We start from the raw sequence: 144,179 nt of genomic DNA, 5'->3' as shown, positions 1-144,179 counted from the left end.
AAGTATTGGAAGTTTGATGTATGCAATGTTGTGTACTAGGCCGTATATCGCATATGCTGTTAGTTTAACTAGCAGGTTTCAATCCAATCTAGCTTTGGAACACTGGAAAGCTCTCAAGAATATCCTTAAATACTTGAGAAGAACTAAGGATTTATTCTTGATATATGGAAATGGTGACTTGCAATTGGATGGTTATATTGATTCTGAATTCCAATCAGATATCGATGATAGAAAGTCTACCTTTGGGTTTATGTTCATTTGTAATGGAAGTGCAGTCAGTTGGAAGAGTTCCAAACAGAGTATAACTGTTGTTTCCACTACAGAGGCCGAGTACATTGCTGCATCAGATGCTGCAAAAGGAAGCTGCTTGGATAAAGAAGTTCGTGACAGAACTTACAGTAGTTCCTTCCATTGAGTTTGTAGTTCCATTTCACTATGACAATAATGGAGTAGTTATACAGGCTAAGGAACCCCGGTCTCACCAGAAATCCAAACACATAGAAAGGCACTACCACATTATCAGAGAAATAGATGGGCAAGGCGATATAGCCATGCAGAAAATAGCATCAGCTGAAAATCCAGCTGATTCATTCACTAAGCCTTTATCATAAGCACAATTAGACCGACATCTTGAGAAGATGGGTCTAAGATATTGTAATGAATGGCTCTAGTGCTACTGGGAGATTGTTAGTAGTATGCCCTAGAGCATATCATTTAGTATGTATCTTGTACATGTTTTTATTAATAAAAGGCATTTTCACTTTGTCGTTTACGTAATATATTTATGTGTAATAGAAAAGTTCCATTGATATTTTGTTAGAAATTATATTTTTAAGTTGTTAAGAATATGAGTGACAGTATTTCTAGCACAAAGTATCATAAATAGGTTCACAATTGAGGATACTTCACAATAAGGACATGACTTATCTAGAAAGATTGTAATCATATTTGTTCCCAAGTTATTTATATGAGATGTAAATAAGATGGAATGGTGAGTCTCATACCATATAACAAACATGATAGGCACTTATACATGATAATTAGGTCGAACCAATGACACTTATGACAAGCACATGGAGTTTACTCTTGTTAATGTATTGTCATAAATCATATCAGCGCATATAATCTTTAGACCTGAGATAGCACAGTTATCTTGTATATAGGTGGTTTGAGTTTGATACTGCTTTCATACTTGTACTGTGTATGAGTATATGGACATGTGTTGGCTCCTACTAGTTATATACGAAGGTAGGTGTTCATCAAGATGGAATCTGTTACCCTAAGTAAATAGCGATAAAATCCTATGTTCATTTAATTGTTCTTGATGTTTCAAGTTCCTGGCCAGGACAGATAGATTTAATCAGAAAAGAGTTTATGATGAGAAAATCCTTTTAATCAAGAACTAGAATTAAAAGAGAACATAATATTGATAGCAAATGGGGTTTGACATAAACCATGACTCCAGCTCGAATTTGGATTTTGTAACAGAGAGATTCTAGTACATGGTAACATATGATTATAGGTTCATTTAAGGTAAACCTTATTACTGATTGGATGTCTATGGCATGCTATGCTAGGTGTTAACCATAGTCTATGAGATACATAAAATGATTTAGAGAAATCATTTATGGTAAGAAAGAGTTTTGATGATATTAAGAGTTTATATCATGTTTCATTGCCAATTAGTGATGAGTCTAGTAAGTCACACATATACACAAGTAATCACCAAATTAAATATGATTTAATTAATTAATTAAGAAGTTTAATTGATTAATTAAATATGTTTGATTTGCAATTAGATTGCAAAGTCCCTAGCATGGCTTAAAACCAAATCTAGGTTATTGGATGTATAGTATAAGTTAAATTTATATTTAAAGTGTTTAAATATGAATTTAATTAATGAGAAAATTAATTAATAAAGTTTAATTAATTAATTTATATTTGATATAAATTGATTAGAAGAAGCGAAATAATTATTTTGCGTTGAGAACTCAAAATTAAGACACAGGGGTATTTTGGTCATTTCACAGGGTGACATGTGGCCTCATGAGATGGTGACACATGACACTACACATAAGCTTGCCATATGTCTTTTAATCATGTAAGATGATTAAAGTCAAGATTAAATATAGGTTTGACACTTGGCACAATGTGATTGGGTCAATTAAACCTAGAACTAATCAGAGAGTGACATGTGGCAAGGGTTTTAAGTGGTGACCTAGCTATATAAGTGTAAGGATGAAAGATCAAAAATACAAGCTGCCATTCATCTCTTTGTGCCACCACCCTTGGTTGCTCTCCCTTCTCTTCTTCTTCATCTCTCAACAATTCAAAGAGATTAGCAAACAATCTCTTGAATTAAAAATAATAGAAATTATTTCTAGTGTCCTATTTACATCTGTAATCTCTCAAAAGGAAAAACTTAATTTTCTAATTCATAGAAAAAGCTTTAGAAGCTATTCAAGGGCTGCCATAGGTGATCTTGGTGTGGACAAGCTAGAGGGACAACATCTGGTGTCCTAAGACGCATCCCAAAGGTGTTAAACACACTGCAGTGCATCAAAAAGTTAGTGCACTTGTTCTTGATCTAATATAGACTTCTAGTGAATTAATCTGATTAATTCTAAAATCTTAAATGGCAAACCTACATCCAAAACATATTAAAAGAGTTTTAATATGCTGTTTATCATTGAAATCAAATAGATAAAAATGAATCTTGCATGATGCATGTGACCTTAGGTGAAAAATTTTTGAATTCAATGATATAAATTTGTGTTTTTCATGCTTCCGCTCCTTCAGGCATTTTGATTGAATATTGAGATTTAATTTTGTTATTGAATTGATCTAAAGCTGTTTGGATTCACCAAGAGGTGGCGGCATGGTTGTGCACCTCATGGTGCGCATGGTTGTTGGGCTTCCCTGTTGGTGTTCATGGTTGTTGGGCTTCAATATATAGTTGTTCTATGTCATTAGGTCCATGCTTAATTAAATTGTTTAATTAAGAATTTTAATCACAAAATTAAATCTTGATTCAATTGTTTGAATAAGATTCAAATCTAAATTTTTAAATTTGTTTGAATGAGATTCAAATCTGAATTTTTAAATTTGTTTAAATGAGATTCAAATCTGAATTTTTTAAATTTGTTTGAATGAGATCCTAATCTGAATTTTTTAGCTGAATATAAGATATTCAATTTAATTTTAGAATGTAAGTTTTATTTAATTATTAAATGGTAATATGCATGATGGATGATCATGGATAATAAAAGACCAATGTGATTGAATTTATTTCTTTTATTTTTCTTTGGGTTGTAAAATAATTAATTTTATTTTTGGTGGCATGTATTATAAGTGTTGTAATAATTTGGGTTGTAATTTCATTTATTTAAGGACTTTAAAGTCCATATTCTTGTAAATTCAACTTGGTATGCCAAGGATTACAATGTAATTAGATTGCAAGAAGATCAAGGAGGTCAAGAGCATTGGTGGGACCAGTGGGAGGAAATCAAGATCAACTATTGATTATATACTCCTTCAGCAACTCTCGTAAAATGAATGGTTAAAATACACCTGGAATGCTCTGATTCAATTCTTGGTGGCTCAGAATTGAATCCCTTAGAAAGTCCATTATCATACCATATTATTTGTTTATCCATGTATGAATGAGATGTATGAGAATGTATGCAAGTATATGATATATGCATGTCAAATGGATAATGTGCAAAGTGAGACCATAATAGTAATTAAGCCGACCACTAAATCTTCCAAACAAATGATTAAGTTAAAAATGGTATAATTAAAGTAATTATATCATGGGCCCTCCATTGAGGCAATTATTTTAAGAAATTTTAAATATTTGCATGTGATGCATTTAATTTAAGAGATTTTCTTAAGAATAAATGTTAAGCATGAGATATTGTAAATATGTAAATAGTTGATGGCCAATAATGGATGTGCCTGAGGACATTAAAATTATTTACATGTTTACTGGCTTAATGGGATCAACTTAACTAATGCAAGATGAATCAATAATGGATATGCCTGAGATTTTGAGCATTAAGGGTTAGATAAATGATTGAACCTCACATGAGATGTGATGGGCAAAGAGTTGCTCATGTAACATCCTCAATTTCATAGTCCGTACGTCCTACTATTCTGACGGCTAATGTCTACCCCGAAAAGTCGGAATGTCTGGAACTACACTGTAATGACAGTGAGGAAGTATAAAATAATGAAATATGTGATAAGAAAAATTAAGAAAAAATAAAAGAGATAAAATGTGACTAAGTTAAACGAGCCGAACCCGTAGTGATGGGTGATCGCACCGGGAAGTTACGGCAATGACCGTTGACTGGCCCTAGACTGCAGGGAACTTAGGAAAATATTTTTGGGACATAAGTAAAGGTCTACTGAGTTGCAATTGACATTGGAAATGTCAAAGAAAATTTAGTAAGTTAATATAAACAAAAATGAAAATTTAAGGAATGGGCGGTACAAGGAGTAAATCGGTAGCACCGAAAAAGTCCGAATTTGACCCGAAGAGGGGCATTTTGGTCAATTGATACCTGAAGTTGACTTTTGACCTAAATTTCCATTAAAAATAAGTAATATTAAACATTGAAAATGTCATGAAAAATAAGAAATGACTACATAATATAAATACTGGAAGAATTATGGCATAAGTGCAAATTAGGAACTTTAATTAATTAATTTATTAAACTATCTTAGTGCTCCACTAACTAAGTATTAAGGGACCTATATAAAGCCACTAGGACAGAAAATAAACTCATCTTCAACCTCCTCTCAAACTAGCTGTACCACTCCACCATTGAAACTCCATAGCCAAAGCTTGAACAAACCTCCATGCACCTTAGTTCAAGCCATGTTTCTTCAAACTCTCTTCACTAAAGTTGATCTACACACCATGGGAAACATATAGACAGCAAAAAAGAGAGGAAATTCCATGGATTTGTGAAGCTCAAGTTGAGGTTAGTGCTTAATCTTTCCAATTTGCTTCACTAATCCTTGTGTTGAGCTTTGGGTAAGTTGAATTGCTAAGAAATATTGAGTAAATGATTGAGTATTAGTGAACCTTAGATTTGGCAGCCATGAAAATGCATGGTTAGTGACTTATTCTTATATTTAATGGATGGAAATTAAGGTTGATTAACTCAAATGGAAGTTGTAGTAGGTTAATGTTTAAGTATGTGCATGTTAGTGCTTGAATTAAGGGTTTGAAATGGGACCTTGATGCTTTGGCAAACTGCCATGTTTAGCAGCCTATAATATCATGAATTTGTGTGTGTGAATATGAAGTTTATTAATGAAATATGATAGTGTTAAATTATGGGCAGCATGTGTAGTTGATATTGAGGTATGAGTATATGGAAGTGTATGTGTAATATTGATATTGAGGTATGTTGAATTTTGGTGAAAGTGAATGGTGAACTTAAATGGTGTATTGTGTGCATTGAGCACTTAAGTGTTCTACCCAAAATGCTTGCTAGAATTGTGTACAATATATATAGAAGTGCCATGATTAAATGTTGAAGTATTGGGAGGAGGAGGATTGTCAAAATTGGAAGTGTAATGTTCAAATGCAGGTTGGGTATGTTGGTAGCACCTAAATTAGGTCATAAGTGCAAAACTGTAAACCCAATTGGTTTGAGGCCAATGGGGGGTGAAACTAGACACCAAATAGGCCAACTTTCATGTAGAAATGTTGCCAAAATTCTACCTAGAAACTGACCTTAAAAATGACCAAATCCAGAATGACAACCTTGCAAACCCAGATTTTCGACCATATGAATAGTAGTCATTGGGATGACCATAACTCACTCAAAACAGGTCCAATTGACCTGTAATTTTTACCATGGATAGCTTAGACATAGAGCTATAATTCTTATGAGACACCAAAGCCCAGAAATGGCCAGAACTAAGTCAAATAGCTGGCACAATTTCGGGTACCAAAACTGCCAGAACTAAAAGTGACCTAAAATTGACCAAATTTTGCACTAAAGGTGCAATCTGTCCAGCTTTAGTAAATTGACAATATCTTGGTCTATACAAATCAGAATGACCTGAAATTTTGCCCAGAGTGCAATAAGACATAGAGCTACAATTTTTCTTCTTTGACTAGAAGCTAAAAACCAAGAGAAGTAGGACTTTTAGCTAGACAAATCTAGCATACAAAAATTGAGAACTTGACATTTACATAAAATGATGCTTGAAGTAATTTGCCAATGAATGCCAACTTATAAAAATGGTAAATTGCACTATATTGGTAGCATATTGAAATGCAAAATGTGACAGATTAGTAACATTAAAATTTATTCCCTTAGAGTGCATTAAGGGTCAGCATTATAGGTTGACTAAGGAAAGCAATAGTATTAAATAAATTAATTATTGTACCTTATTATAGAGACGGTTTAAACGAGTACTGAAACACTTTAAATTGTGTGTTTCAGTTAGCAAAGACTCAGGGAAGAGAAAGGAAACACTGAGTCAGGGTCAAGAGGTTACTCTTCAGAGGTTTATGCACAACTAGTTTTTAATTGATTTTGTTCTGAATATTTCATATGACTAAATGAAGTTATTTTCCTTATGCATTATGTTTATCAAGTATTGGATTTAATTCAATGATTATTGAAATTATTATAGTATGTATGAATTTAGCTTTGTGAAATGATATTTCAACAAGTATTAAGCATTGTTGTGGATTGAATAAATTATGTTTTGAAAAATTGTGATAGAAAATGTTTTGAATTATGATGGGCAAATTGCATGGAAAACACAAATTTATGTTTTGAATTGTGATGAGCATAAAAATTATTGGATATTAGAATTGACTTTGAATCGAATTGTGTTGTGATTTATGCTCACAAAAAGGACAAAGAGATTATGATATTGTTTTGTATCTCACAATAGATGCTTGACTAGGTTATTACCCGTCTCTCTTATTTGTTGAGGAGACAATGGGGTTAGCTTTGTTTTGATTACCATGGTACGAGCACAGGCTTAGATTCTCCTCTTATTAAAGGTTAGATCTAAGTTTTTATTTGTTATGGCCCTTTCGAAAGTTTCATTATTATGGTGTGTACTGTGCATGATGATTCGACCTCCCCTACCATAGGGAGTTAGAATCCGATTCGACCTCCCCGACCATAGGGAGTTAGAATCACCCCGAAGATGGCCCTTTCAGATTAGTCTGGCATAGTTAGTGAGATAAAGAATGGTTTTTGAATAGTAAAGAATTGGGATTTCAATTATGATTTATGTATAATTGATTTTGTTGGAATTACCTTAAATGTTTGGTTGTGATTTGATAAATTGAATTTCGTGATCAAAGTCATTTCATACAAATGATTTATGTTATTGGCAATGAATACTTTGATTTTTGGAATTTGATGAGTATCCTGATTTCCAAATTATTTGCAGTAATTTTGCTAAGGTATATTGAACTATGTGTTAAGTTATAGTTGTGCACTACTGAGTTCATTATTCAGCGATAGCTTTGTATGCTGTCGCAGGTGAAAAGAACATAGAGCAGTTGAGTAAGCTTCTTTGAAGACACATTCAGATCAGCTCCAGGTATATCATAGGTATACCCATGTACATAAGTTTGATGTATACATGTAATAATATGTATATAAATTATTTGAGCAGCTGTGTAAAAACTCTTGTAAAATATTTTGGTATGTAATTAAATGTAAATTATTGTAATATAAATTTGAGATTTTACTTGCCTGTATAGTTTTGTAATATTAATTTTTGAGTCTTGTAATCAATGAAAGGTTTCTTTTGTGATGAGGTTGGTTTGAAAATAAATTGATTTGATTATTGAGATTGAATTGTGAGATGAAATGAAGTTTATTTGAGTTGTATTTGAGAAATCATATTGGAAGTGTGTTTCTTTGCAGGTTTTAAAGAACTGTTTTCTCAAAATACAGCCGACACTCTGCCAAAATTTTGAAAAATCTTTATAACACCAGATTTTAATCGATGATTTAAATTTCACGAAAATTAATTTAAAATCCCTTGTAGTATATTTAATGGATTATCGGTAGGTGAAGTACAGTAGTTCATTAGGTGTACTACGGGATCATGTTACATCTTACGGAGGAGTGGGGTGTGACAGCTTGCTTATAGTTTATTGTAATTCCAATAATGGATGTGACACCCCTTACCCGTCTACAGTGTAGCTGAGTAAGATATGCCAGACAGTGTACCGGAACACCATATTTTATTTCAACTATTTTTATCCTTTCTTAATTTATTTCTTCATGGTTTGTTAAATTTACCTCATTTGAGCCATTTATTAAAATTATAAATTTATTTGAGGTTCTAAAAATTTTATAGAAAATCCGGCAAAGTACCGGCTAAAAATGGAGAAAAAAGTTCTTCAGAACCTGTGAAAAACACTATCCATAATCATTTCCAATCATCCTCAAACTACAATAACCATCAATATGGTCTCAAAAATTCTCAACATTAGCAATCATCTCAAGTTCTCAACATTAATCCACAATTTCATTCAAATTCAAAATCAACTAAAATTTTATGAAGATGTTCTCAAATTATATTAATTAACAAAATTTTACAAAATATGTACATCAACATATGATTACTGTAACACCCCTATGTTTGGTAGTGCGTTCTACTGTTCCGGTGACCAGTTTCTGTCCGGACAGCTAGGATGCCTAGAACTACATTTAAATGTTAGTGAGGAGACATAAAATAATGTAATGCAAGAAAGGAAAATACAAGAAAAACAAAGGAAAAATAATAGCAATGAAATGTAACCAAGTTAAACGAGCCGAAAATCTTAGCGATGGATGACCGCACCGGGAAGCTGCGGCGAGCACCGTTGACTAGCCCTGAACTGTGGGAAACCCAGGAAAATATTTTTAAGACTTAAATAAACATCTATTGAAGTATAAATGACATTAGAAATATCAAAGAAAAATTAATTAATTAGTACAAAGAAAAATGAGAAATCGAGAAAACGACAAAACTCGGTGTTACCGAAAAATCGAGAACACAACCCGAATAGGGGCATTGTGGTCAATTGACACCCCAAGTTGACTTTTGACCTCAATTTCCATTAAAAATAAATTATATTAAACCTTGAAAATATCATGAAAATTAAAGTGGTGATGCATAATTTAAATAGTAAAAGAAATGAGGTAAACTTGTAAAATTTGGAAACTTTGAATAAATAAATCATTTCCTAAAGTTAGTGCTACACTAACTTACATTGTGGGACACCTTATTAAGCATTTGGACAGGTTAAACTTCATCTTCAACCTTCAGAAACCACACCAGCCGAAACTCTCCCAACGTTCATCCATGGCCGTCCACCATACAAGGGCCAATCCACCATGATCAAGCCACCCAATCGTCAAGTTGTCTTCACTAAAGTTAGAGTACACCTCTTGGGCAGCAGTTTGGGAGTAAGAAGGGAGAGATTTTAAGGAGTTTTGACAAGCTCCACTTGAGGTACATGTTCATTTCTTCATCCTTTCTCCATTAAAGCTTGTGTGGGTGTTGTGGTGAATGGATTTATGGAAGAAAAGTTGAAGTTTGGCGAGTTATGATGATATTACATATTGGCAGCCATGGTAGTTCAATATGTGTAACTTGTATCTACATGTAAGTGGTAGTTTGAGGTTTGAATTAAGTGCTTATATATATTGAAGTTGAATTCAATTTATAAAGTTTGAAAGGTAAGCTTGAAAAGTGAAAATGGAAGTTTGATATGTATGTGTTTTCTTTTGGCAGCTTCATGATAAAGATTGAAGTGTTTAAATTCATGAAAAGATTGTTGAATTATGGTACTAGAAGTGGCAGCTTATGCGTATGATTGAGTAGAGAATAAATGTGTAATTTGATGATGGAAGTAATGTGTAATATTTAGGAAAGTTTATGTGTATATATTGTAGGGTTTGGACCTTGTGAATTATGGCTGCATTTGGTGCATTGTGAAATTGTCATATTCTGTCCAAGTTGACCTATAATGTAAGGTAATGAATGGTTATGGTTAGTGCCAAATGCAGAATGGTGTGGGGAAGTGAAGATGTAGTTGGTAAAAAATGTGTTTGAATTGGTGTTTAAGAGGCATGTAGAGGGCAGTGTGCATATGAGCCTATAACCCTAAGTATGTGACTCCAATTGGTATGAGGCCAATTGGAGGTGAAACTAGGCACAAAATGTGCCAACTTTCATGAAGTAAGACTACCTAAATTCTGTCCAGAAAGTAATGTGAGGATTGACCAAATCCGGATTATGACTTTGCAAACCTGAAAATTGACCATTTGGACAGTAGTTAGTGTTTTGCCCATAACTCACTCAAAACAGGTCCAAATGACCTGAAATATTTACCATGGATAGATTAGACATAGAGCTACAACTCTTATGAAGACACCAAAACCCATAAATGAGCATAAGCAAGTCAAAATGCTTGCATAAGTTCGGGTATAAAAACTGCCAGAACCGGAAATGACCTAAAAATGACATAAGTTTGCCATTTTAGTGTAATCTGACCAGCAATAGTAAAATGATCATAACTTGGTCTAGTAAACTCCAAATGACCTAAAATTTGTGGCAAAAGTTCACTAAGACATAGACTTACAAGTTTGTAAGTCAGACCAGAAACTGAAAACCGAGGTAACTAGGTCATCCAACTAGGTCAAAACAGCATACCGAAATCCAATAAATTGCAATAAAATGCAATACACTTAAAAATGGAATTGGCAACTTATACCAATACTAAAGGACTATAAAATGTGACATATTGGTAACATTAAAATTAATTCACCTAGAGTGCATCAAAGGTCAACATTATAGGTTGACTGAGGAAAATAATAGTATTAAATAAATTAATTATTGAACCTTATTATTAGAGATAGTTTAAATGAGTACTGAAACACTTTAAATTGTGTGTTTCAGTTAGCAAAGACTCAGGGAAGGGGAAGGAAACACTGACTCAGGGCCAAGAGGTTACACTTCAGAGCTTTGTGCACAACAGTTATTTCTTTTGAATTTTCAATTGAAATAAATTATGACAATTTGTATGTTATTGTTTTAAATTGTGGAAAATTGTTTGAATGAAAATTTGATGGATACTTATTGCTTGAAAAATATTGCAAATGGTTTGAAACCATAGCTATCGTGTAGATTTGATTGAATTCCTCACTATCTTGTCTAGTGGGACGAATTGACTTTGAATTCCCTCTCTGGTTAAAGTGTTGAGGTGTGTGCCTGTTGATGACGAATAGGATGAGTACTCATTTATTTCCTAGCTACCTATGTTATTCCTCATTAGCCATCGGCTTTTGAGACGAATTGAACTATGGAATCATGATTAAGTTGTGTGTGATTTATTGATATTTATTGTGATCTTGTGAAATGGAGTTTAATTCTTTATGACATTCACTGTCTTTTGAATTTAACTATGATTTTAAGTATCTAAAGTATATATTATTTTTGGTTTATGATTTTAAATTGTATTTTCTTAATGTTATGCACCACTGAGACATTGGCTCAGCGATAGCTTTTTCATTGCTGTCGCAGGTAGACAGATGGACAGAGCAGCAGAGTAGGCTGCTTGTGCTACATTTTGAGATTTATCGGGCATATTGAGTATACCATATTTTTGTAGTTTTTGTTGTAATGTATGTGCTTTGTATGTATATATTGCACTGGTATTGAGCAGTTGTAAACTAAAATTGTAAATTATTTTATCCTGTAAAAAATATTATGATATGTTTCTCTTATCTCAGTTTTTTGGAAACACTGGAAAATTGATGTTGAATTAAGTTGAGAAATTTATTGTGTTGAACTATTATTGTAGTTTGGGAATGAAGAAATATATATAGGAAGTGCTTTTTATAGGTTTTTGAAGAACTATTTTATTCAAAATACAGATGGCACTCTGCCAAAATTTTTATAGAAATTATTGATACTCAAATTTGTTATTTGGTTTCACTTCAGTAAAATAAAATTTTTAACACCTGTCAAAACTGCTCACCACTGTAAAAAGAAATAAGAAAAGATTTAAAATTCCTTGTACTGTATTTAATGAGCTATCAGTAAGCGAAGTTTGGTAATTCATTAGGTATACTACGGGATCATGTTATGCCTTACGGAGGGGTAAGGTGTGACAATTACATAAATTTACTATTTGCATGAGTTCATAATTTACAAATCATAAACTACTACCTATTATAAAATGCAAAAACATAATTTCAAAAGGGACCTAAAGGTCCTACCACTAATGCACTGTAGATGAGAGGTGACTCTGACTCTAGGCAGATCTGTGACCTCATCCAGTCTATGGTCTGCTGAGCTCTCTGTCTGTCTCTCTAGGACCTACACGTGGCAAAAAGCGATGCGCTAAGCAATAATGCTTAGTGGTGCCAATAATAAAATAAAAAGAACTAAAAGGAAATAAATATGCAGTGAGCGTATTGATGTCTCATGCAGACAAATTTTTAGTAATTATTTGTAGTCTTATTTATTTGGTACTTGTTATATTCATTATTTTATTAAATTTATCAACTTTCATTTTTGGTTGCCCAAGTAACCTATACTGGATGACTGGACTAGATAAACGGGTAAACTGGCACTGGGTATCAAGTACCTAGGGCTGTCACTGTTAGTAGTATGCCCTAAAGCATATCATTTAGTATGTATCTTGTACATATTTTTATTAATAAAAGGCATTTCCACTTTTTCGTTTACATATTATATTTATGTGTAATAGAAAAGGTCCATTGATATTTTGTTATAAATATTATTCTTAAGTTGTTAAGAATATGAGTGACATTATTTCTAGAACAAAGTATCATAAATAGGTTCACAATCGAGGATACTTCATAATAAGGACATGACTTATCCAGAAAAATTGTATTCATATTTGTTCCCAAGTTATTTATATGAGATATAAATAAAATGGAATGGTGAGTCTCATGCCATATAACAAACATGATAGGTACTTATAAATGATAAGTAGGCCGAACCAGTGACACTTATGATAAGCACATGGAGTTTACTCTTGTCAATGTTTTGTCATAAATCTTTTTTTCAGTGCATATAGTCTTTAGACCAAAGATAGCACAATTATCTTGTATATAGGTAGTTTGAGTTTGATACTGCTTTCATACTTGTACTGTGTATGGGTATATGGGCATGTGTTGGCTCCTACTAGTTATATGTGAAGCTAGGTGTTGATCAAGATGGAATCTATTCCTCTAAGTAAATAGAGATAAAATCTTATGTTCATTTAATTGTTCTTGATGTCTCAAGTTCCTGGCCAGGACAGATAGATTTAATAAGAAAAGAGTTTCTGATGAGAAAAATCTTTCAATCAAGAACTGGAATTAAAAGAGAATATAATATTCATAGCAAATGGAATTTGACATAAACCATGACTCAAGCTTGAGTTGGGATTTTGTAACAGAGAGATTCTAGTGCATGGTAACATATAATTATAGGTTCATTTAAGGTAAACCTTATTACTAATTGGGTTGCCATGGCATGCTATGCTAGGTGTTAACCATGGTCTATGAGGTGCATAAAATGATTTAGAGAAATCATTTATGGTAAGAAAGAGTTCTAATGATATTAAGAGTTGATATCATGTCTCATTGCCAATTAGTGATGAGCCTAGTAAGTCACACACATACACAAGTTATCACCTAATTAAATATGATTTAATTAATTAATTAAAGAGTTTAATTAATTAATTAAATAGGTTTGGTTTGCAATTAGATTGCAAAGTCCCTAGCATGACTTGAAACCAAATCTAGATTATTGGATGTACAGTATAAGTTAAATTTATATTTAAAGTGTTTAAATATGAATTTAATTAATGAGAAATTAATTAATAAAGATTAATTAATTAATTTATATTTGATATAAATTGATTAGAAGAAGAGAAATAATTATTTTGGGTTGAGAACTCAAAATTAAGACACAGGGGCATTTTGGTCATTTCGCAAGGTGACATGTGGCACCATGAGATGGTGACACATGACATTACACATTAGCTTGCCAAATGTCTTTTAATCATGTAAGATGATTAAAATCAAGATTAAATATAGGTTTGACACTTGGCACAATGTGATTGGGTCAATTAAACCTAGAACCAATCAAAGGGAGACATGTGGCAAGGGTTTAATGTGTTAACCTAGCTATTTAAGTGTTGTTATGAAAAAAAATAAAACATTAGCAGCAGCCACTCCTTTGGTGCCGCCACCTAGAAGCTCTCATTCTTCTCTTCTACTTCTTCTTTAATCAATCCAAGAGATTAGCAAACAATCTCTTGAATTAAGAGCACCAAAAATTATTTCTAGTGTCCTGTTTACATCCTTAATCTTTTAAAAGGCAGAACATGATTTTCTAAATAATAGAAAAAGCTTTAGAAGCTGTTCAAGGGCTGCCATAGGTTTTCTTGGTGTGGACAAGCTATAGGGACAACATTTGGTATCCTGAAGATGAATCTCAAAGGCGCAAATACACTGCAGTGTATCAAGAGGTTAGTGTGTTTGTTCTTGAATTAATCTAGGGTTCTAAAATTAATATGATTAATTTTAAATTCTTAAATGGAAAATACAGATCCAAAAACATATTAAAAGAGTTTTAATATGTTGTTTATCATTGAAATCAAATAGATAAAAATAAATCTTGCATGATGCATGTGACCCTAGGTGAAATTTTTGAATTCAATGGTATAAACTTGTGTTTTTCACGCTTTCGTTCCTTTAGTCACACCATCGGTCATATATGTATCTCCCGGTGTGCAACAGAACATCTAAAAAGCTATAATAAATATTAGGCACAAGGCCAAGTATCATCATAATATTAGAATGGCTAAAAGCCATAAAATCACACAATGGCACAATGCTATGTGCAGTACTGCTAACTGAACCCTATTGACATGCCAACCTATCCAAACTAATCATACTAGGTGTAATTGGGTATGTTATACTTTTAGATTTTTATAATTCTTTGAAATTGAAGTTTAATTATTACTATTCATTTCATTAGTCAACTAAAATGTTGACTTTTTCATAGACAATAGGTACATTGGTTCTAATATCCCCAACATACCACATTTTGCATTCTAAAGTTGTTGGTATTGGTTGCCAATAACATTTCAAAGCTTAGTGCTGGTTATTGACAATTTTCAGATTTCAAGCACTAAGTTTACTGTTTCATTGGTCATTTGTACAGTAGGAATTTGATAAAATTGTCTTCATGAAAGTTGTTCCGTATTGTGTCTAGTTACATTTCATTTTTGAATCACTCCATTTGGAGTTTTGTAGCTCAAGTTATGGCCTAAACGCCATAACTGGCAAAATTGCAAATTTTCCAAAATTTCTGGGCAGAACCAATTCTATAATTTTTTGTACACTGACTGCAGATCAGTTTTTGAATAGGTTATGATCAAAATTTGGGTTTATCTTCTTCATGAAAGTTGTAGGGCTATGTCTCAGCTTTCTGCAAGCAAATTTTAGGTCAATTGGACCTTTCTACACTGAGTTATGACCAAATGAATAAACACTGTTTATTTGGTCATTATGCCAAGGCAAAATGTAAGTCACCCAGATTAAGGTAATTTTTAGGCCAACTTGGTTTAGTTTTCTAGGCTGGGTTTCTTCACCAAAGTTGTGCCATTATGTGTCTAGTTTCATGTCCAATTGACCTTGCACCAATTAAACCTATACAACTCCATTTATGGCTACCCAAACCTACTGGACTCATACCCAATCCTATAGGTCACCAAGGGTAGCATGCCTAAGCTCAACTCCATTATCCTTACTCACTTCAATTCCTTCTCACACACATCCAAATGGTCACTAATTAACCATTATAATGTTAATATACCATTACATGAGCAAACCCTAATGTTGCTCAAATTTCCAAGTTCTCAAGGTTCATTCATGCATTACACTTGCACTTACATGTTCAATCACTCATCTCATGCCAAAGGTAGCTCATAACCACTTTGCTTTAAGTAAATTCATCAACCCTAACCAACCCTAAGCTACCAAAATTATAGGGATGCACACATACAATTTTTTTTTTTTTTTTGTTTTCTTACACTTTCCACTTATTTCAAGGCATTAAACATGGTATAAGTAAAAAAAGTAGAAGATTGGACACTAACCTCAATTGCTGACTCTTCCAAGTCTCCACAACTTCCTTTTACCTTCTTCAAATTACTGTCCAAGGCTTGCTCTAGTGGTAGGGATAGTTTTTCATGAAGGGAGAATGAGGTTTTATGGTATGGAACTAGGGTTAAGAAGAGAGAGAGCAGAGAAGATTTTAATGGTGGTTGAGAGGTGTGAGAGAGAGCTGCCGAAAAAATGAAGAAGAAGAACAAAATTTTCTTTCATTTTTCTAGTCTCAATTAGTGATAGTTATCCCTTTTAAGTGACTTGGCAAATTCCCATTAGTTAGGGTTTTAAATTTATTCATTTATGACATCATGATTATGTTATAAATGTGAGTTTTATTTTATTTCCATTTCTTTTCTTTTCTACCCCTTTTTAATTTTATTTTCATTAATGTTTATTCATATTTTGTGTCATAATAATTATTTACTTAACTGGACAAGTAGGCTAAAAATTATCTCTAAAGACAAAATGACCAATATGCCCTCTGTTTGGCTTAACAGACTAAAATTGTCTGTACCGATTGACAAATTTTTCTAAGCATTTTATTGGCATTCTAATGCCATAGAACCCTCAATGACTCTTCTCTGGAGTCTCAAAAATTACTTTATGAATTTTCTCCCTGGTCTAGGGCTCCTAGTTGCGAGAATCGCAACTTGCCACTGGGTTACCCATCGCTAGGGCACCGACTCATTTAACTTGGTTGTATTTTATTTCTAAAATTTTTCCTACATTTTTCTTATTAATATTTGAGTTAATTATGATTCCTCACTTTAGTTTAAATATTTTTTCAGATGTTCTAGCTGTCCAGATCGACACCAGTCACCGGAACAGTTGAATGTACGGAATTGCTATAGTTAGGGTGTTACAACTCTTCCCCTCTAATTTAAATTTCGTCCTCGAAATTCACCTGATGCAAACAGTTGAGGGAATTGTTGCCTCATCGTCTCTTCACTTTCCCAAGTTGCCTCCTTGGTGTTGTGGTCCCTCCAAAGCACTTTCACTTGCGGAATCTGCTTATTCCTCAGCTCTTTCACTTCCCGAGCCAGGATCCATATGGGTTCTTCTTCATATGTCAAATCTGGTTGTACTTCAATTTCTTCCATGGAGATGATATGTGAAGGATCTAAGCGGTATCTTCTTAGCATAGATACATGGAACACATTGTGGATCTTGTCCAGCTCTGGTGGTAAAGCTAGCCTGTAGGCCACTGGACCCACACGTTCAATGACTTCATATAGGCCAATGAACCTAGGGCTTAACTTACCTTTTTCTTCCAAACTTTAGTACCTTCTTCCACGGTGACACCTTGAGGAACACTTTGTCTCCAAATTCATATTCTATTTCTTTTCTCTTCAGGCCGGCATAGGATTTTTGTCTGTCTGAGGCAACCTTCAGATTGGCTTTGATTAGCTTTACCTTCTACTCAGTCTGTTTCACCAGATCTGGCCCTACCAGTTTATCTTCACCTAATTCAGTCCAACACACTGGGGTTCTACATTTCCTCCCATATAGTGCTTCATACGGGGCCATTTGGATGCTAGCTTGGTAGTTATTGTTGTATGCAAATTATGCCAGTGGGAGGTATCTATCCCAACTTCCCTCAAACTCAATGACATAAATTCTTAACATATCCTCAAGGACTTACCATATATTTCATGTTATTATTATTATTTCAGTTCAATATTTGTATTAATTCAATTGGTTTCAATTGTTTACCTAGATTACTCTTTCTAATTGTCCATTCGTCTGAGGATGGAAAGCTGTGCTGAAGTGGAGTTGTGTACCCAAGGATTCATGCAACTTCTTCCAAAATCTCGATGTAAACCTTGGGTCTCGATCAGATATGATGGAAAGTGGAATTTCATGTAGTCTAACTATCTCATTGATATATAATTCTGCTAACTTCTTCAGTGAGTAGTCAGTCCTAACTGGCAGAAAGTGTGCTAACTTTGTCAATCTATCTACTATCACCCATACTGCATCATGCTTCTTCTGGGTGAGAGGTATACCACTTACAAAATCCATGGTGACCTGATCCCATTTCCATTCAGGTATGCGTATGGGTTGTAGCAAACCCGATGGAACTTGATGTTCTGTATTCACTTGCTGACATGTCAAGCATTTAGTCACATAGTCAACTATGTCCTTCTTCATACCAGGCCACCAATAAAGAAGCTTCAGGTCATGATACATTTTTGTAGTTCCTGGGTGCATAGCATAAACACTGGTGTGTGCTTCTTTCAGAATACTGGCTTTCAATTCCCCATCATCTGGTACACATACTCTTCCTTTGTAGTATAGACACCCATCTGCTTTCACCTCATAGTCAGTTGCCTTCCCTTCTGAGATTTTACTCATAGTAGTCATTAACTTCTCATCTACCTTCTGCACATCTAAAATCTACTGTAGCAGGTTTGGCCTCACTTGCAACTCAGCCAAAATAACTCCATCTCGAGCCAAGGATAGACGGGCATTCAATGATCTCAAAGCTGTGATGGATTTTTTGCTTAAAGCATCAGCAACTACATTTGCCTTCCCAGGATGATAGTCAATTATACAATCATAGTCCTTCAGGAACTCAATCCATCAGCTCTATCTAAGGTTGAGCTCCTTCTGGGTTGGCAAGTATTTCAGACTTTTGTGGTCTGTGTAAATATAGCACTTTTCACCATACAATTAGTGCCTCCATATCTTCAGTGCAAAGATAATTGCTGCAAGTTCTAGATCATGGGTAGGGTAATTCTGTTCATGTGGCCTTAGCTGCCTGGAAGCATAAGTGACCACCTTCCCTTCTTACATCAATACACACCCTAACCCATTATGAGAGGCATCACTGTAGACCACAAAGTCATTTCCCGACACTGGCTATGTTAACACCGGTGCCTCTGTCAACATAGCCTTCAACTTCTCAAAACTGGCCTGACACTTGTTATTCCAATCAAATCAGACATTCTTGTGTAACAACTTGGTCATTAGAGCAACTATTAAAGAAAATCACTTCACAAATCTTCTGTAATACCCAGCTAGCCCCAAGATTCTTCTGACCTCAGTTGTATTTTTGGGAGGCTTCCATTCCATCACTGCTTTTATTTTCTTGGGATCCACCCTAATCCCATCAGCTGACACTATGTATCCAAAGAATGCAATTTCATTCAACCAGAAGTCACACTTGGACAACTTAGCATACAGCTTTTTTTCTCTCAGGGTTTACAGGACAATTCTCAAATGTTCATCATGTTCTTCTCTGGTCTTGGAATACACCAAAATATCATCAATAAAGACCACTATGAACTGATCTAGGTATGGATGGAAGATTTGGTTCATAAGGTCCATGAATGTTGCTGGTGCATTTGTTAGGCCAAAGGGCATCACCAAGAACTCATAGTGCCCATACTGGGTCCTTAATGCAGTCTTTGGCACATCTTCATCCTTCACCCTCAACTGATGATACCCTGATCTGATATCAATTTTAGAAAATACTCTTGCTCCCTTCAACTAATCAAACAGATCATCAATTCTAGACAATAGATATTTGTTCTTCACTATCACTTTATTCAACTGCCAATAATCGATACATAACCTCAAAGTCCCATCCTTCTTTTTCACAAACAGCACTGGAGCTCCCCACGGTGACACACTAGGGTGTATGAACCCCTTATCCAGTAACTCCTACAACTAGATTTTGAACTCCTTTAACTCAGTAGGTGCCATCCTATAAGGAGCAATAGAGATTGGTGCTATACCCGGTAGTATCTCAATAGCAAATTCGACTTCCCTTTCTAGTGGTAAGCCAGGCAATTCTTCAGGGAATACATCTGGGAAGTCTCTTACTATGGGTATGTCACACAGATCTGACTTAGCCTGCCTAGCGTCCACCACATGTGCTAGGTAGGCTTCACAACCTTTTCTCATCAGTTTTCTTACAGCTGTGGCTAAGATGACATTGGACAAGAAATTTGTCCTTTCCCCCACAACTGTAATCTCATTACCCTCAGGAGTTTTCAAGGAAATTCTCTTCAATTTACAATCAATCATTGCCTGATGACGTGATAACCAGTTCATTCTCAAAATCACGTCAAACTCATGGAAAGACAATTCAATCATGTCTGCCACGAATTCATACCCCTGAATCCTTAACGGGCAGCTTTTGTACACTTTGTTCACCACTACACTGTGGCCTAATGGATTAGTGACTAGAACGTCTTGGTCGCTCTCCCCTACTAATATCCTCCTTTCTGTGGGTAGGTTGATGCAGATGTATGAATGAGTGGATCCTGGATCCACCAATGCATGCGCAAATGTATTGTAGAGGGAGAACGCACCCCTGATGACGTCCGGGGCATCTTGTTCCTCCTGAGCTTTTATGGCATAGGCTATAGTAGGTGCTCTAACCACTAGCCTCTCTGCTGGCTCAGATGTTGATCTCTGTGATGGTCCTACTACCTCAGATTTACTAGATTTCCTACCACTTTGAGGTGCAGGAGCAAGTCTGTCTGCTTATGTTGGAGTAGCTGTAGCATTTCTGCATGGACAATTCCTTAACTGATGCTCTGTTGACCCAAACCTTAGGCAGGCACCCGTCACTCTCCAACACTCCCCCTTATGCCACTTCAAGCAATGCGGACATGCAGAAGATGTTGGGGCTAGTCCCTTGAACATCATCCCTGGAGAGTTGCCCACTGATGGTGTGGACTGACCTTTCCTAGGTGTAAACTATGGCCTGGGCCCCTGGGATTGACCCTGACCATGAGGTTGACCTGAAATTTGTATAAGTGGACCTTTGAACTTCTTCCCTGGTGTAGGAGATGAGCTAGTCTAACCCAGGCCCCTCTTCTGCTGTCTCTCTCTTCTAGTCTGCTCACTTATTCTAACTTTCTCAACTTTTAATGCAGCTTCCACTAACTTGGTGAAGTCTGTGATTCCCAAGGCAGTGATCATTATCTTTATGTTATCATTTAGCCCTTCTTCAAATCTTTTACACCTTTTAACCTTATTAGGGACTATCTCCCTTCCATAGCAGCTTAGTCTAACAACTTCTTTTTCATACTCTGCCACTGTCAACTGTCTCTGCCTCAGGTTAATAAATTCTCTTCTTCTCTCTTCCAGGTATACACTACCTATATACTTCTTTTTGAATTCTGAGAGGAAGAAGTCCCAGGTTATTAGTTCTGGCTACACTTCACTAGACATTGTATCCCACTATTGGTAGGCATCATCTTGCAGCAGAGATACAACAGCTTCTAGATTTTACTCTAGAGTGTAGTGGAGTTGTTTTAAAACCCTTCCTGTTCTGTTCAACCAATTTTTTGATGTAACAGAATCATCTTCTCTCTTGCCAAAGAAATCTACTGCTCCAAATTTTCTTAATCTTTCTAGATGTGATTTCTGCTCTGGAGGTGGTGGTGGTAGTGGCATTACCCCAGCCATTTATCTAAAAAACTTGGCCATTTGCTAGAACGTGGCCTGCGGAGGCTGAGCAGGCTTTGCTGGAGCTAGTGGAGCAGGTTCTCCCCTACCTCCAGTCTCAGCTACTGCAGGTGGAGCATGACTCTCCACTTCCTCCTCAACTGCCGTCTGTGACATGGGGTCCATATCCTAATCAAAATAACAAAGACAAACAGATCTGCATTAGTGTCACCTCGACTCTTACAAATGCAATACATGGTGTGGACTCGATCTAGACCCAAAAACGCCTAAACCGTCCTCTGATACCACTAAATGAGACACCCCTTACCCGTCTACAGTGTAGCCGAGTAAGATATGCCACACAGTGTGTCGGAACACCATATTTTATTTCAACTACTTTTATCCTTCCTTAATTTATTTCTTCATGGTTATGAGTGTAATTTGTTACTTGTTTTAGTTAAATAGTTTATTTTTCTTTCTTTTTTATTTCATGTTTATTATTTATTAAATTTTTATTCTATATTATTTCATTCAAATACTTACTTTTGCCACTTTTGAGTTTTTTTTTTTATGAGAATTAATTAAATGGGCTCAAAGCCCATAAATGAAACCCGAGTAGAAATTACAAATGAGATAGAGTAAAAGCAAATTTTCTTTCATTGGTGGGCCAAAGGGAAATTTAAACTTTAAGACTCTCTTGCATAGAATGTAATGGGCTTAGGCCCTTGTAATAGTTATAGGATATAGTCTTTTTTTTTTAATTTTGTAAAGGGCCATATTAGTTATATTATTATTTCTTTGAGATTGATCTCTTTTCTCCTCCCTCCTTTCTTTTAGTTAGCTTTTATTTTTATATTTTAATCACAACTATGCATGAAATTTGACTTAGTTAATTAATTTTTAACTTAAGAATAAGTTGGTAACTTAAAATTAACTTATGCATGTATGATAGAAACCTTAGATTATAATAACTTAAAGATTATGCATGTAAATAAATTTGTATCTGACTTAGTTAAGTATGCATATAGGGAAATATGGTAATTAATGGGCCTAAGTACATAATCTAGAAAACATTGACATGTGTAGGACCTTCCTTGTCACCTAATGCATGTATTTTAGATTGAAAAGCCTAGGACTCTTTCTTCTGTATGCTATGTAAAATTTGTAAAGTGATGTAGCATGTAATTAGCTTAATTAAATATACATGTAAGGCAAGATGGTAAATAAAGTCATTTTTCTAACTTAGAAACATCACATGATAGGACTTTCTATGTCACACCTTATCCCTTGTAAGGCATGACATGTTCTCGTAGCATACCTATTGAATTACCAAGCTACACCTACTGATAACCTATTAAATATGCTACAAGGGATTTTAAACAAAACATAGCTTTTTATCTTATCAATTCTTTTGCGGAAACTGCATAGGGATAGTTAAAACTTTAGCAAAAACCCAATTATATAACCCGTTGAAATCATAGTAAATCAAGTAAAAGATTTTGCTCCTACCCATTTCACAAGCATAATAAATTCTATTATATTTCAAGTAGACATTCATTTGAGGAAATAAACTTAATATTATAAAAGTTACATTTTACATAAGTCTCAAAATGAAGTATAAATATGTACAACTCAAAATGTTACAGCAATGTAATGCTTTTTAATACAAACTGCTCAATGTCCGTATATCCATACATATAGTTATAAAATACATCAAAAGGAAATTACAGGGGTATACCTACTATATATACTCACAAGCAATACAAACTGCTGCTTCCAAGTCTCTCACTCAGTAGCCTTCTCCTTTCCCTTACCTGCGACAGCATAAATAAAGCTATCGCTGAGTATATCACTCAGTGGTGCACAACTAATAACTTTATAACTTAAGGTAAAACACAACTTGTCAATGACAAGAAATCATATATTTGCATAATCATGATAGCATCACAAAACTTTTGGAGTCCATAAGAATCATTTATTCAAATCACATTTCGAATGAGAAATCATACTTTACAAATCACCACTCACAAAGCTTTAGTGTTGCCAACATCAACACATAGTTTAGAACATGACACAATTTGACGATCAATGCAGTGTTGAGGTTGAGATTGCTTTGTTGTGGTGTCTTAACTTTATTGTGGTGTACACCACAACAAAGCAATCTCAACCTCACTAACCGTTATTAATGAGGAAAGAGCTAGCTAGCTAATGAGTACTCATATAGTCTCACCCCACTAACCATTATTAATGGGGGGACATAATCATATCAAATATCAAACCCCAAGTAACCGTTACTACTGGGGAGTTCCGAAGGGACTGTCAAGTTAATTGTGGTTTCAAAACAATTTTCAAGAGTTTCTAAATCAATAATCACATTTTCAAAATAATAAACATATTCAAATCATCATAAAACCCATAAAGGGGTGGCAACACACAAATTTCTCAAATGCAAGAAAAAAACCATATCTCATTCAAAATAAACGCATTAAAATCAAACTTATTCAAATAAACTCATTCAAATCAATTTACAAGGTTAAAACAAAGAAAAAGATTAGCTGTGCACAAACCTTCAATGAACTCCTTTATCTTTACTTACTTCTCCTTGTCCGTTCCAACCACTTTTTCTACTGAAAATACACAAGTAGAATGTTTCAATATTCATCTTAACTATTGCCAAAAACTCATTTCATAAATGTGTAACACCCCTATATGCATAGCTTGATACATTTCACTGTTTCGGTGATTGGTGTTGGTCCGGACAATTAAGAGGATTAGAACCATGTTAAGACACCTAGAAAAGCCCTGAATGAAAATAAATAGTGCTGACTAGAAGATTAAGTATAAATAAGAAAAGTAGTGCATAAAAAGTTAAATGAGCCGATGGTCACAGCGATGGGTGACCTTATCGGGAAGTGACTACGAGGTTAGTCCTAACTCTAATTTTGAATGAAAAATTATGACACCACGGTCCTAAGGACTATAATGAACCTAGTGGAAAAAAGAAAATCACAGAAAAGAGCTGATAAGTAGGTCAAATAATTAGGTTAGGGCTTCAGAAGAAACGCCGAATTATTTACAAACCGGATCAAACCGGCGAGGGGAAAATTGGTCAACTCACCCCTAGAGGTGACTCTTGACCTAAGTATCTAATAAAATCTGAGAAATGAAAATTTTGAAGTATAGATTTAAATTGAAAAAGTATGAAGAAAACAAAGGAAAAGAAAAGGAAATTAAAATAAAAATTATGACATCACTAGTGTGACCTAAGCATGACTTAATAATTTTATATTTTCTAATTATGACAATTATGGGATAATGACATAAAATGACAAGAAAAAAAAAATTTACATCTCCATTTCTTCTTCTTAGTGCCGTCTCCCACACCTCTCTCTTCTCTCCTATCTTTCTCTCACAAACCACCATTAAAGCTCATTTGGAGCTTGATTAAACACCAAATTTAGCCCTAATTTCCCAAATCACTTAATTAAACCTTGCCCTTGCAACTTGAAAAAAAAGATTGAAGAAGGAAAAGGAAGAAGAAATTGAAGAAATTAGAGCTTGAGAAATTGAAGAAAGAGGTTAGTAGTGAATTTCAATTTCTCTCTTTAAATTTATGTACATAGAATTGAATTAACTTAGGAATTGTGTAAAAATCAAACAAAAATGTTGGATTAAGGGACAAATGAAATTTTGGCCAACATTAGAAGGGGTAGGGTTTGATGGATTTTGAGGGAATTAAAAGTGAAATTAAGCTTAATTTAGTGTTTAGATAGTGTTTATACACTTTAATTGCAAGAATTTAATTAAGTAGAAAAATTAGGGTTCTTGACCCTTAGAGTTTGGAAGGAAAAATTAAGAATTTAGAAAATTGATTTACTTTGACCTAAGTGAGGTTTAAAATGGTTAAATGGTGTAATTTAGAATGTGTTGAATGGTGAGAAGTTAAGTCAAATTCGGATTGGTGAGGGGTCACTACTGGACTGCCTGATTTAGGTCCCTTTTAAGGGACCAAAACTAAAATTTTACTAACCCAATTGGTGTGAGGCCATTTGGGAATGAAATTAGACACATAAAGACACAATTTTCATATAGAAATCATGCCCAGAAAATGACATTTAGATAGTGAACAATTAGGTCAAATCCGGGTAATATGCACTTCCACTGTACAAAAATGACCAAATAAATAGTATTTGTTCATTTGGCCATAACTTGGTCTAGGCTAGACCAAATGACCTGATTTTTGTGGCATTGGAAAGGTATCACATAGCAGTACAACTTTCATGAAGAACACCAACCCAAATTGTACCCATAACTAAATGAAATTGTCACCTAAATTTAGTTGTCCAAAACTGCCAGAACCTAAACAAGCCCAGAAATTCTGGGTAACACTAATCTGGCCAGCCTTAGTAAAATGACCATAACTTGGGCTAAAAAACTCCAAATGGAGTGATTCAAAAAGGGAATTAAAGATAAGACATTATGGAACAACTTTGATGAAGGAATGTTAGCCAAATTGCCACAGTAACCAGACCAATGGAACAGTAGAATACAATGAACTAAAACTGAAATTTTGAATTTGCACTTAGAGAAATTAGAAATTGAATTGGCAATCAATGCCAACAAAATTGACACCCAAAATGTGGTATATGGGTGCAATTAGAATTAATAAACCTATTTAGTAGGAAAAAGTCAACATTTTGACTAAAATAATATAATAAATAGTAACCCCAAAATGCAAAATTCAAAGGATACCAATTTAAGCAAATTTAAGGCTACAACTAAGTAGGCATGAAATAAATTAATGGATTTATTATAAGATATGGTACTGAAACACTGTAAACTGTGTGTTTCAGTTAACAAAGAGACTGGAAAGGGATCTTCAAGGAAAAACCGAAAGTTGAAGTAAACTAGTCAACAAAGAGGTTTGTGCACAACTAGTGTTTTTATTGGTTATGTTTCTACATATATCTTTTGACTAAATGATTTTATTTCTTATTGTATTATGTTTATCAAATATTGAATTTATCTCAACAATTATTGAAATGTGTTATGGTATGAATGAGTTTAGTTTTGGAAAATGAAATTAGTTATGATTTTATTTTGTCATGAATTGAATAAAGTTGGCTTTGGAAAAATTTTGATTGAAACATACTTAACATGGGAAAAGGATAAAATTTGTTTTGAAATGTGATGAGCATAAAAAAATTATTGGATATTGGAATTGACATTGAATTGAATTGTGTTGTAATTTATGCTCACAAAAAAGACAAGGAAATTTATGATATTGTTTTATATCTCACTATAGATGCTTGACTAGGTTATTACCTGTCTCTCTCATTTGTTGAGGAGACAATGGAGTTAGCTTTGTTTTGTTTTGAATACCATGGTATGTGCACAGGCTTAGATTCTCCTCTTATTAGAGGTTAGATCTAAGTTTTTCGTTGGCCCTTCCGGATGTTTCATTATTGTGTTGTTTACTGTGCACGATGATTCGACCTCCCCGACCATAAGGAGTTAGAATCTTGATTCGACCTCCCTGACTATAAGGAGTTAGAATCCCGATTCGACCTCCCCGATCATAAGGAGTTAGAATCGCCCTGAAGATGGCCCTTACAAATTAGTCTTGCATAGTTAGTGAGATAAAGAATGAGTTTTGAATAATAAGAATTGTGATTTCAAATGGGATTTATGCATAATTGATTTTATTAAAATTAAGATTTGATTCTATAAATTACTAGAATTACTTTAAATGTTCAGTTATGATTTGATAAATTGAAATTCTTAAGCAGAGTTATTTTAACAAATGATTTATTTTATTGGCAACGAATATTTTGATTTTTGGAATTTTGATTGAATTTCAAGATTTCCAAATTCTTTGCTAAAATTTTGGTAAGGTATTGTATATTACGTTTTAAATTATAGTTGTGCATCACTGAGTTCATCACTCAGTGATAGCTTTGTATGCTGTCGCAGGTGAAAGTAAAGATAGAGTAGCCTAGTAAGATTTCTGGTAGCTGCGCCTTGAAGACTCATTGGGATTAACTTCGGGTATATTTGAGGTATACCCTTGTACCTTAGATTTTGATGTATGCATGTAATTATTTGTATGTAAATTGTTTGAGCAGTTTTACAAGAACTTTTGTAATATTATTTTGGGTATGAAATTAAAATGCAAATTATTGTAATATTCAAATTTATTTCTGACTTTTGTAATCAATGTAAATAATTAAATTTTTGTATTTTGTGAATGAGAAATTATTCTTTTTTTTTTTTTTTGAAATGAGATGCTTCGAATTGAGATTGATTTTGAGTTGAGCTTCTTGTATGAGATTGTGAGATGAAATGGATTTGTATTGGAGTTATGGTTGAGTAAAAATATTGAAAGTGTGTTTTTTTCAGGTTTTGAAGAACTATTTTCTCAAAATATAATCAGTACTCTGTCAAAATTTTTGTAAAAATTATGGTAGTTTTAAATATCCAAAAATTTGATTTGTGACTTAATGTCAATTAAAAGTTTTTAATATTTGTGAAAAAAATTTACCCACCAGCTTACAAATGAATAGAAATTTTTTTTAAAATTCCTCGTAGTATATTTAATGGGTTACCAGTAGGCGAAGTACGATAATTCATTAGGTATACTACGGGATCATGTTATGCCTTATGGAGGAGTAGGGTGTGACAAAATGTCTAATACCTCCCTAAGTTAGATTGGCAAATTTCAAAGAGTTTGGAACTTTGGACAACTTCGTGTCCAAATCTTTGAATCAAATTTTTACCTAGTTCCAATGATAATTTGGTTAGTGTTCTTCATGAAAATTGTTCATTTTGGTCTTCACTTTATTTTCCTTTTTGAATCACCTAATTTGGAGTTGTGTAGCTCAAGTTATGACCAAAATAGTTATTACTATTCACGTGGGCTAATTCTAGTAGCTGTGGTGACTTAACTTTGGCCAACAATTTGATTGAGTTAAGTTCATAATTTGGCCTTACATTATTCATTTCAAATGTTCAACTATGTTTTAAGTTTCCATCAGTTTAATAATCACCTAAATCGGAGTTTTCTAGAGAAAGTTATGGCCATGCAAAAATTACTATTCATGTTCTGGCAGATTCATTGACTTAACTTTGGCTAGCAATTTGATTGGGTTAAGTTCATAATTAGACTTCAAGTTCTACATATGAAATATTCTACTATGTTTTAGGTTTCTATCGGTTTAAGAATCACCTAAATCAAAGTTTTCTATAGAAATTTATGGCCATGTAAAATTTGCTGCTTACATGACTATTCATGTTCTGGCAGATTTATTGACTTAAATTTGGCTAGCAATTTGGTTGAGTTAAGTCCATAATTAGGCTTCAAATTCTTCATATGAAATGTTCTAATATGTTTTAGGTTTCCATCAGTTTAAGAATCACCTAAATCAGATTTTTCTAGAGAGAGTTATGGCTTGCAAAGTTTACTGTTTATATGATCAATTTACAGATTTCTAGATTTTGGCATATTTGGTTACTCAAATTTGCTTAGCAATTTGATTAGGTTAAGTTCATAATTTGGCCTTAAGTTTTTCATATAAAATGTTCTACTATGTTTTAGGTTTCCATTGGTTCAAGACTCACCTAAATTGAAGTTTTTTAGAGTGAGTTATGACAATTCAAAATTTACTGTTCATGTAGTCCAACTCTGTCAGGTCCAGAATTTCACTTCCAGATTCAAAGTTCATTTAGGATAGTTTATGATCATTTTCTAGGTAGGGTATCTTCATGAAAATTTTAGCTCTATGTCTTAAGTTTCATTTTCAATTGGTTTCACATCAATTGGAGTTGTGTAGCTCAACTTATGAGCCGCCAAACAAACTGGACTCAGTGTGCACAATATTTGCCCTATGGTTCAATTGTTACTTCCTTCAATTACTCCCACTAACCAACATCAATTCACATTTAACTCACCCCAAATGACTATAATTTAGCATTAATACATTCATAGCACTCATAGCACAAAAATTCCCAATTTTCCAAAATCCTAGTTTGTAATTTCCCCTAATCTATGCCATTCCATTAATTCCTTTCACCAATTAACATCAACCCACATTCAATTCATGCTAAGTAGTCATAATGTAACAAGACACACATCAATTTCACTCTCTATCACCAAAGCTCTAATTTCCCCATGAACCTAATCTTTTATTATTCAATTTATGCAAATTTCATGCAATCTCCTTACCCCAGTCATGCATACTACTTCTACTAAGCTCGATTTCATCATCAATTACATTAAAATATATCAAACCTTAATTTTTCTCAAATTGGCCAAAACCCTAGTTTAGGTTCCATATATGATTCTTTTCAATTTCAAATGTTATTTCTACTCAAATAGACCTAAATCCAAGTAATATACCAATAATTAAGTTTAAAAGTTGCTTACCTCAAGTGACTTTTCAAATCTTCAATGTCTCTTCCAAATCTCTAAATCTTCTTGCTTCAATCCCTAAATCAAGGTTTTCCTTGATGTTTTCTATTGATTAGATAGAAAATCAATGGATGAAAGGTGGGAAATCAAGAGTGGAGGGAGATTATTGATGGTGGAATGAAGAAATGATAGAGAGAGAATGGGGAAGGGTGGCGGCACCAAGGGAGAAGAAGAGGGAAAATAAGTTTTTCTCTTTAGTAAATTTCTATCCTGCCTCTTATATATTTTCCCTAATTTTAGTTTATTTAAATTATAAATTTTAATTGTGTCATGGTGGGGTCATGCTTATGTCATAATGAATTAGAATTTTTTTTGTTTTCATTTCTTTTATTTCCTTTACATATTTTTATTTCAATTTACCTCAAAATTTCTTCCTAATTCAATGCCTTAATTTTGTTTAATCAAATTGACATTTTGGTCAAAAATCAATTCTTAAAGTGAATTGACTAAAATGCCCCTCATCGGGTTTTAGTCCCTCTTTTTCAATATACCCGGTGAGTCCTTATATTTTTGGGTCACTTGAATTTTTATTGTGTCTATCTCAATAAATTTTCATTCCTTTTTTGATCCTCAAGGTGTCTTTGAATAGTACAAGTCACAGACCAAAAATGATACTATTTAGAGCCCAGAGGTTCGGGGTGTTACAATTCTCCCCTCCTTAAAAATAAAATTTCATCCTCGAAATTTACGTGGTCTCAGTCTCTGAATAGCTGTGGGTGCTGTCTCTTTATGTCCTCCTCACACTCCCATAAAGCCTCCTGGCATGAATGATGGTTCCACAACACTTTTACTAGAGGTATCTGCTTATTCCTCAGCTGCTTCACCTCATAAGCCAAGATCATTATGGGCTTTTCATCATATATCAGGTTTGGATTCACCTCAATCTCCTCTACTGGCAAACTGTGAGAGGGATTTGATATATACCTCCTTATCATGGAGACATGGAAGACATTGTGAATCTTTTCCAACTCCGGAGGCAATGCTAATCTATATGCCAACGGACCCACTCTTTCCAAAACCTCGTACGGTCTAATGAAGTGAGGAATCAATTTTCCCTTTCTACCAAACCTCATGATCCTCTTCCATGGGGAAACTTTCAGGAACACCTTATCATCCACACTGTACTGAATATCTGTTTTCTTTAGATTAATGTAGGACTTCTGTCTATCCGATGCAACTTTGAGTCTGTCTCTAATGAGATTAACCTTTTCTTCCATCAGCTGCACTAATTATGGGCTAATCAACTTCCTCTTGCCCACTTTATCCCAACACAAGGGAGTTCTACACTTTCTGCCATAAAGTGCTTCATATGGAGGCATCCCAATGCTTGACTGATAACTATTGTTGTAGGCAAATTCAATCAAAGGCAAGTGTATATCCCAACTTCCTTCAAACTCAATCACACAAGCCTGAAGCATGTCCTCCAAAATCTGAATGATCCTTTCAGACTGGCCGTCTGTCTGTGGATAGAATGCTATACTAAAGTTCAATCTAGTTCCTAGGGCTTTTTAGATACTACCCCAAAATCTAAAAGTGAACCTAGGATCTCTGTCAGACACAATAGACACTAGCACTCCATACAACCTCGCCAATTTATCAATGTACAATTTAGCCAGTCTTTCCAGGTTGTAATCCATCTTCACTGGCAGAAAGTGTGCAGACTTGGTCAATCTATCAACAATAACCCAAACTGCATCATGATTCTTTTGGGCATAGGGAAGTCCTATCATAAAATCCATGGTGATTCTCTCCTATTTCCACTCAGGGATTTGCAATGGCTATAGTAACCCTACTGGCACTTAGTGTTCTGCCTTCACTTGCTGACAAGTTAGGCATTTGGCAACATATTATGCAATGTCCTTCTTCATTCCCCTCCACCAATAGTGCCCTTTCATAGTTTTGTACATTTTGCTTCCACCAGGGTGCATAGCAAAAGGTGAATCATGTGCTTCCTTTAAAATGATCTGCCTTAGTTCTACATTATCAGGAATGCACATTCTGCCTTGATATAACAACAAGCCCTCATCATTTACCAACAACTCTGGTTTCTTACCATCATGAGTCTCTTTCATCAACTTCACATACTTATCTTTATTCTGTGCAGCTGCTTTAATTTGTTCTGTCAACATTGGCCCATCTTCATCAATCTCCAGGTTAGCATGCAATACCCTTAACTCATGCACTATGGACAATGGAGAAACCTTTAAACAAGCCATAGTCTTGGGACTTAAAGCATCAGCTACAACATTAGCTTTTCCAGGCTGATAGTCTATCAAACAATCCTAATCTTTTATCAGCTCTAACCATCTCCTCTGCCTCAAATTTAACTCCTTCTGTGTGGCCAAGTACTTCAAACTTTTATATAACATCTCTCCCCATACAAGTAATGTCTCTAGATCTTCAAGGCAAAGACAATGGCTGCCAGCTCCAAGTCATGTGTAGGATAACTCCTCCCATGTGGCTTAAGCTGGCGAGAAGCATAGGCAATGACATTTCTATCTTGCATCAACACACAGCCCAATCCATTATGAGAAGCATCACTGTATATGGTGTACTCTTTACCCAAGGTAGGCAAAGTTAATACTGGAGCTTCAGTTAAACACCTCTTTAACTCATCAAAACTCTTCTGGCATAGATTAGTCCACTGGAATTTCACATCCTTCCTAAGTAGCTTAGTCAGTGGCGATGCTAGCATGGAGAATCCCTTCACAAACCTTCGATAGTACCTGGCTAAACCAAGGAAACTCCAAATTTCAGTGACATTTCTAGGTGGTTTCCAATTAAGAATGGCTTCTACTTTGCTAGGATTCACCTGGATACCCTCTAATGATACAATATGCCCCGAAAAAGTAATCTCTTTTAGCCAAAACTCACATTTCAACAGTTTGGCATACAACTATTTCTCCCTCAAAGTCTGCAATACTATATTTAAGTGCTTGTCATGTTCCTCTGCATTCTTTGAATACACAAAAATATCATCAATGAACACCACTACAAACTAATCCAAATATGGCCTGAAGATAGTGTTCATCAGGCCCATAAAAGCAACTGGAGCATTAGTCAACCAGAATGACATCACCAAGAATTCATAGTGGCCATACTGAGTTCTCAAGGCAGTTTAAGGTATACTCTGCTCCTGCACCCTCAACTGATAGTAGCCCGATCTCAAGTCAATTTTGGAGAATACTGTTTCATCCTTCAACATATCAAATAGATCATCAATCAATGGTAGAGGATATCTGTTCTTTATGGTCACCTTATTCCACTATCTGTAGTCTATGCATAGACGGAGAGTACCATCCTTCTTCTTCACAAACAATACTGGTACTCCCTAAGGTGACACACTAGGGTGGATGAAACCCTTATCTAGCAATTCCTGCAATTTCACTTTCAACTCTTTCAATTCAGCAGGTGCCATGATATAAGGAGTGATGGAGATTGGCTCCAGTCCAGGCATAGTCTCAATTTTAAACTGCACCTCTCTTTCTGGAGGCAATCCCTGCAACTCTTCCGGAAAGACATCTAGAAAATCCCATACTATAGGAATATCCTTAAGATTTGGACTTCCCACGTGGGTGTCTATCACATGATCTAGATAAGCTTCACATCCTTTTCTAATCATCTTCCTAGCAAGTGCATTTGAAATGATGTTGGATGGTAATAACTTCCTCTCCTCTATATCACTACGTCTGCATACTCGGGAAGACCAAAAGTGACCATCTTCAGTCTACAGTCTATTATGGCGTGGTGCCTGGCTAACCAATCCTTGCCCAAGATGATATCATAATCTAGGAAGGGCATTTCAATTAAGTCTGATAGGAATGTATGTCCTTGGATTACCAAAAGACAATCTTCATACAATTTGCTCACCCTAACCTCTTGTCCTAAAGGACTAGTCACTAGCACATCATAATCCAATTTCACATAAGGAATAGCAACAGAATATGCAATACTGGACTAGTATAAGAATGTGCAGAACTAGGGTCAAACAGCACATATACATATCTACCAAAGATGGTGAAAGTACCAGCCACATCATCCGATTCCTCAGCTTCCTCCCTCTGGCGCATTGTGTATACCCTGGCTGGTGTACCACTCTATTCTGGTTGGCTCATTGGGCCCTGGCTGCCATAATTGTTACCTCTACTATTGCCTCAGCCTCTACTAACTGTCTGTTGTCCTCTAGAAGTAGAACCTTGAACAGATCCCTCAGTGGTGGTAGGTGGCCCAGACCTGCTGGCACTAGTGTAATCTCTACTAAAATGCACACTTCCACCACAGTTGTAATAGGCTACTATAGCCTTATAACATACTCCTCCATGAGTCCTGCCATAGGTTTCACAGGTACGGGCAGGAAAGGAACCCCTAGATGTCTGCTGTCTGGATCTAGGTGGCCTCTACCCTGAGAATCTTCCCCTACTAGATCCTCTGTTACTTGGTCCCCCAAAGCTCTTCCTCTTACTTGGATTGCTACTTGGACTCTGACCTGTAGGCTTACCGCTCTTCTCTTTATTAGTGGTTACCTTCTCAGATATCCCTTCTAGTTCTATCTTTTCTAGCTCAAGGGCCTGAGATATCAACTCTGAGAAGTTCCTATGTCTAAAACTAACCACCTGTAGTCGTATGCTAGGCCTCAACCCGGCTTCAAACCGTTTGCATCTATCCCTACTGGTAGTGAGTAGGTTGAAGGAACGGAAGCGTGAAAAACACAAGTTTATACCATTGAATTCAAAAATTTTCACCTAGGGTCACATGCATGATGCAAGATTTATTTTTATCTATTTGATTTCAATGATAAACAACATATTAAAACTCTTTTAATATGGTTTTAGATCTGTATTTGCCATTTAAGACTCTAAAATTAATCAGATTAATTTTAGAACCCTAGATTAAATCAAGAACGATTACACTAACCTCTTGATGCACTGCAGCGTGTCTGCGCCTTTGATATTCATCTTCAGGACACCAGATGTTGTCCCTCTAGCTTGTCCACACCAAGAACACCTATGGCAGCCCTTGAACAGCTTCTAAAGCCTTTTCTATTAATTAGAAATTCAAGTTCTGCCTTTTAAGAGATTAGAGATGTAAACAGGACACTAGAAACAATTTCTAGTGTTCTTAATTCAAGAGATTGATGGCTAATCTCTTTGAATTGATGAGAGATGAAGAAGAATAGAGGGAGGGCTGAAAAATGGCGTGACAAAGGAGTGTGGCTGCAGGTTGTATTTTATTTTCTCATAACAACACTTAAATAGCTAGGTTAACACATTAAACCCTTGCCGCATGTCACCCTTTGATTAGCTCTAGGTTTAAGCGACCCAATCACATTGTGCCAAGTGTCAAACCTATATTTAATCTTGATTTTAATCATCTTACATGATTAAAAAACATTTGGCAAGCTTATATGTTATGCCATGTGTCACCATCTCATGGTGCCACGTGTCACCATCTCATGGTGCCACGTGTCACACTGCAAAATGACCAAAATGCCCCTTAATTTTGAGTTCTCAACCCAAAATAATTATTTTTCTTCTTCTAATTAATTTATATCAAATATAAATTAATTAATTAATCTCTATTAATTAATTTCTCATTAATTAAATTCATATTTAAACACTTTAAATATAAATTTAACTTATATTATACATCCAACAATCTAGATTTGGTTTCAAGTCATGCTAGGGACTTTGCAAACTAATTGCAAACCAAACCTATTTAATTAATCAATTAAACTCTTTAATTAATTAATTAAATCATACTTAATTAGGTGATAACTTGTGTATGTGTGTGACTTACTAGGTTCATCACTAATTGGCAATGAGACATGATATCAACTCTTAATATCATCAGAACTCTTTCTTACCATAAATGATTTCTCTAAATCATTTTATGAACCTCATGGACCATGGTTAATACCTAGCATAGCATGCTATGGCCACCCAATTAGTAATAAGGTTTACCTTAAATGAACCTATAATCATATGTTACCATACACTAGAATCTCTCTGTTACAAAATCCCAACTCAAGCTGGAGTCATGGTTTATGTCAAACTCCATTTGCTATGAATATTATGTTCTCTTTTAATTCCAGTTCTTGATTAAAAAGATTTTCTCATCAGAAACTCTTTTGTAAATAAATCTATCTGTCCTGGCCAGGAACTTGAAACATCAAGAACAATTAAATGAACATAGGATTTTATCTCTATTTACTTAGAGGAACAGATTCCATCTTGATCAACACCTACCTCCATATATAACTAGTAGGAGCCAACACATGCCCATGAAGGAACGGAAGCGTGAAAAACACAAGTTTATACCATTGAATTCAAAAATTTTCACCTAGGGTCACATGCATCATGCAAGATTTATTTTTATCTATTTGATTTCAATGATAAAAAACATATTAAAACTCTTTTAATATGTTTTTGGATCTGTATTTGCCATTTAAGATTTTAAAATTAATCAGATTAATTTTAGAACCCTAGATTAAATCAAGAACGATTACACTAACCTCTTGATGTGCTGCAGTGTGTCTGCGCCTTTGAGATTCGTCTTCAGGACACCAGATGTTTTCCCTCTAGCATGTCCACACCAAGAACACCTATGACAGCCCTTGAACAGCTTCTAAAGCCTTTTCTATTAATTAGAAATTCAAGTTCTACCTTTTAAGAGATTAGAGATGTAAACAGGACACTAGAAACAATTTCTAGTGTTCTTAATTCAAGAGATTGATGGCTAATCTCTTTGAATTGATGAGAGATGAAGAAGAATAGCTGGAGAGGCTCAAAGTGGCGTGACAAATGAGAGGAGAGGCTGCTGGTTATTTTTTCTTTTCATAACCACACTTAAATAGCTAGGTTAACACATTAAACCCTTGCCACATGTCACCCTTTGATTAGCTCTAGGTTTAAGTGACCCAATCAAATTGTGCCAAGTGTCAAACCTATGTTTAATCTTGATTTTAATCATCTTACATGATTAAAAAACATTTGGCAAGCTTATGTGTTATGCCATGTGTCACCATCTCATGATGCCACGTGTCACACTGCAAAATGACCAAAATGCCCCTGTGTCTTAATTTTGAGTTCTTAACCCAAAATAATTATTTTCTTCTTCTAATTAATTTATATCAAATATAAATTAATTAATTAATCTCTATTAATTAATTTCTCATTAATTAAATTCATATTTAAACACTTTAAATATAAATTTAATTTATACTACATATCTAATAATCTAGATTTGGTTTCAAGTCATGCTAGGGACTTTGCAATTTAATTGCAAACCAAATCTATTTAATTAATTAATTAAACTCTTTAATTAATTAATTAAATCATATTTAAATAGGTGATAACTTGTGTATGTGTGTGACTTACTAGGCTCATCACTAATTGGCAATGAGACATGATATCAACTCATAATATCATCAGAACTCTTTTTTACCATAAATGATTTCTCTAAATCATTTTATGAACCTCATAGACCATGGTTAACACCTAGCATAGCATGCCGTGGCCACCCAATTAGTAATAAGGTTTACCTTAAATGAACCTATAATCATATGTTACCATGCACTAGAATCTCTCTGTTACAAAATCCCAACTCAAGCTGGAGTCAAGGTTTATGTCAAACTCCATTTGCTATGAATATTATGTTCTCTTTTAATTCCAGTTCTTGATTAAAAAAATTTTCTCATCAGAAACTCTTTTCTGAATAAATCTATCTGTCCTGGCCAGGAACTTGAAACATCAAGAACAATTAAATGAACATAGGATTTTATCTCTATTTACTTAGAGGAACAGATTCCATCTTGATCAACACCTACCTCCATATATAACTAGTAGGAGCCAACACATGCCCATATACCCATACATAGTACAAGTATGAAAGCAGTATCAAACTCAAACTACCTATATACAAGATAACTGTGCTATCTCAGGTCTAAAGATTATATGCACTGATATGATTTATGACAAAACATTGACAAGAGTAAACTCCATGTGCTTGTCATAAGCGTCACTAGTTCGGCCTACTTATCATTTATAAGTGCCTATCATGTTTGTTATATGGCATGAGACTCACCATTCCATCTTATTTATATCTCATATAAATAACTTGGTAACAAACATGAATACAATCTTTCTGGATAAGTCATGTCCTTATTATGAAGTATCCTCAATTGTGAACCTATTTATGATACTTTGTGCTACAAATATTGTTGCTCATATTCTTAACAACTTAAGAATAATATTTCTAACAAAATATCAATGGACCTTTTCTATTACTCATAAATATATTATGTAAACGGAAAAGTGGAAATGCCTTTTTAATTAATAAAAATATGTACAAGATACATACTAAATGATATGCTCTAGGGCATACTATTAACAATCTCCCACTAGCACTAGAGCCATTCATTACAATATCTTAGACCCATCTTCTCAAGATGTCAGTCTAACTGAGTCTGTGACATAGGCTTAGTGAATGGATCAGTTGGATTTTCAGCTGATGCTATTTTCTGCATGGCTACATCGCCTCGCCCAACTATATCTCTAATAATGTGGTAGTGCCTTTCTATGTGTTTGGATTTTGGTGAGACCTTAGTTCCTAAGCCTATATGAATGCTCCATTATTGTCACAGTGTAGTGGAACTACTGACTTAATGGAAGGAACTACTGTAAGTTCTATCACGAACTTCTTTATCCAAACAGCTTCCTTTGCGACATCGATGCGACAATATACTCGACCTCTGTAGTGGAATGCATGGCGTGCTCTATTTGGAACTCTTCCAACTGACTGCACCTCCATTACAAATGAACACATATCCAGAGGTAGACTTTCTATCATCGATATCTGATTGAAAATCAGAATCAGTATAACCATCCAATTGCAAGTCTCCACCTCCATAAATCAAGAATAAATCCTTAGTTCTTCTCAAGTACTTAAGAATATTCTTGTGACTATCGATGTTCCAAACACGGATTGGATTGATACCGCTAGTCAAACTAACGACATATGCGATATCAGGCCTAGTACACAACATTGCATACATTAAACTTCCAATAGCTGAAGCATATGGAATCCTGGCCATCTTATCTCTTTCTTCAGGTGTCTTTGGAGACATCTCTTTAGAAAGGTGGATACCATGTCTCACTGGTAACAATCATCTCTTGGAATCAAGCATGTTAAACCTCTTTAACACCTTTTCCAAGTATAGAATTTGGGATAAACCAATTATTCTTTTCGCTCTATCTCTATAGATGCGAATCCCAAGAATATAGGTTGCCTCCCCTAAGTCTTTTGTGGAGAATGTATTTGACAACCATACCTTTATAGTCGTCAACATACCTGTGTCATTACCCATCAACAGTATGTCATCCACATATAAGACAAGGAAAGTGATAGCACTGTCACTAACCTTCTTCTATACACATGGCTCATCCTCATTTTTGATAAAACCAAAGGATTTAATGGCTTCATCAAAATGGATGTTCCAACTCATCGAAGCTTGTTTCAACCCATAAATGGATCGCTTTAGCTTGCATACCTTGGAACCATCTTTGGATTCAAATCCCCTAGGTTGTTCCATGAAAATGTTTTCTTCAATGTATCCATTGAGAAAAGCTGTTTTGACATCCATCTGCCAAATCTCATAATCATAGTATGCAACTATTGCTAGTAAAATCCTAATTGATTTAAGCATGGCAACAGGCGAGAAAGTCTCCTCATAATCGATTCCTTGCCTTTGGCGAAACCCTTTCGCTACTAGCCTTGCCTTATAGGTCTCTACCTTTCCATCAGAACCAATTTTCTTTTTGAAAACCCATTTGTTCCCTATAGGTATAATTGAAGGAACGGAAGCGTGAAAAACACAAGATTATACCATTGAATTCAAAAATTTTCACCTAGGGTCACAAGCACCATGCAAGATTTATTTTTATCTATTTGATTTCAATGATAAACAACATATTAAAACTCTTTTAATATGTTTTTGGATCTGTATTTGCCATTTAAGATTTTAAAATTAATCAGATTAATTTTAGAACCCTAGATTAAATCAAGAACGATTACACTAACCTCTTGATGTCTTTGCCGTGTCTGCGCCTTTGAGATTCGTCTTGAGGACACGGATGTTGTCCCTCTAGCTTGTCCACACCAAGAACACCTATGGCAGCCCTTGAACAGCTTCTAAAGCCTTTTCTATTAATTAGAAATTCAAGTTCTGCCTTTTAAGAGATTAGAGATGTAAACAGGACACTAGAAACAATTTCTAGTGTTCTTAATTCAAGAGATTGATGGCTAATCTCTTTGAATTGATGAGAGATGAAGAGAAATAGCTGGAGAGGCTCAAAGTGGCGTGACATATGAGAGGAGAGGCTGCTGGTTATGTTTTTCTTTTCATAACCACACTTAAATAGCTAGGTTAACACATTAAACCCTAGCCACATGTCACCTTTTGATTAGCTCTAGGTTTAAGTGACCCAATCACATTGTGCCAAGTGTCAAACCTATATTTAATCTTGATTTTAATCATCTTACATGATTAAAAATATTTGGCAAGCTTATGTGTTATGCCATGTGTCACCATCTCATGGTGCCACGTGTCACACTGCAAAATGACCAAAATGCCCCTGTGTCTTAATTTTGAGTTCTTAACCCAAAATAATTATTTTCTTCTTCTAATTAATTTATATCAAATATAAATAAATTAATTAATCTCTATTAATTAATTTCTCATCAATTAAATTCATATTTAAACACTTTAAATATAAATTTAATTTGTACTACACATCTAATAATCTAGATTTGGTTTCAAGTCATGCTAGGGACTTTGCAATTTAATTGCAAACCAAATCTATTTAATTAATCAATTAAACTCTTTAATTAATTAATTAAATCATATTTAAATAGGTGATAACTTGTGTATGTGTGTGACTTACTAGGCTCATCACTAATTGGCAATGAGACATGATATCAACTCTTAATATCATCAGAACTCTTTTTTACCATAAATGATTTCTCTAAATCATTTTATGAACCTCATAGACCATGGTTAACACCTAGCATAGCATGCCATGGCCACCCAATTAGTAATAAGATTTACCTTAAATGAACCTATAATCATATGTTACCATGCACTAGAATCTCTCTCATACAAAATCCCAACTCAAGCCGAGTCATGGTTTATGTCAAACTCCATTTGCTATGAATATTATGTTCTCTTTTAATTCCAGTTCTTGATTAAAAGATTTTTCTCATCGAAACTCTTTTTGAATAAATCTATCTGTCTGCCAGAACTTGAAACATCAAGAACAATTAAATGAACATAGGATTTTATCTCTATTTACTTAGAGGAACAGATTCCTTCTTGATCAACACCTACCTCCATATATAACTAGCAGAGCCAACACATGCCCATATACCCATACATAGTACAAGTATGAAAGCAATATCAAACTCAAACTACCTATATACAAGATAACTGTGCTATCTCAGTCTAAAGATTATATGCATCGATATGATTTATGACAAAACATTGACAAGAGTAAACTCCATGTGCTTGTCATAAGTGTCACTAGTTCGCCTACTTATCATGTATAAGTGCCTATCATGTTTGTTATATGGCATGAGACTCACCATTCCATCTTATTTATATCTCATATAAATAACTTGGGAACAAACATGAATACAATCTATCTGGATAAGTCAAGTCCTTATTTTGAAGTATCCTTGATTGTGAACCTATTTATGATACTTTGTGCTAGAAATATTGTCACTCATATTCTTAACAACTTAAGAATAATATTTCTAACAAAATATCAATGGACCTTTTCTATTACACATAAATATATTATGTAAACGGAAAAGTGGAAATGCCTTTTATTATTAAAAATATGTACAAGATACATACTAAATGATATGCTCTAGGGCATACTACTAACAATCTCCCACTAGCACTAGAGCCATTCATTACAATACCTTAGACCCATCTTCTCAAGATGTCAGTCTAAGCGAGCTTGTGACAAAGGCTTAGTGAATGGATCACTGGATTTTCACCGATGCTATTTTCTGCATGGCTACATCGCCTCGCCCAACTATTTCTCTGATAATGTGGTAGCGCCTTTCTATGTGTTTGGATTTTGGGTGAGACCTTAGTTCCTTAGCCTGCATGACTGCTCCATTGTTGTCACAGTGTAATGGAACTGCTGACTCAATGGAAGGAACTACTGTAAGTTCTGTCACGAACTTCTTTATCCAAACAGCTTCTTTTGCAGCATCTGATGCAAAGAATATACTCGACCTCAATAGTGGAATCTGCAATCGTGCTCGCTTTGGAACTCTTCCAACCGATCGCACCTCCATTACAAATGAACACATATCCAGAGGTAGACTTTCTATCATCGATATCTGATTGGAAATCAGAATCAGTATAACCATCCAATTGCAAGTCTCCACCTCCATAAATCAAGAATAAATCCTTAGTTCTTCTTAAGTACTTAAGAATATTCTTGTGACTATCGATGTTCCAAACTGGATTGGATTGATACTGTTAGTCAAACTAACAAAGATATGCGATATCAGGCCTAGTACACAACATTGCATACATTAAACTTCCAATAGCCAAGCATATGGAATCTGGCCATCTTATCTCTTTCTTCAGGTGTCTTTGGAGACATCTCTTTAGAAAGGGTGATACCATGTCTCACTGGTAACAATCCTCTCTTGGAATCAAGCATGTTAAACCTCTTTAACACCTTTTCCAAGTATAGACTTTGGGATAAACCAATTATTCTTTTCGCTCTATCTCTATAGATGCGAATCCCAAGAATATAGGTTGCCTCCCCTAAGTCTTTCATGGAGAATGTATTTGACAACCATACCTTTATAGTCGTTAACATACCGTATCATTACCCATCAACGAGATGTCATCCACATATAAGACAAGGAAAGTGATAGCACTGTCACTAACCTTCTTATATACACATGGCTCATCCTCATTTTTGATAAAACCAAAAGATTTAATGGCTTCATCAAATCGGATGTTCCAACTCCTCGAAGCTTGTTTCAACCCATAAATGGATCGCTTTAGCTTGCATACCTTGGAACCATCTTGGGATTCAAATCCCATAGGTTGTTCCATGAAAAAGTTTTCTTCAATGTATACAATGAGAAAAGCCATTTTGACATCCATCCGCCAAATCTCATAATCATAGTATGCACTATTGCTAATAAAATCCTAATTGATTTAAGCATGGCAACAAAGTAGAAAGTCTCCTCATAGTCTATTCCTTGCCTTTGGCGAAACCCTTTTCGCTACTAGCCTTGCCTTATAGGTCTCTACCTTTCCATCGTAACCAATTTTCTTCTTGAAAACCCATTTGTTCCCTATAGGTACAATACCTTCAGGTGGGTCAACAAGATCCCAAACTTGATTCTTATACATGGAATCAATCTCGGATTTCATAGCATCAATCCATTTTGAAGAGTCTATATCTGATATAGCTTCTTCATAGGTAAGTGGATCATCTCCATGATCTACTTCTTCATGAGTAGACAACTCTTGTTCTTCTTCATGAAGAAAACCATATCTCACTCTGGGTGAGATACCTGGTTGTTCTACGAGGAACAGTGTAGATGTTTCATCAATGGGTATAGGTTGACTAGATGGATCTATATCCATCCGATGCATTGGTTGGTCAGAATTCTCCAATTCTAACTCTATTTGCCTTCCTTTGCCTCCTTCTTGAACAAACTGTTGTTCAAGAAATGTGGCATCTCTACTTATCACAACCTTTTGTGAAGTAGGCAAATAAAAATAATATCCAAAACTATCTTTTGGATATCCAACAAATCGACCTTTTTCTGATCTGGTCTCCAATTTATCAGTGTTCAGCTTTTTGATATAAGCTGGACAACCCCAAATCTTAACATGCTTAAGACTTGGTTTTCTTCCATGCCATATCTCATAAGGTGTGGAAGAAACTGATTTTGATGGAATCCTATTCAGAATATATAAAGCTGATTCTAATGCAAATCCCCAAAAGGAGATTGGCATATCAGTATAGCTCATCATACTACGTACCATATCCAATAGGGTACGATTTCTCCTTTCAGATACACCATTCAGTTGTGGCGTTCCTGGAGGAGTCAGCTGAGAAACAATGCCATGCTCTCTCAAGTATTCATCAAATTCAGTACTCAAATATTCACCTCCACGATCTGATCGAAGAGCTTTAATATTTTTTCCTGTTTGATTTTCTACTTCAGATTTAAATTCTTTGAACTTTTCAAAGGATTCATGTTTGTATTTCATCAAATACAAATACCCAAACCTTGATTTATCATCAGTAAAGGTAATAAAATAATGAAAGCCCCCTCTAGCCATTTCTTTAAACGGACCACATACATCACTATGTATTAGTTCCAAAATATTTTCAGCTCTTAGCCCTTGTCCAACAAAGGGTGATCTAGTCATTTTGCCTTGAAGGCAAGATTCACAAGTTGGAGTAGGCTCAGAGCCCAATGAGGATAGAATCCCCATTTTCTCCAATTTTGCAATCCTATCTTCTGCAACATGACATAACCTTAAGTGCCAAATATATTTTGAACTTGAGTTGGTTTTCACCATGGCATTGTATTCTTTTAGATCACTTGCATTCATTTTGTGTTTGTCATTATTATCCAAATAATAAAGACCATCATTCATATAACACTAAACAACATAATTTTTTCCAAAATAAATATTTCAAACATCATCTTTTTTTTTATATTCATATCAATTTCTAGTCAATCTAGTTATAGAAATGATTTTCTTAAAATCATAATGTACATATAAAATATTATCCAACCACAAAACCTGTCCAAACATGTAAATAGTTTTAGATCCTATGGCTAAAGCTTCAACTGTTGAGCCATTGCCAATCCGGACTCTATTATCTTGAGAACGCAAGTCGCCATCGTTTGCTAGTTCCTGCATATCATAAGAAATGTGAGAACTGGCACCAGTATCTAAAACCAAAGCTGTATATGAATTATAAGTATCATCAGAATATAAATAAAAACATATGTACATACCTTCCTAAGGTGTATCCTTCTTGTCCTTCAGAGAAGCAAGATACTCAGGCGGTTCCTTTTCCAGTGCCCATCCTTTTGGCAAGTGGAAACACTTTCCTTTGCCTTCATCGACTTTAGTCTTCCTTTTCTGTTTAGCTATTTTCTTGGAAGGACCAGAACTGAGGTTTCTTTTTCTTATTTCCTTTATTCTTGTTTGACCTTCCTGCAGAAGAAGTTGCAACCAAAGCTACCTCTTTTCCTTTATTGCACGGCATATTCTTTTGGGCAATAACCAGCATGTTGAGTAATTCGGCTAAGGTGCATTCTGTTTAGTCATATGGAAATTTGTCACAAAATTCCCAAAAGACTCGGGAAGGGATGAAGGATCAAATCCGTTTGTAGTTGGAAATCCATGTTGAAGTCAAGATGTTCCAACCGCTCAATCACCGAATCATCTTGTGGACATGATCCCCAACATTACATCCCTCGGACATCCTCATACGGAATAAGCTGTTTAGATATCTCATACCTAGCATTCCTTTGTGCTCACCATACAACTCTTGTAGGTGAAGGAGGATCTCACTAGCACTCTGCATGTTCTCATGTTGCTTCAGAACTCATTACTCATGGAAGCAAGCATGTAACACTTAGCTCTCATATCATGCTCCTTCCACTTGTCCAAAGTATCATGTTCCTCTTGTGTGGCCTCCGGAGGTAAGGGACCAGGAACATTTGAATATAGAACATATCCTATATGTTCAAGGTTCAGACAAGTTTAAAATTTCTTAGCCAATCGCATGATTAGGTCTGTCAACTGTTGTGATCAAGTATGCTTGCAAGGATATTGGATGGTGGTGGTTGTTTTGTGCTCATTTTTATCGTAAAATTAACTGCAGAAAATAACCAGATTAATTAGTAAATGTATCATGTAATTAACCAAAATGATTATGGTCTTTTAATCAAATTGGTCCTCCCACTAACTTAGCGAATCCTACACTTCCAAAGTAGAAATCGGAAATCCTAGTTGGATGGATTTCTAGTGGGTGATTGAATTCTTATAATTCTATTGATCATCCTCAGGTACATCCATTATTGGAATTACAATAAACTATAAGTGAGCAACTCCTTGCCCATCACATCTCATGTGAGGTTCAATCCTTTTACTAGCCCCTAATGCTCAAAATCTCAGGTACATCCAATATTGACTTATCTTGCATTAGTTAAGTTGATCCCATTGAGCGATAATTATGCAAATAATTTTAATGTCCTCAGGTACATCCAATATTGGCCACCAAACCATTTACATATTTACAACATCTCATGCTTAACAATTATTCTTAAGAAAATCTCTTAAATTAATTGCATCTTATGCAACTATTTAAAATTTCTTAAAATAATTGCCCCAATGGAGGGCCTATGTTATAATTACTTTAATTATAGCATTTCCAACTTAATCATTTGTTTGGAAGATTTTATGGTCATTCTATTTACTATTAAGGTCTCACTTTGCACATTATCCATTTAGCATGCATATATCATATAATTGCATACATTCCCATACATCTCATGCATTCATGGATAAGCGATAAATATGGTATGATCATGGACTTTCTAAGGGATTCAATTCTGAGCCACCAAGAATTGAATCAGGGCATTCCTAGGTGCATTTCATTCATTCATTTTACAAGAGTTGCTAAAGGAGTACATAATCAACACTTGATATTAAATTCCTCCCACTGGTCCCACCAATGCTCTTGACCTCCTTGAACTTCTTGCAATCCAATATTACATAGTAATCCTTGGCATACCAAGGCGAATTTACAAGAACTTAAATAAATGAAATTACAACCCAAAAATATTACAAACTTAATAATACATGCCCAAAATAAATTAAAATAAATTAATTAATTTACAATCCCAAAGAAACATAAAAGAAATAAATCCAATCACATTGGTCTTTTATAGTCCATGATCATCCATCATGCATATCACTATTTAACAATTAAATAAAACATACATACTTAAATTAAATTGAATATCTCATATTCAACTTAAAAATCCAGATTTGAATATGATTCAAATAAATTTAAAAATTCAGATTTGAATCTCATTCAAACAAATTTAAAAATTCAAATTTAAATCACATTCAAACAACTTCAAAAATTCAGATTTGAATCACATTCAAACATTTTTTAAAAAAATCAGATTTGAATCACATTCAAATATTTTTTTAAAAAATCAGATCTGAATTTTATTGAATCAATTTTAAAAAATCAGATTTAAATATGATTCAAACAACTTTAAAAATTCAGATTTGAATCACATTCAAACAACTTTTAAAATTCAGATTTGAATCACATTCAAACAATTTTTTAAAATTCTGATTTGAATCATAATTTAATTGTGTGATTAAAACAACTAATTAAACACTTTAATTAGTCAAAGAATAGGCCTTAGATCATACAACAATTGCAGAATTAAAAGCCAAACCTTGAACCACCCATGGAACCATTGTTGCCGCCACCAATGGTGGCTCCACCATGTGTGCCGCCACATCTCATGATCCAACCAGCAATGAATCTCTTGATCTCATGATCAAACACACAATTAAATTATATAATCAACAATCTAAATGGCAAATATAGTGGCTCTGATACCAATTGAAGGAACGGAAGCGTGAAAAACACAAGATTATACCATTGAATTCAAAAATTTTCACCTAGGGTCACAAGCACCATGCAAGATTTATTTTTATCTATTTGATTTCAATGATAAACAACATATTAAAACTCTTTTAATATGTTTTTGGATCTGTATTTGCCATTTAAGATTTTAAAATTAATCAGATTAATTTTAGAACCCTAGATTAAATCAAGAACGATTACACTAACCTCTTGATGTCTTTGCAGTGTCTGCGCTTTGAGATTCGTCTTGAGACACGGATGTTGTCCCTCTAGCTTGTCCACACCAAGAACACCTATGGCAGCCCTTGAACAGCTTCTAAAGCCTTTTCTATTAATTAGAAATTCAAGTTCTGCCTTTTAAGAGATTAGAGATGTAAACAGGACACTAGAAACAATTTCTAGTGTTCTTAATTCAAGAGATTGATGGCTAATCTCTTTGAATTGATGAGAGATGAAGAGAAATAGCTGGAGAGGCTCAAAGTGGCGTGACATATGAGAGGAGAGGCTGCTGGTTATGTTTTTCTTTTCATAACCACACTTAAATAGCTAGGTTAACACATTAAACCCTAGCCACATGTCACCTTTTGATTAGCTCTAGGTTTAAGTGACCCAATCACATTGTGCCAAGTGTCAAACCTATATTTAATCTTGATTTTAATCATCTTACATGATTAAAAATATTTGGCAAGCTTATGTGTTATGCCATGTGTCACCATCTCATGGTGCCACGTGTCACACTGCAAAATGACCAAAATGCCCCTGTGTCTTAATTTTGAGTTCTTAACCCAAAATAATTATTTTCTTCTTCTAATTAATTTATATCAAATATAAATTAATTAATTAATCTCTATTAATTAATTTCTCATCAATTAAATTCATATTTAAACACTTTAAATATAAATTTAATTTATACTACACATCCAATAATCTAGATTTGGTTTCAAGTCATGCTAGGGACTTTGCAATTTAATTGCAAACCAAATCTATTTAATTAATCAATTAAACTCTTTAATTAATTAATTAAATCATATTTAAATAGGTGATAACTTGTGTATGTGTGTGACTTACTAGGCTCATCACTAATTGGCAATGAGACATGATATCAACTCTTAATATCATCAGAACTCTTTTTACCATAAATGATTTCTCTAAATCATTTTATGAACCTCATAGACCATGGTTAACACCTAGCATAGTATGCCATGGCCACCCAATTAGTAATAAGATTTACCTTAAATGAACCTATAATCATATGTTACCATGCACTAGAATCTCTCTTACAAAATCCCAACTCAAGCTGGAGTCATGGTTTATGTCAAACTCCATTTGCTATGAATATTATGTTCTCTTTTAATTCCAGTTCTTGATTAAAAGATTTTTCTCATCAGAAACTCTTTTCTGAATAAATCTATCTGTCATGGCCAGGAACTTGAAACATCAAGAACAATAAAATGAACATAGGATTTTATCTCTATTTAGTTAGAGGAAAAGATTCAATCTTGATCAACACGTACATCCATCTATAACTAGCAGAGCCAACACATGCCCATATACCCATACATAGTACAAGTATGAAAGCGTTAAGATCAAACTCAAACTACCTATATACAAGATAACTGTGCTATCTCAGTCTAAAGATTATATGCATCGATATGATTTATGACAAAACATTGACAAGAGTAAACTCCATGTGCTTGTCATAAGTGTCACTGGTTCGGCCTACTTATCATGTATAAGTGCCTATCATGTTTGTTATATGGCATGAGACTCACCATTCCATCTTATTTATATCTCATATAAATAACTTGGGAACAAACATGAATACAATCTTTCTGGATAAGTCATGTCCTTATTATGAAGTATCCTTGATTGTGAACCTATTTATGATACTTTGTGCTAGAAATATTGTCACTCATATTCTTAACAACTTAAGAATAATATTTCTAACAAAATATCAATGGACCTTTTCTATTACACATAAATATATTATGTAAACGGAAAAGTGGAAATGCCTTTTATTATTAAAATTATGTACAAGATACATACTAAATGATATGCTCTAGGGCATACTACTAACAATAATACCTTCAGGTGGGTCAACAAGATCCCAAACTTGATTCTTATACATGGAATCAATCTCGGATTTCATAGCACAATCCATTTTAAAGAGTCTATATCTGATATAGCTTCTTCATAGGTAAGTGGATCATCTCCATGATTTACTTCTCTATGAGTAGACAACTCTTGTTCTTCTTCATAAAGAAAACCATATCTCACTGGTGGGTGAGATACCCTGGTTGTTCTACGAGGAATAGCTGTAGATGTTTCATCAACTGGTATTGGTTGACTAGATGGATCAATATCCATCTGATCTGTTGGTTGGTCAGAATTCTCCAATTCTAACTCTATTTGCCTTCCTTTGCCTCCTTCTTGAACAAACTGTTGTTCAAGAAATGTGGCATCTCTACTTATCACAACCTTTTGTGAAGTAAGCAAATAAAAATAATATCCAAAACTATCTTTTGCATATCCAACAAATCGACCTTTTCCTGATCTGGTCTCCAATTTATCAATGTTCAGCTTTTAATATAAGCTGGGCAACCCCAAATCTTAACATGCTTAAGACTTGGTTTTTTTCCATGCCATATCTCATAAGGTGTGGAAGAAACTGATTTTGATGGAATCCTATTGAGAATATACAAAGCCGATTCTAATGCAAATCCCCAAAAGAAGATTGGCATATAAGTATAGCTCATCATACTACGTACCATATCCAATAGGGTACGATTTCTCCTTTCAGATACACCATTCAACTGTGGCGTTCCTGAAGGAGTCAGCTGAGAAACAATGCCATGCTCTCTCAAGTATTCATCAAATTCAGTACTTAAATATTCACCTCCACGATCTGATCGAATAGCTTTAATATTCTTTCCTGTTTGATTTTCTACTTCAGATTTAAATTCTTTGAACTTTTCAAAAGATTCATGTTTGTATTTCATCAAATACAAATACCCAAACCTTGATTTATCATCAGTAAAGGTAATAAAATAATGAAAGCCCCCTCTAGCCATTTCTTTAAATGGACCACATACATCACTATGTATTAGCTCCAAAATATTTTCAGCTCTTAGCCCTTGTCCAACAAAGGGTGATCTAGTCATTTTGCCCTGAAGGCAAGATTCATAAGTTGGAGTAGGCTCAGAGCCCAATGAGGATAGAATCCCTATTTTCTGCAATTTTGCAATCCTTTCTTCTGCAACATGACATAACCTTAAGTGCCAAATATATTTTGAACTTGAGTTGGTTTTTCACCATGGCATTGCATTCATTTAGATTACTATACTCTGGCCAGTGGAAACACTTTCTTATTGGCAATGGAAACACTTTCCTTTGCCTCCATCAGCTTTAGACTTCCTTTTCTATTTAGCTATTTTCTTGGAAGGACCAGGAATCAGAGGTTTCTTTTTCCTATTGCCCTTCTTCTTGTTGGACTTTCCAGCAGAAGAAGATGCAACCAAAGCTACCTCTTTTCCTTTATTGCCTGGCATATTCTTTTGGGCAATAACCAGCATGTTGAGTAAACCAGCTAAGGTGTATTCCTGTTTAGTCATATGGAAATTTGTCACAAAATTCCCAAAAGACTCAGGAAGGGACTGAAGGATCAAATCCGTCTGTAGTTGGAAATCCATGTTGAAGTCAAGATGTTCCAACTGCTCAATCAGCTGAATCATCTTGTGGACATGATCCCCAACATTCTGTCCCTCAGACATCCTCATACGGAATAGCTGTCTAGATATCTCATACCTAGCATTCCTGCTGTGCTCACCATACAAATCTTGTAGGTGAAGGAGGATCTCACTCGCACTCTTCATGTTCTCATGTTGCTTCTGTAACTCATTACTCATGGAAGCAAGCATGTAACACTTAGCTCTCATATCATGCTCCTTCCACTTGTCCAAAGTTTCATTTTCCTCTTGTGTGGCCTCTAGAGGTAAGGGACCAGGAATATTTGAATCTAGAACATATCCTATATGTTCAAGGTTCAGGACAAGTTTCAAATTTCTTAGCCAATCAGACAGATTAGGTCCTGTCAACCTATTGTGATCAAGTATGCTTGCAAGGATATTGGATGGTGGTGGTTGTTTTGTGCTCATTAATATCAGAAAATTAATTGCAGAAATAATCAGATTAATTAGTAAATGTATCATGTAATTAACCAAAATGATTATGGTCTTTTAATCAAATTGGTCCTCCCACTAACTTAGCGAATCCTACACTTCCAAAGTAGGAAACGGAAATCCTAGTTGGATGGATTTCTAGTGGGTGATTGAATTCTTATAATTCTATTAATCATCCTCAGGTACATCCATTATTGGAATTACAATAAACTATAAGTGAGCAACTCCTTGCCCATCACATCTCATGTGAGGTTCAATCCTTTACCTAGCCCCTAATGCTCAAAATCTCAGGTACATCCATTATTAACTTATCTTGCATTAGTTAAGTTGATCCCATTGAGCCAGTAATTATGCAAATAATTTTAATGTCCTCAGGTACATCCAATATTGGACACCAAACCATTTACATATTTACAACATCTCATGCTTAACAATTATTCTTAAGAAAATCTCTTAAATTAATTGCATCTCATGTAACTATTTAAAATTTCTTAAAATAATTGCCCCAATGGAGGGCTTATGTTATAATTACTTTAATTATAGCATTTCCAACTTAATCATTTGTTTGGAAGATTTTATGGTCATTCTAATTACTATTAAGGTCTCAATTTGCACATTATCCATTTAGCATGCATATATCATATAATTGCATACATTCCCATACATCTCATGCATTCATGGATAAGCAGTAAATATGGTATGATCATGGACTTTCTAAGGGATTCAATTCTGAGCCACTAAGAATTGAATCAGGGCATTCCTAGGTGCATTTCATTCATTCATTTTACAAGAGTTGCTGAAGGAGTACATAATCAACACTTGATCTTGAATTCCTCCCACTGGTCCCACCAATGCTCTTGACCCCCTTGAACTTCTTGCAATCCAATATTACATAGTAATCCTTAGCATACCAAGGAGAATTTACAAGAACTTAAATAAATGAAATTACAACCCAAAAATTATTACAAACTTAATAATACATGCCCAAAATATATTAAAGTAAATTAATTAATTTACAATCCCAAAGAAACATAAAAGAAATAAATCCAATCACATTGGTCTTTTATAGTCCATGATCATCCATCATGCATATCACTATTTAATAATTAAATAAAACATACATACTTAAATTAAATTGAATATCTCATATTCAACTTAAAAATCCAGATTTGAATATGATTCAAATAAATTTAAAAATTCAGATTTGAATCTCATTCAAACAAATTTAAAAATTCAGATTTGAATCATATTCAAACAACTTCAAAAATTCAGATTTGAATCACATTCAAATATTTTTTAAAAAATCAGATTTGAATCACATTCAAACATTTTTTAAAAAATCAGATCTGAATTTTATTCAATCAATTTTAAAAAATCAGATTTAAATATGATTCAAACAACTTTAAAAATTCAGATTTGAATCACATTCAAACAACTTTTAAAATTCAGATTTGAATCACATTCAAACAATTTTTAAAATTTTTTATTTGAATCATAATTTAATTGTGTGATTATAAATCCTAATTAAACATTTTAATTAGTCATATGATGAACCTTTCATCATGCAACAATTGCAGAATTTAATAACAACCATGCGCACCATGATCTTCCAAAGCCATGCGCACCATGTTGGAGTTCATCAAGCATGCCGCCACACCTCTTGATCCAACCAGCAATGGATCAATCATCTCATGATCAAATCACACAATTAAATCATATAATAAACAATCTAAATGGCAAATATAGTGGCTCTGATACCAATTGAAGGAACGGAAGCGTGAAAAACACAAGTTTATACCATTGAATTCAAAAATTTTCACCTAGGGTCACATGCATCATGCAAGATTGCAAGATTTATTTTTATATATTTGATTTTAATGATAAACAACATATTAAAACTCTTTTAATATGTTTTTGGATCTGTATTTGCCATTTATGATTTTAAAATTAATCAGATTAATTTTAGAACCCTAGATTAAATCAAGAACGATTACACTAACCTCTTGATGCACTGCAGCGTGTCTGCGCCTTTGAGATTCGTCTTCAGGACACCAGATGTTGTCCCTCTAGCTTGTCCACACCAAGAACACCTATGGCAGCCCTTGAACAGCTTCTAAAGCCTTTTCTATTAATTAGAAATTCAAGTTCTGCCTTTTAAGAGATTAGAGATGTAAACAGGATACTAGAAACAATTTCTAGTGTTCTTAATTCAAGAGATTGATGGCTAATCTCTTTGAATTGATGAGAGATGAAGAAGAATAGAGGGAGGGCTGCAAAATGGCGTGAAAAAGGAGTGTGGCTGCTGGTTGTATTTTATTTTCTCATAAAAACACTTAAATAGCTAGGTTAACACATTAAACCCTTGCCACATGTCACCCTTTAATTAGCTCTAGGTTTAAGTAACTCAATCACATTGTGCCAAGTGTCAAACCTATATTTAATCTTGATTTTAATCATCTTACATGATTAAAAAACATTTGGCATACTTATGTGTTATGCCATGTGTCACCATCTCATGGTGCCACGTGTCACACTGCAAAATGACTAAAATGCCCCTGTGTCTTAATTTTGAGTTCTCAACCCAAAATAATTATTTTTCTTCTTCTAATTAATTTATATCAAATATAAATTAATTAATTAATCTCTATTAATTAATTTCTCATTAATTAAATTGATATTTAAACACTTTAAATATAAATTTAACTTGTATTATACATCTAACAATCTAGATTTGGTTTCAAGTCATGCTAGGGACTTTGCAAACTAATTGCAAACCAAACCTATTTAATTAATCAATTAAACTCTTTAATTAATTAATTAAATCATATTTAATTAGGTGATAACTTGTGTATGTGTGTGACTTACTAGGCTTATCACTAATTGGCAATGAGACATGATATCGACTCTTAATATCATCAGAACTCTTTCTTACCATAAATGATTTCTCTAAATCATTTTATGAACCTCATGGACCATGGTTAACAACTAGCATAGCATGCCATGGCCACCCAATTAGTAATAAGGTTTACCTTAAATGAACCTATAATCATATGTTACCATGCACTAGAATCTCTCTGTTACAAAATCCCAACTCAAGCTGAAGTCATAGTTTATGTCAAACTCTATTTGCTATGAATATTATGTTCTCTTTTAATTCCAGTTCTTGACTAAAAAGATTTTCTCATCAGAAACTCTTTTCTGAATAAATCTATCTGTCCTGGCCAGGAACTTGAAACATCAAGAACAATTAAATGAACATAGGATTTTATCTCTATTTACTTAGAGGAACAGATTCCATCTTGATTAACACCTACCTCCATATATAACTAGTAGGAGCCAACACATGCCCATATACCCATACACAGTACAAGTATGAAAGCAGTATCAAACTCAAACTACCTATGTATAAGATAACTGTGCTATCTCAGGTCTAAAGATTATATGCACTGATATGATTTATGACAAAACATTGACAAGAGTAAACTCTATGTGCTTGTCATAAGTGTCACTGGTTTGGCCTACTTATCATTTATAAGTGCCTATCATGTTTGTTATATGGCATGAGACTCACCATTCCATCTTATTTATATCTCATATAAATAACTTGGGAACAAACATGAATACAATCTTTCTGGATAAGTCATGTCCTTATTATGAAGTATCCTCGATTGTGAACCTATTTATGATACTTTGTACTAGAAATATTGTCACTCATATTCTTAACAACTTAAGAATAATATTTCTAACAAAATATCAATGGACCTTTTCTATTACACATAAATATATTATGTAAACAGAAAAGTGGAAATGCCTTTTTAATTAATAAAAATATGTACAAGATACATACTAGATGATATGCTCTAGGGCATACTACTAATATAGGCATCCAGTATAGTGGCTGAGGTGAGAAAAGTCTCTCTCATACTCGACTACAGTCCTATTCTCTTGCTTCAAACTGAGAAACTCTTATAGCTTCATATCTACGTATGTATCAGGAACATACTTTTATCTAAATTCTCTGAGTAAGTCATCCCATGTCAACACTGGAGGCTCAGCTAAACTGTGGGAAATGGTCTTCCACCACTCATATGCATCTCCACGCAGTAGGGAAACAGAGTATTTGAATTTCAAATCATCGGTGTGGTACAGTTTCTTGAATACTCTCTCCATCCATTTTAACCATTGCTTGGCTTCTAATGGGTCTACTGTACCCTTGAACTTTGTTGCCCCATACTTCATTAGCTTATCATACTGTTTAGCTAGGGGTGGTGGTTGCATTGGAGGTGCTTGTACTGGAGCTTGGACTAGTATATTGCCAACCATTTGCTGAAATAGTGCAGCCATCTGCTGAGCAAACCGAGTAGGAAACTGCATGGGAGGGACGGGTGCAGTTGATCCACTGGTATTCTGAGGAGCTGGGGCCTCCCCCTGTACCTCAGCGACTACTGATTGCTCTATGATGTGATCCCCCTCTTCCATACTGAATGACAAAGAATTCTACTCTCTGGACAACCAACATAAGGAGATTTCCCTCCATTAGTCCATATTTATGATTTAGTGCACTACATGTATCAATTAATGACAATTGAGCAGTTGTACTTATCAAAAATATGCAATTATGCAATTTCAAAACTTGTATGAAAACCAAAGCTCTGATACCACTAAAACATCTCACACCTTATCCCTTGCAAGGGATGACATGTTCCCGTAGCATACCTAATGAATTACTGACCTACACCTACTGATAACCCATTAAATATGCTACAAGGGATTTTAAACAAAACATAGCTTTTTATCTTATCAATTCTTTTGCGAAAACTACATGGGGATAGTTAAAACTTTAGCAAAACCCAATTATATAACCCATTCAAATCATAGTAAATCAAGTAAAAGATTTTGCTCCTACCCATTTCACAAGCATAATAACTTCTATTAAATTTCAAGTAGACATTCATTTGGGGAAATAAAGTTAATATTATAAAAGTTACATTTTTCATAAGTCTCAAAATGAAGTGTAAATATGTACAACTCAAAATGCTATAGCAATGTAATGCTTTTTAATACAAACTGCTCAATGTCCATACATCCATACATATAGTTACAAAATACATCAAAAGGAAATTACAAGGGTATATCTATTATATATACCCACAATCAATACAAACTGCTGCTTTTAAGTCTTTCACTCGGCAACCTTCTCCTTTCCATTACTTGCGATAGTATAAATAAGCTATCGCTGAGTATATCATTCAGTGGTGTACAACTAATAACTTTAAAACTTAAGGTAAAACATAACTTGTCAAAATATAAGAAATTGTATATTTGCATAATCATGATAGCATCACAAAACTTTCTGAGTCCACAATAATCATTTATTCAAATCACATTTTGAATGAGAAATCATACTTTACAAATCACTATTCAAAAAGCATAAGTGTTGCCAACATCAACACACAGTTTAGACCGTGACACAAAATTTCACGATCAATGCTGTGTTGTACACCACGACAAAACAATCTCAACCTCACTAACCGTTATTAATGAGGGAAGGGCTAGCTAGCTAATGAGAACTTATATAGTCTCACCTCACTAACCGTTATTAATGGGGGGACATAATCATATCAAATATCAAACCCCAAGTAGCCGTTACTTCTGGGGATTTCCGAAGGGACTTTTATGCTAACTGTGGTTTCAAAATAATTTTCAAGAGTTTTTAAATCAATAATCACATTTGTAAAATGATAAACATATTCAAATCATCATAAAACCCATAAAGGGATGGCAACACCCAAATTTCTCAAATGCAAGAGAAAAACCATATCTCATTCAAAATAAACTCATTCAAATCAATTTACAAGGTTAAAACAAAGAAAAAGGTTAGTTGTGCACAAACCTTCAATGAACTCCTTTATCTTGACTTACTTCTCCTTGTCTGTTCCAACCTCTTTTTCTACTGAAAATATACAAGTAGAATGTTTCAATATTCATCTTAACTAGTGCCAAAAACTCATTTCATAAATTTCTAATACCTCCCTAAGTTAGATTGGCAAATTTCAAAGAGTTTGGAATTTTGGACAACTTGGTGTCCAAATCTTTGAACCAAATTTTTACCTAGTTCCAATGATAATTTGGTGAGGTGTTCTTCATGAAAATTGTTCATCTTGGTCTTAACTTTATTTTTATTTTTGAATCACCTAATTTGGAGTTGTGTAGCTCAAGTTATGACCAAAATAGTTATTACTATTCACATGAGCTGATTTTGGCAGCTTTGGTGACTTAACTTTGGCCAACAATTTGATTGGGTTAAGTTCATAATTTGGCCTTACATTATTCATATGAAATGTTTTACTATATTTTAGGTTTCCATCAGTTTAAGAATCATCTAAATCAGAGTTTTCTAGAGAAAGTTATGGCCATGCAAAAAATACTGTTCACGTGACTGTTCGTGTTCTGGTAGATTCATTGACTTAAATTTGGCTAGCAATTTGGTTGCATCAAGTTCATAATTAAGCTTCAAGTTCCTCATATGAAATGTTCTACTATCTTTTAGGTTTCCATCAGTTTAAGAATGACCTAAATCAGAGTTTTCTAGAGAAAGTTATGGCCATGCAAAAATTACTGTTTTCGTGACTATTCATGTTCTAGTAGATTCATTTACTTAACTTTGGCTAGCAATTTGGTTGGGTTAAGTTCATAATTAGGCTTCAAGTTCTGCATATGAAATATTCTACTATGTTTTAGGTTTCCATCGATTTAAGAATCACCTAAATTAGAGTTTTCTAGAGAGAGTTATGGCCTTGCAAAATTTACTGTTCATATGATCAATTTGCAAATTTTCAGATTTTGGCAGATTTGGTGACTCAAATTTGCTTATCAATTTGATTAGGTTAAGTTCATAATTTGGCCTTAAGTTCCCCATATGAATTGTTATACTATGTTTCAGGTTTCCATTGGTTCAAAAATCACCTAAATTTGTGTTTTCTAGAGTGAGTTATGACAATTCAAAGTTTACTGTTCACGTGGTTCAACTCTATCAAGTCCAGAATTTCACTTCCAGTTTCAAGGTTCATTTAGGGCAGTTTATGGTCATTTTCTGGGTAGGGTATCTTCATGAAAATTCTAGCCGCATGTCTTAAGTTTCCTTTCTAATTGGTTTCACACCAATTGGAGTAGTGTAACTCAATGTATGAGCTGCCAAACGAACTGGACTCAGTATGCACAATTTCTGCCTTATGGTTCAATTGTTACTTCCTTCAATTACTCCCACTAACCAACAATAATTCACATTTAACTCACCCAAAATGAATATAATTTAGCATTAATACATCCATAGCACTCATAGCACAAAAATTCCCAATTTTCCAAAATCCTAATTTGTAATTTCCCCTGATCCATGCCATTCCATTAATTCCTTTCACCAACTAAATTCATGCTAAGTAGTCATAATTTAACATTACACACATTAATTTCACTCTCTAGCACCAAAGCCTTAATTTCTCCATGAACCCTAATCTTCCATAATTCAATTTATGCAAATTTCATACAATCTCCTTACCCCAATCTTGCATACTACTTCAACTAAGCTTGATTTCATCATCAATTACACTAAAATAAATCAAATCCTAATTTTTCCCAAATTAGCCAAAACCCTAATTTAGGTTCCACACATGATTCCTTTCAATTTCATATATTATTTCTACTCAAATAGACCTAAATCCAAGTAATATACCTATAATTAAGTTTAAAAGTTGCTTACCTCAAGTGACTTTTCAAATCTTTAATGTCTCTTCTAAATCTCTAAATCTTCTTGCTTCAATCCCTAAATCAAGGTTTTCCTTGATGTTTTCTTTTGATTAGATAGAAAACCCATGGATGAAAGGTGGGAAATCAAGAGTGGAGGGAGATTATTGATGGTGGAATGAAGAAATGATAGAGACAGAATGGGGAAGGGTGGCGGCACCAAGGGAAAATAAGAGGGAAAATAAGTTTTTCTCTTTAGTAAATTTCTATCTTGCCTCTTATATATTTTCCCTAATTTTAGTTTATTTAAATTATAATTTTTAATTGTGTCATAGTGGGGTCATGCTTATGTCATAATGAATTAGAATTTTTTTGTTTTCGTTTCTTTTATTTTTTTTACACATTTTTATTTAAATTTACCTCAAAATTTCTTCCTAATTCAATGTCTTAATTTTATTTAATCAAATTGTCATTTTGGACAAAAATCAATTCTTGAAGTGAATTGACCAAAATACCCCTCATCGGGTTTTAATCCCTCTTTTTCAATATACTCGGTGAGTCCTTATATTTTTTGGTCACTTGAATTTTTATTGTGTCTATCTCAATAAATTTTCATTAAATTTTTGGTCCTCAAGGTGTCTTTGAATAGTACAAGTCACATATCAAAAATGGTACTATTCAGATCTCGGAGGATCAGGGTGTTACATTCTATGCGCATGTACCTATTTGTTATTTTTTGAATGGTTGAATTTAAATATATGTGTAATCTTAGACTTGCATAAATATGTGTTCAGGATCTTAATAAAAGGAATAATAAGTCAAACTTTAGGAATCATTAACAGAGGCTACCCGTTGTTATAAGATATGTCCAGGAAAAGATGGTGCCTAACACCTTCCATCTCTTGTACCCACTATCCTAAACTTAGGCCCTTGGACTCATGGTAAAAGAAGAGTAGTGGACCTTTGCATGGGGTAAGTTGCCACTCACGTCCCTTTTATGATTTTGTCTAGGTTTGAGGGTCCCATAGCTTGGCAACTTCACTAGGGATTGAGGATAGTACTACAACTTAATTCATCTAGTTTATTATTATTATTTTTTATTAAATTCCTTTGCATTACATGCTACTTGCACATACAATAAAAGCATAATCAACCATAATATGATGTAGCCTTGTGGGGATAAGATTGAGGAGGCCTCTATTTCATTCGAGCTTTGGAAAGTCAACTTATCTCTGCAACTCATGGCACATACCTTAGGGTATAAAAAGAGCATGAACTATATTCTTTGCACCTTTGACTTTATTAAGGTCAATGGGAGACATAATAGTTAAGCTCTAGCTTTTGGGCACCTTTTTGACTCAAGAATAAGGTATAAGGATGAATTCAATCATGCTAGCCTTAAAAACATGTGGTCCTAGGACCCCTATTGCATGTGATGCATTTGGTTTGTAAACCTATGTGTTAGATATGTAAGTTAAAGGAAGATAGGATTGATTTAGGTTAAAACTTGAATCTTTTTATTGCCTTCTGAAAATTTAATGCCCAAATCCATTCTATCTCCCTAGAGGGCAAGAGGAGGCCCATTTGCATGTTGGACTTTAGGGTTTTTGGACTTTTTATTTGTGAGCCATCCGACTTAGGCTACTCCCCTGTTACTGTGCCTAAAGTACCACTACAGGATAGAGATATTGACTTAACCTTACACACGAGAGTGTTTAGAGATAAAAGGAGGCAAAGTTATGGATATTTATGTGTAAATTTTTGTAAATTGTACTGACTTTGTAAACTTGCTTATATATATGCATTTATACATTCATGCATCATTTTTATTGGATTTTAATTTATTAAATTGCACATTATTAGGCTAAAACATGTCATTTAAGGAGTACTATTAGTTATTACTGGAGGTTGACTAACTCCTTCAAGAAGTCGGGGGATTGATGGAATGAATCAGAAAGTTGTGAGAAAATTTAGACGAGGTTGAGGCCCACATTAATGAAACTAAAAAGGAAAGAATCCAAAATCTTATAAGGGAGGAACAAGACATATATCCAGACATGGAAGGCATCTGTGAAGAATTTGAGAGATGCAAAATGATAGACCTAATTCAAGCCATGAACCTAGAACCTTATAAGGAAAAGGTCAAAGGAAAACAAGTGGAAGATCTGCTAAGAGAACCATCTGGGAAATATGACTACAAGGTTTTCTACACTAAGCCTCCTCATGCTAATACTCTACTTGAGGACATTAAGCCCACTGAATGGAAGCATTAGGACTAGGAATGTTAAAATTATTTAAGACTATTTATTTTGTTAGGATTTCTTATAAAAATTATATATTTAGTAGGATTTTTAGGTAGGACTATTTTTGTAATAAGGCCCATTTGGCTCATTTTCTTCTATCAATAAAATTGTTTAGTCTTTTTTAATTTTAATTTTCGATTTCTTCAATTTCCATCTACTATAGTTCAATGTGTGTGCCATGTTAAGCCTAAATAATATGCAATTCAACAAGTTAAAAGTGTATTCATGCATAATCATACGCATAAGCATATCATGCTAACTCATTCTTATTACACAGTCACCATAGCTCCCAAAAAGGCTAAAAGTGAAGGAACGGAAGCGTGAAAAACACAAGTTTATACCATTGAATTCAAAATTTTTCACCTAGGGTCACATGCATCATGCAAGATTTATTTTTATATATTTGATTTCAATGATAAACAACATATTAAAACTCTTTTAATATGTTTTTGGATCTGTATTTTCCATTTAAGATTTTAAAATTAATCAGATTAATTTTAGAACCCTAGATTAAATTAAGAACGATTACACTAACCTCTTGATGCACTGCAGTGTGTCTGTGCCTTTGAGATTTGTCTTCAGGACACCAGATGTTGTCCCTCTAGCTTGTCCACACCAAGAACACCTATGGCAGCCCTTGAACAGCTTCTAAAGCTTTTCTATTAATTAGAAATTCAAGTTCTACCTTTTAAGAGATTAAAGATGTAAACAGGACACTTGAAACAATTTCTGGTGTTCTTAATTCAAGAGATGGATGGCTAATCTCTTTGAATTGATGAGAGATGAAGAAGAATAGATGGAGAGCCTCAAAATGGTGTGACAAAGGAGGAGTGGCTGCTGGTTGCTTTTCTTTTTTTTTTTTCATAACAACACTTATATAGCTAGGTTAACACATTAAACCCTTGCCACATGTCACCCTTTGATTAGCTTTAGGTTTAAGTGACACAATCACATTGTGCCAAGTGTCAAACCTATATTTAATCTTAATATTAATCATCTTACGTGATTAAAAACATTTGGCAAGCTTATGTGTAATTCCATGTGTCACCATCTCATGGTGCCACATGTCACACTATGAAATGACCAAAATGCCCTTGTGTCTTAATTTTGAGTTCTCAACCCAAAATAATTATTTCTCTTCTTCTAATCAATTTATATCAAATATAAATTAATTAATTAATCTCTATTAATTAATTTCTCATTAATTAAATTCATATTTAAACACTTTAAATATAAATTTAACTTACACCACACATCCAATAATCTAGATTTTGTTTCAAGTCATGCTAGGGACTTTGCAATCTAATTGTAAACCAAACCTATCTAATTAATCAATTAAACTCTTTAATTAATTAATTAAATCATATTTAATTAGGTGATAACTTGTGTATGTGTGTGACTTACTAGGCTCATCACTAATTAGTAATGAGACATGATATCAACTCTTAATATCATCAGAACTCTTTCTTACCATAAATGATTTCTCTAAATCATTTTATGCACCTCATAGACCATGGTTAACACCTAGCATAGCATGCCATGGCCACCTAATTAGTAATAAGGTTTACCTTAAATGAACCTATAATCATATGTTACCATGCACTAGAATCTCTCTCTGTTACAAAATCCCAACTCAAGCTAGAGTTATGGTTTATGTCAAACTCCATTTGCTATGAATATTATGTTCTCTTTTAATTCTAGTTATTGATTAAAAAGATTTTTCTCATCAGAAACTCTTTTCTGAATAAATCTATCTGTCCTGGCTAGGAACTTGAAACATCATGAATAATTAAATGAACATAGGATTTTATCGATATTTACTTAGAGGAACAGATTCCATCTTGATCAACACCTACCTCCGTATATAACTAGTAGGAGCCAACACATGCCCATATACCCATACATAGTACAAGTATGAAAGCAGTATCAAACTCAAACCACCTATATACAAGATAACTATGCTATCTCAGGTCTGAAGATTATATGCGCTGATATGATTTATGACAATACATTGACAAGAGTAAACTCCATGTGCTTGTCATAAGTGTCACTGGTTCGGCCTACTTATCATTTATAAGTGCCTATCATCTTTGTCATATGGCATGAGACTCACCATTCCATCTTATTTATATCTCATATAAATAACTTGGTAACAAACATGAATACAATCTTTCTGGATAAGTCATGTCCTTATTATGAAGTATCCTCGATTGTGAACCTATTTATGATACTTTGTCCTAGAAATACTGTCACTCATATTCTTAATAACTTAAGAATAATATTTCTAACAAAATATCAATGGACCTTTTCTATTACACATAAATATATTATGTAAACGGAAAAGTATAAATGCCTTTTATTAATAAAATATGTACAAGATACATACTAAATGATATGCTCTAGGGCATATTACTAACAAAAAGTACTTTTGCCCCTACTAATTGGTCACATGAGGGAAGTAAACTAGTTAAACAAATAGTACCAGCCATAGTTAAAAGCCCTATCCCACTTGAAAGTTTTGAGACTATGGAAAAATTGAGAGAAATGGCTAAAAAGGAAGACACCAAGGCTATTGTCAAAGAACTACTAGATGAGACCTTAGAAAGTAAGATGGAGGATATTGGGAAAGAAGACTAAAGAAGAAAGTAGTGGGACTAAAGCCCATAAGCTAATGGTGGACAATTCCTTATATGGGATCAACTTTTGGGATGAAGATGACAATTTGACTGAAAAGGTGAATAAGGCTTAAAAAGGAGCCTAAGAGTGAGCCCAATAAGGAGTATCGATTGATGAGTGAGAAATTTGAAAAACTACAGAGTAGCCTTAAGAAACAAGTTGAATTAATGTGTATAAGCATGTTTGACACTACGGATTTTGATATCCATGTAGGGAGAAATCTACCTAAAAAATTCAAGATGTAAAACCTACCTAAATTTGATGGTACTAAGGACGCTGACACCCATCCGAAGTCCTATTTGATTGTGATGAGAATCATTGAGTTGAAGAGGGTTTAAATAACTCAGTTTTTCTCCATCTCATTGCAATGACTTACTTCGTCTTGGTATCATGGGTTAGAGCCATTTTGTTAAGAAGGATTGGGAAGAGTTAGCAAGAAGATTCATCCAACAATACTCCTATGAAAGCTATGAAACCACTAAGCTGAAGTCTTCTAAAACCTTTTCATAATTCCTAATGAGGTGGAGGATGAAAGCTATGAAAATGACCATGAGACCTGTAAAAAAAGGAATAGGAGCAATTGGTTGTGAAGAACTTATTGCTTGCCTACTTTAAGAAGTTATACTATCTCCCTATGTCTACTTTTGAGCAGTTATATGATGTAAGTGTCCAATTAGAGGACCATCAAATCAAGAAGTGGGAAAGGAAAAGGGAAAAGAGAAATAAGAAGAAGTGACTAAGGAAGAGGACAGTTCAGGCTCAAGTGTCTAGGTTAGGTAGTAAATGTAAGGCAAAGAAGACAGACTATTTGAAATTGAATGCGCCTAAGTGCGAAGAAGGAGATGACCCTTTTGAGTAAGTTAAGGCAATCAAGACCATAGCTAATGAGTTAGAAGCTAGTAATGGTAAGGCCATTCAGATGGCTAGATTTACACTAAAGTGTAAAAAGGCGAAGGAGTGGTACAAAACATATGTTGCTGATAGGGTTAACAGTATGACATTGACTCAATTTGTGGTAAATTTTACCAACTGTCCTTTTCCATAAAGCTTCTAAGAGCTAAAGGTGCAGAGTTTGAGTAGTTAAAGCTAATAGTTAACATGAGTGTGGATGAATATACAGACAGATTTGTGGAACTTCTACAGCTTGTGGGGCAAAAGTATGACATTGATAAGTAGAAGGCAAAAAAGTACACCCAGAGGCTACATTCCCACTACTCTTCATTAATTTTGGCTGTGAAAATCCATAGGTTCCACTCCATTATAGATGCTACAAGGAAGATGGAAGTAGGGGCGATCATTGCAAAGATTTTGAACTTGAAAAGCTTAAAGGCTGAGCATTCTATAGTGTCTAAGGTGATAGATACCAAGATTACTTCTTCGTTTAGAACTAAGAAAGAGAAAAGGGGGAAAGATTGGTAAAAATAAAAGAAGAACAAGTTCTAGAGGAGGATCAAATTTGGTCTTAGGATAGGGAATGGATCCAGCTCAAGTTCAGATACTTCGGGTTGTGTAAGGTGTTAGAAACCTCACTAAGGATTATGCAAATATGGAACCTCAGAGTGTTACAAATGTGGTCAAGAGGGGCATATGGCAAGAGAGTGTCCCAATATGAAAAGAGTGGCCTCTAACAGCAAGCAGAGTTAAGTAGTGTAGCCCAATCAGTAGTAAGATAGGCTACTATGGTTCCTTCTTAAGGAAGAGAACAAGGGAGAGCAAAAGGAGCTTCTTCCTCTGCAGCAGGTTCACTAAGAAGAGGTTCCATGACACTAGCTCAAATCTTCACCATGAAACAGCAGGAAGTAAATACCTCCAACACTATGGTGTTAAGTACACTTCACATAGGAAGCTTCAATGTGCACGCTTTGATTGATCTAGGTGCTTCTCACTCTTTGGTTACCCCTGATACAATCCTAATGTTAAAATTGATGGTATCTAGTTTAAATTGTTCTCTACTTGTTAGTGGACCCAAGTGTGACCCTTCTATGAGAAAAATGATCTGTTACTCCTGTCTAGTAATGGTTGAGGATAGATGTTTTCCAATTGGCCTAGTGGTTTTAAAATTAATTGATTTTGATGTTATTCTAGGGATGGATTAGCTCTCAGCCAATTATACTACCTTAGACTACAAGAATAAGATAGTGAATTTTAAGGGACAAGATGGGTCAGAAGTGGTGTTTTAGGGAGACCAGGTGCTGCTTGTGAAAGGAATGATCTCAACCATGCAAGCTAAGAAGATACTCAAGAAAGGATGTAAGGGGTTTATAGCCCATGTCAAAAAAGTTATGGTGAACCAAAGTTAGATCCAGTAGTGAGAGAGTTTCCAAATGTTTTTCTAAATAAACTACCTGGATTGCCACTTGAAAGGGAGATGGATTTTGAGATTGATCTATTACCTAGTACTAGACCTATATATATTCCTCTTTACAGGATGGCTCCTCCAGAGCTAAATGAGTTAAAGGAACAGTTATAGGATCTAATAGACAAGGGATTCATCAGACTGAGTACTTCTCCTAGGGGTGCTTCAGTGTTATTTGTAAAGAAAAAGAATGGTTCCCTAAGACTGTGCATAAACTATAAGCAGCTAAATAAAGTAACCACAAAGAATAAGTACCCTTTGTCCTGTATTGATAATTTGCTTGATCATTAGCTAGCAAGAGCTAGTTGTTTCTCTTAAATAGACTTAAGGTCCAGATATTACCAGTTGAGAATCAAAGAGACAGACAAATTCGAAGATTTCCTTTTAGACTAGGTATAGCATTATGAGTTTTTAGTGATGCTGTTCAGGCTAACTGTAACACCCTCCCGATAACCACTCCGTATATCATACTGTTCCGGTGACCGGTGTCGGTCCGGACAGCTAGAATGTTCAGAAAAATATTTAAACTAAAGTCAGGAACCATAATTAACTCAAATATTAATAAGAAAAATTTAGTAAAAATTTTAGAAATAAAATACAACCAAGTTAAACGAGCCGGTGCCCTAGCGATGGGTAACTAGAGGGAAGTTGCGGTTCTCGCAACGAGGAGCCCTAGACCCGGGGGAAAAATTATAAAATAATTTTTGGGACTCTAGAGAAGGGTTATTGAGGTTCCCATGGCATTAGAATGCCAAGAAAATACCTAGAAAAATTTTTCAATCGGTACAGACAATTTTGACCCGTTAAGCCAAACGGAGGGCATTTTGGTCATTTCGCCTTCAGAGGTGATTTTTGGCCGACTTGTCCAGTTAAGTAAATAATTAATATGACATAAATATGAAGAAATATTACTAGAAATTAAATTGAAATTGAGTAGTGATGAAAAAAAAAGAAAAATCAAGAAAAGCTCATTTATGACATCTTGATGATGTCATTTATAAACTATGACCAATCACAATTAATCTACCATTTGACTAAACTATTAAAAGACATAAAAGAAGACCAAAATAAGAAAGAAATTGCAGCAGCCACCCTCCCCAAAAGACCAGCCGAAACTCACCTCCATAGCCACCTCCATTCAAGCTTTTTCAAGCTTTAGATTTCCATCATTTCCACCATATTTCCCTAACCCCTCTTCATTAAAACTTTACCCCACACCTTAAACAAGCTCTTGGCAGCCAACAAGAGGAAGGAAATTGAAGTTTGGGGCTTGGAAAAATTCTGCCACTTGAGGTTAGTGCAGCTATATCCATTAAACTCTTTATTTTCATGGTTTGGGACTTGAAACTTAGTGAGAATTGTGATTTAAATGAACATAAACCTATGTGTTTGAGCTTGTGAATTTCGGCTGCCCTAGCTATGGAATAGGAGGGAGTGTTTTTATGAGCTTGAAGTGAATTAGAGTTATGTTGGAAGTTTATAAATACAAGAACAATGATTAAAAAGCTAACTAAGACATATTGTATAAAAACATGGATTTGAATTAGGGTTTTGTGAGCAAAATGTAAACTTGGTTTAGGAAATTATTAGAGAGCATTTTAATGGTCAATTAGTGACCATTTTAGGTAATTTGACCAACAAATGGACTGAAGAATGGGATTCCAAAGTGAGGTTGCAGGCTGCCCTAGGACAGCAGCATAGGGACTGAAATTTCAGTCCACTTGCACTGCCATAACTTGGGCTGTGTTAGTCCAATTGGTGTTTGGCCAATTGGACATGAAACTAGGCTTATAATGGCACATTTTTTCTGAAGAAACCATGCCCAAAAGACCAAATAAAGAGGACCAAAACTTGGCCCCAATCCAGATACCCTGCAACTGGTTCTGCAGAATTGACCAAATGAACAGTAACTGTTCATTTGGCCATAACTCACTGTAGATATGGTCAATTGACCTGAAATTTTTACAGCAACAAGATAAGACATATACAAACAACTTTCATGAAGGAACCTACCCCAAATTATGGCCAGAACCTAACCCAAATGGTAGTGGAAGTTACTGTTCCTGTTACTGTAGATATGGTATTTTCTGCAGAATGGGAATCCGGCCAGCTGTGGTTTGTGGACCATATCTGGAGCTACAAAACACCAAATGGAGTGATTCAAAAAACGAAATTCAACTAGACAAAATAAGGAACAACTTTCATGTTTTACATTTCTTCAAATTCCCACAGTAACAGTGTCCAATGGAATAGTGAAGTTGACTCACCAAAACTGAAAATTCTGCTTGTGTGGGTTTACACTTTGAAATGGTATTAACACTTAATGCCAACAAGTTTTAAACACCAAATGTGGTATGTTGGGAGTGCCAAAGTCAATGTACATATTTTCTATCCAAAAGTCAACATTTTTGTTGACCAATGAGGTGAATAGTAACACCAAAACATGAAATTCACAAATTGAAGAATTTAAAAGTTTCAAATGCCCTAGTATACCTAACAAGATTGGTTTGGATAGTTTGGCATGCCAATAGGGTTCGATTAGCGATCGCACATGGCAATATGCCATTCTATGATTTCATGGCTTTTAGCCATTCTGACTTTGTATTGAGACTTGGCCTTGTGCCTGATATTATTTACAGCTTGTTAGCTGCTCTGCACACCGAGATGCATATGTGACCGATGGTGTGACGGCCCGAGGTACTAGGTACCCAGTGCCAGTTTACCCGTTATCCAGTCCAGTCGTCTAGTGTAGGTTACTTGGGGCAACCAAATGAATAAAAGTGAACAACGTTAATGAAATCACGAATGTACCAATACCAAACAAAGAAAGCAAACACATTCCATACACATTTATTTTCTTGCTATTTTCTTCTATTATATTATTGCACCAGTAAGTATCATTGCTTAGCGCGTTGCTTTTGCCACGCGTAGGTACTGGAGATCCCGATCGTGAGCCCAGTAGACCACGTGATCGGGTGAGTCCGTCCCCGCGATTACGCTCGGTGTCCTTGTCACCTCAACTTCTGCAGTGCATTGGTAGGACACTAGGTGTCATTTTGGCATTCTGTAATTAATTTTGATTTTCTCATATGTATTTGGATCTATGTAATGTATTTTGATGTTTATGTAAATAATGAAAGTTATGGTTATAAATGCAAAACTTGAGCATTTATTTATTGTTTGTATATGAGGAATGAATGATTGAAAAATGTTGAGAATTTGATAAATGGAGTTGAGATGATGGAATATGAATATAGGAAGTGTTTTTCACAGGTTCCGAAGAACTGGTTTCTCCATTTTTAGCCAGATCACGGATTTTCTTTAAAAATTTTCGGAACCTCAAATAAATTATAATTTCAATAATGACTTAAATAAAACATATTTCATAAGCTATAATCAAAATTATTGATGAAAATTTATTAAGGTATAATAGAGTGTGCCGGTACACCGTGTGACATAGCTTGCTCGGCTACACTGTAGACGGGTAAGGGGTGTCACACTAACTAATGCCCTAGCGATATTCATGAATCTCCTAAATAGGTTATTTAGACATTTTCTATATCGCTTTATGATTATCTTCATTGAATATCGCTAGGGCATTAGTTCTTCATACTTTAAGGGAGCATCATTTGTATTCCAAGTTCTCTAAGTGTGAGTTTTGGTTGAAGATCATATCTTTCTTGGGGCATGTAATGTTAAAAAATGTTATTGAATTGGACCCCAAGAAAGTTGAAGCAGTGGAAGATTGGCCACGACCAATCACAGTGACTAAGATCAAGAGCTTTCTAGGATTGGCCAACTATTATAGGAGATTTGTACCCGATTTCTCCAAGATAGCTACTCTTATGACTAGGTTAACTTAAAAGATAAGAAGTTTAAATGGACTAATTAGTGTGAAAAGAGTTTTCAGAAGCTCAGATAATGTTTGATGACAGCACTAGTTCTAGCTTTACCTTCAGGCAATGAAGAATTCACAGTGTATTGTGATGCCTCCAGAGTGGGTTTGGGATGTGTTCTCATACAGAATGGTAAGGTAATATTTTATGCTTTAAGGTAGTTGAAGAAGTATGAAACTAACTATCCCACCTATGACTTAGAAATGGTGGCTATAGTTTTTCCCCTAAAGATGTGGAGACACTATCTTTATGGGGCTAAGTGTGAAATCCTCATAGACCACAAGAGTCTTTAGTACATCTTCAATAAGAAGGAGTTGAACCTCATGCAAATCAGGTGAAACTGCTAAGTGATTATGATTGCATTATTCAGTACCATTCGGGTGAGGCAAATGTAATTGCAGATGCCCTTAACCAAAAATCACTTAGCAGTTTGGTTCACATATTAGTGGAAAGGCGATCCATTTTAAAAGAGCTACACCAATTGATAGGAGAAGGGTTGCAATTGGAGTTATCAGCAAAAGACACTTGGATAGCACAAATGAAAGTGGCATCAGTATACTTGAAACAAGTGGCAGAGAAGCAACACAAAGATCCAAAATTGGTAAAGTTCGCTTAAGCAGTACAAAAGGGTACAAACCAAGAGTTTTGATTTGATGGAAAAGGAATTTTGAGGTATAGTAATAGATTATGTGTATCGAATGATATAAGACTCATGGGAGACATTATGAGAGAAGCTCATAATGTAATGTACATTATGCATCCTGAAGCCACCAAAATGTATTAGGATATGAAAAAGGTGTGTTGCCGGCCTTCTATGAAGAAAGAGATTGCACAATTCATGCTTGTTTATGAGGCGTGTCATAGACTAAAGCTGGAGCATCATAAACTGGCAGGAATGCTTAAACCACTACCCATTCTAAAATGGAAATGAGAAAATGTGGCCGTAGACTTTATTGTTGGGTTACCTCTAGCCTCTAATTGAAATGACTCTGTGATACCCCTTACCTGTGTACAGTGTAGCCGAGTAAAACATGCCACACAGTGTGCCGGAGTACTTCCTTTATCTTATTTTATTATCATTTCTGATTTTATTAATTAAAACTCCTTTTGTGTGAAATTCACATATATAAGTCCTTTAAAAAGAAAATTTGATTAATTTAAATTTCTGCAAATTTTATCGAAAATTCGGAAGAGTGCCGGCTATAAATTGGAAAAAGAAAATCTTCTGTACCTGTTAAAAAGACACTCCCAATATTTTTCAAGTCCACAACTCCAAATATATCATTATTTCTCAACAAATTCTCATCAATTTCATAAACTTTCAATCACTTAATTCACATCATATTCATACTCAAATCATAAATAAATACTCAAATTTTATTTATAAATACAAATTTGCAGATAATTACATTAATATAAAATTACATTACAGAAGTTTCAAATATACATGATAAAATAAAAGTTTAATTACAAAGTTTACAAAAATTACAAAATACCAAATGTAGCCTAGTGTCCTATCAAATGCACTATAGCTGAGAGGTGACACAGGACATTTGCAGATCTGATTCTCAGCCGGACTGGGGTCTTCTGAGATCACGCTCTGTATCTCCAGTACCTACGCGTGGCAAAAGCAATGCGCTAAGCAATACTGCTTAGTGGTGCCAATAATAAAATAAAAAGAGCTAAAAAGAGATAAACATGTAGAATATATGTTGATTTTTCATACGGACAAGTTTCTAGCAATTATTTGTAGTATTATTATTTTGGTACTTTTTATATCAATAATTGATTAACATTTATCAATATTTATTTTTGGTTGCCCAAGTAACCTATACCAGTTGACTGTACTGGATAAATGGGTAAACTAGCACTGGCTACCAAGCACCTTGGGCAGTCACACCATCGGTCACATAGTATCTCCCGGTGTGCAACAGAACAGCTAATAAGCTGTAATAAATATTAGGCAGAAGGCCAAGTATCACAATAAGGTTAGAATGGCTAAACGCCATAAAATCACAAAATGGTCATTTAAGCCATGAATCACAGAATGGCATGATTCCATGTGCAGTACTACTATCAGAACCCTATTGGCATACCAACCTATCCAAACTAATCACACTAGGCCGACTAGGGCATATTACACTTTAATTATGCAATTCTTTGCAATTGAAGTTTAATTATTACTATTTATTCTATTAGTCAACTGAAATATTGACTTTTTTCATAGACAATAGGTATATTGGTTATAATATCATCAACATACCACATTTTGCATTCTAAAATTATTGGCATTGGCGTTAATACCATTTCAAAGCTTAGTGTTGGTTATTTACAATTTTTAGATTTCAAGCACTAAGGTTATTGTTCCATTAGTTATTTGTACAGTAAGAATTTGATAAAATTATCTTCATAAAAGTTGTTCCTTTATGTGTCTTCTTTAATTTCCTTTTTGAATCACTCCATTTGGAGTTTTTTAGCTCAAGATATGCTAATTTTAACAGGGCTGGCTGGATTGGTATCTACTCAGAATTTCTGGGCAAAATTCCATTCTGCCAACTTGGTGTCTTGATTTTTGGTGGGCAATTTCATTAGGTTATGGTCAGAATTTGGAGTTGTGTTCTTCATAAAAGTTGTACAAAATTGTCTAAGCTTTCCAATGACATAAATTTCAGGTCAATTGGACCTTTCTACACTGAGTTATGACCAAATAAATGAACACTATCATTTGGTCATTTTGCCCAGGGCATAATGTATGTTACCCGGATTAGGTCAATTTTTAGGGCCACTTAATTTGGTTTTCTGGGATAGGTTCCTTCATCAAAGTTGCTTTATTTTGTGTCTAGTTTAACCACCAATTTGCCTTTCACCAATTGGAGTTACCTAGCTTGAGTTGTAACCCCAAGGGTACACTAGACTCAAAGGGTCCAGAATAAAAACTTAAGGCAGCCTAATTCTTTACCCTACTTAAGGTCACAATTCACTCAAATTCTTGTTCAAACTACACCAAATGGTCATTAATTGACTAATTAAACATCAATTGAGCATCAATTCAAACAAACCCTAATTAGCTCAAAACCTTAAATTCCCAAATTTTGAATTCTTGCATTTCTACTAACAAATCAAGATCTAACCATGCAATTCATATCAAGAAAAATTGTAATAATGACATCATTATGATATTTATTCATATTTTATGTCATATAAATTATTTATTTAACTGGACAAGTTGGCCAAAAATATCTCTGAAGATGAAATGACCAAAATGCCCTTTGTTTTACTTAACAGACTAAAATTGTCTGTATCGATCTAAAAATTTTTCTAAGCATTTTTTTGGCATTTTAATGCTATCGAAACCTCAATGATTCTTCTTTGGAGTTTCAAAAATTATTTCACAAATTTTCCTCTGAGTTGAGGGCTTCTAGCTATGAAGACAGCAACTTTCCATTAGGTCACCCATCGCTAGGGTACCGGCTCATTTAACTTGGTTGTGCTTTATTTTTAAAATTTTTCCTTAATTTTTCTTGGCATTATTTGAGTTATTTATGACGCCTCACTCTAGTATGAATATTGTTCCAGACATTCTAGCTGTCCTCAAAATGCCTATAGTGAGGGTGGTGTTACAACTCTTCCCCTCTAATTTAAATTTTGTCCTCAAAATTTACCTAATGTAAACAGTTGAGGGAGTTATTGCTTCATCATCTTTTCACTTTCCTAGGTTGCCTCCTCGGTGTTGTGGTGCCTCCAAAGCACTTGAACCAGTAGAATTTGTTTGTTCCTCAATTCTTTCACTTCCCGAGCTAGGATCCGTATGGGTTCTTCTTCATATTTTAAGTCCGGTTGAATTTCAATCTCTTCCATGGAGATGACATGTGAAGGATCTGATCTGTATCTCCTCAGCATAGATACATGAAACACATTGTGGATCTTATCCAGCTCGGTGGTAAAGCTAGCCGATAGACCACTCATCCCACACGTTCAATGACTTCATATGGGCCAATGAACCTAGGGCTTAACTTACCTTTTCTTCCAAACCTCAGTACCTTCTTCCACGGTGACACCTTAACGAACACTTTGTCACCAACTGCATATTCAATATCTTTTCGCTTCAAGTCGGCATAGGATTTTTGTCTGTCTGAGGCAACCTTCAAATTAGCTTTTATCAATTTAACCTTCTCCTCAATCTGTTTCACCAGATCTGGTCCTACTAGCTTATCTTCACCTAATTCAGTCTAACACACTAGAGTTCTACACTTCCTCCCATACAGTGCTTTATACGGGGCCATTTGGATGCTAGCTTGATAACTATTGTTGTATGCAAATTCTGCCAGTGGGAGATATCTATCCCAACCTCTCTTAAATTCGATGACACAACTCCTCAGCATATCCTCAAGGACCTAACATATATTTCATGTTATTACAATCATTTCAGTTCATTATTTGTAATAATTCAATAGGCTTCAATGTTTACCTAGATTACTCTTTCTGATTGTCCATCCATCTGAGAATGACAAGCTGTGCTAAAGTGGAGTTGTGTGCCCAAAGATTCTTGCAACTTCTTCCATAATCTAGATGTAAACCTCGGGTCTCAATCAGATATGATGGAAAGTGGGATTCCATGCAGTCTCACTATCTCACTAATATACACATTTGCTAGCTTCTCCAATGAGTAGTCAGTCCTAATTGGTAGAAAATGTGCTGATTTAGTCAACCTATCCACTATCACCCATACTGCATCATGCTTTTTTTGGGTGAGAGGTAAACCACTAACAAAATCCATAGTGACTCGGTCCCATTTCCATTCAAGTATGCATATAGACTATAACAATCCTCATGGAACTTGATGTTCTGCCATGACTTGCTGACATGTCAAGCATTTAGTTACATAGTCAACTATGTCCTTCTTCATATTAGGCCACCAATAATGAGGCTTCAGATCATTATACATATTTGTGCTTCTCAGGTGCATAGCATAAACACTGGTTTGTGCCTCTTTCAGAATGCTGGTCTTGAATTCCCCATCATCTGATACACACATTCTTCCTTTGTAGTTCAGACACCCATTTTCTTTCGCCTCATAATCAGTTTCTTTCCCTTCTAGGATTTTGCCCATAATAGTCATTAGCTTCTCATCTACCTTCTGCCCATACAGAATCTGCTGTAGCAGGTTTGGCTTCACTAGCAACTTAGCCAAAATAGCTTCATCTTGAGCTAAGGATAGACGGGCATTCAAAGATCTCAAGGCTGTGATGGACTTTCTACTCAAGGCATCAGCAACTACATTTGCCTTTCCAGGATGATAATCTATCACACAGTCATAGTCCTTCAGGAACTCAATCCATTGCCTCTGTCTAAGGTTGAGCTCCTTATGGGTTGGCAAGTACTTCAGACTTTTGTAGTCTATGTAAATGTAGCACTTTTCACCATATAAGTAGTGCCTCCATATCTTCAATGCAAAGATAATTGTTGCAAGTTCTAGATCATGGGTAGGGTAGTTCTGTTCGTGTGGCCTTAGCTGCCTAGAAGCATAGGCGATGACCTTTCCCTCTTGCATCAATACACACCCTAACCCATTATGTGAGGCATCACTGTAGACCACAAAGTCCTTTCCCGACACTGGTTGTGTTAACACTGGTGCCTCTATTAACATAGCTTTCACTCTCTCAAAACCGGCTTGACATTTGTCATTCTAGTCAAATCTGACATTCTTGTGTAATAGCTTGGTCATTGGAGCAGCTATTAGAGAAAATCTCTTCACAAATCTTCTGTAGTAACCAGCTAGCCCCAAGAAACTTCTAACCTCAATTATATTTCTGGGAGGCTTTCATTCCATCACTGCTACTATCTTCTTAGGATCCACTCTAATCCCATCAGCTGATAGTATGTGTCTAAGAAAAGAGATCAGACTCAACTAGAATTCACACTTGGACAGCTTAGCATGTAGCTTCTTTTCTCTCAGGGTCTGCAGAATAGTCCTCAAATGCTCATCGTGTTCTTCCCTGGTCTTGGAATACACAAGAATGTCATCAATAAAAACCACTACAAACCGATCTAAATATGAATAAAAGATGCGGTTCATAAGGTCCATGAAAGCCACAGGTGCATTTGTTAACCCAAACGGCATCACCAGGAACTCATAATGCCCATACCGGGTCCTGAATGCAATCTTTGGCATATCTGCATCCTTTACCCTCAGTTGATGATACCCTGATCTGAATCAATTTTTGAAAATACACTAGCTCCCTTCAACTGATCAAACAGATCATTAATTCTAGGCAACGGGTGCTTATTCTTCACAGTCACTTTATTCAACTGCCGATAATCAATACATAGCTTTAAGGTCCCATCCTTTTTCTTCACAAACAGCACTGGAGCTCCCCATGGTGACACACTGGGGCGTATAAACCCCTTTTCCAATCTCTTATTGTAGGTATGTCACACAGATCTGGCTTAGCCTGCCTAGTATCAACCATATGTGCTAGGTGTTAGTAGTATGCCCTAGAGCATATCATTTAGTATGTATCTTGTACATATTTTAATAATAAAAGGCATTTCCACTTTTCCGTTTACATAATATATTTATGTGTAATAGAAAAGGTCCATTGATATTTTGTTAGAAATATTATTCTTAAGTTGTTAAGAATATGAGTGACAATATTTCTAGCACAAAGTATCATAAATAGGTTCACAATCGAGGATACTTCATAATAAGGACATGACTTATCCAGAAAGATTGTATTCATGTTTGTTCCCAAGTTATTTATATGAGATATAAATAAGATGGAATGGTGAGTCTCATGCCATATAACAAACTTGATAGGCACTTATAAATGATAAGTAGGCCGAACCAGTGACACTTATGACAAGCACATGGAGTTTACTCTTGTCAATGTTTTGTCATAAATCATATCGTGCATATAATCTTTAGACTGAGATAGCACGCTTATCTTGTATATAGGTAGTTTGAGTTTGATATCGCTTTCATACTTGTACTATGTATGGGTATATGGGCATGTGTTGGCTCTGCTAGTTATATATGGAGGTAGGTGTTGATCAAGATGGAATCTGTTCTCTAAGTAAATAGAGATAAAATCCTATGTTCATTTAATTGTTCTTGATGTTTCAAGTTCCTGCCAGACAGATAGATTTATTCGTAAAAGAGTTTCGATGAGAAAATCTTTTAATCAAGAACTGGAATTAAAAGAGAACATAATATTCATAGCAAATGGAGTTTGACATAAACCATGACTCGAGTTGGGATTTTGTAACAGAGAGATTCTAGTGCATGGTAACATATGATTATAGGTTCATTTAAGGTAAATCTTATTACTAATTGGGTGGCCATGGCATGCTATGCTAGGTGTTAACCATGGTCTAGGAGGTTCATAAAATGATTTAGAGAAATCAGTTATGGTAAGAAAGAGTTCTGATGATATTAAGAGTTGATATCATGTCTCATTGCCAATTAGTGATGAGCCTAGTAAGTCACACACATACACAAGTTATCACCTATTTAAATATGATTTAATTAATTAATTAAAGAGTTTAATTGATTAATTAAATAGATTTGGTTTGCAATAAAATTGCAAAGTCCCTAGCATGACTTGAAACCAAATCTAGATTATTGTATGTAGTATATATTAAATTTATATTTAAAGTGTTTAAATATGAATTTAATTGATGAGAAATTAATTAATAGAGATTAATTAATTAATTTATATTTGATATAAATTAATTAGAAGAAGAAAATAATTATTTTGGGTTAAGAACTCAAAATTAAGACACAGGGGCATTTTGGTCATTTTGCAGTGTGACACGTGGCACCATGAGATGGTGACACATGGCATAACACATAAGCTTGCCAAATATTTTTAATCATGTAAGATGATTAAAATCAAGATTAAATATAGGTTTGACACTTGGCACAATGTGATTGGGTCACTTAAACCTAGAGCTAATCAAAAGGTGACATGTGGCTAGGGTTTAATGTGTTAACCTAGCTATTTAAGTGTGGTTATGAAAAGAAAACATAACCAGCAGCCTCTCCTCTCAATTGTCACGCCATTTTGAGCCTCTCCAGCTATTTCTCTTCATCTCTCATCAATTCAAAGAGATTAGCCATCAATCTCTTGAATTAAGAACACTAGAAATTGTTTCTAGTGTCCTGTTTACATCTCTAATCTCTTAAAAGGCAAAACTTGAATTTCTAATTAATAGAAAAGGCTTTAGAAGCTGTTCAAGGGCTGCCATAGGTGTTCTTGGTGTGGACAAGCTAGAGGGACAACATCTGGTGTCCTGAAGACGAATCTCAAAGGCGCAGACACGCTGCAGCACATCAAGAGGTTAGTGTAATCGTTCTTGATTTAATCTAGGGTTCTAAAATTAATCTGATTAATTTTAAAATCTTAAATGGCAAATACAGATCCAAAAACATATTAAAAGAGTTTTAATATGTTGTTTATCATTGAAATCAAATAGATAAAAATAAATCTTGCATGGTGCATGTGACCCTAGGTGAAAATTTTTGAATTCAATGGTATAATCTTGTGTTTTTACGCTTCCGTTCCTTCAATTGGTATCAGAGCCACTATATTTGCCATTTAGATTGTTGATTATATAATTTAATTGTGTGTTTGATCATGAGATCAAGAGGTTCATTGCTGGTTGGATCATGAGATGTGGCGTCACACATGGAGAAGCCACCATTGGTGGCGGCAACAATGGTTCCATGGGTGATTCAAGGTTTGGCTTTTAATTCTGCAATTGTTGTATGATCTAAGGCCTATTCTTTGACTAATTAAAGTGTTTAATTAGTTGTTTTAATCACACAATTAAATTATGATTCAAATCAGAATTTTAAAAAATGTTTGAATGTGATTCAAATCTGAATTTTAAAAGTTGTTTGAATGAGATTCAAATCTGAATTTTTAAAGTTGTTTGAATCATATTTAAATCTGATTTTTTAAAATTGATTCAATAAAATTCAGATCTGATTTTTTAAAAATATTTGAATGTGATTCAAATCTGATTTTTAAAAATTTTTGAATGTGATTCAAATCTGAATTTTTGAAGTTGTTTGAATGTGATTCAAATCTGAATTTTTAAATTTGTTTGAATGAGATTCAAATCTGAATTTTTAAATTTATTTGAATCATATTCAAATCTGGAATTTTAAGTTGAATATGAGATATTCAATTTAATTTAAGAATGTATGTTTTATTTAATTGTTAAATAGTAATATGCATGATGGATGATCATGGACTATAAAAGACCAATGTGATTGGATTTATTTCTTTTATGTTTCTTTGGGATTGTAAATTAATTAATTTATTTTAATTTATTTTGGGCATGTATTATTAAGTTTGTAATATTTTTGGGTTGTAATTTCATTTATTTAAGTTCTTGTAAATTCGCCTTGGTATGCCAAGGATTACTATGTAATATTGGATTGCAAGAAGTTCAAGGAGGTCAAGAGCATTGGTGGGACCGGTGGGAGGAATTCAATATCAAGTGTTGATTATGTACTCCTTCAGCAACTCTTGTAAAATGAATGAATGAAATGCACCTAGGAATGCCCGATTCAATTCTTGGTGGCTCGAATTGAATCCCTTAGAAAGTCCATGATCATACCATATTTATCGCTTATCCATGAATGCATGAGATGTATGGGAATGTATGTATTTATATGATATATGCATGCTAAATGGATAATGTGCAAAGTGAGACCTTAATAGTAATTAGGATGACTATAAAATCTTCCAAACAAATGATTAAGTTGGAAATGCTATAATTAAAGTAATTATAACATAAGCCCTCCATTAGGGCAATTATTTTAAGAAATTTTAAATAGTTGCATGAGATGCAATTAATTTAAGAGATTTTCTTAAGAATAATTGTTAAGCATGAGATGTTGTAAATATGTAAATGGTTTGGTGGCCAATATTGGATGTACCTGAGGACATTAAAATTATTTGCATAATTATCGGCTCAATGGGATCAACTTAACTAATGCAAGATAAGTCAATATTGGATGTACGAGATTTTGAGCATTAGGGGCTAGTAAAAGGATTGAACCTCACATGAGATGTGATGGGCAAGGAGTTGCTCACTTATAGTTTATTGTAATTCCAATAATGGATGTACCCGAGGATGATCAATAGAATTATAAGAATTCAATCACCCACTTGAAATCCATCCAACTAAGATTTCCGTTTTTACTTTGGAAGTGTAGGATTCGCTAAGTTAGTGGGAGGACCAATTTGATTAAAAGACCATAATCATTTTGGTTAAATACATGATACATTTACTAATTAATCTGGTTATTTTCTGCAGTTAATTTTCTGATAAAAATGAGCACAAAACAACCACCACCATCCAATATCCTTGCAAGCATACTTGATCACAACAGGTTGACAGGACCTAATCATGCGATTGGCTAAGAAATTTGAAACTTGTCTTGAACCTTGAACATATAGGATATGTTCTAGATTCAAATGTTCCTGGTCCCTTACCTCCAGAGGCCACACAAGAGGAACATGATACTTTGGACAAGTGGAAGGAGCATGATATGAGAGCTAAGTGTTACATGCTTGCTTCCATGAGTAATGAGTTACAGAAGCAACATGAGAACATGCAGAGTGCTAGTGAGATCCTCCTTCACCTACAAGAGTTGTATGGTGAGCACAGCAGGAATGCTAGGTATGAGATATCTAAACAGTTATTCCGTATGAGGATGTCTGAGGGATGAATGTTGGGGATCATGTCCACAAGATGATTCGGTGATTGAGCGGTTGGAACATCTTGACTTCAACATGGATTTCCAACTACAAACGGATTTGATCCTTGATCCCTTCACGAGTCTTTTGGGAATTTTGTGACAAATTTCCATATGACTAAACAGAATGCACCTTAGTGAATTACTCAACATGCTAGTTATTGCCCAAAAGAATATGCCAGCAATAAAGGAAAAGAGGTAGCTTTGGTTGCATCTTCTTACTGGAAAGTCCAACAAGAAGAAAGGCAATAAGAAAAAGAAACCTCGATTCTGGTCCTTCCAAGAAAATAGCTAAACAGAAAAGAAAGACTAAAGCTGATAAAGGCAAAGGAAAGTGTCTCCACTGCCAACAGGAAAGTGTTTCCATTGCCAACAGGAAAGTGTTTCCATTGTCAGTAAGAAAGTGTTTCCACTGGCCAGAGTATAGTAATCTAAATGAATGCAATGCCATGGTGAAAACCAACTCAAGTTCAAAATATATTTGGCACTTAAGGTTATGTCATGTTGCAGAAGATAGGATTGCAAAATTGGAGAAAATGGGGATTCTATCCTCATTGGGCTCTGAGCCTACTCCAGCTTGTGAATCTTGCCTTCAAGGCAAAATGACTAGAATACCCTTTGTTGGACAAGGGCTAAGAGCTGAAAATATTTTGGAACTAATACATAGTGATGTATGTGGTCCGTTTAAAGAAATGGCTAGAGGGGGCTTTCATTATTTTATTACCTTTAATGATGATAAATCAAGGTTTGGGTATTTGTATTTGATGAAATACAAACATGAATCCTTTGAAAAGTTTAAGGAATTTAAATCTGAAGTAGAAAATCAAACAGGAAAAAGTATTAAAGCTCTTCGATCAGATCGTGGAGGTGAATATTTGAGTACTGAATTTGATGAATACTTGAGAGAGCATGGCATTGTTTCTCAGCTGACTCCTCCAGGAACGCCACAGCTGAATGGTGTATCTGAAAGGAGAAATCGTACCCTATTGGATATGGTACGTAGTATGATGAGCTATACTGATATGCCAATCTCCTTTTGGGGATTTGCATTAGAATCAGCTTTATATATTCTGAATAGGATTCCATCAAAATCAGTTTCTTCCACACCTTATGAGATATGGCATGGAAGAAAACCAAGTCTTAAGCATGTTAAGATTTGGGGTTGTCCAGCTTATATCAAAAAGCTGAACACTGATAAATTGGAGACCAGATCAGAAAGAGGTCGATTTGTTGGATATCCAAAAGATAGTTTTGGATTTTATTTTTATTTGCCTACTTCACAAAAGGTTGTGATAAGTAGAGATGCCACATTTCTTGAACAACAGTTTGTTCAAGAAGGAGGCAAAGGAAGGCAAACAGAGTTAGAATTGGAGAATTCTGACCAACCAATCGATGGATATAAATCCATCTAGTCAACCTATACCCATTGATGAAACATCTACACTGTTCCTCGTAGAACAACGGGTATCTCACCCACGGTGAGATATGGTTTTCTTCATGAAGAAGAACAAGAGTTGTCTACTCATGAAGAAGTAGATCATGGAGATGATCCACTTACCTATGAAGAAGCTATATCAGATATAGACTCTTCAAAATGGATTGATGCTATGAAATCCGAGATTGATTCCATGTATAAGAATCAAGTTTGGGATCTTGTTGACCCACCTGAAGGTATTGTACCTATAGGGAACAAATGGGTTTTCAAGAAGAAAATTGGTTCTGATGGAAAGGTAGAGACCTATAAGGCAAGGCTAGTAGCGAAAGGGTTTCGCCAAAGGCAAGGAATAGACTATGAGGAGACTTTCTACTTTGTTGCCATGCTTAAATCAATTAGGATTTTATTAGCAATAGTGCATACTATGATTATGAGATTTGGCGGATGGATGTCAAAGCGACTTTTCTCTATGGATACATTGAAGAAAACATTTTCATGGAACAACCTAAGGGATTTGAATCCCAAGATGGTTCCAAGGTATGCAAGCTAAAGCGATCCATTTATGGGTTGAAACAAGCTTCGAGGAGTTGGAACATCCGCTTTGATGAAGCCATTAAATCTTTTGGTTTTATCAAAAATGAGGATGAGCCATGTGTATATAAGAAGGTTAGTGTGATGCTATCACTTTCCTTGTCTTATATGTGGATGACATCTGTTGATGGGTAATGATACGGGTATGTTGTGACTATAAAGGTATGGTTGTCAAATACATTCTCCATGAAAGACTTAGGGAGGCAACCTATATTCTTGGGATTCGCATCTATAGAGATAGAGCGAAAGAATAATTGGTTTATCCCAAAGTCTATACTTGGAAAAGGTGTTAAAGAGGTTTAACATGCTTGATTCCAAGAGAGGATTGTTACCAGTGAGACATGGTATCCACCTTTCTAAAGAGATGTCTCCAAAGACACCAAGAAAGAGATAAGATGGCCAGGATTCCATATGCTTCTATTGGAAGTTTAATGTATGCAATGTTGTGTACTAGGCGGATATCGCATATGTTGTTAGTTTGACTAGCGGTATCAATCCAATCCAGTTTGAAACATCGATAGTCACAAGAATATCCTTAAGTACTTGAGAAGAACTAAGGATTTATTCTTGATTTATGGAGGTGGAGACTTGCAATTGGATGGTTATCGATTCGATTTCCAATCGGATATCGATGATAGAAAGTCTACCTCGGATATGTGTTCATTTGTAATGGAGGTGCGATCGGTTGGAAGAGTTCCAAGCAGAGCACAGATTCCACTCGAGGTGAGTATATTCGCATCGATCTTGCAAAGAAGTTGTTTGGATAAAGAAGTTCGTGAGAACTTACTGAGTTCCTTCCATTGAGTCAGCTCCACTACACGTGACAACAATGGAGCGATCATACAAAGCTAAGGAACTAAAGTCTCACCCAAAATCCAAACACATAGAAAGGAACTACCACATTATCAGAGATATAGTTGGGCAAGGCGATATAGCCATGCAGAAAAATAACATCAGCTAAAAAATTAAGCTGATACATTCACTAAGCTTTTGTCACAAGTTCATTAGACCGACATCTTGAGAAGATAGGTCTAAGGTATTGTAATGAATGGCTCTAGTGCTAGTGGGAGATTGTTAGTAGTATGCCCTAGAGCATATCATTTAGTATGTATCTTGTACATATTTTAATAATAAAAGGCATTTCCACTTTTCCGTTTACATAATATATTTATGTGTAATAGAAAAGGTCCATTGATATTTTGTTAGAAATATTATTCTTAAGTTGTTAAGAATATGAGTGACAATATTTCTAGCACAAAGTATCATAAATAGGTTCACAATCGAGGATACTTCATAATAAGGACATGACTTATCCAGAAAGATTGTATTCATGTTTGTTCCCAAGTTATTTATATGAGATATAAATAAGATGGAATGGTGAGTCTCATGCCATATAACAAACTTGATAGGCACTTATAAATGATAAGTAGGCGAACCAGTGACACTTATGACAAGCACATGGAGTTTACTCTTGTCAATGTTTTGTCATAAATCATATCAGTGCATATAATCTTTAGACATGAGATAGCACAGTTATCTTGTATATAGGTAGTTTGAGTTTGATACTGCTTTCATACTTGTACTATGTCTGGGTATCTGGGGATTTGTTGGCTCTGCTAGTTATATATGGAGGTAGGTGTTGATCAAGATGGAATCTTCCTCTAAGTAAATAGAGATAAAATCCTATGTTCATTTAATTGTTCTTGATGTTTCAAGTTCTGGCCAGACAGATAGATTTATTCGTAAAAGAGTTTACGATGAGAAAAATCTTTTAATCAAGAACTGGAATTAAAAGAGAACATAATATTCATAGCAAATGGAGTTTGACATAAACCATGACTCGGCTTGAGTTGGGATTTTGTAACAGAGAGATTCTAGTGCATGGTAACATATGATTATAGGTTCATTTAAGGTAAATCTTATTACTAATTGGGTGGCCATGGCATGCTATGCTAGGTGTTAACCATGGTCTATGAGGTTCATAAAATGATTTAGAGAAATCATTTATGGTAAGAAAGAGTTCTGATGATATTAAGAGTTGATATCATGTCTCATTGCCAATTAGTGATGAGCCTAGTAAGTCACACACATACACAAGTTATCACCTATTTAAATATGATTTAATTAATTAATTAAAGAGTTTAATTGATTAATTAAATAGATTTGGTTTGCAATAAAATTGCAAAGTCCCTAGCATGACTTGAAACCAAATCTAGATTATTGGATGTGTAGTATAAATTAAATTTATATTTAAAGTGTTTAAATATGAATTTAATTGATGAGAAATTAATTAATAGAGATTAATTAATTAATTTATATTTGATATAAATTAATTAGAAGAAGAAAATAATTATTTTGGGTTAAGAACTCAAAATTAAGACACAGGGGCATTTTGGTCATTTTGCAGTGTGACACGTGGCACCATGAGATGGTGACACATGGCATAACACATAAGCTTGCCAAATATTTTTAATCATGTAAGATGATTAAAATCAAGATTAAATATAGGTTTGACACTTGGCACAATGTGATTGGGTCACTTAAACCTAGAGCTAATCAAAAGGTGACATGTGGCTAGGGTTTAATGTGTTAACCTAGCTATTTAAGTGTGGTTATGAAAAGAAAACATAACCAGCAGCCTCTCCTCTCAATTGTCACGCCATTTTGAGCCTCTCCAGCTATTTCTCTTCATCTCTCATCAATTCAAAGAGATTAGCCATCAATCTCTTGAATTAAGAACACTAGAAATTGTTTCTAGTGTCCTGTTTACATCTCTAATCTCTTAAAAGGCAAAACTTGAATTTCTAATTAATAGAAAAGGCTTTAGAAGCTGTTCAAGGGCTGCCATAGGTGTTCTTGGTGTGGACAAGCTAGAGGGACAACATCTGGTGTCCTGAAGACGAATCTCAAAGGCGCAGACACGCTGCAGCACATCAAGAGGTTAGTGTAATCGTTCTTGATTTAATCTAGGGTTCTAAAATTAATCTGATTAATTTTAAAATCTTAAATGGCAAATACAGATCCAAAAACATATTAAAAGAGTTTTAATATGTTGTTTATCATTGAAATCAAATAGATAAAAATAAATCTTGCATGGTGCATGTGACCCTAGGTGAAAATTTTTGAATTCAATGGTATAATCTTGTGTTTTTTACGCTTCCGTTCCTTCACTAGGTAGGCTTCACAGCTTTTTCTCATCAGTTTTCTTACAACTATGGCTGAGATGACATTGGACAAAAAGTCTGTCCTTTCCCCCACAACTGTGATCTCATTCATTACCCTCAAAAGTTTTCAAGGAAATCCTGTTTAGTTTACAGTCAACTATTACCTAATGACATGACAACCAGTCTATTCCCAAAATCACATCAAACTCATGGAAAGGCAATTCAATTAAGTCTATCGAGAATTCATACCCCTGAATCCTTAACGGGCAACCTTTATACACCTTATTCACCACCACACTGTGGCCTAATGTATTAATGACCAGAATGTCTTGGTCACTATCCTCTACTAATATCCCCCTCTCTACGGGTAGCTTGATGTAGATATATGAGTGGGTAGATCCTGGATCCATCAATGCATGTACAGAGATGTTGTAGAGGGAAAACGTACCCCTAATGATGTCCAGGGCATCTTGCTCCTCCTGAGCTCTCATGGTATAAGCTCTGGCAGGTGCCCTAGCCTCTGGCCTTTCAGCTGTCTCAGATGTAGGTCTTTGTGATGGACCAGCTACCTTAGATTTACCGGGCCTTCTACCCCTTTGAGGTGTAGGGGTAGGCCTGTTTGCTTATGTTGGAGCAGCTGTAGTAGTTCTATGTGAACAGTTTCTGAGCTGGTGTTCTGTAGACCCACACTGTAGGTAAGCACCCATCACTGGCCAATAGTCCCCCTTATTCCACTTCAGGCAGTGTGGACAAGCAGAAGATGCTAGGGCTGGTCCCTTGAACAGCGTCCCTGGAGAGCTGCCCACTGATGGTGTGGACTAGCCTCTCCTAGGTGTAAACTGTGGTCTGGGCCCCTGGGACTGACCCTGACCTTGAGGTTGACCCAAACTCTGAGCAGGTGGACTTCTAAACTTCTTCTTAGGTGCAAAAGATGAACTGGTCTGACCTGGACCCCTCTTTTGTTGTCTCTCTCTTCTAGTCTGCTCGTTAATTCTGACTTTCTCAACTTTTAAAATAGCTTTAACTAATTTTGTGAAGTTCGTTATTCCCAATGCAGTGATCATTATCTTGATGTTGTCATTTAGTCCTTCTTCAAACCTCTTACACCTCTCGGCCTCATTGGGAACTATTTCCCTTCCATATCTACTCAATCTCATAAATTCTCTCTCATATTGTGCTACGGTCAACTGTCTCTGCCTCAAACTAATAAACTCTCTTCTTCTGTCTTCTAGGTACACACTTCCCACATACTTCTTCTTGAACTCCACAAGGAAGAACTCCCAAGTTATCTGCTCTGCGGCACCTCACTGGATACTGTGTCTCACCATTGATAGGCATCGTCTTAGAGTAAGGACATAACACCCTCTAAGTTTTGCTCTGGAGTGCAATGGAGTTCCTTCAGTACCATTATGGTGCGGTCTAGCCAATTCTCAGCCGCCACTGGGTCATCTTCTTTCTTACACAAAAGTCCATAGCCCCAAATTTTATGAGTTTTTCTAAATGTGACTTCCACTGTGGAGGTGGTTGCGGTGGCATAACTCTGGCCATTTGTTTGAAGAATTCTGCCATTTGCTGAAACACAACCGATGGAGGCTGTATAGGCACTTATGGTGCTGGTGAAGCAGGTTCCCCCCTGCCTCCAGCTTCAACCACCGGTGGAGCATGACTCTCCACCTCCTCATCGACTGGTCTCTGTGAGGTAGGGTCCATATCCTAATCAAAAAAAGAAAAACAAATAGATCTGTATTAGTGTCACCTTGAATCTTACAAATACAATGCATAGTATGAACTATATCTAGACCCAAAAATGCCTAAACGGTGCTCTGATACCACTAAATGTGACACCTCTTGCCCGTCTATAGTGTAGCTAGTGTGCCGGAGCACTTCCTTTATCTTATTTTATTACTATTCCTGATTTTAATAATTAAAATGCCTTTTATGTAAAATTCACATATATAAGTCCTTTGAAAAGAAAATTTGATTAATTTAAATTTTCGCAAATTTTGTCAAAAATCCAGCAGAGTGCCGGCTGTAAATTGGAAAAAGAAAATCTTCTGAACCTGTTAAAAATACACTTCCAATATTTTTCAAGTCCACAACTCCAAATATATCATCATTTCTCAACAAATTCTCATTAATTTCACAAACTTTCAATCATTTAATTCACATCATATTCATACTCAAATCGTAAATAAATACTCAAATTTTATTTATTATAAACACAAATTTACAGATAATTACATTAATACAAAATTACATTACACAAGTTTCAAATATACATAATAAAATAAAAGTTTAATTACAAAGTTTGCAAAAATTACAAAATACAAAATGTAGCCTAGTGTCCTACTAAATGCACTGTAGCTGAGAGGTGACACAAGACACTCGCAGATCTAATTCTCACCCAGACTTTGGTCTACTAGGATCACTCTCTGTATCTCTAGTAACTACATGTGGCAAAAGCAACACGCCAAGCAATACTGCTTAGTGGTGCCAATAATAAAATAAAAAGAGCTAAAAAGAAATAAACATGTAGAATATATGTTAATTTTTCATACGGACAAGTTTCTAGCAATTATTTGTAGTATTATTATTTTGGTACTTTTTACATCAGTAATTGATTAACATTTATCAATATTTATTTTTGATTGCCCAAGTAACCTATACCAATTGACTAGACTGGATAAATGGGTAAACTAGCACTGAGTACCAAGTACCTCAGGCCGTCACACCATTGGTCACATAGTGTCTCCTTATGTGCAATAGAATAACTAAGAAGTTGTAATAAATATTAGGCACAAGGCCAAGTATCATAATAAGGTCAGAATGGCTAAAGGCCATAAAATCACATAATGGCCATTTAAGCCATGAATCACAGAATGACATGATTCCATGTGCAGTACTGCTATCAGAACCCTATTGGCATGCCAACCTATCCAAACTAATCACACTAGGCCTACTAGGGCATATTACACTTTTAATTATGCAATTCTTTGCAATTGAAGTTTAATTATTATTATTCATCTATTAGTCAACTTATATGTTGACTTTTTTTATAAACAATAGGTATATTGGTTCTAATATCACCAACATACTACATTTTGCATTCTAAAATTGTTGGTATTGGTTGCCAATACCATTTCAAAGCTTAGTGTTGGTTATTCACAATTTTCATATTTCAAGCACTAAGGTTACTGTTCCATTGGTTATTGGTACAGTAAGAATTTGATAAAATTCTCTTCATGAAAGTTGTTCCTTTATGTGTCTTCTTTAATTCCCTTTTTGAATAACTCCATTTGGAGTTTTTTAGCTCAAGATATGCTAATTTTAACAAGGCTGGCTGGATTGGTATCTACCCAGAATTTCTGGGCAGAATTCCATTCTGCTAGCTTGGTGTCCTGATTTTTTGTGGGCAATTTCATTAGGTTATGGTCAGAATTTGAAGTTGTGTTCTTCGTAAAAGTTGACCTAAATTGCCTAATCTTTCCATTGACATAAACTTCTGGTCAATTGGACCTTTCTACACTGAGTTATGACCACATGAATTAACAATGTTCATTTGGTCATTTTGCCCAAGGCAGAATGTATGTTACCTGGATTAGGTCAATTTTTAAGGCCACTTAATTTGCTTTTCTGGGATAGATTCCTTCATCAAAGTCATTTCATTTTGTGTTTAGTTTAACCTATAATTGGCCTTGCACTAATTGGAGTTACCTAGCTTGAGTTGTAACCTCAAGAGTACACTGGACTCAAAGGGTCCAGAATACACATTTAAGGCAGCCTAATTCTTTACCTTACTTAAGGTCACAATTCACACAAATTCTTGTTCAAACTACACCAAATGGTCATTAATTGACCAATTAAACATCAATTAAGCATCAATTCAAACAAACCCTAATTAGCTCAAAACCCTAAATTCCCAAATTTTGAATTATTGCATTTCTACCAACAAATGAAGATCTAACCATGCAATTCATATGAAAGGTAGCCTAAATACCAAATTAATTCCAAGAAAACAATCAAAACCCTATCCTTCACATGGTTATTGAAAATGAGGCTTTACATAATCATCAATTTCATTTAAATTTCTCTTATTTTCGAGCTCAATTTTTGTCCTTAAACATGAATTTCGAAAGGAAAACAAAGGATTGGTCACTAACCTCTTTGAGGAGAGTTTTTTCCAAGCTTAAACTTCACTTTTTCTTCTTCTAATTGCTGCCTAAGTCTTACTCTAGTGCTAGGGATAAATTTTAGTGAAGCTAGGAAGGGATTTTGAGGTGGTTTAATGGGTGAACTCAAGCTTTATCAAGCCTTTAATGAAGGTCTCTCTCTCTCTCTCTCTCTTTCTCTCTTTGGTTCGGCACTTAGGAGGAAGAAGGCTACTGATTGTTTTGTTTTTGCTTCACTTTTATTTCACTTTTTTATCTCTTTAGTTAATTAGTTAAATTGTGATTGGGTGGAGGCATGTTAATGGCATCATACTGATGTCCAAATTTCAATTTTTCTTCATTTTCTTTTCTCTTCTTTTCTACTAATTTTTAATTAAATTTTTAACAATATTTATTCATATTTTATGTTATATAAATTATTTATTTAACTAGACAAGTTGGCCAAAAATCATCTTTGAAGACGAAATGACAAAAATGCAATTCGTTTTACTTAACAGACTAAAATTGTTTGTACCGATCTAAAAATTTTTCTAAGCAATTTCTTGGCATTCTAATGCCATTGAAACCTCAATGACTCTTCTCTGGAGTCCCAAAAATTATTTCACAAATTTTCCCCTGGGTTTAGGGCTTCTAGTTGTGAAGACAGCAACTTCCCGTTAGGTCACCCATCGCTAGGGCATCGGCTTATTTAACTTGGTTGTGTTTTATTTTTAAAATTTTTCCTTAATTTTTCTTGGCATTATTTGAGTTATTTATGACTCCTCACTCTCATCTAAATATTGTTCCAGACGTTCTAACTGTCCGGACTAACGCTGGTCACCGAAACAGTAAAATGTACGGAATGGCTACAGTGAGGGTGTTACAGACTCTATATAGGTAATAGTGGAGAAATTGACCAAGATTGCTCACTTTATGCCTATGAGAGCTAACTATTTTATGGATAATTTGGCTCAAGTGTATGTGGCAGAAATACTGAGATTGCATTGAGCTCCAACTCCAGTAATAATAGTTTCTAACAGGAGACCACAGTTCACCTCTAGGTTTTGGCATTATCTTTAGAATGAGTTGGGCACTAGATTGGATTTCAGTATGGCTTTTCATCCTCAGATTGATGGGTAGTCAGAAAGAAATATACATACTCTGGAGGATATGCTAAGAATGTGTGTAATTGACTTTGAAGGATCATGGAAGAAGTATTTACCTCTAGTTGAGTTTGCATACAACAATAACTATCACTCTAGCTTTGGAATGGCTCCATATGAAGCTTTGTATGGGAGGAAATGCAGGTCTCCTGAGTGTTAGGAAGAGATTGGTGAGAGAGCTTTATTAGGCACTGAGTTGGTGGAATCACCAATTAGGCAATACCTTTAATCAAGGCAAGGTTGAAGATAACAACTAGTAGGCAAAAGACTTATGCAAATCTCCATACAAAGGAAGTGGTTTTTTAGGTAGAGGACATGGTGCTTCTCAAGGTATATCCAATGAAGGGTGTTATCCAGTTTGGAAAGAAGGGTCATCTAGCTCCAGGGTATATTAGACCTTATGAGATGCTATAAAAGGTTAGGAATATATCTTACAAGCTAACTTTGTAGCCATAAATGGAAAGGATCCATCCAGTTTTTCATGTTTCTATGTTATGAAAGTTTATGACTAATTTGAACAAGGTAATCAGTGAACCTAACATAGAAATTTCAAAGGATCTTTCTTATGTTGAACAGCCTATTAGGATCGTGGACACACAGATCAAGAGTTTGAAAATAAAGAGATACCTATGGTTATAAGTTCTTTGGAGTCACCACAACATGGGAGAATACATGACGGAAACCCATGAGTCCACGTTATAATAATATCCCTATCTGTTTTAGGTAAGTGCTTTTATGTTAGATTATATCTATTTTGTTTTGTTTGATGTTGTTTTAACATTCGAGAACGAATGTTCCTAAGGGGGGAGAATGTTACACCTACCACTTTCTAATGTCTGAATTCCTGTCGTTGATGGGAAATTCTCGTGAAACTTAAGGGTTTACAGATAAAAGAAATAGTGGTAGGTTCTATATGTGTTCTATGATGTGTTAAAGATGTATATAAGATTGAGTAAGTTTTTATTTGTTTTGTTTAAGTGATGTTTTTAGGCAGAAGGAAATTTGGCAGTTGAAAATTGGACTTTCGGCTGCTGAAGTCCACTTTTTACAGTTGAAATGTCCTTTTGGATAGAATGGACTCTAGCAACTAAAAGCTAGGCTTTCGGTAGTTGAAAGTCCCCTTAACAGTAAGGGTATAAATAGCCCACTTTAATTCACTTCTAGTTTTTCTCTCCCTCTTTGTACTGTTACATGTAAAGTAAGTTGAATTGAAGTTTTCTTTGCTATTTGATGTTTTGAGAGCTTGGATGCTTGGATTTTGTTGGGAAACTCAAAGTTCAAGAGTTAATTGAAGTTTCTCTACCAGCTCCGTCACTCTCCAATTCAAAGGAGAAAGGTACTTGCTCATTTATTTTAATCTTTGAAAATGGTTTCTAAGTATGTTTACCTAAGTAAGTTAAGTGGTTTGGATTACATGCAAGGAAAGAATTGTTTTAGGCTTTTGAATCAATTTTTGTTTGAAGGTTATTGCATGTTGATGTTTGTGAAGGGATCTTTGAACACATATGGTTTTAGGGTTCTAGTTAAGTTTAGAATGTTTTTTATGATAATGGAATTTGGGTTTGAAATATGTTAAAGATGTTTGAGTTAGATTTTAGTAGTTTCTCCTTTATGGTTTTTTTTTATATATATTTTTTAGAGAATCTTGGGTTGTTGATTGTTAGTTGGATTCATGTAGTATCCATGAATGATTTTAAGGTTATGGCATGTTTTGATTATAAATTGAGTTAATCATAGGAAGTTTTGGAGATTGGTTATGCTTTTAGTGTGAGTTTTAGGCAAAGGGAATTTTATAAATTTTGAATTGGGAATTCTAGAAATTCCCAAGTTTGACTACTGAAAATCATAGTTTCAGCAGCTGAAACTTGTCAAGAGTTTTCTTTAGTTTGGGACTTTGGCAGCCAAAGTAGAAAAGCTCAGGACTTCGATAGCCGAAGTCCGTTACTTCAGTAACCATAGTCATTATTGCCTAAAAAGGGCATTTAAGCCTCGGCACTTCAACAGCTGAAGTTGGTTATGCGAGCCTTATTTCCCTTTTTATTCTAAAGCTCTAAAACTTATTTTTATGACCCAAAAGGATCTAGAATAAGTTGTTTGTTATGTGTATAGAGTTTTAGAGTTTTGGATAACTCATTAAGGTTTACAGGATCAGATTTAGGGACTTGGGAAGCCAAGGTTAAGAGGATAGCAACCATTCATGTCTAGTAGTTTATAGGCTACAAGAGGTAACACCAACCCTAATAAATGAAAACTTATTTAATTGAACTCAAATCATTCTCATGCATCATTTCATGATTCATTAGGGTGTATGTATCTAGAACATGAAATTGTTGCATTATTACATATTTATTATTAGTGCACGATGGATATTAGATGATCCACTGATTTTCCCATGATATGTTATATGTTATGATTATGCATGATAAGAGGTGGTAAGACTAAAGAGAGGCTTAAAAAGCCTCTGGCTCACTATTATGAAAAAGGAAGACTGGAAGAACTTTTTAATAAGCCGAGCAATTTGGTTATGTCATATATTTAAGAGGAAGTCCTAAGGAGCATCTATATGAGCTAGGTAAATTGGTTATGGGAAATCACTGGTGACAAGCCCATCTTATATGAACTATTTATGATGTGAAAAACTCATGTGACTAATGCATTGCATAACTATGAGATGAATAGTATGATAACTATACTAGTTGGTTTACTCGTTAAGCTTTTAAAATCTTGCCCCTTTCCCTTAACTCCCAGGTGTAGCATTGCAGGAGTAAAGTTACCTATAGGGAGAGCTAGTTAGAGGCATTGAGTTAGCAAGTCCTTGTAGGTGGTGTTATAAATGGACATTAATTGATAAAAGATAGACATTGTGCTTGGTTTTAGAAAAGTTGTATTATGTATTGTCTAAAGTTTAACATGTGTATGGTGGCCTAAATCTTTAAGCACACTAATTTTATTTGTGAATGTACGCAAGAATTACACTTTAGTTTTTATGAATAAAATGAAAAGGTTCAAATTCTGAAATGTTTTAAAGGAAAATGATTTATTTTCCAATGTAAATGCTAAAGTGTGATTGTTCATGAGTTGCTTATGTTTTGGTTTATGTGGAATGAATTATGTTTATCAGGCCTTAGGCTTACCATGAATTCCAGCAGCCTTATGCTGACCTGTTCCCTAGTGCCGATGTCATTACATAGGAAGAGTTCCTTCGATGCTCCACCAAAAGATCAAAATGCCTTAAAAGGATAGAGTCATCACCATTAATGCTGAGAAAGATGGTGAAGTTGCTACCCTGTATGTTGAGAATGTTATTCCACCACTAACTAGGTTTTAAGTAGCTAGGATTTATGAAGACTAGATGGAACTTAGAGTGGCCAAGATGATGAAAAAGATAAAATTCGTTACAGGGATAGGACTGGGTAAGCATGCAAAAGGCCATGGGATTTTTCTAAAGATCAATGGGTAGATCACCAGGCATGGGTTAAGATATGAGCCCAATGAGGGATATGAGGAGGTGGTACCAAAGAAGATCGAGTTTGTCAAGGAAGGGTCATGCAATTAGGTTAAGGAAGCTAAATTGTCGGAGCTAGAAGAGGTTCAAGAAGGTATAAGGAAAATCAGCCTAAATGAAGATCCTACAATTTAAAAGCCAAGCACTTAGAGTTACTCTTTAAAATTTGATTTTGTTTTTTACAATTCTAATGTGAACTCTGATGTTCATATTTATGATGTATTGATGCTGAATTTGAGGTAAAAATCAATGAAATAAATTTTCCTTTTGCTTACTTGTTTGATGTTTATCCTGATAGTCAAGTGCATAGCATTCATAATCATTTAAAATCTATCTTTATTAATGCATTGAATTTAATTTCTATTAATTTGGGTATACTAAAAGATCCTAAAGAGATAAAACTTATTGATGATCTAACTTAATAAGAAAGAGAAAAATTTATAACCTTAATAACAAAATAAATTAAAGCCTTCACCTAGTCCTATAAAGATATCCTAGCATAGACAAGGATATAATTCAGCACAAGATCCCAACAAATCCAACTATTAAGCTGATGAAGCAAAAGAAACAGCAGCTCATAACAAAATGGTTAGATAAGATAGCCTAAGAAATTAATAAACTAATAGAGGCAGATTTCATAGAAGTGGTACTCCTAAAGATAACTTTCCTTTACCCCACATAGATGTGTTGATTGATAGTCCAACATGTCAAGCCACGTACTCTTTCATGGATAGATTTTCAGGGTACAATTAGGTTCTCTCTCATGGATTTGTTAGATAAGGTAAAGACAACTTTCATCACTGAATAAAGAACCTACGACTACAAGGTAATGCCATTTGGTTTTAAGAAAGCTAGAGAAACTTACCAAAGAATGGCTACTATGCTATTTCATGATATGATCCATAAAGATTTGGATGTTTATGTGGATGATATGGTTGTTAAATTAGCTACTCAAGAGGGACATTTTGAAGCCATGGAGAAGTTGTTGCAAAGGGTAATAAAATACAAATTGAGGCTAAATTCAAGCAAGTGTGTCTTTAAGGTAACTTCATGTAAGCTTTTAGGTCATCAAGTCATCCAAAACGGAATTGAGATAGATCCATATAAGATTAAAGCCATTCAAAAAATGTTGGTGCCTAAAACTAAAATAAGAAGTCAAAAGGTTCTTGGGAAAACTACAGCACATTAATCGATTTATAGCAAGGCTTACTACCACATGTGAGCTAATTTTTCAAGCTATTGAGGAAGAACCAGCCTATGGTATGGAATGAACAATGTTAAGAAGCCTTTGAAAATATTAAGTAGTACCTCACTAATCAACCAATTTTATCACCACCAGTTCCATGATTTCCTTTGACTTTATACTTGTCAGTAAAAGAAGTTGCACTAGGAGTAATGTTAACACAAGAGGTAGAGAATCTAAAATAGGCCATCTACTGTATTAGCAAAAAGCTTCTTCCCTATGAAGAGAAGTACTCTATAGTTGAGAGAACATGCCTAGTAGTCGTATGGGCCACTAAGAAGTTAAAGCACTATTTCTAATCATATCAGGTGATTGTTGTAACACTCTCACTGTAGCAATTTCGTACATTCTACTGTTTCGGTGACTGGTGTCAGTCTGGACAGGTAGAATGACTGAAACTATATGTAGACTAGAGTGAGGAGTCATAAATAACTCAAATAATGGTAAGAAAAATTTAGGAAAAATTTTGAAAATAAAATACAACCAAGTTAAATGAGCCGATGCCCTAGCGATGGGTAACCCAGTGGGAAGTTGCGGTCTTCACAGCTAAAAGCCCTAAACCCCGGAGAAAATTCATGAAATAATTTTTGGGACTCCAGAGAAGAGACATTGAGGTTTCTATGGTATTAGAATGCCAAGAAAATGCTTAGAAAAATTTTTAGATTGGTACAGATAGTTTTGGCTCCTTAAGCTAGATGGAGGGAATTTTGGTCATTTCGTCTTCGGATATGATTTTTGACCGACTTGTCCAGTTAAGTAAATAATTATTATGACATAAAATATGAATAAATATTGCTACAAATTAAATTGAAATTGAGTAAAAAAGAAAAGAAAAGAAAATGAATTAAAATTATAATTTTGACTTTATGCTTATGTCATTCAAATACTCTCACCCAATCACATTGTGACACATGTCTTTAAACCACTTAAAATGAGTAAATGGGCAGAAATTAAAGAAAAAAAAAAGATTCTTCTTTCTTTCTTCTTCTTGCCGAGACTCCCTTTCTCCCATCCACCATTTTTCTTTTCTTTAGCTCAATTTCCCTTAGGTTTTCATCATAAAAACCCTAAGTCCCAACACTAAAAATTGTCCTCGAGTCTTGCTAAGGTGATTGGTTGCCAAGAAAGTGAAGGAAAAATTGAAGTTAGCTACGAGAAAATTCTGCTCACAAGGTTAGTGTCATATCTCTTTCTTTTCTCTTTAAAATTGATGTTAGGAGTATGAAATGAGTTAGAAATTTAAAGAATTGAAAGAATATGCTAAGGAATTGAAAGCCAAAAATTTCTGTAGCCATGAGGAAACTTGAGGAAATTATGATTTTGATGGAATCAAATTTGATTAGTATTGTTCGTGATGAGTTGTATATGGTAGAAGTTGAATTATAAGGTCTTATGCATGAATTGAGGTATTGAAAATTAGGGTTTTGAGCTACATTGATGGTAAATGAAAGTTCTAATGGTCAATTAGTGACCATTCGGCTGAGTATAATGAGGAATTGAAGTGAATGGTAGCTTGGGATTTGAGGTTGGGTGTGCTGCCTTGAGTGCCTTGCAAGTTTGGATGTGAGTCCAGCATGTTTGGGCAGCTATAACTTGAGTTGTGTAGGTTAAATTGGTGCAAGACCAATTGGACATGAAATTAGACACATGAGGCACAACTTTGATGAAGGAACCCTATCCAGAAACTAAACTTAGGATGCCCTAAAAATTGGCCAAATCTGGGTAGCACCAATTCTGCCTGGGTAAAATAACGAAATGAACAATGTTCATTCATTTGGTTATAACTCAGTATAGAATGGTCCAATTGACCTAAAATTTATATCAATGGAAAGATTAGGCAAATTAGAACAACTTTCATGTAGAACACAAACTCAAATTATGGACTTAACTAAATGAAATTGCTAACCAAATTGGAACTATCAAATCTGGCAGAACCAAAAATTGCCCAGAAATTCTGGGTAGAGGCAATCCAATCAGTTATGGTGAAATAGCCATAACATGAGTTAGAAAACTCCAAATGGGGTGATTTAGAAAGTGAAATGTAACTAGACACAATAAGGAACAACTTTGATCAAGAACACATGGCTAAATTGTCACTATAGAATGGCCTAATAGAACAGTGAACTCTAGCACCCAAAATTGAAATTTTTTTATTTATTTTCCATTGGTTAGAAGTATGGATTTGCAACTAATGCCAACACTTTTGGGAGCCAAAATGTGGTAAATCTATGTGATTAAAACTCATGTAACTATTATATATGAGAAAGTCAATATTTTGACTTAAATGACTAAATGAATAGTAACCTTACATGTTAAGTACAAATATTCAAGAAATAACTTTGTAATATGCCTTAGCAGGCCTAGTGTGATTGGTTTGGATAGGTTGGCATGCCAATAGGGTTGTGATAGCAATATTGCGTATGGCTTCATGCCATTCAATGATATGATAGCCTATGGCTATACTGATTATGATGTTATACTTGGCTTTATGCCTTATTGCATTTATGGCTTATTAGCCATTCTGTCTGCACACTGGGAGATGCATTGTTACCGATTGTGTGATGGCCTGAGGTACCTGGTACCCAATGCTAGTTTACCCGTTTATCCAGTCCGGTCAATTTGTATAGGTTACTTGGGCATGGAAAAGTATAAATGTAATTGAATTGATTATTAAAGGAAGTAAGGAAATTAAATATCAAGATAAAGAACAAGAATGATTACAATAAAATGAGGCTCAAAATCATCAAGGAAAACGATTAATAAAAATGTTAGAAACAATTGAAATGAGCTGGATTGATGATAAAAAAAAAAGGGATATTAAATTTTAGAAACCTTATTGAAGCACAATTAGCTCTAAATTATCTGAACCATGTTTTATTTCCATCTGTATTTTGTATATTATTTTCTCGTTATATTATTGCACCACTAAGCAGCAATGCTTAGTGCGATGGATTTGTTTCCTCGCGCAGGTACTAAAGGTAAAGCCCAGCGAATATTAAACAAAGATTTTGGAGTTCTGATCTGCAGAAGTTTCTGAAGTATTCAAGGTTGTCACCTCCTCAGCAATGCATGTAGATAAGGCCCATATAAGTCATAATTTGTATGTTGTATAAAAAGCTTAGTTATAGTGTTGTAATGTAAATTATGAAAATGTAATTAATAGGTATGTGATGTAAATTAATAAATCGGTTAATTCATATGTGATTAAATTGTATATCATGTAAATTATTGAAGATTGAAAATTTTCATATACGAGTTGAGCATGAATGGGAACGTATGGAAATGGATATGAATGAAATTGTATAGATTTGAATACGGAATTGAAATATATAGATGATGCATGAAATGATGAGATTTTCATTTTATAATATTATTAAAATTTTCAAATAGGTGAATAGTGAAACATGTCAAACGTTAATAAAATAGGGGAAACTCCGTTAGTTTTTCCATCGAAAAATAACTGATATTAAAATATAACGAGAATAAATTATTAAAGGAATAAAGTAAGATAAGATAGGGTGCTCCGGCACCGATGTGACATGTCTTGCTCGGCTACACTGCAGTCGGGTGAGGGGTATTACATTTATTGGTATCAGAGCACGGTTTAGGTATTCCTAGGCATCAATAAATAGAATAAGATTGTGTGCATGACATGCATTGCATTCATATGAGTCGAGGTGACACTATTGCAGATCTTCAACTACGTACATCAGATAAAATTTGAGGACGAAATTTTTGTTAGAGGGGAAGAATTGTAACACCCTCACTGTAGCAATTCCGTACATTCTACTGTTCCGGTGACCGGTGTCGGTCTGGACAGCTAGAATGACTGAAACTATATGTAAACTAGAGTGAGAAGTCATAAATAACTCAAATAATGGTAAGAAAAATTTAGGAAAAATTTTAGAAATAAAATACAACCAAGTTAAATGAGCTAGTGCCCTTGCGATGGGTAACCCAGTGGGAAATTACGGTATTCACAGCTAGGAGCCCTAAACCCGAGAGAAAATTCATGAAATAATTTTTGGGACTCCAGAGAAGAGACATTGAGGTTTCTATGACATTAGAATGCCAAGAAAATGCTTAGAAAAATTTTAGATCGGTACAGATAGTTTTGGCTCCTTAAGCCAGACAGAGGGCATTTTGGTCATTTCATCTTCGTAGATAATTTTTGACTGACTTGTCCAATTAAGTAAATAATTATTATGACATAAAATATGAATAAATATTGTTACAAATTAAATTGAAATTGAGTATAAAAGAAAATGAATTAAAATTGCAATTTTGACCTCATGCTTTTGTCATTCAAATACTCCCACCCAATCACATAGTGACACATGTCTTTAAACCACTTAAAATGAGTAAATGGGTAGAAATTAAAGAAAAAAAAAGATTCCTCTTTCTTTCTTCTTCTTGCCGACACTCCCTTTCTCCCATCCACCATTTTTCTTTTCTTTAGCTCAATTTCCCTTAGGTTTTCATCATAAAAACCCTAAGTCCCAACACTAAAAATTGTCCTCGAGTCTTGCTAAGGTGATTGGTTGCCAAGAAAGTAAAGGAAAAATTGAAGTTAGCTAAGGAAAAATTCTGCTCACAAGGTTAGTGTCATATCTCTTTCTTTTCTCTTTAAAATTGATGTTAGGAGTATGAAATGAGTTAGAAATTTAAAGAATTGAAAGAATATGTTGAGGAACTGAAAGCCATAAATTTCTACAGCCATGAGGAACCTTGAGGAAATTATGATTGTGATGGAATTAAATTTGATTAGAATTGTTCTTGATGAGTTGTATATGGTAGAAGTTGAATTATAAGGTTTTATGCATGAATTGAGGTATTGAAAATTAGGGTTTTGAGCTATATTCGGGTTTGGCCATATTGATGGTAAAAGAAAGTTCTAATGGTCAATTAGTGACCATTTGGCTTAGTATAATGAGGAATTAAAGTGAATGGTAGCTTTGGATTTTAGGTTGGGTGTGCTGCCTTGAGTGCCCTACAGGTCTGGATGCGAGTCCAACATGTTTGGGCAGCTAAAACTTGGGTTGTGTAGGTTAAATTGGTACAAGGCCAATTGGACATGAAATTAGATACATAATGGCACAACTTTGATGAAGGAATCCTGTCCAGAAACTAAACTTAGAATGCCCTAAAAATTGACCAAATCCGGGTAGCACCAATTCTGCCTGGGCAAAATGACCAAATGAACAGTGTTCATTCATTTGGTCATAACTCAGAGTAGAAAGGTCCAATTGACCTAAACTTTATATTAATGGAAAGCTTAGGCAAATTAGAACAACTTTCGTGTAGAACACAAACTCAAATTATGGACTTAACTAAATGAAATTGCTAACCAAACTAGAACTATCAAATCTGGTAGAACCAAAAACTGCCCAGAAATTTTGAGCAAAGCCAATCTGACTAGTTATGGTGAAATAGCCGTAACTTGAGCTAGAAAACTCCAAATGGGGTGATTCAAAAAACGAAATATAACTAGACACAATAAAGAACAACTTTGATAAAGAACACTTTGCCAAATTCTCACTGTAGAATGGCCTAATAGAGTAGTGAACTCTAACACTCAAAACTGAAATTTTTGATTTATTTTCCATTGGTTAGAAGTATGGATTGGCAACTAATGCCAATACTTTTGGGAACCAAAATGTGGTAAATCTATGTGATTAAAACTCATGTAACTATTATATATGAAAAGTCAATATTTGGACTTAAATGACCAAATGAATAGAAACCTTACATGTTAAGTACAAATATTCAAGAAATGACTTTGTAATATGCCCTAGTAGGCCTAGTGTGATTAGTTTAGATAGGTTGGCATGCCAATAGGGTTCTGATAGCAATACTGCGTATGGCTTCATGCCATTCTGTGATATGATAGCCTATGGCTATACTGATTATGATGTTATACTTGGCTTTATGCCTAAATGCTTTTATGGCTTATTAGCCATTCTATCTGCACACCGGGAGACACATTGTGACAGATGGTGTGATGGCCCGAGGTAGTTGGTGTCACACCCTACCCCTCTGTAAGGCATAACATGATCCCGTAGTATACCTAATGAATTACCAACTTCGTCTACTGATAACCCATTAAATACACTACAAGGGATTTTAAAACTTTTCTTAATTTATTTTACAGTGGTGAGCACTATTTACAGGTGTTAAAAAAAACCTTTTTGAACTAAAGTGATAGAACTAACACATTTGAATTATTTGGAATTTTTGTAAAAATTTTGGCAGAGTGCCATCTATATTTTGGATAAAACAGTTCTTCAGAAAACCTGTAAAAAGCACTTCAATATATTTCCAAATCTCAACTCCAACATATTTCTCAACACAACATTTTTCTCAACTCAAATCCACAGTGATTTTTCAAAGACTGAGATACAAGAAATATAATATAATTTTTACAAGTCAAAATAACTCATAATTTACTTTACAACTTCAATGTACAATTTTAATTTACAACTGCTCAAAACCAAAAACAATATGTACATACAGTGAACATACATTACAGTACAAAATGCAAAATGTGGTATACTCATTATACCCGATAATCTCTCGCTGGATGTACTAGCAGCCTAGTCTACGCTACTGTCTGTCTGCTCGCTCATGATAAAGAATAAAGCTATCGCTGAGACAATGTCTCAGTGGTGCACAACAATAACCAAATACAACTTTAAATCACAATTCATAAGTTAAATAAATAGTGGATACTTAAAACCATAGTTAAATTCAAGATAATAATGTCATAAGGAATTTAACACAATATCACAATAAATCTCAGTAATCAAAACATAGTTAAATTCAAAAGACAGTGAATGTCAATAAGAATTTAAACTCCATTTCACAATCTTACAATACGTATCAATAAATCACACACAGCTTGAAATCATGTTCCAAAGTTCAATTCATCCCAAAAGCCGATGGCTAATAAGGTATTCAATTCGTCCCAAAAGCTGATGGCTAATGAGGTATTACATAGCTAGCTAGCAAAAATATGAGTACTCATTTTATTCGTCCTCAACAGGCACACACCTCAACACTTCAGCCAGAGAGGGAATTCAATTCATCCCACTAGACAAGCTATCGAGGAATACAATCAATGTACATGATAGCTGTGGTTTCAAATCATTTACAGTGCTTTTCAATCAATAAGTATCCATCAAATATCATTCAAATAATTTTTCACAGTTTCACAATTTATAGCTATAATATACAAATAGTCATAATTTATTTCAATTGAAAATAATTCAAAAGAAATAGTTGTTGTGCACAAACCTCTGATAACTGTCTCCTGGTCTTGACTCAGTGCTTCCTTCCCTTTCCCTAAGTCTTTGCTAACTGAGAAACACAATTTGAAGTGTTTCAGTACTTAATTAAACTATCTCTAACAATAATGCTTGATAAGTAATTCACTGAATGCTATTATTTGCTTAATCAACCTAATATATCGACCCTCAATGCGTTTTAGGTAAATTAGGTTTTAGTGTTACTAATATGTCATATTTGATAGTCTTTTAGGGTTGGTACATGTTACCAAGTTCATTTATGTGTATACTGCATTTTCTTGCAATTTGTTGGATTCCGGCATACTAGTTTGACCTGGCTGGACGACCTAGTTCCCTTGGTTTTCGGGTTTTAGTCAAAACTACAAACTTGTAGATCTATGTTTTATGGAACGCGGGGCAAAATTTCAGGTCATTCTGAGTTATGTAGACCAAGTTATGGTCATTTTATTATTTCTGGTCAAATTGCATCAAAATTGGTCACTTTAGGTCACTTTAGGTCATTTTAGGTTCGGCCAGTTTTTGGACCCGAACTTGTGCAAGCTGTTTGACTTACTTATGGTCATTTCTGGGCTTTGGTGTCTTCATAAGACTTGTAGATATGGTTCTTAACTATTCATGGTTAAAATTTCAGGTCAATTGGACCTGTTTTGAGTGAGTTATGGCCTAAACACTAACTGCTGCCCAAATGGTCAATTTTCAGGCCTCAATTGCACTTAATCCGGATTTGGTCATTTTTCGAGCTACCTTGCAAGCAGAATTTTGGCAAGCTTCCTCCATGAAAGTTTGCACATTTTGTGCCTAGTTTCACTTCCAATTGGTCTCATACCAATTGGAGCCACACACTTAAAGTTATAGGCCTAAAACACAAACTGCCTTATTGCATTTCTTTCATACACATCAAGGATCACTCTTAACACTTACCAAACTCAACATTCAAACCTCAAAAATCTCTTCATAAATCAAACACCCATAACATCCTTACAAACTTTAATTAAACAATAATAAAAAACACAAACTTACCACTTTGGAAATTCTTCAAAACTCCACAAAAACTTTCATTTCTTGCTGCCTATCTATTGCCCATGGTGTGAGGATCATTTTTCATGAAGACACTTGTAAGAAATCAAGGCTTGATCATGGAGAACTTGAGCTCCATGCATGGTGCGGCCGTGGGAGAGGTTTGGGAGCTTTCATTCTTCCAAATGAATTTTTCAAGTGGAAAAGATGAATTGCAGAATGTTAGTGGACATTTCTGTCCACTTAGGGTATTATATGGTATATAATAATTTACTTAGTGCTCCACTAACATAGGTTAATAATAAATAATGTTAAACTTTCCATATTCCCACATTGAGTCCCTAACTTTTGCTAATTGAATTAGGTACCACTAATTTAATTTTTCATGACATTTTACAAATATAATATCATGTATTTTTTATGGACATTTAGGTCAAAAGATAACTCAGGGTGTCAAATGACCACAATGCCCCTGTTCGGGTTGCATTCCCGATTTTTCGGTAATATCGGGTTTTGTCCGTTTTTTGATTTCTCACTTTTCTTTGTACTAATTAATTAATTTTTATTTATTATTTCTTATGGTATTTATACTTCAATTGATGTCTCTTTAAGTCCAAAAAATATTTTCCAGGGCTAGTCAACGGTCGACGCCGTGATTTCCCAGTGTGGTCACCCATCGCTAGGATTCTTGGCTCACTTAACTTGGTTACATTTCTTTGCTATTATTTTTCCTTTGTTTTTCTTGTATTTCATTATTTTATGTCTCCTCACTCATATCGAAGTGTAGTTCTAGGCATCCTAGCTGTCCGGACAACACTGGTCACATGAATAGTAGAACGCACTACCGAACTTAGGGGTGTTACAGTTGGTACCCAATACCAGTTTACCCGTTTATCTAGTATCAATTTGTATAGGTTACTCGGGCATGAAAAAGTGTAAATGTAATTGAATTGATTATTAAAGAAAGTAAGGAAATTAAATATCAAGATAAAGAACAAGAATGATTACAATAAAATGTGGCTCAAAATCATCAAAGAAAACGATTAATAAAAATGCTAGAAAGAATTGAAATGAACTGGACTGATGATAAAAAAAAAAGGGATATTAAATTTTAAAAACCTTATTGATGCATAATTAGCTCTAAATTATCTGAATCATGTTTTATTTCCATCTGTATTTTGTATATTATTTTCTTGTTATATTATTGTACCACTGAGCAGCAATGCTTAGCGCGATGAATTTGTTTCCTCGCGTAGGTACTGAAGGTAAAGCCCAGCGAATATTAAACAGAGATTTTGGAGTTCTGATCTGCTGATGTGTTTGAAGTATTCAAGATTGCCACCTCCTCAGCAATGCATGTAGATAGGGCCCATATAGGTCATAATTTATATGTTGTATAAAATGCTTAGTTATAGTATTGTAATGTAAATTATGAAAATGTAATTAATAGGTATGTGATGTAAATTAATAAATCGGTTAATTCATATGTGATTAAATTGTATATCATATAAATTAATGAAGATTGAAAATTTTCATATATGAGTTGAGCACGAATGGGAATGTATGGAAATGGATATGAATGAAATTGTATAGATTTGAATACGAAATTTAAATATATAGATGATGCATGAAATGATGAGATTTTTATTTTATAATATTATTGAAATTTTCAAATAGGTGAATAGTGAAACATGTCAAACATTAATAAAAATAGGGGAAACTCCGTTAGTTTCTCCTTTGAAAAATAATTGATGTTAAAATATAACGAGAACAAATGATTAAAGGAATAAAGTAAGATAAGATAGAGTGCTTCGGCACTGAGTGTGACATGCCTTGCTTGGCTACACTATAGTCAGGTTAGGGGTGTTACATTTATTGGTATCAGAGCACAGTTTAGGGGTTCCTAGGCATCGATAAATAGAATAAGATAGTGTGCATGACATGCATTGCATTCATATGAGTCGAGGTGACGCTAATGTAGATCTTCAACTACGTACATTAGGTCAATTTCAAGGATGAAATTTTTGTTAGAGGGGAAGAACTGTAACACCCTCACTGTAGCAATTCCGTACATTCAACTGTTCCGGTGACTGGTGTCGGTCTGGACAGCTAGAATGACTGGAACTATACGTAGACTAGAGTGAGGATTCATAAATAACTCAAATAAAGGTAAGAAAAATTTAGGAAAAATTTTGAAAATAAAATACAACAAGTTAAATGAGCCGGTGCCCTAGCGATGGGTAACCTAGTGGGAAGTTGCAATCTTCGCAGCTAGGAACCCTAAACCCGGGAGAAAATTCATGAAATAATTTTTGGGACTCCAAAGAAGAGACATTGAGGTTTCTATGGCATTAAAATACCAAGAAAAATGCTTAGAAAAATTTTTAGATCGGTACAGACAGTTTTGGCCCCGTAAGCCAGACGAAGGGCTTTTTGTTCATTTCGTCTGCGGAGATGATTTTTGACTGACTTGTCTAGTTAAGTAAATAATTATTATGGCATAAAATATGAATAAATATTGCTACAAATTAAGTTGAAATTGAGTAGAAAAGAAAAAGAAAGAAAATGAATTAAAATTACAATTTTGACCTCATGCTTATATCATTCAAATACTCCCACCCAATCACATTGTGACACATGTCTTTAAACCATTTAAAATGAGTAAATGGGCAAAAATTAAAGAAAAAAAAAAACAGATTCTTCTTTCTTTTTTCTTCTTGCCGAGACTCCCTTTCTCCCATCCACCATTTTTCTTTTCTTTAGCTCAATTTCCCTTAGGTTTTCATCATAAAAACCCTAAGTCTCAACACTAAAAATTGTCCTTGAGTTTTGCTAAGGTGATTGGTTGCCAAGAAAGTGAAGGAAAAATTAAAGTTAGCTAAGGGAAAATTCTGCTCACAAGGTTAATGCCATATCTCTTTCTTTTCTCTTTAAGATTATTGTTAGGAGTATGAAATGAGTTAGAAATTTAAAGAATTGAAAGAATATGTTGAGGAATTGAAAGCCATAAATTTCTGCAGCCATGAGGAACCTTGAGAAAGTTATGATTTTGATTGTAACACCCCTATTGGTATAGCATGGTATATTTCACTATTCCGGTGACCAGTGTCGGTCCGGACAAGTTAGAGGATTAGAACCACATTTAAGACATCTAGAGAAGCCCTAAACACAAATAATTAGTAATTGCCAAATCGTTAAGTATAAAGAAAAAAAACAAAGTATAAAAAGTTAAATGAGTCGGGAGTCACAGCGATGGGTGATCTTCTCGGGAATGACTGCGAGGTCAGTCTAAACTCAAATTTCAAACTGTAAAATGTGACGCTGTGGTCCTTAGGACTATTGCGAACACAGTGAAAAAGAGAAAATCACAAAAAAGAATAGTTAAACAGGTCAAATAATTAGGTCAAGGATCCGAAGGAAATATTAAATTACTTGCAAACCGGATCGAACCGGCGAGGGGCAATTTGGTCAATTCACCCCTAGATCTGACTCCTAACCTAACTGTCCAATAAAATCAGAGAAAAGAAAATTTTAGAATCGGGAATTAAATTAAAAAAGTAATGGAAAAATAAATGCAAAAGAAAAAAAAAAGAAAGAAAAAGGTTTATTTACATCATGCATGACATAAGCATGATGCAATAAATCTAATATTTAAAAAATTGAAATTTTGGGGATAAATCCTAGTAACTAAAAGACAAAATAAAAAGAAAAAACTTTATTTCTCTTCTTCCATTTCAGCCACACCATCTCTCTCTCACTTCTCTCTTTCAAAGCTCCATTGAAACCCAATTCTAAGCTTTTGTAAACCCTAAAATCAGCCATAAAAACTATAAATTTCTTATGTAAATCTTATCCTCGAACCTTGATCCTTCAATTAACAGTAAAAAGAAGAGGAAAGAAGTGGAATTTGAGAAGAGGGAAAAGTTCTAATTGAGGTAAGTAATTGAATTTTAAAATCTTAGTTTATTTGTTGTGTTTGTATCTTAATTAAACTAAAAATCAACTTAAAAATCAAAACAAAACAATTATTGGGGGAGTAATAGGAAATTTGGCCAGCTAGGGTTAGGGTTTGAAATGAATGAGTTTGAGGTATTTGAATGGTTAGTTGAAGTGAATTAGGTGTATAGATCATGAATATACACTTTAAATTGCATGAGAGTTAAAATGTATATAACTAGGGTTTGGAGCTTGTGAAAAATTGAAGAAAAAGTTGAGAATTGGTCAATTGGTATAGTTGACCTTATTTGAGTTGAGAAATGGTCAATTGTGACCATTTGTCGTATGTATGAATTGTTGGAACCAAGTTCCAATTAGGATTGGTTAGGGTCAATCTGCAGGCAGCTTGACCTAGGTCCCTTTCAGGGACCAAAACTGAAAATTTACCAACCTAATTGGTGTGAGGCTAATTGGGAATGAAACTAGACACAAAATGACACATTTTTCATTTCGGAATCATGCCCAGAAAGTGACCATAACTTAGTGAACAATTAGGCCAAATCCGGAATTGGGCAAACTGACCTCTACAAAAATGACCAAATGAACAGTAGTTACGTAAATGACCATAACTTGGTCTAGGAAGGTCCAAATGACCTGAATTTTATACCGATAGAAAGCTGAGACATATCTCTAAAACTTTCATGAAGAAAATAAATTCAAATTGTGATCATAACCTATCCAAAAACTTACCTACAATCAATGTACAAAAATTGCCAAAATCCAGGAAATGCCCAGAATTCTGGGTAACACCAAATCTGACCAGCCATGTTCAAATGGCCATAACTAGGGCTACAAAACTCCAATTGGAGTGATTCAAAAAGGGAAATAAAGTTAAGGCAATAAGGAACAACTTCTATTAAGAAAACTTAGCTAAATTACCACAGCAACATGACCAATGGAACAGTGCAAAACAGGGCACCAAATCTGAAATTTTGGAAGTTTCACCTAAGAAACTTAAAGTTTAAGAAAACTGTTAGTAGTATGCCCTAGAGCATATCATTTAGTATGTATCTTGTACATATTTTTAATAATAAAAGGCATTTCCACTTTTCCGTTTACATAATATATTTATGTGTAATAGAAAAGGTCCATTGATATTTTGTTAGAAATATTATTCTTAAGTTGTTAAGAATATGAGCGACAATATTTCTAGCACAAAGTATCATAAATAGGTTCACAATCGAGGATACTTCATAATAAGGACATGACTTATCCAGAAAGATTGTATTCATGTTTGTTCCCAAGTTATTTATATGAGATATAAATAAGATGGAATGGTGAGTCTCATGCCATATAACAAACATGATAGGCACTTATAAATGATAAGTAGGTCTAAAGGACACTTATGACAAGCACATGGAGTTTACTCTTGTCAATGTTTTGTCATAAATCATATCAGTGCATATAATCTTTAGACTGAGATAGCACAGTTATCTTGTATATAGGTAGTTTGAGTTTGATCTCGCTTTCATACTTGTACTATGTATGGGTATATGGGCATGTGTTGGCTCTGCTAGTTATATATGGAGGTAGGTGTTGATCAAGAAGGAATCTGTTCCTCTAAGTAAATAGAGATAAAATCCTATGTTCATTTAATTGTTCTTGATGTTTCAAGTTCTGGCCAGACAGATAGATTTATTGTAAAAGAGTTTCGATGAGAAAATCTTTTAATCAAGAACTGGAATTAAAAGAGAACATAATATTCATAGCAAATGGAGTTTGACATAAACCATGACTCAACTTGAGTTGGGATTTTGTAACAGAGATTCTAGTGCATGGTAACATATGATTATAGGTTCATTTAAGGTAAATCTTATTACTAATTGGGTGGCCATGGCATGCTATGCTAGGTGTTAACCATGGTCTATGAGGTTCATAAAATGATTTAGAGAAATCATTTATGGTAAGAAAGAGTTCTGATGATATTAAGAGTTGATATCATGTCTCATTGCCAATTAGTGATGAGCCTAGTAAGTCACACACATACACAAGTTATCACCTATTTAAATATGATTTAATTAATTAATTAAAGAGTTTAATTGATTAATTAAATAGATTTGGTTTGCAATTAAATTGCAAAGTCCCTAGCATGACTTGAAACCAAATCTAGATAATTGGATGTGTAGTATAAATTAAATTTATATTTAAAGTGTTTAAATATGAATTTAATTAATGAGAAATTAATTAATAGAGATTAATTAATTAATTTATATTTGATATAAATTAATTAGAAGAAGAAAATAATTATTTTGGGTTAAGAACTCAAAATTAAGACAGGGGCATTTTGGTCATTTCATAGTGTGACACGTGGCACCATGAGATGGTGACACATGGGATTACACATAAGCTTGCCAAATGTTTTTTAATCATGTAAGATGATTAAAATCAAGATTAAATATAGGTTTGACACTTGGCACAATGTGATTGGGTCACTTAAACCTAGAGCTAATCAAAGGGTGACATGTGGCAAGGGTTTAATGTGTTAACCTAGCTATTTAAGTGTGGTTATGAAAAAAAAACATAACCAGCAGCCTCTTCTCTCATATGTCACGCCATTTTGAGCCTCTCCAGCTATTTCTCTTCATCTCTCATCAATTCAAAGAGATTAGCCATCAATCTCTTGAATTAAGAACACTAGAAATTGTTTCTAGTGTCCTGTTTGCATCTCTAATCTCTTAAAAGGCAGAACTTGAATTTCTAATTAATAGAAAAGGCTTTAGAAGCTGTTCAAGGGCTGCCATAGGTGTTCTTGGTGTGGACAAGCTAGAGGGACAACATCCGTGTCCTCAAGACGAATCTCAAAGACATCAAGAGGTTAGTGTAATCGTTCTTGATTTAATCTAGGGTTCTAAAATTAATCTGATTAATTTTAAAATCTTAAATGGCAAATACAGATCCAAAAACATATTAAAAGAGTTTTAATATGTTGTTTATCATTGAAATCAAATAGATAAAAATAAATCTTGCATGGTGCATGTGACCCTAGGTGAAAATTTTTGAATTCAATGGTATAATCTTGTGTTTTTCACGCCTGCCTTCAATTGGTATCGAGCCACTATATTTGCCATTTAGATTGTTGATTATATAATTTAATTGTGTGTTTGATCATGAGATCAAGAGATTCATTGCTGGTTGGATCATGAGATGTGGCGTCACATGGAGAAGCCACCATTGGTGGCGCAACAATGGTTCCATGGGTGATTCAAGGTTTGGCTTTTAATTCTGCAATTGTTGTATGATCTAAGGCCTATTCTTTGACTAATTAAAGTGTTTAATTAGTTGTTTTAATCACACAATTAAATTATGATTCAAATCAGAATTTTAAAAATGTTTGAATGTGATTCAAATCTGAATTTTAAAAGTTGTTTGAATGAGATTCAAATCTGAATTTTTAAAGTTGTTTGAATCATATTTAAATCTGATTTTTTAAAATTGATTCAATAAAATTCAGATCTGATTTTTTTAAAAATATTTGAATGTGATTCAAATCTGATTTTTTAAAAAATGTTTGAATGTGATTCAAATCTGAATTTTTGAAGTTGTTTGAATGTGATTCAAATCTGAATTTTTAAATTTGTTTGAATGAGATTCAAATCTGAATTTTTAAATTTATTTGAATCATATTCAAATCTGGAATTTTAAGTTGAATATGAGATATTCAATTTAATTTAAGAATGTATGTTTTATTTAATTGTTAAATAGTGATATGCATGATGGATGATCATGGACTATAAAAGACCAATGTGATTGGATTTATTTCTTTTATGTTTCTTTGGGATTGTAAATTAATTAATTTATTTTAATTTATTTTGGGCATGTATTATTAAGTTTGTAATATTTTGGGTTGTAATTTCATTTATTTAAGTTCTTGTATATTCACCTTGGTATGCCAAGGATTACTATGTAATATTGGATTGCAAGAAGTTCAAGGAGGTCAAGAGCATTGGTGGGACGTGGGAGGAATTCAATATCAAGTGTTGATTATGTACTCCTTCAGCAACTCTTGTAAAATGAATGAATGAAATGCACCTAGAATGCGATTCAATTCTTGGTGGCTCGAATTGAATCCCTTAGAAAGTCCATGATCATACCATATTTATCGCTTATCCATGAATGCATGAGATGTATGGGAATGTATGCAATTATATGATATATGCATGCTAAATGGATAATGTGCAAAGTGAGACCTTAATAGTAATTAGGTTGGCTATAAAATCTTCCAAACAAATGATTAAGTTGGAAATGCTATAATTAAAGTAATTATAACATAAGCCCTCCATTGGGGCAATTATTTTAAGAAATTTTAAATAGTTGCATGAGATGCAATTAATTTAAGAGATTTTCTTAAGAATAATTGTTAAGCATGAGATGTTGTAAATATGTAAATGGTTTGGTGGCCAATATTGGATGTACCTGAGGACATTAAAATTATTTGCATAATTATCGCTCAATGGGATCAACTTAACTAATGCAAGATAAGTCAATATTGGATGTACGAGATTTTGAGCATTAGGGGCTAGTAAAAGGATTGAACCTCACATGAGATGTGATGGGCAAGGAGTTGCTCACTTATAGTTTATTGTAATTCCAATAATGGATGTACCTGAGGATGATCAATAAAATTATAAGAATTCAATCACCCACTAGAAATCCATCCAACTAGGATTTCCGTTTCCTACTTTGGAAGTGTAGGATTCGCTAAGTTAGTGGGAGGACCAATTTGATTAAAAGACCATAATCATTTTGGTTAATTACATGATACATTTACTAATTAATCTGGTTATTTTCTGCGATCAGCTAATTTTCGATAAAAATGAGCACAAAACAACCACCACCATCCAATATCCTTGCAAGCATACTTGATCACAACAGTTGACAGGACCTAATCATTCGATTGGCTAAGAAATTTGAAACTTGTCTTGAACCTTGAACATATAGGATATGTTCTAGATTCAAATGTTCCTGGTCCCTTACCTCCAGAGGCCACACAAGAGGAACATGAAACTTTGGACAAGTGGAAGGAGCATGTTATGAGAGCTAAGTGTTACATGTTTGCTTCCATGAGTAATGAGTTACAGAAGCAACATGAGAACATGCAGAGTGCGAGTGAGATCCTCCTTCACCTACAAGAGTTGTATGGTGAGCACAAAGAGAATGCTAGGTATGAGATATCTAGACAGCTATTCCGTATGAGGATGTCTAAGGGACAGAATGTTGGGGATCATGTCCACAAGATGATTCGGCTGATTGAGCAGTTGGAACATCTTGACTTCAACATGGATTTCCAACTACAAACGGATTTGATCCTTCAGTCCCTTCCTGAGTCTTTTGGGAATTTTGTGACAAATTTCCATATGACTAAACAAGAATGCACCTTAGCTGGTTTACTCAACATGCTGGTTATTGCACAAAAGAATATGCCAGGCAATAAAGGAAAAGAGGTAGCTTTGGTTGCATCTTCTTCTGCTGGAAAGTCCAACAAGAAGAAGGGCAATATGAAAAAGAAACTTCAGATTCCTGGTCCTTCCAAGAAAATAGCTAAACAGAAAGGGAAGACCAAAGCTGATAAAGGCAAAGGAAAGTGTCTCCACTGCCAACAGGAAAGTGTTTCCATTGTCAGTAAGAAAGTGTTTCCACTGGCCAGAGTATAGCAATCTAAATGAATGCAATGCCATGGTGAAAACCAACTCAAGTTCAAAATATATTTGGCACTTAATGTTATGTCATGTTGCAGAAGATAGGATTGCAAAACTGGAGAAAATGGGGATTCTATCCTCATTGGGCTCTGAGCCTACTCCAACTTGTGAATCTTGCCTTCAAGGCAAAATGACTAGATCACCCTTTGTTGGACAAGGGCTAAGAGCTGAAAATATTTTGGAACTAATACATAGTGTTGTATGTGGTCCGTTTAAAGAAATGGCTAGAGAGGGCTTTCATTATTTTATTACCTTTACTGATGATAAATCAAGGTTTGGGTATTTGTATTTGATGAAATACAAACATGAATCCTTTGAAAAGTTTAAAGAATTTAAATCTGAAGTAGAAAATCAAACAGGAAAGAATATTAAAGCTCTTCGATCAGATCGTGGAGGTGAATATTTGAGTACTGAATTTGATGAATACTTGAGAGAGCATGGCATTGTTTCTCACCGACTCTCCAGAACGCCACAACTGAATGGTGTATCCGAAGGAGAAATCGCACTTATTGGATATGGTACGTAGTATGATGAGCTATACCGATATGCCAATCTCCTTTGGGGATTTGCATTAGAATCACTTTATATATTCCGAATAGGATTCCATCAAAATCGCTTTCTTCCACACCTTATGAGATATGGCATGGAAGAAAACTAAGCCTTAAGCATGTTAAGATTTGGGGTTGTCCACTTATATCAAAAAGTCAACACGATAAATTGGAGACCAGATCGTAAAAGGTCGATTTGTTGGATATCCAAAAGATAGTTTTGGATATTATTTTTATTTGCCTACTTCACAAAAGGTTGTGATAAGTAGAGATGCCACATTTCTTGAACAACGTTTGTTCAAGAAGGAGGCAAAGGAAGGCAAATAGAGTTAGAATTGGAGAATTCGACCAACCAATGCATCGATGGATATAGATCCATCTAGTCAACCTATACCCATTGATGAAACATCTACACTGTTCCTCGTAGAACAACCAGGTATCTCACCCACCGGTGAGATATGGTTTTCTTCATGAAGAAGAACAAGAGTTGTCTACTCATGAAGAAGTAGATCATGGAGATGATCCACTTACCTATGAAGAAGCTATATCAGATATAGACTCTTCAAAATGGATTGATGCTATGAAATCCGAGATTGATTCCATGTATAAGAATCAAGTTTGGGATCTTGTTGACCCACCTGAAGGTATTGTACCTATAGGGAACAAATGGGTTTTCAAGAGGAAAATTGGTTCTGATGGAAAGGTAGAGACCTATAAGGCAAGGCTAGTAGCGAAAGGGTTTCGCCAAAGGCAAGGAATAGACTATGAGGAGACTTTCTTTTGCCATGCTTAAATCAATTAGGATTTTATTAGCAATATGCATACTATGATTATGAGATTTGGCAGATGGATGTCAAACTTTTCTCAATGGATACATTGAAGAAAACATTTTCATGGAACAACCTAAGGGATTTGAATCCCAAGATGGTTCCAAGGTATGCAAGCTAAAGCGATCCATTTATGGGTTGAAACAAGCTTCGAGGAGTTGGAACATCCGTTTTGATGAAGTCATTAAATCTTTGGTTTTATCAAAAATGAGGATGAGCCATGTGTATATAAGAAGGTTAGTGACAGTGCTATCACTTTCCTTGACTTATATGTGGATGACATACTGTTGATGGGTAATGATACAGGTATGTTGATGACTATAAAGGTATGGTTGTCAAATACATTCTCCATGAAAGACTTAGGGGAGGCAACCTATATTCTTGGGATTCGCATCTATAGAGATAGAGCGAAAAGAATAATTGGTTTATCCCAAAGCCTATACTTGGAAAAGGTGTTAAAGAGGTTTAACATGCTTGATTCCAAGAGAGGATTGTTACCAGTGAGACATGGTATCCACCTTTCTAAAGAGATGTCTCCAAAGACACCTGAAGAAAGAGATAAGATGGCCAGGATTCCATATGCTTGGCTATTGGAAGTTTAATGTATGCAATGTTGTGTACTAGGCCTGATATCGCATATGTTAGTTTGACTAGCGGTATCAATCTAATCCAGTTTGGAACATCGATAGTCACAAGAATATCCTTAAGTACTTGAGAAGAACTAAGGATTTATTCTTGATTTATGGAGGTGGAGACTTGCAATTGGATGGTTATACTGATTCTGATTTCCAATTAGATATCGATGATAGAAAGTCTACCGGATATGTGTTCATTTGTAATGGAGGTGCGATCGGTTGGAAGAGTTCCAAACAGAGCATTGCAGATTCCACTCATCGAGGTCGAGTATATTCTCGCATCGATGTCGCAAAAGAAGTCGCTTGGATAAAGAAGTTCGTGATAGAACTTACAGTTCCTTCCATTGAGTCCACTACATCGTGACAATAATGGAGCGATCATAAGGAACTAAGGTCTCACCAAAATCAAAAAACATATAAAGTCACTACCATATTATCAGACTTATAGTTGGGCAAAGGCGATATAGCCATGAAGAAAAATAATATCAGCTGAAAAATTCATCTGATCCATTCACTAAGCCTTTTTCACAAGCTCTGTTAGACTGACATCTTGAGTAGATGGGTCTAAGGTATTGTAATGATTGTCTCTTGTGCTATTGTGATATTGTTAGTAGTATGCCCTAGAGCATATCATTTAGTATGTATCTTGTACATATTTTTAATAATAAAAGGCATTTCCACTTTTCCGTTTACATAATATATTTATGTGTAATAGAAAAGGTCCATTGATATTTTGTTAGAAATATTATTCTTAAGTTGTTAAGAATATGAGCGACAATATTTCTAGCACAAAGTATCATAAATAGGTTCACAATCGAGGATACTTCATAATAAGGACATGACTTATCCGTAAAGATTGTATTCATGTTTGTTCCCAAGTTATTTATATGAGATATAAATAAGATGGAATGGTGAGTCTCATGCCATATAACAAACATGATAGGCACTTATAAATGATAAGTAGGTCGAACGTGACACTTATGACAAGCACATGGAGTTTACTCTTGTCAATGTTTTGTCATAAATCATATCGGTGCATATAATCTTTAGACTGAGATAGCACAGCTTATCTTGTATATAGGTAGTTTGAGTTTGATATCGCTTTCATACTTGTACTATGTATGGGTATATGGGCATGTGTTGGCTCCTGCTAGTTATATATGGAGGTAGGTGTTGATCAAGAAGGAATCTGTTCCTCTAAGTAAATAGAGATAAAATCCTATGTTCATTTAATTGTTCTTGATGTTTCAAGTTCTGGCCAGACAGATAGATTTATTCGTAAAAGAGTTTACGATGAGAAAATCTTTTAATCAAGAACTGGAATTAAAAGAGAACATAATATTCATAGCAAATGGAGTTTGACATAAACCATGACTGAGTTGGGATTTTGTAATGAGAGATTCTAGTGCATGGTAACATATGATTATAGGTTCATTTAAGGTAAATCTTATTACTAATTGGGTGGCCATGGCATGCTATGCTAGGTGTTAACCATGGTCTATGAGGTTCATAAAATGATTTAGAGAAATCATTTATGGTAAGAAAGAGTTCTGATGATATTAAGAGTTGATATCATGTCTCATTGCCAATTAGTGATGAGCCTAGTAAGTCACACACATACACAAGTTATCACCTATTTAAATATGATTTAATTAATTAATTAAAGAGTTTAATTGATTAATTAAATAGATTTGGTTTGCAATTAAATTGCAAAGTCCCTAGCATGACTTGAAACCAAATCTAGATAATTGGATGTGTAGTATAAATTAAATTTATATTTAAAGTGTTTAAATATGAATTTAATTAATGAGAAATTAATTAATAGAGATTAATTAATTAATTTATATTTGATATAAATTAATTAGAAGAAGAAAATAATTATTTTGGGTTAAGAACTCAAAATTAAGACACAGGGGCATTTTGGTCATTTCACAGTGTGACACGTGGCACCATGAGATGGTGACACATGGGATTACACATAAGCTTGCCAAATGATTTTTAATCATGTAAGATGATTAAAATCAAGATTAAATATAGGTTTGACACTTGGCACAATGTGATTGGGTCACTTAAACCTAGAGCTAATCAAAGGGTGACATGTGGCAAGGGTTTAATGTGTTAACCTAGCTATTTAAGTGTGGTTATGAAAAAAAAACATAACCAGCAGCCTCTTCTCTCATATGTCACGCCACTTTGAGCCTCTCCAGCTATTTCTCTTCATCTCTCATCAATTCAAAGAGATTAGCCATCAATCTCTTGAATTAAGAACACTAGAAATTGTTTCTAGTGTCCTGTTTGCATCTCTAATCTCTTAAAAGGCAGAACTTGAATTTCTAATTAATAGAAAAGGCTTTAGAAGCTGTTCAAGGGCTGCCATAGGTGTTCTTGGTGTGGACAAGCTAGAGGGACAACATCTGGTGTCCTGAAGACGAATCTCAAAGGCGAGACATCAAGAGGTTAGTGTAATCGTTCTTGATTTAATCTAGGGTTCTAAAATTAATCTGATTAATTTTAAAATCTTAAATGGCAAATACAGATCCAAAAACATATTAAAAGAGTTTTAATATGTTGTTTATCATTGAAATCAAATAGATAAAAATAAATCTTGCATGGTGCATGTGACCCTAGGTGAAAATTTTTGAATTCAATGGTATAATCTTGTGTTTTTCACGCTTCCGTTCCTTCAAAAACAACCAAAACCAACAAATTAGGTAACCAAAATATGGTATGTGAGTGAAATTAAAATTCCCATACCTATTAAGCATTAGAAAGTCAATAAATTGACTTGAATAGTTTCGTGAATAGTAAACCCGAAATACAAATTTTAAAGAACGTTAAGTTAAACATATTAAAGTTAGATATAAATATATTTTAATTTAGTTTTGGACTTATGATAAATTATGATACTAAAACACTGTAAAATTATGTGTTTCAGTTAAAAAGAATACCGAAAAGGAACCCGAGGTATCGAGTCAAAGCTAAGAGGCGACTCGTATAAGGTTTGTGCACAACATAAATATTCTTTAAAATTCCTTTACAAAGTGCATGAAATGATTTGTGGTTTATTTATATTGCAAAAAAATGATTGAAATGTACACTATGCTTTTGATCTAAATTGTTAGAAATTTGATGATATGTGATTTAATTGTCAGTAAATATTTGATAAATTGATAAGATAGTTTTGAAACCACAGTGTCATGACCATATATTTGAATGTCCCACTAGCACAACTAGTGGGAGAAATTAGTTTTGAATTTTGATTCCTTCTTTGGCTGAAGTGTTAAGGTGTGTGATAGTAGAAGAAGAAATTTGAATGGGTACCTATATATTTGAGCTAGCTAGCCTTGTGATTACTCATAAGCCTCCGGCTATTGAGATGAATATTGTTTCAAATTGCATTATATAACTGTGTGTTTTATGAAATTCATTTTGAGACTTCCTAAATGAAATTGTTTGGACCAAAAATTTATAAATCATGTTTTGTATCTGTTTTTCATGTTCAGTTCAATATTTGAATAAATGTGATTTAAATTATGCATAAATATTATTTTAGTATGTTGTGCGCCACTGAGTCATAGTACTCAACGATGACTGTTATTGCTGTCGCAGATATAGAGACTAAAGGAGCAGCAAAGTAAGCTGCTGAGGATCCTGGAGCCCCATCCTTGAAGTCTTATCGGGTATATTTTATGCCCTGATTGCAATATTTAGTTTAATGTATGTAAATATATGCACATGTAATAACTGGTCATGAGCAGTTGTATAGAGTTTGTAATAATATTAGTTTGGATTTTCTCATGTATATTTTGGATGTTGAATGTAATTTGATTTTACTTTAATGAAAAATGAATGAAGTTATTTAATGATATATTTTGAAGACAATTGATATGAGAATTATTTTGAATTTTGGAGTTGGAAAAAAAAATGATGTTGATTTTGTTGTGGTAGTGTTTGATTTGATGAAATGAGAATATAGGAAGTGTTTTTACAGGTTTTTGAAGAACTGTTTTCTTAAAATACAGACGGCACTCTGCCGAAATTTTTCCAAAATTTATGGACAATTAAAAATGGACAAAAATTTTAACTAGCTTTTAAACTTCTATTAAATGTAAGAAAATGCTCACTACTTCCAAAAAGTAAGAAAATTGTTTTAAAATCCCTTGTAGGGTACTTAATGAGTTATCGGTAGGTGAAGTTCGGTAGTTCATTAAATATTCTACGGGATCATATTATTCCTTACAGAGTGGTAAGGTGTGGCATGTTTTAGTGGTATCAGAGCGAATTTTTAAAGTATGTTTTAATTTGTGAATTTGTGTCTTTTCTTTGATAAGTACAACTGCTCAATGTCCTTATTTGTTACATACAGTGCATTACATCATAAATATGAACTAATGGAGGGAAATCTTCTTATGTTATTTATTCAGAAGATATCCTAATTCCAGATTGAAATGAAAGAAGAGGATCGCTCTGTTGAGCAATCGGTAGAGGCTGAGGCCCAAGGGGAAGCCCCAGCTCTCCAAAATGTCAGTGGGTTAGTGGCACTAGCCCCACAAATGCCACAGTTTCCTGCACAATTTGCCTAGCAGATGGCTGCAATGTTTCAACAGATGGCTGGGGGTATGCCTGCTCAAGCTCCACCCCAAACTCCTATGGTACAATCTCAGGCTCCAGTCAGACAGTATGATAAGCTGTTAAAATATAGGGCGACATAATTCAATGGTACAGTAGACCCTTTAGAGGCAGAGCAGGGGCTAGAGAGGATGGACCAAGTGTTCAAGAAGCTACACTGCCCAGATGAACTAAAATTTGAGTATTCAGTATCGCTACTGCAAGGGGATGCGTATGACTAGTGGAAGACCATCCCCCACAGCTTGACAGAACCACCAGTATTGATCTGGGATGACTTCATTAGAGAGTTCAGACTGAAATATGTCCTAGATGCATATGTAGATCAAAAATTTTAAGAATTTATGAGTCTGTAGCAAGGGAACAGATCAGTGGCAGAGTATGAGAGGGAGTTCTCCCGCTTAAGCCACTATGCTGGGAGTCTCCTGTCTACCAGCAAGGAAAGGTGCAAGAGATTTTAGACTTGAAGCCCAGTCTGAGGATACAAGTAGTGGGATTCAAACACAGTAACTTTTCTGAGCTCATCTCTCAGGCATTTGAGTTAGAAAGGATTGAATTAGAAGCGACACCAGCGAAAGAGAAATATGAGAAGACTGAAAAATCAAAGAAAGATAAAGGGGAAAAGTCAGTAGAGCAAAGTCCTAGTGGTACATCTGGAAAAAAGAAGAAATTTGGGGGACCAAGCAAAGGTAGAGGAGGAAGGTTTGGAAGGGGCAGATTCTCTGGACAGAGACCCCCTAGATCTAGTCAGCAGTCGACTAGGGGTTTGTATCCTCCCCGCCCCTATGAGACTTGTGGCAAGACTCATGGGGGAGAATGTTATTGGGCAACAGAAGCTTGCTTTAACTGTGGAGGGAAAGGCCATCTTGCTAAGGACTGCACTAGTGCCCCTAGATTTGATCCAGCTCCTACTACTGCAGAAGGATCCATTCAGAGTCCTGCTACCAGAGGTTCACAACTAGTTAGCAGAGGAAGAAGCAGAGGTAGAGGCAATGCTTCTGGCAGTCAGGGTACTGTTAGCCAGTCAGCACAAGGGAGTGCTCCAGCCAAGGTTTGCACGATGAGACAGTGGGAAGAGGCTGAGACTTCCAATGTTGTAGTCGGTACATTCTTTATCTCAGATCAAGATGTATTTGTACTGTTTTATCCGGGTTCAACCCACTCATATGTTAGTGCTAGCATAGTCAGTTCACTTGCTGTTCCGTGTGCCAAAATGGATTTTGAAGTGCTGGTAACTAGTCTATTAGGATAAGAGGTTCGGGTCAATAGAATGTATAAAGATTGTCCTTTGGTGATCCAAGGACACACTTTTCTATCAGATTTGATCGAAATGCCCTTCAGAGATTATGATATCATCTTAGGCATGGATTGGTTATCCAAGCATCATGCCATGATTGACTGTAGACTGAAGATAGTCACTTTTGGTCTCCCTCTGTACGGTGATGTGGTAATACATGGGGAGAGGCAGTTACTGCCATCAAACATCATTTCGGCTGCACTAGCAAGAAGGATGGTCAAAAAGGGGTGTGAAGCATACTTGGTGTAACGCCCCTAAGTTCGGTAGTGCGTTCTACTGTTCCTGTGACCAGTGTTGTCCGGACAGCTAGGATGCCTAGAACTACACTTCGATATGAGTGAGGAGACATAAAATAATGAAATATAAGAAAAGAAAATACAAGTAAAACAAAGGAAAAATAATAGCAAAGAAATGTAAACAAGTTAAGCGAGCCGAGAACCCTAGCAATGGGTGACCGCACCGGGAAGTCGCGACATGGACCGTTGACTAGCCCTGGACCGTGAGGAACCCTGGAAAATATTTTTAAGACTTAAATAGACACCTATTGAAGTACAAATACCATTAGAAATATCAAAGAAGAATTAATTAATTAGTACAAAGAAAAGTGAGAAATCGAAAAACGGATAAAACCCGGTGTTGCCGAAAAATCGAGAATGTAACCCGAACAGGGGCATTGTGGTCATTTGATACCCCAAGTTGTCTTTTGACCTAAATTTCCATTAAAAACACATGATATTACACTTGGAAAATATAATGAAAAATTGAATTAGTGGTACCTAATGTAAATAGCAAAAAATGGGGTATAAATTGAGTAATTAACACTTAAAACATATTAAATCATTATCTTAGGGTGAGTGGAGCACTAGGGGGTTAAATAAACATTATGTGGGCAGGTGTAAACCCACTCACACTTCATCTTCAACCTCCATCCCTCCCATGCCGAAATGAACTCCATCAAATCCACCATGGCCGAATTGGTTCAAGCTTCCTAACCTCCACCATTTTCACCTCCAAACACCAAGGTCACTTCACTAATTTTGATCCCCACCTCACAAGGAAGAAGTAGATACTAAATTCAAGGGAGTTTGGTGAAGATTTAACAAGCCTCATCAATAGGTAAGTGTTTAAATTGATTTCTTTCTTAAGTAAAGTTTATGGGAAGCTTGAGATGAATGAATTGATGAAGAAATTTTGAGGTTTTGGTGAATTGTTATTATGCACTAGTTTAGGCAGCCATGGTAATTAAAGAACTTGAATTATTTTCACATGCAATTGATGGGTATTGATGTTGATTAAAGTGAATAAAAGTTTTGGTAGATTAATTCTTAGTGTATGTTAAAGTTGAGCACTTGAGTTGAAAATTATGTTGAGTTGAAATTCTATGCGTGAATGCCTAAATGGACAGCCATGAAATTGTATACTAAATGAAATATCATTACATGTATTGTGGAGAATTAATGTTGACTAATGTGATTTAAAGTTTTGGTAAGTTAACTTCATGTATATGTAATGGTGGACCAAGTGAAAATTTGAGTTTGAAGGCAATTATGGAGGCTTTACAAATTTGGCAGCTTGTTAACTCCTTGAAGAATGCTGGAATTCATGGAATTGTTTAATGAATTTTGGTCCTAAAGTCTGCCAAATGTGTATGTAAGATAGTGGTGAAGTTGTATGTTATAATAGTGGAGAAGTTATATGTTATAATTAGGTGAAAAAATTATTGTAATTGAGTTTGACAAATTCTGCATTATATGGGGTACGTTGGATGTGTATATAAGCTGCCAAAATGATCAATAATATGTTGTAACGTATGTTTAGGTTATGGTACAAACCAAAAGTGGCATGAATGTAGAGTTTGTTAAATGCTAAAAGTGACTTTTGATGAGAAATGAAGGAAATGCAATAGGGCAGTGTGCATTTTGGCTTAGAACCTTAAGTATGTGGCTCCAATTGGTATGAGACTAATTGGAGGTGAAACTAGGCACAAAATGTGCCAACTTTCATGAAGGAAGCTTGCCAAAATTCTGCTTGTAAGGTAACTTGAAAAGTGACCAAATCCGGATTAGTGCAATTTAGGCCTGAAAATTGACCACAAGTATTAAGCATTGTTATGGATTGAATAAATTATGTTTTAGAAATTTTTGATAGAACATGTTTTGAATTGTGATGGTAATTTTCATGGAAAAATGCAAATTTATGATTTGAATTGTGATGAGCATAAAAATTATTGGATATTGGAATTGACTTTGAATCGAATTATACTGTGATTTATGCTCACTAAAAGGATTGTGATATTGTTTTATATCTCACTATAGATGCTTGACCAGGTTATTACCCATCTCTCTCATTTGTTGAGAAGACAATGGAGTTAGTTGTGTTTTGATTACCATGGTACGTGCACAGGCTTAGATTTTCCTCTGATTTGAGGTTAGATCTAAGTTTTCTTTTTATCGTTATGGCCCTTGCGGAAGATTCATTATTGTGGTGTGTACTGTGCACGATGATTCGACCTCCCCGACCATAGGGAGTTAGAATCTGATTCGACCTCCCCGACCATAGGGAGTTAGAATCACATCAATATGGCCCTTTCGGATTAATCTTGCATAGTTAGTGAGATAAGGAATGATTTTTGAGGTAAAGAATGATTTTTGTGATACAACATGGTTTTTGAGACACATAATGTTTTTGAACAGTAAAGAATTGTGATTTCAGTTATGATTTATGTCTAATTGATTTTGTTGGAACTACCTTAAATGGTTAGTCATGATTTGATAAATTGAATTTCATGATCAAAGTCATTTTATACAAATGATTTGCATTATTGGCAATGAATATTTTGAGTTTTGGAATTTGATGAGTATTCAGATTTCCAAATTATTTGCTGTAAATTTTGTCAATGTATACTGTACTATGTTATAAATTATAGTTGTGCACCACTGAGTTTACCACTCAACGATAGCTTTGTATGCTGTCGCAGGTAAGAAGAGCATAGAGCAGTGAGTAAGTTTCTTTGAAGATACATTCAGATCAGCTCCAGGTATATCATAGGTATACCCATGTACATAGGTTTTGATGTATGCATGTAATAATATGTATGTAAATTATTTGAGCAGTTGTATAAAAACTCTTGTAAAATATTTTGGTATGTAATTAAATGTAAATTATGGTAAATATAAGTCTGCGATTTTATTTATCTGAATAGTTTTGTAATATTAATTTTGATTCTTGTAATCAATGAAATGTTTCTTTTATGAGAAGATTGATTTGATTATTGAGATTTGATTATGAGTGCAAATGAAATTATGGAAGTTGTATTTGAGAAAACATATTGGGAGTGTGTTCTTTGCAGGTTTTGAAGAACTGTTTTCTCAAAATACAACTGGCACTTTGCCGAAATTAAAAAAAAAAAAAATTTATAACACCAGATTTTATTCGATGATTTAAATTTCATGAAAATTGTTTTAAAATCCCTTGTAGTATATTTAATGGATTATCGGTAGGCGAAGTACGGTAATTCATTAGGTATACTACGGGATCATGTTACATCTTACAGGGGAGTAGGGTGTGACATGTTTTGTGGTATTAGAGCAATGGTTTTAAAGTAAATTTTGAACTGTGAATTGGAAATCTTTTTGTCGGTAACTACAACTGCTCAAATGTTGATACATATAGTACATTTACATCATAAATATGAACTAATAGAGAGGAATCTCCTTATGTTGGTTGTACAGGAATAGAAAATCCTGTGAAAAGATATGGAAGAGAGGAATGAGACAATAGAACAGTCCGTGATGGCAAAAGTACAAGTTGAGGCCCCAGCTCCACAAAGTGTCGAAGGCCCGACTGTATCAATTTTACCAGTACAAATTACTGCACAAATGGCCCAGCAAATGGCCACTTTCTTTGAACAAATGGCTGATAATCTGTCAGCCCAAGCCCAAGTGCAGACCCAACCCCCATAAGGGCAGTGTGAAATGGAGAAGAGGGAGAAATCTACGGGTCAGAACTCGAGCAGTAATTTGGGGAAGAGAAAAGAATTTGAGGAACCCCGAGCTCAGAGATATGACAGAGGTAGATCATTAGGGCAGAGAACACCAAGATCTAGTCTTTGAACAACTAGAAATTCCTATTCTGCCCGTTTCTGCCATGTTTGTGGTAAGCTACATAGAGGTATTTGTCGTAAGGCCTCTGGAGCTTGCTACAATTATGGAAAACTTGGACACTTTGCTAAAGATTGTACTAGAGCACCTCGATCTGCTCTCCAGAGTTCACAGACTGTCAGTCAGAGTCGAGATAGAAATAGAGTTGGTACTCCTCACCATTATAACACAGTGAATCAACCTGAATATAGTAGCGCACCAGTTAGAGCGTCCACTATGCGCTAAGGAGAAAGAGCAGAAACTTCAGATGTAGCTGCTGGTAAGTTTTTAATTTTTGAAGGAAACAATGAGTTATTATTTGATCCCAGCACTACTTATTTATATGTTAGTGTTAGAATTCTATGTTTTGTTGCTATTCCATTATAGGGGAATAAATTTTGATGCGTTAGTGACTAGTCTTTTAGGATCAAAACTACAATAACAAGTATGATTGACATTAATTTTGGAAGAATTGTTAGTTAAAAGTATTTTCTAACATAACATAAATTATAAAGCTAATTAGCAAGCCTACTTAATGTAAGGCAAGAGGACCTAAAAGTAAGTTACAGTAATAGAATTGCTCTAGATGAGGGCAAAGATGTTACTGTTAGTAATTATTAATGGATATTGTAATCAGAATTGGTTTAGAATATTAGTGGATTCAAGAAAGATAAGATGTTAGAAAACCTAGTCCATGAGGTTATAACGTAGTGACTATATAATGTTCTCGATGTTTGTATTGTAAGCTGCAGATTACAGTACTGACACGGGATTATTGTGTAGAGCTACGTGCTTCCTCATGATATAATAAATTAAGAATATTTGTAAGTAATATATAAATTGATACAGTTGCGCCCGAATAAAGTACTATTACTGGAAATAAATGTGAAAATTCTAGTAGGAAATTTAAAACTTCAGAACTAGCCTATCAAACGACTACACTTGTAAGGTAGCTAGAGTTAGTGACTCAGTTACATTAATGTGAACTACCTATACCACAGTAATTGCTATAAGCTTAGAGATATCAGTACAACTTATTGTCCTCCGACGGATGGACAATTGAAATGAGTAATTCAGGTAAATTCTGAAACTCATTGAGTTCCTATAAATAATGAAATGAAATGATAATAATAACCTGTAAAATGTAATAAGCCCTCAAGAATATACTGAGAACTTGTGTCATTGAATTCGAGGGGAGATGGGACAGATACATCCCACTAACAGAATTTGTATATAATAATAAGTGTCATGCTAGCATACAAATAGCACCCTATGAAACATAGTAAGAGAACAGATAACTATGGATTTTGTGATGAAGCTTCCGAGGACACATAATAGTCAAGATGCAGTATAGGTCATAGATTTCAGACTAACCAAGTCTGCTTACTTTTTACCAGTCCGGATGGACTATAGCCTGGAAAGATTGGCCAGATTGTACATATATGAAATTGTAAAATTGCATGGAGTGCCATTATCGATTGTATATGACAGAGATCCTAGGTTCACTTCTAGATTCTGGGGTAGTCCTCAGAGAGCCCTAAGAACTAGATTGAACTTCAGCACAGCATTCCACCCACAGACAGATGGCCAGTCTGAGAGGGTAATTCAAGTATTGGAGGATAAGCTACGGGCTTGTGTGATTGAGTTTGAAGGTAGTTGGGATACACACTTGCCTTTGATTGAGTTTGCTTATAACAATAGCTACCAATCAAGCATTGGAATGCCTCCATATAAAGCTTTGTATGGCAGAAAGTGCAGAACTCCCCTATGTTGGGATGAAGTTGGTGAAAGAAAGATGATTGGGCCAGAAATTATTCAGCAGACATAGGAAAAGATCAAATTGATCAGAGATAGACTCAAGGCTATATCAGACCGTTAGAAGTCCTATGTTGATATGAAAAAAAGAGATATTAAAATGCAGTGGGTGATAAGGTACTCCTCAAAGTTTCTCCTTAGAAGAGGATTATGAGATTTGGCAGAAAGGGGAAACTGAGTTCTCGTTTCATCGTAACATATGAGGTTCTGGAAAGAGTGGGTCCTTTGACATATCGGTTAGCATTACCTCCAGAGTTAGCAAGGATACACAGTGTCTTCCATGTGTCCATGTTAAGGAGGTACATATCAGACCCATTTCATGTACTATCAGTTGAAGAGATTGAGGTAAATCCAGACTTCTCATATGATGAAGAACCCATAGAAATTCTGGCTTATGAGGTGAAGCAGCTGAGAAATAAACAGATACACCTAGTTAAAGTGCTGTGGAACCATCATTCAGGCCAGGAAGCTACTTGGGAACGTGAAGAGGATATGAGGAGACATCACCTATAACACCCCTATGTTCGGTAGTGTGTTCTACTATTTCGGTGACCAATGTTGTCTGGACAGCTAGAATGCCTAGAACTAAACTTTGTTATCAATGAGAAGACATAAAATAATGAAATACAAGAAAAGAGAATACAAGAAAAACAAAGGTAAAATAACAGTAAAGAAATGCAACCAAGTTAAGCGAGCCGAGAACCCTAGCGATGGGTGACCGCACCGGGAAGTCACGGTGTGGACTGTTGACTAACCCTGGACCGCGAGAAACCCTAGAAAATATTTTTAGGACTTAAATAGACACCTATTGAAGTATAAATGCCATTAGAAATATCAAAGAAAAATTAATTAATTAGTACAAAGAAAAGTGAGAAATCGAAAAACGGACAAAACCCGGTGTTACCGAAAAATCGGGAATGTAACCCGAACAGGGGCATTGTAGTCATTTGACACCCCGAGTTGTCTTTTGACCTAAATTTCCATTGAAAATACATGATATTACACTTGGAAAATATAATGAAAAATTAAATTAGGGGTACCTAATGTAAATAGCAAAAATGGGATTCAAATTGAGTAATTAATACATTTAACTTATAATATAATTAAATATTGGTGGGTGGAGCACTATGGGGTTAATAAAGCATTAAGTGGGCAGATGTATACTCATTATACTTCATCTTCAACCTTCCTTTTTGTCCATGCCGAAATGAAGCTCTTTAGATCTTCCATGGCCGAAATTGATGAAGCTTCCTAATCTCCTCCATTTTCACCTCCAAACACCAATGTCACTTCACTAATTTTGATCCCCACCTCACAAGGAAGTAGTAGATACTAAATTCAAGGGAGTTTGGTGAAGATTTAACAAGCCTCATCAATAGGTAAGTTTGTGTTTTTTATTTTTGTTCTAGTAAAGTTTGTAAGGATGTTATGGGTATTTGATTTATGGAGAAATTTTTGAGGTTTAATGTTTAAAGGGAGATGTGTACTTTTGGCAGCCATGGAAACTCCTTGAAGAAAGTTTATTTTTGCTTGTAAATGGTGGATTAAAGGATTGATTAAATGTTTACGTGTGTAGGAAATTATTTGTGTAATGTATACTTAGTATATGTGAATGTGTCTTTGAAATTTGAAACTTGGAAATTAATGGAATGTAAATGCATGAATCGGCAGCCTGGTTTGGTGAACCATAAGGATGTTATTTCATGTTTGGATTATGGAATATTAATGTTGAATTGTGATAGTTGGTATGGCAGCTTGGGTATATGTGTGATGGTGTGAGGTTGGACATGTAAATGAGCATGAATAGGTGGTTAAATTGTTGTAATTGAGTTTGACAAATTCTGCACTTTATGGTGTATGTTGAATGTGATTACAAGCTGCCAAAATGATCAACAATATGTGGTAAAATATGTTTAGGTTATGGTACAAACTAGAATTGGCATGAAGGTGAAGTTTGGTAAGTTTTAAAGGCGATCTTTCATGAGTATGAACAAAATGCAATAGGGCAGTTTGTGTTTTGGGCCTAGAACCTTAAGTGTGTAGCTCCAACTGGTATGAGACCAATTGGAGGTGAAACTAGGCAAAAAATGTGCCAATTTTCATGAAGGAAGCTTGCCAAAATTCTGCTTGCAAGGTAGCTTGAAAAATGACCAAATCCGGATTAAGTGCAATTAAGGCTTGAAAATTGACTATTTGGGCAGCAGTTAGTGTTTAGGCGATAACTCACAAAACAGGTCCAATGGACCTAAAATTTTGACCATTAATAGTTAAGGCCTATATCTACAAGTCTTATGAAGACACCAAAGCCCATAAATGACCATAAGCAAGTCAAACAGCTTGTACAAGTTCGGGTCCAAAAACTGGCCGAACCAAAATTGACCTAAAATGACCTAAAGTGACCAATTTTGATGCAATTTGACCAGCAATAGGAAAATGACCATAACTTGGTCTACATAACTCAGAATGATCTAAAATTTTGCCCCGCATGCAATAAGACATAGATCTACAAGTTTTTAGTTTTGACCGAAACCTGAAAACCAAGGGAACTAGGTCGTCCAGCTAGGTTAAACTAGTATCCCGGAATCCAGCAAGTTACAATAAAATGCAGTATACATGGAAATGAAATTGGTAACATGTACCAACCCTAAAAGACTATTGAATGTGACATATTAGTAACATTAAAACCTAATTTACCTAGAACACATTGAGGGTCAACATATTAGGTTGACTAAGCAAGTAATAGATCCAATGAATTAATTATCAAGCATTATCGTTAGAGATAGTTTAAATGAGTACTGAAACACTTCAAATTGTGTTTCTCAGTTAGCAAAGACTCAGGGAAAGGGAAGAAAACACTGAGTCAACGCCAGGAGACAGTTATCAGAGGTTTGTGCACAACAGTTATTTCTTTTGAGTTTTTCAATTGAAATAAATTATGACTATTTGTATATTATTGTTTTCAATTATGGAAATGTGTTTGAATGGATACTTATTGCTTGAAAAGCATTGTAAATGGTTTGAAACTGTGGACAAATTGATTTAGTATGATTTGTGAAAATTGAAGCTAATTATGAATTGTATTGCCATTTTGCAAATGAAATAATAACTTTGGAAATTTATTGGATTCTTACGAATCATTTGAATAAAATGTTTGGAATTGATTTTGTGTTCACACTTAACATGACAGTATCACATCATTCCTTCTCCATTTATGGGGTTGTGATCGTTTATTTTCCTTCTCCATTTATGGCGTTGTGATCGTTTATTTTTCTCCCTCTCTGGTTTACCAATTGAGGTGATCGGATCAGTACTCATTATATAGCTAGCTTCCTTCCTCATTGATTTCAATTAGTGAGGTCGTGATTGCTTTGTCGTGGTGTACAACACGGTATTGATCGGAAAATTGTGTCATGGCTTAAGTTGTGTATGAATTGGCAACACTGTGTTCTAAAATTATTTGACTAAATTGTATTATTATGAGCTTTGATAATTTATGAAATGGAGTTTAAATTCTTATTGACATTCACTGTCTTCTGAATTTAACTATTTTTTTATTACTAAGATTTATTATGATATTGTGTTAAATTTCTTATGACATTCATTGTCTCGAATTTAACTATGGTTTTATGTATCCATCATTTATATGATTTATGAATTGTGATTTAAAGTTGTATTTGGTTAATGTTGTGCACCACTGAGACATTGTCTCAGCGATAGCTTTCCATTGCTGTTGCAGGTAGATAGACGAACAGGGCAGCAAACTAGGCTACTAGTGCATTCAGCGAGAGTTCATCAGGTATATTGAGTATACCACATTTTGCATTTTGTACTGTAATGTATGTTCACTGTATGTATATATTGTTCTTGGTTTTGAGCAGTTGTAAATTAAAATTGTGCATTGAAGTTGTAAAATAAATTATGAGTTATTTTGGCTTGTAAAATTTGTACTGTATTTCGTTTATCTCAGTCTTTGAAAATTTATTGTGGATTTGAGTTGAGAAATATATTGTGGTGTTTAACTGTTGGAGTTGAGATTGAGAAAAATATTGAAGTGCTTTTTACAAGTTTTTTAAAGAACTTTCTTATCCAAAATACAGAGGGCACTCTGCCAAAATTTTTACAGAAATTCCTAATAATTCAAATGTGTTAGCTCTTTCGCTTAAGTTAAAAAAAAAAAAAAATTTAACGCCTGTAAATAGTGCTCACCACTATAAAAAGAAGTAAGAAAAGTTTTAAAATCCCTTGTAGTGTATTTAATGGATTATCAGTAGACGAAGTTGGTAATTCTTTAGGTATACTACGGGATCATGTTATGCCTTACAGAGGGGTAGGGTGTGACATGTTTTAGTGGTATCAGAGCTAGTTTTTAAATTCTGTCTTCACATGTTATTTGAATATTCTTTTTTTCATAGTACAACTGCTCAATATCATTGTTTGATACATACAGTACATTACATTATAAATAAGCACTAACGGGAGGAAATCTCCTTGTGTTAATTGTTCCGGAGGTCTAAGATCCTCGAATTGACTATGGAAGAGGGTGATCGTTCAGTCAATCAATCGATAGAGGTTGAGGTACAAGTTGAGGCCCCAGCTCCACAAAGTGTCGAAGGCCCGACTGTACTAGTTTTACTGGTACAAATTACTGCACAAATGGCTCAGCAAATGGCCACTTTCTTTCAACAAATGGCTGATAATCTGTCAGCCCAAGCCCTAGTATAGACCCAACCCCCACGAGGGCAACATGAAATAGAGAAGAGGGAGAAACCTATGGGTCAGAGCTCAAGCAGTAATTTGAGAAAAAGAAAAGAATTTGAGGAGCCCCGAACTCAGAGATATAACAGAGGTGGATCATCAAGGCAGAGACCACCAAGGTCCAGTCGTCGAACAACTAGAAGTTCCTACCCTCCCCGCCAATGTGAAACTTGTGGTAGAAATCATGGTGGGGTATGCTACAAGGCCATAAGAGCCTGTTATAACTGTGGAGGCACAGGACACTTTGCCAAGGACTGCACCAGTAATCACAGAGTTGGACCACCTCCTACTACTGCAGAAGGGTCAGTTCAGAGCCCTGTCACCAGAAGTTCACAACCACCCAGCAGAGGTAGAGGCAGGGGTAGAGGTAGCCCAGCAGGCAGCCAAAGCACAGTGAAACATTCAAAGCAAGATAGTGCTCCAGTCAGAATCTATGTAATGAGACAGAGAGAAGAGGCCGAGACATCTGATGTTGTGGCTGGTACCTTCTCAACTTTTAATCAAGATGTGTTTGTGTTATTTGATCCGGGTTCTACCCATTCTTATGTGAGTGCTAGCATCATTGATTGCATTGTTGTTCCATGTACAAAAATGGACTTTGAGGTGTTAGTAACAAGTCCATTAGGACAAAAGGTCAGGGTTAATAGAATGTAAAGGGATTGTCCTTTGGTGATCCAAGGACATACTTTTTTTGTCCGATCTCATTGAAATACCCTTCAGAGATTATGATATCATCTTGGGCATGGATTGGTTAGCCAGGCATCATGCCATGATTGACTGTAAGCTGAAGATAGTCACTTTTAGTCTCCCTCAGTACAGTGATGTGGTAAACTACATGGAGGTGTTTGTCGAAGGGCCTCTGGAGCCTGCTACAATTGTGGAAAGCTTGGACACTTTGTTAGAGATTGTACTAGACCACCTCGATCTTCTTTCCGGTGTTGACAGACCGTCAGTCAGAGTAGAGATAGAAATAGAGTTGGTACTCCTCACCACTATAACACAGTGAATCAACTCGAATATAGTAGCGCACCAGTCAGAGCGTCCACTATGCACCAAGGAGAAAGAGCAGAAACTTCAGATGTAGCTGCTGGTAAGTTCTTAATTTTTTTTTGAAGGAAACAATGAGTTATTATTTGATCCCAGCACTACTTATTTATATGTTAGTGTTAGAATTCTATATTTTGTTGCTATTCCTTTACAGGGGAATGAATTTTGATGTATTAGTGACTAGTCTTTTAGGATAAAAACTATAATAACAAGTATGATTGACATTAATTTTGGAAGAAATGTTAGCTAAAAGTATTTTCTAACACACCATAAAGTATAAAGCTAAACGACAAGCCTATTTAATGTAAGGCAAGAGGACCTAAAAGTAAGTTACAGTAATAGAATTACTCTAGATGAGGGCAAAGATGTTACTATTAGTAATTATTAATGGATATTGTAATCAAAATCTGTTTAGGATGTTAGTGGATTCGAGAAAGATAAGATGCTAGAAAACCTAGTCCATGAGGTTATAATGTAGTGACTATGTAATGTACTCGATGTTTGTATTGTAAGCTGCATATTACAGTACTGACATGGGATTATTGTGTAGAGCTACGTGCTTCCTCGTGGTACAATAAACTAAGAATATTTGTAAGTAATCTATAAATTGATACAGTTACGCCCGAATAGAGTACTATTACTGGAAATAAATGAGAAAATTTTAGTCAGAAATTTAAAACTTCAGAACTAGCCTATCGAACGACTACACTTGTAAGGTAGCTAGAGTCAGTGACTCGGTTATATTAATGTGAATTACCTGTACCACAGTAATTGCTATAAGCTTAGAGATATCAGTACGACTTATCATCCTCAGACGGATGGACAGTCGAAACAAGTGATTCAGGTAAATTTTGAAACTCATTGAGTTTCTATAAATAATGAAATGAAATTATAATAATAACTTGTAAAATGTAATAAACCCTCGAGAATATACTGAGAACTTCTGTCCTTGAATCCGAGGGAGATGGAACAGATACCTCCCACTAACAGAATTTGTATATAATAATAAGTGTTGAGCTAGCATACAAATAGCACCCTATGAAACATAGTAAGAGAATGGATAACTATGGATTTTGTGATAAAACTTCCGAGGACACAGAATAGTCAAGATGCAGTATAGGTCATAGTTATCAGACTAACCAAGTCTGCTCACTTTTTTCCAGTTCGGATGGACTATAGCCTGGAAAGATTGGCCAGATTATACATATATGAAATTGTAAAATTGCATGGAGTGCCAGTATCGATTGTATATGACAGAGATCCTAGGTTCACTTCTAGATTCTGGGGTAGTCTTCAGAGAGCGCTAGGAACTAGATTGAACTTCAGCACAGTATTCCACCCACAGACAGATGGCCAGTCTGGAAGGGTAATTCAGATATTGGAGGATATGCTACGGGCTTGTGTGATTAAGTTTGAAGGTAGTTGGGATACACACTTGCCTTTGATTGAGTTTGCTTATAACAACAGCTACCAATCAAGCATTGGGATGCCTCCATATGAAGCTTTGTATGGCAGAAAGTGCAGAACTCCCTTATGTTGGGATGAAGTTGGTGAAAGAAAGATGATTGGGCTAGAAATTGTTCAGCAGACAGAGGAAAAGATCAGACTGATTAGAGATAGACTCAAGGCTGTATCAGACCATCTGAAGTCCTATGTTGATCTGAAGAGAAGAGATATTGAATATGCAGTGAGTGATAAGGTATTCCTCAAAGTTTCTCCTTAGAAGAGGATTATGAGATTTGGCAGAAAGGGGAAACTGAGTCCTCGTTTCATCGGAACATATGAGGTTCTGGAAAGAGTGAGTCCTTTGGCATATCGGTTGGCATTACCCTTCTGGAGTTAGCAAGGATACACAGTGTCTTCCATGTGTCCATGTTAAGGAAGTACAGATCAGACCCATCTCATGTACTATCAGTTGAAGAGATTGAGGTAAATTCAGACCTCTCCTATGAGGAAGAACCCATAGAAATTATGGCTTATGAGGTGAAGCAACTGAGGAATAAACAGATACTCCTGGTTAAAGTGCTGTGGAACCATCATTCAGGCCAAGAAGCTACTTGGGAACGTGAAGAAGATATGAGGAGACAGCACCCACAGCTGTTCAGAGACTAATGCAAGGTAAAATTTCGAGATGAAATTTATTTTAAGGGCGGGGAGAATTGTAACAACCCTATGTTCGGTAGTGAGTTCTACTGTTCCGGTGACCAGTGTTGTCCGGACAGCTAGAATGCCTAAAACTATACTTCGTTATGAGGGAGAAGACATAAAATAATGAAATACAAGAAAAGAGAATACAAGAAAAACAAAGGAAAAATAATAGTAAAGAAATGCAACCAAGTTAAGCGAGCCAAGAACCCAAGCGATGGGTGACCGCACCGGGAAGTCACGGCGTGGACTGTTGACTAACCCTTGACCGCGGGGAACCCTAGAAAATATTTTTAGGACTTAAATAGACACCTATTGAAGTATAAATGCCATTAGAAATATCAAAGAAAAATTAATTAATTAGTACAAAGAAAAGTGAGAAATCGAAAAATGGACAAAACCCGGTGTTACCGAAAAATCAGGAATGTAACTCGAACAGGGGCATTGTGGTCATTTGACACCCTGAGTTGTCTTTTGACCTAAATGTCCATTGAAAATACATGATATTACACTTGAAAAATATAATGAAAAATTAAATTAGGGGTACCTAATGTAAATAGCAAAAATGGGATTCAAATTGAGTAATTAACACATTTAACTTATAATATAATTAAATATTGGTGAGTGGAGCACTATGGGGTTAATAAAGCATTAAGTGGGTAGATGTATACCCATTATACTTCATCTTCAACCTTCCTTTTTCTCCATGCCGAAATGAAGCTCTTTAGATCTTCCATTGCCGAAATTGATGAAGCTTCCTAATCTCCTCCATTTTCACCTCCAAACACCAAAGTCACTTCACTAATTTTGATCTCCACCTCACAAGGAAGTAGTAGATACTAAATTCAAGGGAGTTTGGTGAAGATTTAACAAGCCTCATCAATAGGTAAGTTTGTGTTTTTGATTTTTGTTTTAGTAAAGTTTGTAAGGATGTTATGGGTATTTGATTTATGGAGAAATTTTTGAGGTTTGATGTTTAAAGGGGGATCTGTACTTTTGGCAGCCATGGAAAATCCTTGAAGACAGTTTATTTTTGCTTGTAAATGGTGGATTAAAGGATTGATTAAATGTTTATCTGTGTAAGAAATTATTTGGGTGATGTATACTTAGTATATGTGAATGTGTCTTTGAAATTTGAAGCTTGGAAATTAATGGAATGTAAATGCATGAATCGGCAGCCTGGTTTGGTGAACCGTAAGGATGTTATTTCGTGTTTGGATTATGGAATATTAATGTTGAATTGTGATAGTTGTTATGGCAGCTTGGGTATATGTGTGATGGTGTGAGGTTGGACATGTAAATGAGCATGAATAGGTGGTTAAATTGTTGTAATTGAGTTTGACAAATTCTGCACTTTATGGTGTATGTTGAATGTGATTATAAGCTGCCAAAATGATCAACAATATGTGGTAAAATATGTTTAGGTTATGGTACAAACTAGAATTGGCATGAAGGTGAAGTTTGGTAAGTGTTAAAGGTGATCTTTCATGAGTATGAACAAAATGCAATAGGGCAGTTTGTGTTTTGGGCCTAGAACCTTAAGTGTGTAGCTCCAATTGGTATGAGACCAATTGGAGGTGAAACTAGGCACAAAATGTGCCAACTTTCATGAAGGAAGCTTGCCAAAATTCTACTTGCAAGGTAGCTTGAAAAATGACCAAATCCGGATTAAGTGCAATTAAGGCCTGAAAATTGACCATTTGGGCAGCAGTTAGTGTTTAGGCCATAACTCACTCAAAACAGGTCCAATTGACCTGAGATTTGGATCATGAATAGTTAAGACCTATATCTACAAGTCTTATGAAGATACCAAAGCCATGAAATGACCATAAGCAAGTCAAACAGCTTGCACAAGTTCAGGTCCAAAAACTGGCCGAACCAAAATTGACCTAAAATGACCTAAAGTGACCAATTTTGATGCAATTTGACCACCAATAGTAAAATGACTATAACTTGGTCTACATAACTCAGAATGACTTGAAATTTTGACCCCCGTGCAATAAGATATAGATCTACAAGTCTGTAGTTTTGACCGAAACCCAAAAACCAAGGGAACTAGGTCGTCTAGCTAGGTCAAACTAGTATCCCAGAATCCAGCAAGTTGCAATAAAGCGCAGTATACATGGAAATGAAATTGTTAACATGTACCAAACCTAAAAGACTATTGAATGTGACATATTAGTAACATTAAAACCTAATTTACCTAGAACGCATTGAGGGTCAACATATTAGGTTGACTAAGCAAGTAATAGATCCAGTGAATTAATTATCAAGCATTATCGTTAGAGATAGTTTAAATGAGTACTGAAACACTTCAAATTGTGTTTCTCAGTTAGCAAAGACTCAGAGAAAGGGAAGGAAACACTAAGTCAAGGCCAGGAGACAGTTATCAAAGGTTTGTGCACAATAGTTATTTCTTTTGAGTTTTTCAATTGAAATAAATTATGACTATTTGAATATTATTGTTTTCAATTATGGAAATGTGTTTGAATGGATACTTATTGCTTGAAAAGCATTGTAAATGGTTTGAAACTGTGGAAAAATTGATTTAGTATGATTTGTGAAAATTGAAGTTAATTATGAATTGTGTTGCCATTTTGAGAATGAAATTATAACTTTGGAAATTTATTGGATTCTTACGAATCATTTGAATAAAATGTTTGGAATTGATTTTGTGTTCACACTTAGCATGATAGTATCACGTCATTCCTTCTCCATTTATGGGGTTGTGATCGTTTATTTTCCTTCTCCATTTATGGGGTTGTGATCGTTTATTTTCCTTCTCCATTTATGGGGTTGTGATCGTTTATTTTTCTCCCTCTCTGGTTTACCAGTTGAGGTGATCTGATGAGTACTCATTATATAGCTAGCTTCCTTCCTCATTGATTTCGATTAGTGAGGTCGTGATTGCTTTGCCGTGGTGTACAACGCGGCATTGATCGGAAAATTGTTTCATGGCTTAAGTTGTGTATGAATTGGCAACACTGTGTTCTAAAATTATTTGACTAAATTGTATTATTATGAGCTTTGATAATTTGTGAATTGGAGTTTAAATTCTTATTGACATTCACTGTCTTCTGAATTTAGCAATTTTTTTATTACTGAGATTTATTGTGATATTGTGTTAAATTCCTTATGACATTCATTGTCTCGAATTTAACTATGGTTTTATGTATCCATCATTTATATGATTTATGAATTGTGATTTAAAGTTGTATTTGGTTAATGTTGTACACCACTGAGACATTGTCTCAGCGATAGCTTTCCATTCTTTATCGCAGTAGATGAACGGACGTGGCGTGGCAGATTGCTAGTGCATTCAGCGAGAGATCATCGGGTATATTGAGTATACCACATTTTGCATTTTGTACTGTAATGTATGTTCACTGTATGTATATATTGTTCTTGGTTTTGAGCAGTTGTAAATTAAAATTGTACATTGAAGTTGTAAAATAAATTATGAGTTATTTTGGCTTGGAAAATTTGTATGTATTTCGTTTATCTTAGTCTTTAAAAATTTATTGTGGATTTGAGTTGAGAAATATATTGTGGTGTTTAACTGTTAGAGTTGAGATTGAGAAAAATATTGAAGTGCTTTTTACAAGTTTTTTAAAGAACTTTCTTATCCAAAATACAGAGGGCACTTTGCCAAAATTTTTACAGAAATTCCTAATAATTCAAATGTGTTAGCTCTTTCGCTTAAGTTAAAAAAATTTTTTTTTAACACCTGTAAATAGTGCTCACCACTATAAAAAGAAGTAAGAAAAGTTTTAAAATCCCTTATAGTGTATTTAATGGATTATCAGTAGACGAAGTTGGTAATTCTTTAGGTATACTACGGGATCATGTTATGCCTTATAGAGGGGTAGGGTGTGACTGCACCCACAGCTATTCAGATACTAATGCCAGGTAAAATTTCGAGATGAAATTTATTTTAAGGGGGGGGAGAATTGTAACGCCCCTAAGTTTGATAGTGCGTTCTACTGTTCCTGTGACCAGTGTTGTCTGGACAGCTAGGATGCCTAGAACTACACTTCGATATTAGTGAAGAGACATAAAATAATGAAATACAAGAAAATAAAATACAAGAACAACAAAGGAAAAATAATAGCAAAGAAATATAACCAAGTTAAGCGAGCCGAGAACCTTAGCGATGGGTGACCGCACCGGGAAGTCGCGGCGTGGACCGTTGACTAGCCCTGGACCGCAGGGAACCCTGGAAAATATTTTTAGGACTTAAATAGACACCTATTGAAGTACAAATACCATTAGAAATGTCAAAGAAAAATTAATTAATTAGTACAAAGAAAAGTGAGAAATCGAAAAACGAAAAAAACCCGGTGTTGCCGAAAAATCGGGAATGCAACCCGAACAGGGGCATTGTAGTCGTTTGATACCTGAGTTGTCTTTTGACCTAAATGTCCATTAAAAACACATGATATTACACTTGGAAAATATAATGAAAAATTGAATTAGTGGTACCTAATGTAAATAGCAAAAAATGGGGTATAAATTAAGTAATTAACACTTAAAACATATTAAATCATTATCTTAGGGTGAGTGGAGCACTAGGGGGTTAAATAAACATTATGTGGGCTGGTGTAAACCCACTCACACTTCATCTTCAACCTCCATCCCTCCCATGCCGAAATGAACTCCATCAAATCCACCATGGCCGAATTGGTTCAAGCTTCCTAACCTCCGCCATTTTCACCTCCAAACACCAAAGTCACTTCACTAATTTTGATCCCCACCTCACAAGGAAGTAGTAGATACTAAATTCAAGAAAGTTTGGTGAAGATTTAACAAGCCTCATCAATAGGTAAGTGTTTAAATTGATTTCTTTCTTAAGTAAAGTTTATGGGAAGCTTGAGATGAATGAATTGATGAAGAAATTTTGAGGTTTTGGTGAATTGTTATTATGCACTAGTTTAGGCAGCCATGGTAATTAAAGAACTTGAATTATTTTCACATGCAATTGATGGGTTGTAACACCCTCCCGATAGCAACTCCGTACATTCTACTGTTCCGGTGACCAGTGTCAGTCCGGACAGCTAGAACGTCCGAAAAAATATTTAAACTAAAGTGAGGAACCATAATTAAGTTAAATATTAGTAAGAAAAATTTAGGAAAAATTTTAGAAATAAAATACAACCAAGTTAAACGAGCCGGTGCCCTAGCGATGGGTAACCCAGAGGGAAGTTGCGATTCTCGCAACTAGGAGCCCTAGACCTGGGGGAAAAATCATAAAATAATTTTTGAGACTCCGGAGAAGGGTCATTGAGGTCCCTATGGCATTAGAATGCCAAGAAAATATTTAGAAAAATTTTTCAATCGGTACAGACAATTTTGACCCGTTAAGCCAAACGGAGGGCATTTTGGTCATTTCGCCTTCAGAGGTGATTTTTGGCCGACTTGTCCAGTTAAGTAAATAATTATTATGACATAAAATATGAATAAACATTACTAAAAATTAAATTGAAAATGAGTAGTGATGAAAAGAAAAGAAAAATAAAAAAAAGCTCATTTATGACATATGATGATGTCATTTAAAGGCTACCACCAATCAAATTTAAACAGCCAATTAACTAACTAATAAAAGAGATAAATAAAGACCAAAGAATTAAAAAAAAATTTCAGCCATCTTCTTCCTCATTCAGCCGCACCACCATAACCAAGAACCCTCCATTTTTCTTCTTAAATCAAGCTTAAAAATCTCTTAAACCTCTCCCCAAAACCCTATGTCATCTTCACTAAAATTAATCCACACACCCTAAGGAAGCTCTAGGCAGCCACAAAGAGGAGAAATTTTAGAGTTTTCACAAGTTCAATAAGTTGAGCCAAGAGGTTAGTGCTTACTTATGTTAATATTCCTTTATTTCCATGTTAAGGACTTGAATTTAGTATGAAATTGTAAGTTAAATGAACTAAAACTCATGTGTATGTGTACCATAAATTTCGGCAGCCCTAAGGAAGGAATGAGTCTGATTGTTTTAATGGACTTAGAATGAATTAGAGATTATGTTTAAGGTGTATATACACATATATGATGAATGAAAGTGTTTAACTAGGTGTATGGGTGAATTGAAATGGGAAATTAGAGTTTTGGGAGTGAAAAATGGGACTTGGCTTATGAAATGATTAATGGACATTCTAATGGTCAATTAGTGACCATTTGAGGCAAGTTAATCATAATTTGAAGTGAACTAAAGTGTTACAAACCCAATTGGTAGGCTGCCTAGTGACAGCAGCAATGAGGCTGTGAGTCCAGCCTGTTTGGACTGCCATATCTTTGGCTGTGTAGGTCCAATTGGTGTTTGGTCAATTGGACATGAAACTAGACTTATAATGGCACAATTTTTATGAAGAAACCATGTCCAAAAGACCAAAGCAAGTGGACCAAAAATTGGCCCCAATCCGGATACCCTGCAAACAGGTTCTGCAGAATGACCAAATGAACAATAACTGTTCATTTGGCCATAACTCACTGTAGAATGGGTCAATTGACCTGAAATTTTTACAAAAACTAGTTAAGACATAGAAAAACAACTTTTATGAAGGAACCTACCCCAAATTATGACCAGAACCTATCTAACAAGGCACTCACAGTTACTGTTTATTGTACTGTAGATTTGGTAAATTCTGCAGATTTTCAATCCGGCCAGCTGTGGTTTCTAGACCATATCTGGAGATACAAAACTCCAAATGAAGTGATTCAAAAAAAGAAATTCAACTAGACAAAATAAGGAACAACTTTCATGTTTACCATTTCCTCAAATTCCCACTGCAACAGTGCTTAATGGAACAGTAAAATTAGGCTTCAAAAACTGAAAATTCTGCTCTCTTGGTTTTAAGTTTAGAAATGGTAATGGTGATCAATTCCAACAAGTTTTAAATGTAAAATGTGGTACATTGGGAGTGTTAAAACCAATGTACCTATTTTCTATCCAAAAGTCAACATTTTTGTTGACCAATGAGGTGAATAGTGACACCAAAACTTGAAATTCAAAATTTGAAGAATTCAAAAGTATCAAATTCCCTAGTATACCTAACAAGATTGGTTTGGATAGTTTGGCATCCCAATAGGGTTCGGTTAGCAGTACTGCACATGGCATTATGCCATTTTGTGATTTCATGGTTTTTAGCCATTCTGACCTTGTGTTGAGATTTGGCCTTGTGCTTAATGTTATTACAGCTTATTAGCTGTTCTGTTGCACACCGGGAGATGCATATGTGACCGATGGTGTGACGGCCCGAGGTACTAGATACCAAAGGTGCCATTTGCGTTTATCCAAATTACTGCCCAAAGATAGGTTACTTGGGCAACTAAATGAATGAAAATGGACAAAGTTAAAGAAATAAATAAATATA

This window comes from Hevea brasiliensis, chromosome 11 (assembly GCF_030052815.1).
Source record: "Hevea brasiliensis isolate MT/VB/25A 57/8 chromosome 11, ASM3005281v1, whole genome shotgun sequence".
Classification (NCBI taxonomy): domain Eukaryota; kingdom Viridiplantae; phylum Streptophyta; class Magnoliopsida; order Malpighiales; family Euphorbiaceae; genus Hevea; species Hevea brasiliensis.
The sequence above is the reverse complement of the archived record's forward strand: the minus strand, read 5'-3'. Positions refer to the sequence as shown.